Source organism: Stegostoma tigrinum, chromosome 8 (assembly GCF_030684315.1).
Source record: "Stegostoma tigrinum isolate sSteTig4 chromosome 8, sSteTig4.hap1, whole genome shotgun sequence".
Lineage (NCBI taxonomy): Eukaryota > Metazoa > Chordata > Chondrichthyes > Orectolobiformes > Stegostomatidae > Stegostoma > Stegostoma tigrinum.
Window position 1 is genome coordinate 17,199,696 of NC_081361.1, and position 117,641 is coordinate 17,317,336.

General features: G+C 41.0%; 1 protein-coding gene across 1 annotated transcript; it reads left to right on the forward strand.

Moving 5' to 3' along the window:
* Positions 1 to 3,707: 3,707 nt before the first annotated feature.
* On the forward strand, positions 3,708 to 80,082 carry lhx4 (LIM homeobox 4). Its single transcript, XM_048538831.2, has 6 exons — positions 3,708 to 3,983; positions 6,524 to 6,695; positions 56,917 to 57,119; positions 68,791 to 68,948; positions 71,442 to 71,613; positions 74,658 to 80,082. Exons 1-6 carry the CDS (start codon positions 3,908 to 3,910, stop codon positions 75,047 to 75,049), a joined length of 1,173 nt encoding a protein of 390 aa, XP_048394788.1. The 5' UTR covers positions 3,708 to 3,907; the 3' UTR covers positions 75,050 to 80,082.
* Positions 80,083 to 117,641: the final 37,559 nt, after the last annotated feature.

Sequence of the window (117,641 nt, forward strand, 5' to 3'; positions counted from 1 at the left end):
TATAATAAGCTTTGGTGGAAGACTCTGACACTGTTAAGTCTAACGACTGATCACAGAATACTGGCAACATGACTTTTTATTTCTTCATAAGCCGGAATGTTCAAAAAGAAGAAGTTGAAATCCCGACTTCTGTAGAAGTGGGGAAATGTTCAGGTGGGGATAAAGCGACGTTGGAATCAAATGCAAGATGACAATATTCGCCGGGAAGACAACCAAAGAGTTGGAAGGTGTCCAGGTACGCCCTGGTCATTTTCTGCAAACGGGAACAAAATTCTGGAAATCTGAAACAAGCACAGAGAATGCTGGAGAAACTCGCAGGCCTGTGGGCAGAAAGCAGAGTTAATGTTTCGGGTCCAGTCTGACTCTGTTGCAGAATGTTTCAAAGGAGAGCCATCCTAGACTTGAAACGCTAACTCTCTTCCTCTCTCCGCAGATGCTGTCAGACCTGTTAAGTTTCTCCAGTATTTCTCTCACTTATAAGCATTGTTTGAAATTGTCAACAATTGGAGAAGATCTGTTTAAATAAACGTCAAATGGGGCCTGAAGAGAGACAGTTTACAGGCAATTCAGTTAGAGATAAGTAGGAAAGAGTTGGCCTTATTTTTAAGTGGAACTCCGGTGCCCCTGTCATGTTCGCTCGGCGTAGATTGCGCACCGATGTTAAACCAGCTCTACCGACTGCTGCCTTCCCCCACTGCCAAAGAGACGGATGAGGGGTGTAGACTAGGATGAAGGTGGGTGTAGAATGAAAGGGAGTGTGCATCTGCTTGGCGGATTACTGAGCTGGGGTATTTTCTCAAATGTAAGATCAGGGCAACGATGAAGTCATTAACAGTCGCTCGAGCCTTTTGCCAGAGGGAGAAAACAATGAGAAGCATTCGTATTCCGCTAAAGCGCGCAGAATCGATAGCTCTCAGTTTGTTAAAATGACTGTTCTATCACCTGCGTTGCAGGACACATTTATAACACTGATCTCCCGCCTAAAGCCACCGCCCTCTCCCCCACCCCTCATTGATTTTACGCTCCATAACACACTCAGGCGAGCCACTTGCTGCCGAGCGGTCGTCGGCCACAAGTCTCGTACCTTTCTTCAGTTAATCTCGAACTCGCATTGTCCCTTGTCCCCGATTCAACCAAACATCGCCTTGAATAACACAATGAGATTCCCCGGCGCAGGCCAATTCCGATCACTTTTGAATGTCACACCCCATTTACCACGCGAAAACTTACACTCGGACCCCAGAGGTAAACTTCAACTCTCGTCCAACGTCCGACTCTCTGCTCTGGATGGGCCTCTCAAATTTCAAATCTGATGTTGATCTTGCTTTTTGCGCTCCCTCTTCGCAGCGGTAACTTTGTATTCCGCACTCTTTTCTATCAGCCAATGATCTTCATGACCTGCCTGTACTGCACAGCAAAACATAACTTTTCACTGTACTTGGGTACATGTGCCAATAATTAATCAAAACAAATCATTAGCATCCCCGCGAATTTCGCTCTAAAGAGGAGAGGCCGGTACTTTAAATTTCCAGCTGGCTTCTTGATCTAAACATTGGTCATTGTTACTATCCCGCATGTACACTGCCATGATGCTGTTCTGCCTTACTCGGGGCTCTTCATAAACCCGGATTGGTTGAATCCGGTGACACAACGTAAACACGGATGTTGGGGGCGGTGGGCGTTGGGGGGCACGTGCAGGGAGAGAGTGAGGCGGAAGTGTGGTTGGAATGAGAACTACAGATGGTGCATGTACCAGTGAGGTGGGGTGGGATGAAAATTGCGTGTCATTGGAGGGCGAGGATACCGACTGGAGAACTGCACAGATAACTGAAGACAGGAGTAGTGAGGAGGATAATCTGGAGTGTGGTGCTGTGCAGTGTTGCAATGTGAAAGCTGAAGAACCAGGTGATGGTGGTCCGAGATACCTTTGATTCGTCGGTTTGGAGACACAATGAGGAAGTCAAATAGACGGGTAAAAATTGAATGAGTTTTTGGCCAAAGTTCAAGAACTTTGCAGTTTGATTGATGTTGTCAGTATGATTTGGATTGGGCACGTGTTGAGGAGGTGGAGTAATTAAAGAGGTGACTGTTGGAAGGACAGGGGCTAAGAGGAAGGAGAAAGAGTCAAGGAGTCTAGCGCAGGAGGCTCAGTGGCTAGCACTGCTGCCTCACAGCGCCAGGGACCCGGGTTCAATTCCAGCCTCGGGTGACTGTCTGTGTGGAGTTTGCACATTCTCCCCGTGTCTGCGTAGGTTTCCTCCGGGTGCTCCGGTTTCCTCCCGCACACCAAAGATGTGCATGTTAGCATGGATTGGCCGCGCTAAATTGCCCCGTAGTGTTCAGGAAAGTGAAGATCAGGTGGGTTGTAGGGACATGGGTCTGGGTGGGATGCTCCAAGGGTCGGTGTGGACTTGTCGGGCCGATGTGCCTGTTTCCGCATTGTACCGATTCTAAGATTCCATGGAAAATCTCAGAAGCGTGTGGGCTGGTAATGAGAGATCCTGAGGGTTACTGCTGGGCTAAGTGCGCTGGGGCAGCATCTGAGGATGTGGAGGAAATGGCATTTCAAATCTGTGGCCTTTCATTAGCACAAAGCTGAAACTTTATTGCTCAGTGAGGGCAGGGTGAGTGCGGCTTACTGGAATCGAATACAGCCGTTGCAGATGGCTTGATACTCCAAATGTTAAGATAGAGGAAATTGTGTCTCATGTAAAATCGGATGGTCAGCCTCCAAACGGCTTATGAGAGACTCATAGAAGAGCGGAGAGACTGATGCTGTGGAGGTACGTGGGGAAGTTAACCCCATCTTCCCTTAGGAATATCGCCAAGGAGTAACAATAACAACTTCCATTTGTATATCCAGTTTAACTCGCAAAACGTCCTGAGGTGTTCTACGGAGGGTAACCAGTCCGAAATTGGCAGCGCGGCAATGAAGGAGACATAGCAACATGCGCTAAAGCGTGTGGGCAAAGAGACCAGTTTTAGCAGGTGACTTCAGGGCGGCAAGAGAAGGTGGGGGGGGTGGCGCATGCTGGGGGCAGGACCTTCCATCATCTCGGTGCTAGACAACTGAAGGTGCAGCCAGTCAGGATGGGGCAGCGAGGTTGTGCGGGATTGCACCAAGGCTACAATTGGGTCAAGAAGCGTGTGGGCTGGGAATGAGAGATCCTGAGGGTTACTGCTGGGCTAAGTGCGCTGGATCGAGGAGAAATGCTCTGGTAGGGAGATGGAAAGGTTGCAAAGCGCGTTCTCTTGAGTCAATGCGGTGACCGTCCCAGAACTGTCAGTGTCTGTGAGTATTGGAATGAATGCGTCACTGTGGAAGTATCCCAATGCAGCCAGGGCCCTCCTGATAGACAGTCATCCCGGACCAAGGATCCATCAGCAAAACAAAAAGCAACAGTGGGCACAGGGAGGGCGAGTGTATGCAAGTCTGCGCCCGTTGGGCTGATTTCTGCGAATTGACGAGAAGGCAAGATAAGGTGGTGCATTGATTCGAACCAAGGCCCAATTAATGAACATCCCGCCCACCCAGATGCAATGCTCTCCTCTTATGGCAAAGTCTCGCCCCCTGGGGGTGGGGAGTGGAGGAGGAAGGGGGATCCTCGCTGTCTGATTGGCAGGGGGGAGCCATGATGTCATGATGTGTTGGACTGACTGGATGTGAGAGCGAGAGAGATCTGGAGGGATCAGTGAGAAGGGGAATCCCGCATCAACACAGCCTCTGGGCCAGTGGATTTATTCATTGAGATCTGGACAGATACGTTTTTTTTTTGTTTTTTTTAGAATTAGATTGTACAACGATCTAGACAGACAGCCCTCTCGTTATTAGTGTTGGGGGTGTTAGAAGAAGGGGTGGGGGGAGGTATATTGGGGAAAGGACACTTCGTTTGGAAAAAAAAACAAAATGATGCAAAGTACAGCCATGACCACAGAGAGTCCCGGAAAAGGAGTTCGGGAGCTGCTAGGAGTCACGGTACAACGTAAGGAGCTTTCAATCCCAGGGACGTTTATACAGCCGCGGGGAAGCCTTGTTACTAACATTCCACATGCCAATGCGACGGGGAATCTGCATTTCATAGCAAAGGGGTGCGTGCTGAGGTTGTAGGGGCTCGGACAGAGAGTTGGGCGGGCGGGGGGGGGGAGTGGGGAGGTTGCTCTGGAGAAGGATGTATCAGAAGAGATATCAGATGGATGCATTGCTGCAGGAATTTAAATGAATTGCAGGCTGCATTGAGCATAAGGCCCTGATTTTCTCGCTGAAGGCCAACATGTTACTAACCATTGCGGTGTGTTTGGCTCGGAACCTGAGTGTTGCAACTTTTAATCAGGAGACGGGAGGAGAACGGGGATAAAGAAAACCCTGTGGGTTGCGTCAGTCACCTGTTTATGAAGCGCAGGCTGCCAGCAATGTCCTGCAGCATGCAAGATCTCCCAGGACATGAAGGGATACGCACGGACTGCACTGCTCCGCAGTTCTGGAGTTTCAAAAAAAATACCCGCAACAAGTTCAGGCCAGCCAACGCTGCGGGAGAAATCATCATTATTTTTAATGAAAAAAAAAGCCTGTCATCTCAGCTGACATGACTCGGCAAAGAAGACGCACAAGCCTTGGACAGACTCAAGAATCGGGACATCAGAGTTGACCGGAACGTTAACGTCTGGTCCCAATCTGGGTCTAGGTGGTGGCTGGAGAGGGGGTGGGTGTGAGGCGGGGTGTGGGGGGGAGGGGATGCGTTAAAGTGTGTGAAACCGTCAGAGACCATTCAGTCAAAAGCAGTAACAAGGCAGTGTAGGAACCTGCAATAGGGAGACGGGAAGCCCAGTTATAATGATCAGCCCGCTTGGTGCACACATTCAGGGAGCGCAGATTAATAGTCTTCTTCTGAGGCTGTCTTTCTGGTTTCTTTTTCTCGTGTCGACAAGGCACACTAACAGCCCGGGGCATGCTGCTAGCCTCTGTCCCTCTCTCTTTAGCTGAAAGGGGTATTATTGATTTCATATATATGTGTGTGTTTGTGTGTGTCAAATATTCAATAGGGTTCCAAAGCAGTCTCAGAGACAACTGGGTTAAAGTGTGGAGACCGAGTCACTCAGTAACCAGGAAGGAGATACTCATGTCTAGTCCGAGTGGATGTTGAGGATATATCTAACAAGAGAGAAGTGCGTTGAGGAAACGTGCCTTTCATTGCCAGTTGCATTCGCGGTGTGTTGGCAGGCTGTTTGTGTCCCCCGTGCAACGGGACAAACCGGTAGCTTTTGAGTTCATTTGCTTCAAGCGAGCTGTTGACCGGCAGCCGCAAGGAGCTGTCCCGGAGAATGAAACCTGAGTGAGATTTCAACCGACTGTTTAAGTGTAAGCCCTTCAGGACCTGATGCCGTGAATGAATCCAAATCTCTAGCTTTTTAAAATTATATTTTAAATTTGAATGCAAGTTAATTTTATTTCTATTTCTGTGCTTTAAAATGCCAATAACATGCAGGCCTTTTTTTGTAATGGAGTGAAAAGTCAGTATATTTCACACCGATCCTACATGGTACAATAACTCATCTTATCACTCACCTTCCTACAGATACTCTTATAAGCGACGGAACCTGTTGGCTTTGTTTAAATCGTTGCGTATTTTTTAAAAAAAAATTACATCTTTGAACACTTTCTCCCTGAACACGGGTATATCCCACGTCTGCGAAATTGTATTTGCCTCGATTTCTTATTTAGCCTCAATTTGTGGGGAGTCTGGTCACTTTCGGGCAACACTGGACAGCGTCTCATTCCATTTCTCTCTCATTCGAACTCTTTTTGCTGTAGCTGAAAAGGTGTTTATTTTATTTCCTATAGTTTGCCATTACATTTTAAACGTTGTTGTCCCGAAGTTGCGGTTTGAAGTATCGAAATCGGAAATCGTCAAAATAAAAATTAATCTGCCCCATATTGTCGGTTGAAATGACGATATTTTCTAGATGAAACGACCTCGAGGTTGCTCACGGCTTGTCCCTGTTTTTGTTCGGGATTATCGGAATGCATGTGTAGGACAGTCCACTTGTCACACACGCTGACGGTTTCCCAAAGCATTCCTCCACTTCCCTGTCAAGGATGAATAGAAGAATTCTCTCTCCTTTTACTCAGGGATATCCTAGCGGAAGACTTCGAATATTTTAAGTTCCTACTTCTGTAAGGCACCACTTTTCACATGAAGTATTATTGCCGAATAACAGTCGTGTTAAAGCAAATTAATAGTGGGTGTTTGATCTGGTTAAAAATTCCTCGACAACTTCACTTCCCAATCCGTGGTGCCCATATCCTGTAAAACTCTTTTGCCCACTTTATTTAAGATTTGTTACTTCCTTTCATGGCCAGATTTTGTGCTTGATTTCAGTTCTGCTCTGGTCCCCTAGCACGTGTGTAATTTCTTCCCTTGCTCCCTAGATATTGAGGTTAAAAGTATATTCCTGCAGGGTTTATTTTTGCTGTTGCGTGCATTGTATTTTGTTTTTTTTAAGACTGAGTCCTTTTTTTTAACAGAGATCCCACTCTGCGGGGGCTGTAACCAACACATCCTGGACAAGTTCATCCTGAAAGTGCTAGACCGCTCTTGGCACAGCAAATGCTTGAAGTGCGCTGACTGTCAGCTACAGCTCAACGACAAGTGCTTCTCCAGAGCCGGCAACGTTTACTGCAAGGAAGACTTTTTCAAGTGAGTCAGTTCGCGTTATGTGTGACCGCCCTCAAAGGGCAGCGTGCCCTACCAAACACCCACGCAGGCTGCCATTCTCACTCAAGGCGTACATTGTGTCCAGGTGCCTGTTGGGCACGTCTATAGCACCACGGGTTTGAGAAGGGTTCGCTCCTGGGAGTATTATGATTTAATCATATGCTGCATTACATACGGTTGCTATTTATTGCTTGTGTAGGGGCAGTTGGCGTGATATTTTAAGGTCTTTTAACTTGCCCACTATCACCCCTGACATTCTGCCGAAAAGTTTCTATCACTTCAATCGTCATTTGGCGTTGTCACGTGGAAACCTGGCCCTATATACTTATAAACCTAAACAGCAACCTCTCTTCAAACGACATATGCAACACACACACTCAATCTCCCTCACCCACTCTTTCACACACATGCACACTTTCTCTTTCATGCACATTCTCTCCTCAAACTCACGCTTTCTCTGACAATTCCTCTCACACACACACGCTTTCACTCTCTCATATACGCTTACCCTCTCAAACACTTCTATTTCACACATAACCTTTCCGCCTTGCAGCCATTCTCTCACACACACACTTTCGCTCAAACTGACACCTTCTCCCGCACGTTCATTTTGTCTCATACACTTGCTTTCAGAAGTGCCCATCTCTTTGACACACGCGCTGGCATCTTCTCTCACACTCACACATGAACACCTCATTTCTCTCAAATACACTTTCTCTCGTTCACGAACACACACACACAAAACGCATGTCATGTCTTAAGGTTTTCCTACTATTAGCACTGACTTGCAACACATTACGAAATCATATATTTGATACCAGTAACTACTGTTTTAGACGTGAGTTGCTGGGCGAATGCAGGTGTATTCTGACACTTGCGTCGGGTTTATGTTGACAGTGAGGGAACATGGTTGTAAATACAAGCTGAATCAATACTTTGCTATTTAGCGTAACTTATGCAAGAGCAGTCCGCATTCTGTTGAATGTCCCGCTGCTGTGCTACGCAGAAAACAATTTTCTCATTCTGTGCCATACGTGTTTGTTCCAGTTCGAAATCAAGGACCAAATGCACAGGTCAAATCAGAAAACTGTTTTAAAGAGAGGCGGGACTGTTTAAATAACAAGTCACAACAGAGAGGGGGCCGGACATTCCCTGTTCGAGAGAAGCGATAGACCTCCTAACGCTGGGTAACAGCGGATTATGTGATTAGGCTAGATTAAAATCAATTAGTTGGCCAGAAAGTTTCCGAAAGATACCAAGAGAGTCAGTCACATTGCCCCGGTGTGCAGAGGCGAGGGGTTGAAGAGTAGCACTTTCTATGGATTTAGGATGATTGTACCAATATAAAACAATTGTGAAACGGTTTTTATGAGTATTACAAACTATTATGAGATGATTATCTCAATATCACGGCTTATTGCGTGATATTTGTATCAATATTATGGAATATTGTGGGGTGATCGGTATCAACATATACAGGCCATTGTGGCCTAATGCATCATTTCAAAACCCGTTGTCTAAACGCTGGGTATTGTTAATAGTTTGCGGCTGGCGAAGTTTATACAGTTATTTCGATGAAATTTTGCCACGTTGAAAACCTGACCTGGTAGTGAATGAATTGCTGCCAGTGCCTGCGCTTTTCCTGACTTTTATTAACAGTGGGAGCGAAAGTAGATTCCGTGCTTTGTCTGTGCACTGCAGGCCTGTTGCCCTTATTTGAAACAAGTCCTGTCCAGCAGAAGAACACAGCACACCTTTGGGGGTCGGGGGAGCTGGGGTGAAAGTAAAGCGGTGTACTCTCGGAAGAATGATCTCCAGTCTGATGGTTTCGGTCTTGGTCAGCGTTACTTTGTACACTGTGAATATGTAATTAATGTGTCTACTAGTAATAAACCGAATTATGTACCGAAAGGTTGAGATAGATGGAGATATATAAAATAAGCACAGACATTCTGAGAGAAATATCGGGTAGATAGAGCCATAGATGAGTATCCTTAAGTAGTATGCGGAAAGATACGCACAGAATAATTTAATAATTGTTTTAAAATAATTCAATTGAATATACCTTTGCATCAAACGTCGCGTAATCACAACACTGCAGGCTAGTTACTAAAGGACGACAGAGAAGGTGGGGTGATTTGAGGACTTCTTAGATAACAACTTGTATACTGCGATTGGAAGAATGAGGGAGGAGTGGTTGGGGGTGTTCAATTTTGAAGAGCTTTTTTTTGAGGGTCTTAAACGTAGAGTAGGCACCAACGAAAAAGTCTGGTCCCGTTTCAAAACAAAAGGATTTTCGAACTGAAATCCGCTTCGTATCCTTTTCGCAGCGCAGATTGGCCCTTTACGTTTTGGTTAACATTCAGTCGGTGAAATCAAAGCTGCGGATCTGTAGCTACATTTTGTCTTTTAGAATCCCCCTCTCGATTTGGTCTTTTCTCCCCTCAGGTTTCATGTTATGGTCTCTCGATTTGCCCTGCTGTTCCATGGCTTCTTTCTTACTCTCTCTCTCCGATATGTTTTGTTGACCCAGATACTGAAGATTAACTTCAGCGGGTTTCCCACTGAATTATACTGAAAATCCGAACCTTTAATCACCTCACCAAACAACATCTGCCCACTCTCAACGCCGCGGCCCTCTTGTTTGACTGAGGATAATATTATACATTGAAATAAAAGTTGTTGCTTATTCATGTAATTTTTTTTAAAACGCAGAAATGTACAATTTCCCCTGTGAAAGCAAAATTGATTCTTCGCCGTTTAAAGTGAGACGGAACGACAGCAGGGATAATATGGAATCTGCGTTTTAAGGCGATTGTCTGTAACTTGCAAATTCTGTGCAGCCGGGTTTATTATTTAAACGGAAGGTGGGAGTGGCGGGGGGTGGTGTGGTTGGTTTCGGACCTTAGTTAAAATACCATCAACCGTGTCTTCAAAATAACACACTATCGCAATTCAACCGGCGAGATCTTACAAGGGCAGATATTTTAAGAGCTTTGTTTAATTTATACAGATATTTTTAACCTTTTTTAATGAATTCCTCAGCCGAAATTGGACCCATCGCTCGGCCGCATCGTGGTTCACCCTAGTTTACACGGGACTGATGTTAAAATCTGTGCCATCTTTCGGCTAAATCCGAGTGATCTTTAAAGACGACGAAAATCCTGTGAATTGGGTCTGTGCGGCGCAGTTTCTATTCGGAGATTTACAAGTGGAAAATTACAAATTTTTAACCAAAAATCCGGACATTCTTTTGGTCCGATATTTCTGTAAAACCCCCCTTTGCCGTTTCGTGAAATTAACTCTTTAATGACGCGGATAACTTTGACTTGACAAATGGGAAAAGATATTGACTGAGGACCCAGACTGTGATTCCCTGTCCTTGGATAGAGACTTCACGCCTCTCTGCAATATTCGCCTTTAAATAAATAAGCAGGATTTGATTTTTTAAAAAACGTACATGCTAAAAAAAAGTAAGATAGTGATTTGTAAATGCAGAAGAAGGTTCAACTTTCTATTACATAATTTGTACACCATTTGAGCGGTTCCAAGCTGGTAATAAGACTCACATTGAAATATAAAACCTGCGAGTTTAATTCTGATTCACCTTTTTTTAAGGTTGGAAGCCACTCGGTAATGTAATTTCAGCCGGTTATACTAGAATATCCCAAACGCAAAAATGCTTAGGTTCTGTTGTGTAAACGCGACGTACCTCACTACAGAAGTGGCAGCACGATGCACCCTAGCATTTAACAACTCAATCTGATTTACTAAAAAAACCATAACCGTCGCAATGAAAGGGACTTGAGGTCTTCCAGATTCATATCCATTTCTGATACAGGACAGTACAACGATAAGATAATCAGGAGTAAGTCGAAGGCTTCGGCAAAACAAGGGTTCTGTGAAATGTGAGGCGGATTAGTGTGACAGGGCATCAAGTGCGAAGTGCCTGATAAATGTGATCTAGTTTAGAGAGTGAAGCGTGAAATGAATCAGAGAATTGATGTAATCTGGATTATAGAATGGCGTGATATGGGTTACGAAGTGAATTGTGATCTGGATCAGAGAGAGAATTGCGATTTGGATTAGACAGTGATTTGTGGTCTGGTTCGGAGGGTGAACTGTGCTTTGAATTAGACAGTTAAGTGTGGTCTACATTTGGGACGCAGATCACCTGGATTTAGAAAGAAGTGAATAATGTGGATTAGAGGGCGAAGGTTCTTCCCCCCCCCCCCCCACCCCCCAGCACCCACGCCCATTTTTTCTTCGATATTCCACTTCAAAATCTTCTAATCGTCTGGATATCCCTCTCCCGACTCTCAGCCTTTCAGACTTCAGCAAGGAATTCCGATCAAATTGAGGGCTTCAGATGGGAACATTGGATTTTTCTGGAGGTTACTTGGCACGTTTCTGACGGTCTGCACAGAAAATGTGTCCCGTAAACATTGATGTCCCCAATATTTTCTCCCTTGCCCTTCCAGCAACGGATCCGGAGACACGGTTAGTACGGCAAATGGCCAGGGAAATGTTCTCGGTTTGTTTGCTTTTCTTTATCAGTCTAGATAGTGAAAACGTAGACATTGGCAACACAACCAACAATATGCATTCCAGTTTTCCAACAAAACGGAGTGATCCGAATCTCTGAACCTCATTGTAGGTTTCGGCTAACTTGATGTCCGTAAATAAGGCTGACTATTTTTAACAAAGGGATGGCAATTCACTGATCGGGCCCTGCTGCTACATCTCAGGCAGAATCCCGTTAAGTTTAAGAATCAGTGAAAATTCAGCGAGTTTACCTTTGATTTAATTGTATCGAAAACAGTTAATGACGCAGGATATCAAAGGATTTAGACAAACAGAAATCTGGAAATTGAGGGCAAGAAACACTCCATAAATTATTCAGTTCCCGGTGGAAATATCTTGGTGGAAATATTGTGCGTCTCCCCGACCTGTTGACCACTTAGAAGTAAGGATATCTCCCTACCCTTCTCATATTCAAAACACTCTTTTCCTGAAATTTCTTCTGCTGTGCAGCGCTTCCAGTGTAACTGCAGATCCCTGCAAAGTTTTCTTTTTGTAGTACTTCCTATATACCCACCAATTCCTGTGGCAAGATAGCAAGATGTGGAGCTGGATGAACACAGCAGGCCAACGCTTTCCTGCTCCTCTGATGCTGCTTGGCCTGCCGTGTTCATCTCGGATTCTCCAGCATCTGCAGTTCCTATAATCTCTGATACAATTCCTGTGGCAAACTGGATTAGATTGTTTGGAAGAATACACCACATTACTGAGATTAGTTCGTTAAATTAAACCAAGACAAAATCGCCAGAGGCTGTTGGGATTTATTCTAAACATCTGCAGTAGCTAAGGGAGTGAATTGTAAAAACCTTAGCAATTAGGTTTCTGGGTTTATACTGAGTGTGGATGTTGGCCAGAGACTAGATATCGGGCAAGTAGTCTCCAAATAAAATATTAATTACTAATTTCGGTGGAAATGACTTAATATCTAAACGAAGAGAAAACGCCGATGTCCAACGCAGTTCAGTTCAGGGACCACTTCAGTTCATTATGTGCTTCATCGAAACCATGCACTATGGAAACAGGCCATTCGGTCCAACAAGTCCACACCGACTCTCCGAAGAGCATCCCACCCAGACTCACCCTATCCCTGTAACCTTGCATTTCCCATGGCTAACCCACCTAACCTGCATACTTTTGGATTATGGGAGGAAACAGGAGCACTCAGAAGAAGCCCACGCAGACACGGGGAGAAAATGCAAACTCTACACAGACAGCCGCCTGAGGGTGGAATCGAACAGGGTCCTGGCGCTGTGAGGCAGCGGTGCTAACCCCTGAACCACTGTTCTTCAATTAAACCTTGAAAGAGTAGCACCCGAACATTTTTAATATACAAACGGTGAGAAGTCCTTTTTTGTAGAAATTCAAACAATACTGTTAAGGGAAAGAAGGGAAATAAGGTTTAACAATAGCAGACTACATTCCAGGACAGTAAAGATGAATTTTAGTTTTAAAGAAAGGCAGCAATGATGCTCTTCATGGATCTAGACTCTGTTGTGATTGGGAATAAGATAGTAGGGTTTCAGATAAATTGAAAGGCAGCATTTCAGCTGGATGAAACTCTGGGGTAAAAACTTTGAATTTCATTGAAATGCAGTACAAAAACTTCTAATTCGCCCCAACCAGCCCCTGTATTTCTGCTCCACTCCAGCACCTTTCAATTCTTATTCATCCATCTTTTCCAGCATAATCCTTTATTCATCCCTCCCCACAACTCCTCTTGTATCTTGCCTCCCATTCGTGTGCCAGTGCTGTAAAAGTATAATACTGCAGATGCTGGAGATGTGAGATTAACAAAATCTAGAAAGTACTGGAGAAACTCAGCAAATTTGACTGTATCAATGGAAGGACCTAACAAATCAAGTCCAAATGAGCCTTCCTCAGCTCAGATTCACCTGAATTCCTGATTTGAATGATTGATAATGACCTCATTGATGACTACCAGTCTTCCTCCTTTCTACAAGAGCAAATACATTATCTGTGTGTGTACTGTCTCAAGGTATTTCATAATTTTAAATTAGTTCACTCCTCCAGTATTAGGAGAAATAAATCCATACCTATTCACCCTTTCCTGACAAATATAACATTGCAATAGTAAAAAAGAAAAAATGGCAGATGCTGGAATTCTGAAACAGACAGAAACATGAAATGCTGGAAAAACTCAACAGGTCCAGCAGCATTTGTGGATAGAAAGCAATGTTCAAATCCAGAGAGCCTTCTTCAATCACTGAACACTGGTCACTGGCCTCAAATGTTAACTCTGCTTTCTCCCCATTGATGCTACCCAACCTGCTGAGTTTCTCCAGCAATTTCTGTTTTTGTGTGGTCTGGTATAATATCACATTCTGTTTTAATGCTTAAAAATCTTGTAGCCTTATCCATTTTAAAACATGATGAACAGAACTGCAAACAGTGCTCCAAATGCAATTGTAACCAACATATGATTTTTTGGGATAATGTCTCGACATTTCAATTCTAACTTTCTAAAAACAAAAGTTTGCTTTGCTTTTGTTATGAATTATAGAAATGTAGCATATTTTTGGTGATTTGTGTATTTGTACACTCAATGTTCTCTTTAAAATTTAATTGTTGCTCACAGTCCATGCCTCATTGCTGTAAACATTTTAACATGGCTGCATGCTTTCATTATTTGTTACAGAGTAAGGTCCCTGCAGTATATTTTGTGCATTGTCATGCACCCACTTCGTTTTTACCAGGAATCCAAATCCTTTTGTTCGTCCACACCACTTAGCTTCTTATTTTCCAAGTAAAATACAATGATCTTAGCTTTTTTTCTCTTCCCATACAGTAATGCCTCACATACACACTCATGCTGAAATGTTTTGCCAATTTTATGCCCAAGTATGCCAGCTTGTCAATATCTGATTGTAATTTGTTGCACTGTCCTGAAGTGTTGACTGTCTGTTTCAATTTAGTATTGCCACACATTTGAAAAAAAAATCAACTCCAAAGTTTAAATTATTGATGTGAATTGTGAACACAAATCACAATATAGATTCTTGTGGGACCACACTTTTCATCTTCCGGCACTCTGAACAATCACCCTTTACATTTACTCTCACTCTTTCAGCCACCCAGTTACCCACTCTGCTGTTTATCACTTGACTGCAGAAACTTACTTTACTCATGACTCTATAAATGACATCTAATCAAAAGAAATACAGTCGCATTACATCTATGGCATTACTTTTGTCTACGCTGTTACCTTGTCAAAGGACTTACCCGAATAAGGCTTTCCCTTTTGAAAGCATTGTTCAAGATTCATTATTATATTTTTGATTACTCACTTTTTTTTGTTTTCTTATTCGAAAGGACTATCATTATATTTCCTAATACTCATGTTAGACTGATGAGTCAGTTGACCCCTGGGCATGTTCTTTCTGCCATTTTCAACACTTAAAAGGCATCTAGCTGGGTATATGAATAGGTAGGGTTTAGAGGGTTATGGGCCAAATCCCGGCAAAAGAGACTAGATTTATTTAGGATATCTGGTCAGCATGGATAAGTTGGACCGAAGGGTCTGTTTCCATGCTGGATAGCACTATGACGCTATGACATTAACTGCTTGTTAATCCACTGCTATCTTCTCATGAAGGTTTATATATGAGTAATAGTGCCACTGCTATGTCTTTCCAAGATTCTTTTAAAATGTATGGAAGCAATCTATCCAGACAAGGTGCTTTATACTCTTTGAGTCAGGGCCTAATTTGTTGCCAGAGCATAGCACTCTCCTTTGGATCGAAATGCTCGGTAGAGAATGTTGGATTTTAATCCATGATGGAATATAAAGTCTGAGATTTGATGATGAGTTTACATGAAACCTACTGGAGATATCAGCCAGGGTAGTGTGTACTTTATTTGACTCCACAATGTCGGAAAACTACTTGAGGCTTTTGAAAGATTTCAAGGCAGATAACTTAGAATGCTGCCTAATTTTCTACAATTTTTTAAAAAGAAAGTCTCAAAAATTTCACTTATTTTTCACTATAACAATGCAGATTATGGGAAAGCATAATAGATGCTTTTCTTGAGTCATCTAAGAAAACCAAATAGATAGAAGCAGAGATTTTTATAGTTAATAGATACTTTTCTTGAGTCATCTAAGAAAACCAAATAGATAGAAGCAGAGCTTTTTTTATAGTTATGGGGTCAAGAAAGAGTACAGGTGTAAACAAGATCACATTTCAGTGATTTAGGGAATGCAACATTTTTTGCATAACATCATGAGTTTCCAATTTACTTCTGGGTTTCATGGTTGAGCCAGAAATTATGATAATATTCAAGATTACAAGAAGAGCTGAACCAAGGGCGGGAATTGAACCGATATGGTACTGTGCAAGAAAATGTGGTTCAAACAGTTTCTTTGTGTGGAAGGAAAATGCTAGCCTGGGCTGGTCCGTTTCTGTACCATGTGCTCTTTGTATTTCCTTGTGTTGGTTTATGCCCCAATGCCAGTCTTTTAAGATGCACCACAAACTCTGATCATTTGGTCAGGCAAGGCCACATTTATTGCCCATTGTCAATTGCCATGAACAGGTGATAGTGAACCTTCTGCAATCCTTGTGCTGGGTGCACATTGCTGATTGTTGTTGGATGGTGAGTTCTATCAGATATTAACGGAGCAATAATGAAAGATTGGCAATATATACTCAAGTGAGGGTGGTTTGTGCCTTCAGGGATATGTTGATAATTGTACAGCATATTGCGAATTAGTTGAAATGGGGTTTGCACTAAAATTTGAAGTGGGAAAGGATTTGAATTAAGTGACTGTGAGTTACACTAATGTAAAGGCAGCCTAGCTGTAATTCATATTTGTGCCCTTGTTCCATCAGGGTTCAATTTACAGTAATCATGCCCTGTGCCACCAGTTTGACAATGCACTTGCATGAATTACTCCAACACGGAGCATTTTTCTATAACACGATAAGCTACTGTGTCTTGACAGTACTATTTATATCATGCTTTTTCTCCTTTGTTAGTTGATGTTGGGAATTGGAATCAGTGTGTTTCTTGGGTTCCACATTAAGTAAGTGTCTGCCTGAAATTGATGGCCTTAACTCAATGACAGAATCTGCATTTCACGCATCTGCAAATTGATTCCCAAATTGCTTATCCACAAGTTTTCTTGCTCCACCACTGGCAACTATATCACTAGGCCCTAGGCACTGGAGCTCCATTCTTAAATCTTATTGCCTTCCTGTTTTCTTTAGAAATAGCCAATAAAGCATATGTCTTTGATGAAGGTTTTAGTTGCTGCCCTGATATCTGCTTATGTGGCCTGTGCCAAATTTTTTTTTTGCGATCTCCACTCCAGTGAAGTACTTTAGAACATTTTACAATGTTTAAGTGACATATAAATGTAAGTTGTTGTTGAATGTTGAACCATTTACATTAAGGATTGCAGGCAAACAGGGGAGAGCTGTGTGCTTTCTATTGCCAGCAATCAATGTGAATACCACAGCTCTATTTATGCATTATAATTTCATTGTTAACCTTTGGCATCAGCTGTATTTAATGCTATATGCAGCCTACTGTGAATCTGCCAATGGTTAAGAATCTGCAACAAAGTGGTATTGAATGAAATGCAGATGCTGCACTGCTGCAGAAGCAGAGTTATTGCTCTTTACAGAAATTGACAGGTCCACAATGCAGCAGTGCAGGCAGCAATGAGATCTGAGAATTATTCTCAGTATTGTTCAGTCAGCCTGAGAGTTGTATCAGGCATGATGTGAAGTACAACATGAGATTTACTACTGTTCTATTTTCATTAGTGACCATGAACAGAAGCAATGGATTATGAGATTGAAGCAGGGGAACACATTTGTTGGATTGTGATGAGGCTGGTTTTCAGAAAGGAAGAATCCAGCCAACTATCTATCAATACCAAGATAATAAAATATGAGGCTGGATGAACACAGCAGGCCAAGCAGCATCTCAGGAGCACAAAAGCTGACGTTTCGGGCCTAGAACCTTCATCAGAGAGGGGGATGGGGGGAGGGAACTGGAATAAATAGGGAGAGAGGGGGAGGCGGACCGAAGATGGAGAGTAAAGAAGATAGGTGGAGAGAGTGTAGGTGGGGAGGTAGGGAGGGGATAGGTCAGTCCAGGGAAGACGGACAGGTCAAGGAGGTGGGATGACGTTAGTAGGTAGCTGGGGGTGTGGCTTGGGGTGGGAGGAAGGGATGGGTGAGAGGAAGAACCGGTTAGGGAGGCAGAGACAGGTTGGACTGGTTTTGGGATGCAGTGGGTGGGGGGGAAGAGCTGGGCTGGTTGTGTGGTGCAGTGGGGGGAGGGGATGAACTGGGCTGGTTTAGGGATGCAGTAGGGGAAGGGGAGATTTTGAAACTGGTGAAGTCCACATTGATACCATATGGCTGCAGGGTTCCCAGGCGGAATATGAGTTGCTGTTCCTGCAACCTTCGGGTGGCATCATTGTGGCAGTGCAGGAGGCCCATGATGGACATGTCATCAAGAGAATGGGAGGGGGAGTGGAAATGGTTTGCGACTGGGAGGTGCAGTTGTTTGTTGCGAACTGAGCGGAGGTGTTCTGCAAAGCGGTCCCCAAGCCTCCTTGGGGACCGCTTTGCAGAACACCTCCGCTCAGTTCGCAACAAACAACTGCACCTCCCAGTCGCAAACCATTTCCACTCCCCCTCCCATTCTCTTGATGACATGTCCATCATGGGCCTCCTGCACTGCCACAATGATGCCACCCGAAGGTTGCAGGAACAGCAACTCATATTCCGCCTGGGAACCCTGCAGCCATGTGGTATCAATGTGGACTTCACCAGTTTCAAAATCTCCCCTTCCCCTACTGCATCCCTAAACCAGCCCAGTTCATCCCCTCCCCCCACTGCACCACACAACCAGCCTAGCTCTTCCCCCCCACCCACTGCATCCCAAAACCAGTCCAACCTGTCTCTGCCTCCCTAACCGGTTCTTCCTCTCACCCATCCCTTCCTCCCACCCCAAGCCGCACCCCCAGCTACCTACTAACGTCATCCCACCTCCTTGACCTGTCCGTCTTCCCTGGACTGACCTATCCCCTCCCTACCTCCCCACCTACACTCTCTCCACCTATCTTCTTTACTCTCCATCTTCGGTCCACCTCCCCCTCTCTCCCTATTTATTCCAGTTCCCTCCCCCCATCCCCCTCTCTGATGAAGGGTCTAGGCCCAAAACGTCAGCTTTTGTGCTCCTGAGATGCTGCTTGGCCTGCTGTGTTCATCCAGCCTCACATTTTATTATCTTGGAATCTCCAGCATCTGCAGTTCCCATTATCTCTATCTATCAATACCTCTGTCTGTTCCTCTATCTTAAGTGGCATGGAATTTTCTGCTCAGAATATCGCACCGTGTGTAATTCTTTTTTCTTGCTATCTTTAGATGATAGATTTTTTTTGCTGTGTAAGTTACTGGAGGTGCAATTTGTTAAAGGTTTTTGAGGGCAAAAAAAAAGTATAGGACTTCAGTGTATTCTCTTTCCCAATAAGATTTAAGGATTAAGAAATAAACTGTAGGAAGAATGGGAAAAAAGAGGATGAATGAGAGTTAAATCAAACACAAAAAGAACAATAAAAAGTAGGTAAGAAGACTGGATTGGGAGAGAGATAAGGCTAGACACAGGAAAAGTAAGAGAATACTTCAGTGTTATTTTTGCCTTTTTAAAAGCACTCAGCAAGAATTCACTACCGAAGATATGAGACTCCTCATTTTTAATTCCCCACATTCTGGTTCTGAGAGGTGAATCAAGAGTCATTGAAAATGATCTGGTTGTTAAGAGGGTATTTTATTACAATGCAGATTTTACTGCAAAAATAACACTCTCTGTACAGCATTGATATTAATATGCAAGCTTATAAACAACTTGCATTGCATGGAAGAATACCGATGAATTGTGTAATGTCGTATTGCTGCTTTGCCATTAGCTTCACAGGAAAAGCACACTGTTCTAAATGCTTTCCCCATCCCACCCCCACTTCTCATGAAGTATGAGACTGAATTAATTGTTCATTAAGTTCACCACCTTGTGTGAAGACCAGTAATAGAGACAGGGAAAAAGATTAAGAGAAGCGCAAGCATCGGGTATAATAGCAGAGTAAGGAAAAAAGTTACATTTAAAATTTGAGATTTTAACATCTCCTAAACAACTAACAAGCTGAAGAAGGACACAATTCTGTCATGTAGGTACCCGTTTAAGGACATATTAATTGCCAATCAATCTCTCTGATCTAGAAAGTAAATGATTCTAAATATATAGTTCTTTTCTTCAGCTTGGAGATTATTTTAGGAGATTTTAAAAGTATCAGGTTTCAAAATGAACATTTTTTTCTTACCTTCATGTTTTATCTGTTATTTGCTTTTCGCTTAATTTAGTCTTTTTTTCCCTTCCTCTGTTACCTTTCTTGGACCTGACTTTAAATTAAACCTTCTTCTCAGTTCTTCCTCTTTCTATTTCTCAATCCCTTAATTGATTGAGAACATGCTGGTTTTATTGCACTCTTCACTCAAGTTCCATAAATCTTATTACACTCAGCATTCTATTCTCAGCTCACACTAGAGGCTTTATTGTGCCTAGTCATGTATGAGGAAGATAAAGCACGAGCTTGTATTTATTTCCAGCACTGTTTTTTTTCTGAACAATTCACCGGAGTCCACAGTTTCATGAAGCATTGTTCCACATCAAGCATTGCTATGCAAGAGACTCAGCACACTCATAAGAAAATAAGAAATAGGTACAGAAGTAGAATCAAGAACAGGAGTGAAACTAAGATCATGATTGATGCTTGTCACAACTCCCATTTTCTACCCAATCATCTTCAATCCCTAAGTTCTAAAAATCTATTGATTCCTGGTGATAAATTCAGAGATTGAACCTCCACAGCCTTCTTAGGTAGAAAATTCTAAAAAAAGTTCATAATCACCCTCAAGACATTTAACAACTCTCAAGAAGCTCACCATTATCCAAAACAGTTTTATTGACTGGAACCTCATCCATTACCATTAACGTTCATTTTTTTCATAACTGATGCACAGTGATAGCAGTGTGTACAATCTGCAGTATTTCACCACGGCTCCTCTGACAGCAACTTCCGAACAGATGACCTCCACCAACTAAAAAGACAAGGACAGCAGACACACGTGAACAGCACACACTGCATGCTTTTTTTGAGAAAAACGCACCATCCTGACTCAGGACTATATCACTGTTCCTTCACTGCCCTGCATCAAAAGCATGAAGTCCCCTTCCTAACAGCATTCTTGGTGTACCTGCACCTGAAGGACTGCAAGGGCCCAGGAAGACTTCTCACCGCAATCCTCTACACGGTCATTAGGGGTGGGTGATAGGCTCATGTACGAATAAGAAAAAAAGATATTTCTCATCATCTTAGCCCAAAATAGTTTTCCTCAGATACAGAGACATTGAGACAATAGTTCTAGACTCTCCATCCAGGGAATCATCCTTTCAGAATCTCCCCTGTCAACAAATTTTATTTTTCAATGCAATCATCCTTCACTATTCTAAATTCATTTCCACTTCATCTCTCTTCATAAAATAATTTTCTCATCCCAGGAACGTTTTTGTTTACTCATTTCATGGTGCACGGGCATTGTTGGCTGGGCCAGCAATTATAGCCCATTCCTACCTGAGAAGGTGACAGTCAGCTGTGGTTTTGAACTGTTGCATTCCTTTATTGTGCAGGTAGGCCTTCAGTGTTGTTCGGGAGGAGTTTCCATTATTTTAATCCAGTGGTACTGAAGGAATGGCGATATATTTCTATGTCGAGATGTTGGGGGGGAACTTGCAAGTGATGGTGTTCCCATGTATCTGCTGTCCTTGTCCAACTGGATGGTAGTAGTCATAGTTTTGGGAGATATTGTCTTTGGAGCTTAGGTGAGCTGTTCTATTGTGGACCACTTTGTAGATGGTATGCACTGCTGCTATGGTGCATTGATGGTGAAGGAAGTGATTATTTGCAGATATGATACTAATCAATGGGGTGCTTTGTCCTGGGTGGTCTTAGGCTTCTTGCATGTTACTGGAGCTCACTCATGCAGGCAAGTGTAAAGTATTCCATCACTCTCCTGCTCTGTAGATAGTAGACAGGCTTTGAGGGGGGTAGGAGGTGAATTACTTACTGCAGAAGTGCTAATCTAAAGTGCTAATGCTTTCAGACACTGACTGCTTCAGAATCTGAGGAATCATGAATTGTGCTCAACCATCAGCAAACTTCCCTGCTTCTGACTTTATGATAGAAGGAAGACCTTGGATAAAGTAGCCAAAGAAGACGATTGGGCCTAAGAAACTATTTTGAGGAACTCCTGAAATGATATTGTGAAGCTGAGATGACTAGCACCCAACAACCACAACCATCTGAGAGAATAATGTGTAGAGCTGGATGAACACAGCAGGCCAAGCAGCATCAGAGGATTAGGAAGGCTGACGTTTCAGACTTGATCCTTCTGAAGAAGGGTCTAGGCGTGAAGTGTCAGCCTTCCTGCTCCTCTGATGCTGCTTGGCCTGCTGTGTTCATCCAGCTCTGCACCTTGTTATCTCAGATTCTCCAGCATCTGCAGTTCCTACTATCTCTCAACCACAACCAGCTTCCTTTTTGCTAGATTTGACTCCAAACAGCAGAGAGTAAATTAATGAATCTTTGCACTAACTGTGAGACAAGTATATCCTATCATTACTACAGAGATCATTACTGTACGCAAAATTGAAAAATTGTGAGTAGTTATCTTTACTCTTATCCTCCAAATCCTTGCAATAAAGGTCAACTTGCTAATATTCTGTGCTTTTTGTGCAAAGAGACCCTTTAATCACCAACATTTAATAGTTTCTTATCATTTATCAAATTTACCTCATATTTCCTCACATTACACACTAATTGCCATCTTCTTTCCCATTCATTTAATCTGTCTATATCTTTTTAAAGAGCCATTATGCACTTTGCATTCTGTTTCACCTCGAATTTTATAATCAGCATGTATTACATTCAATCCCTTCATTTAAACCTTCAGTACAGTTTGTAAATAGCTGAAGCCCCAAAAATGATCTTGCAGCATCCATTATTAGCAGCCTGCCTTTTCAGAATGAGCTATTTATTTCCAATTTCTATTTTCTGTTCTTTAACCAATTCCCTATCCTATCAAATATTTTACAGTTACCTGTAAGCCATCTCTTGGCAACAATATTTTATGTGGCATTGATTGAAAACCTTCTGAAAATCTAAGATTATTACATCTGTTGGTTTCCTTTTTGTTTTTGTTTTCAATTACGTATTCCTTTAATTTTCAGCCCTATTCCTTGATGGACTTATCGTAATATTGAACATTTTGGGCACATTAATCTGAATTGAGTTATTTATGTCATTATTACCTAGTTGTGGTAGTTGTGTCCTGTGATACATTTAGTACTCCGTGACTGTGTGCCAGACTAGTGTTAACCATATAGCATATTAATGCTACACAGCCTTCGTACCACAGAATGATAGCTAGGCCATATTATAACAAAATATTGCATGAAAGAATAAGGTCTAGCCTGAAGGTGCATTAGTATATATCCCATAGTTTGTTAGGTCACTTCAAAATCAAATTAGTACTTTTCTGATATAAATCTTAAAATATCTTAGCATACAACACAACCCACAGCTCAATGTTCTCTACAGTACATTAAAATACCGTGTCAAAAACGCTGATATTCTATTATTAACAAAACTTAACCCTTAATTATCCTGGAGTACATTGATGTTCCCTTGATAATAGGAATGTAAAAGATGATGTAATTGAGGTGTTTGAGATGGGTAAAACATTTGCTTGGATAGGTAAAGATAATTAGTCTCCTGTAGCAAGACAATCAAGAATAAAGAGTGCATAACTTTAAAAATGTTAGATCTAGGCAGTTCAGAGATAATGTCAGAGAGTGCAACTTTTCAAAGTTGGTGCAGGTAGTGGAAAGCAGGAACAGTCTATGGCCCCACCAGGCCACCTGCCAAAGAAATTGCTGAGAAAAATGAAAACTAATTGCGCCATGAAATGCTCAGAATCTCTAATTAACTGTCATGAAATGCTCGATATCCCTGTGTTTCATTAGTATACTGACCAATGGATCTCCTATTTCTATGTTCCTATGTGTGAAATGCTTAACTTCTTTCTTGAACATTATTAGACAGTGCCATAAGTATTAAATGTCTCTATAGAACAGTACTATCCTGGAGCACACAATGATCAACACCCTGGCTACATATGAATGCACTGTGCCTTTGATTGCTCAGTGTCCACAAAACCACAAAAATATACACTGTTGTATTGAACTGGATTGCCCCAGTGTCACTTTATTTTTCAGTCACAAAAGAATGTTAGTGAGTTATTTATGTGATGTTTTTGAGCAGATTAAAGAATTTGTTTGGCTCAGGTGGGTAGTCAAAAAAGGGGTCATCAGAATGAATTTAACCTGCTTGGGAATCAGGTCACTTGGCCTCACAAAACTGGAATTGAAGATCTAAATTTCAAACTATTTCCCTCCAAAACCTCTTGAGCCGAGGTCAGTTGAAAGTTTTCTAATTGACATTGAACTATTCTAGTTGGCATTGGTATTAAGTGTTGCAGAATCAAGGTGTGTAAATGGAGTTAAGGTGCGCATCTGAATTTAATGGCAGAACATACACAGGAGACTGAATGCCTCAAACATCTTCCTATGTGTTTCCGACATGCAGCATACTTGCTGAGCCTATAATTCATTAATATACTAGACTATTGATTGCTCGATGTCTGACACTACAATAGTGTACAATGTTATGAAACGCTCAATGTCCCTACAGATCATGAATACACGCATGCCGCCTTTGAGGTGTATGTTATATGAGTTAAGATGTATAGTCTAGGTATGTTTACATTGCTTTCCGTATAAAACAAATACACAAGACTGTTGTTATGGAGCTGTCTAAACTAATGAAAATAAAATTAGGATAGACAGAAATATTTCATCTGGTGACAGAATCAAGGGAAAGGGAGAATAATCTTAAATGTAGATCTCAACCCTAATTGAATAATCTCATAAAATATATCTTCACTCAGTTGGTGATTGATAAAAGATTGCTCTACTTCAAAAAACAAATCAAGGATATATCAATTGAAAACTTTGTAATGGAGAATGATGGATTTTTGATTGTCCATAATATTAAGAGAGAGTGAACACAGAAATCGAATTAAGGTAATCACACCTGATCTAAGCAGTAAAGACTTTGGGGAGCTGAATCGCAACTCCTATTCCTCTGTGCCTAAGTTGATCTTCATGTCTTATGATGCTTAATTCCTCACTATATCTCTCAGTATATCTGTTGTGGATCAGTCAATTGTTAATTAAAAATTTCTTGAATAAAGACTTTGTAAAGGAATATTTAATTGGTTCCGTTCAGCTGATTAAATGATTTGATAAAGGAAAGAGAGACAAATGTTTCAGAGTCCAGATAAGGCAACATAACCTTAATATGAGAGTATTTTTAGGTGCCATCAGAACACATTTTCTAAAAGAAATGGCAATGAAATTCTCTCCCTAAAAACATGTTGTGCCAAGTCATTCAAAAATTTCAAAACTATAATTGGTAATTTTTTGATTGGAAATTGTATTAAAGGACATGGATGCAGGGCAGATATGGAATACGATACAGATCAGATATGTTATCAGACACAGGTAACTGAGTGGGACTGCATGGCCTATCAGATTCCAATATTCTGATCCAAAAGCAAAACACCATGGATGCTCAAAATCTGAAATTAAATCAGAAAATGCTGGAAAATCTCAACAGGTCTGGCAGCCTCTATGAAGAGAGAAGCAGATTTAATGTTTCAAAATAAAAACTGAATGAAAGGTGGTACTGCTGTTGTCCAGCATTCTGATCTCTTACTCGCAAGGCCTGATCACCAATTCTCTTCCAACCTGTACTGAATCATGACCCGACCACTGAACATCAAACTATTCCTGATGAAAGGATCTGAAGAAATGCCTTCTCTCTCTCTCTCTCTCTCTCCGCCCCCCCCCCCTCTCTCTCTCCAGAGACACTGCCAGACCTGCTGAGTATTTCCAGTGCTTCTTGTTATTACGCATATACTGCAATGTTGTTAATGTTGTTTCAATCGCGTGGAATTCTCAGTGTCCCTGTTGGAGATCAGGAGACCGAGTCATGACTGCTCACTGTTTCTGTAGCACACTAATCCGCAGTGCTACAAAATTAATTGCTATCCTTCCTGTACATTAATATACCCTGTCACGGACTGCTCTATATTCCTATTGCACATTAATTGCATGTCATGGAGCACTTGATGTCTGTGCGGTCATTAATATACAATATTGGTGGTGTGATCAGTGCTCCTTATATATATTAGTATCTTGTGTCATGAAGCAGTTCCTATGGTGCAGTACTGTACAGTGATATGGATTTTCCTATGGTACATTCTTCTATTTTGTAAATGAGTGCTTGATGTCTCTGTGGTATGTTATAAGCAAGGTCATGGTGTACTCAGTTTTTCTATACTATTTAAATACACTGCCACAGGACATTCAGTGTCACTTTATTGCAGTTATATACTGTGCTATTGACCACTTGATGTCCAAAAATGCTTTCATATACCTTGTCAATGAATGTTTCATTAACTCTCTAGTTCATTAATGTGCTATGTTACAGAATCCTTCTTATCCCAAAAGCACCTTTTATACATATAACATACCTTATATGTATATACACATGCATACATATATGGGATGTGAAAGTTGCTGGCTAGACCAGCATTTATTGCCCATCCCAGAGGGCAGATAAGAGTCAATCGCATGTGGGTCTGGAGTCACACATGAAGGACAGATCAGATAAGGATGGCGGTTAATCTCCCTAAAGGACATAGATGAACCTGATGGGTTTTTCCTGACAAACAACAATGGATTCGTGGCCACAATTGGACTCCAGATTAACTCCAGATTTTTATTGAATTCAAATTCCACCATCTGCTGTGATGGGATTCGAAATTGGGTCCCCAGAATATTATCTGGGTCTCTGGATTAACAGTCCAGCAATAATACCACTAGGCCATCACCTCTCCTATAATGGGCATGGACAGGATGTCCATATATTCGATTTATATACAATGTTATGAAATGCTCAGTGTCCCTGTGATATATTAATGTGAAGTGTGTGGAGTAGTTACTGCTTCTGTGATGCGTTATCACATTCTAACACAGATTTTCCAATTTCTTCATGCGGCTTAGTATCTTGAGTCATGGAGTACCGATTGTCACTTTGGTATATTAATATAGCGTGGCCTGAAAATACATTAATATCCTATGTCATAGAACACTCTATATTCAAAACGTACATTAATGTAGCTGACCCTATTGTACTTATTGTACCATAATATTGTATACCACCGAAGTCTCAATTTCCCAAATTATATACTGCGTGATGAAGTGGTTATTGTCCCTGTAGTACATTAAATATATTATGTCTATCATAATCAGTGTCCATATAAAACCTTAGTGTGCTATATTAGTACAAAAGGTCCCAACAGTACATCGATATATTGCATCATTGAGTGATGATTGTAGTCTGGAAGATAGAGATAGATAGAAGCAATTCCATAGCAAATAGATCAAATCAACGCGCTGCAGTTCTCCCACAACTAGTATTGAATGGTGGTAAACAATTAAACAAACAACAGGAGGAGAAAGCTCCATTAATATCACCATTCTTAATGATGGTAGAACACAACACATTAATTCCAAAGAAAATGTGGCTGAAGTGCTTTGCAAACATCCACAATTAGAAGTGTCAAATGGATTGTCTATTGCAACCTTCTCCACGATCTAATCTCTATCATCAAATGGGACAGTGTTTAGCCAATTTAATTCATTCTATGTGTCACGACAAATTGGCTGAGTGGATGGAATACAGAACTCCCAGTTTGTGCTTCAGAATTAGACACAGCTTTATCCAATTTGGTACAGCACAGTGACAACATTGGCATCGCAACAAACAAAGTGGAAAATTGCCCTGATATATTACCTCTGCAAAATGCAGGACAAATTCAATCTGGCCAATTACCATCCCATCAATCTACTATTCATCATCAGTACTGTGACATCTAACTTATCAAAAGTTTCTCATTGATTCTGAGTTCAGGTTTCATTAGGACCATTTGGATCCATACCTCATTACAACCTTGCTCCAAACTTGGACAAAGGAACTCAATTGCAGAATAATAAAATGTGAGGCTGGATGAACACAGCAGGCCAAGCAGCATCTCAGGAGCACAAAAGCTGACGTTTCGGGCCTAGACCCTTCATCAGAGAGGGGGGGGGGGGCTGACTCTTGACATCAGGGCCACATTTGACCAAGTGTGGCATCAAGAAGACCAAACAGAACTGGGGTCAACTGTAATTAGGGAAAATTCTGCACTAATTGATGTCAAACCTAGCACAAGCAAGATAGCTGTGGTTGCTGGAAACTAATCATCTCAGCTCCGTGACATCACTGCAGGAGTTCCTCAAAGTACGGTAATAGACCCACCATCTTTACTTTATCAATGACCTTTCCTCCACCATGAAGCCAGATGTACAGTTGTTGGCTGATAATTGCACAATATTTAGTTCTGTTCATAACTCCTGGGATCATGAAAATTTCTGAGCCCACACTCAAGAACATAGCAACTTGAAGACTTAGTTTGGAAAGTGACAAGTAATACTTGGGCAGCCAAATGTCACCCAATGATCATTTACATCGAAAAAATGTCTAACAAGTCGCATTAACTGTGCAATCATCATTATTCACCACCAGCAACATTCTGGGGTCACCACTAACCAGATTCATACAATCTCTACAGTGTGGAAGCAGGCCATTTGGCCCATAAAGTCTACACTGACCCTCCAAGGAGAATCCCACCAGACCTATCCCCTACCCCATCCCTGTATTTCTCAGCCTAGACACTATGGGCATCTTAGCATAACCAATCCGTCTAATCTACACATCTTTGGACTGCAGGGGGGAACCTGAGCACCAGGAGGAAACCCACGCAGACATGGGGAAAAGGTGCAACTCTACACAGACAGTTGCCTGAAGCTGGAATGAAACCCGGGTCCCTGGCGCTGTGAGGCAGCAGTGCTAACCACTGAGCCACCGCGTCACCCCAGCCATATAAATATTGTGGTTATAAGAACAGATCAGAAGCTGGAAATTATACAGCAAGTAATTCATGTCTTTGCTCCCTGAAGCCTGTCCACAAACTACATGGCACATGTTTAAGAATGTGTTGGAAGGTTATCCATTTCCCACTATGAATGTTGTCCCATGAACACTCGCCAACCTACAATGCCCCAACACTAAGTAGCTCACTTTTGTCACTCTGTCTTCCATCTTAATCGTTTACTGCCTCCATCGCCAGCACACTGCGTGTACAAGATAAACTGCAGCAACTTGCTGAAGCTCCTTTGACAGCGCCTTCCAAGTCCACAAACTCTAATGCTGTGGAGTGCATGAACAACAGATGTTTGGGAACAACATCACCTTCCAAGGTATGCTTCACATCAATATCACCCTAAGTTTGAGACATAACACCAATCCCTCACAGTCTTGGGTCAAAATTCTGAACTCCTTCTGGAACAACACTCTGGGTGTGCCTACATCACACAGACTGCAGTGATTCAATAAGGCACTTATATCAAAAGCAATTAGGGATGGATGTAAAATGTTTGCTTGCCAGTGACACCCACATCCCATGATCAAACAAAAAGCATACAGTCTCGTGAAATGTTTCATATTCCTATTGATATATTTATTTGGAATGCTCAATATTTTACCAAGTATATTCCTGTGTTGTAGCATGGAGCATTAAATGTTCCTGTAGTGCATTAATATTCTGTAACATGGAGCAATAACTGTCTCTATATTACATCACTTTATATGCTACGGAATATTTGTTCTCTTTATGAATGCACTGTCTCACCTGAAAACTTCAAAATCTTCAGCTGATCAGAGACAGCAAACATGGATTCAGTAAAGATTTTAGAAGGATGGTAAGGAAAAACCAGGAAACTATAAACCGGTGTGCCTGACATCAGTGGTGGGTAAATTGTTGGAGGAAATCCTGAGGGACATAATTTATGTGTATTTGGAAAGGCAAGGAATGATTAGGGACAGTCAACATGGCTTTGTGAAGAAGTAAGAAGAGGACTGATGAGGGGAGAATGGTGGACGTCGTCTATTTGGACTTCAGTCAGGCGTTCAACAAGGTTCCTCATGGTAGACTAGTCAGTAAGGTTAGATCTCATGGAATACAAGGAGAACTAGCTATTTGGATAGAGAACTGGTTCAAAGGGAGAAGACAGAGGGTGGTGGTGGTGAGTTGCTTTTCAGACTGGAGGCTTGTGACCAGAGGTGTGCCACAAGGATCGGTGCTAAGTCCACTGCTTTTCATCACTTATACAAATAATTTGGACGTGAACATAGGAGCTATGGTTAGTAAGTTTGCGGATCACACCAAAACGGGAGGTGTAGTGGACAGTGAAGAAGGTTGACTCAGAATATGACGGGATCTTGAACAAGTGGGTCAATGGACCAAGGAGTGGCAGATGGAATTTACTTAAGATAAATGTGAGGTGCAACAGTTTGAAAAGACAAATCAGGGCAGGACTTATATAATTAATGGTAAGTTCCTGGGGAGCTTGCTGAACAAGGAGCTCTTAGAGTGCAGGTTCATAGCTCCTTGGAAGTGGAGCCATAGGTAGACAGGGCAGTGAAGAAGGCATTTGGTATGCTTGCTTTGATTGGTTAGTGCATTGAGGAAAGGAGTTGGGGAGTCATGTTGCAGTTGTACAGGACATTGGTTCGGCCACTTTTGGAATACTAGGTGCAATTCAAGTCTCGCTGCTATAGGAAGGATGTTGTGAAAGTTGAAAGGATTCAGAAAAGATTTGCAAGGAAGTTGGCAAGGTTGGAGAGTTTGAGCTCTGTGGAGAAGCTGACTAGGCTGGGGCTATTTTCTCTGGAGCATCGGAGGTTGAGAAGTGACACTTTAGAGGTTTATAAAGCCACGAGGGTCATGGATAGGGTAAATAGACAAGGTCTTTTCACCAGGATAGGGGAGCCCAAAACTAGAGGGCATAGGAAGGTGAGAGGGAAAAGGTTTAAAGGGACCTAAGGGACAACTTTTTCATGCAGAGGCTCATATGTGTATGGAATAAGCTGTCAGAGGAAGTGGTTGAGGCTGGTACAATTTACAACATTTAAAAGGCATCTGTATGGGTATATCAATAGGAAGGGTTTAGAGGGGTATCGGTCAAATACCGGCAAATGAGACTAGACTTATTTAGGATAGCTGGTCAGCATGGATAAATTGGACTGACGGAGCTGTTTCTTTGCTGTACACCTTTATCACTCTATGACTCTATAAAAGACATGTCTGATGAACCTGATAGAATATTTTGAAGAAGGCACTGAAGTAGTCCATGGGATAATGTCTATGAGTGTTAGTTATGTGGACTTCCAGAAGGCATTTGATATACAAGGCACTGTTAGCTAAAGTTGAAACCCATGGAGCTGAAGAGAAACTTGACCTGATCAGGAAATGAGTTAAGCAGGAGGAGATCAAAAAAGAACAAGGTAAGGACTAATGAGCAGATATCCTAATTGTTGGTTTGTTGGTGTTGCAACTGATCCTGTGATCAAATCTTTTTACTTATTACTGACTCAGATGTTGAACTAGAAAGGCAGAAGTGCAAATTTGCTACAAAGAAAGGCAGTGTGGGATAGAAGCATCACATTATCAGGAGATACTGGCCCAGTCAGTAAGCAGCTAAGATTGTGACAAAGGAGCCTTAGAACTTGTTATTTTGTTTCCAATCAAACTGATCAAACAAATCATGCCATATCTCCACGGACAAGTGGGATTTGAACCCAGGACCTTCTGGCCCAGAGATAGGGATACTACCAGTTGCATAACAAGAGCACTTTTAAATGAATTTTAATGTAAGTAAATATGAAACCGTCACTTTTAAAGTAAGATAGGACAGAACATGGTGAAAAGTTAGTAAGACAGTGATCCAAAGAGGTTTAGGGCTCAAGGCACATAAATCATTAGAACATCATGAACAGGTACAGTGAATAATTAAAAATGCTAATGGAATGCTGGTGTTTACATCCTTAAGAATTTAGAAGATCAAGAGATGATTTGATCAAAGTTTCAAAATGTTAAGGGGAGCCAATAAGACAATCATAAAGACATCATTTCTCTTGGTTGGGGAGCCTCGGACTAGGTAGCAAAGTCTGAAAAAATAGACCCAGACCTTTCATTTGTGAGATTAAATATCGCTTTTACACAGAAACAGTTGTGAGAGTTTGCAACTCTCAATTACAAACAGTTTTTGATGCTAAGACCAATTGTAAATTTGAAATCTGACATCAATATATTTTCCTTGTAATCCGAAAATACAGAGAAATATAGGCAGCTATAGGTTGTAAGGGAGTTGGACTGCAAATAAGCCATGGTCTTATTAAATGGCACAGAACCATGTGCTTTGTGGTTTTTTTGTATATTCATCCACAAAGCCCACAATAAGATGATACTGAAAGTATCAGACCTGACAGTAATCAGACATCCATCGAACAAGGCATACATCTGTCCACATGGCAGATTGAAAATGGGTTTGTATTAAATCAAATATTTGCAGACAAACGAACAATTTTCTATGTTCACTAAAATGACATTTCAGACATGCGTATAAAGTCTGCATTACATGGTCATTTTAATTCTTAGTCCATTACATACGTAGTTGCCTGACTGACCAGTAGGCTGATTACCAACTGAATATAACAGCAAGGCAAGTGAGGTAGAGACATTTTGTATTACAGCGTCACATGTTGTGATGTCACCTCGCTGTCTTAAGGGTATAGTAACTTCTAAGATCTGGGCAACAATATAAAGCCCTCCTTTTCCCCTTTGAAGACCAAGAACTTTTCTATTAAATATATGCAAGGATGCACTATAATACATATTCTTTAAGCATTAAGAAAGCATTTTAGTAGATGAATATGGCTCAGTTCAGTCCTCATACAATAGTCACGCTACATAGCTTTACTCTGCGGTTTTCAATCTGCCATGTGGATAGGTGTATGTCATGTGCAATGGATGTCTGGTTACTGTCAGGTCTGATACTTTCAGTAGCATCTTATTATATGATGAATAGCTTATCATGAATTTGTCAGGTGTGGCATCTGTTTCATTGTCAGGTTTGACCATTGTATGCAATGACATTGGATGATCTTGGCTGCACACAATTCTGCGATATCTTTCTGAAAACCGATATATTAATACCATGTAGCGCTGACGCATACTAATCTCAAGCTCTGATGCTTTGTGCTGAGCCTATTTGGTTGTTTGTTGGTTATGGTTTAGTACCATTTTCTCTTCTCTGTCCAACAATGTGTCATGTAAATGTGGCTGGGTGGTAGGTATGTTTGTGACGAATGAACTGTGTGGATCTGTTTTTGAAATATGACAGCCACTTGCTCTGTGAAACCATTGCATACAGGAGTGACTCAATGATTTGGCGTAGCTATCTGAAAAACTTGGCAATTCGCTTTGAAGTTAATGATCACGGACATCTTCATATGAATATTGCATTCTGTGAGAGTGTTATTTTGAGGATAGTGAGGACAGTAGGTAAAATGTCGAATACCTCACCTCCTGTGCCTCTTAAAAGGATGTAGTAGTGTATTGTGGACCATTGTCAGACAAGACGTGTTAAAGAGCACCAAACGTGCTGAACATGGTATAAATCTGTCAAGAACTGTTAAACTGATGGTATTTTTGATTTGTCTCACAAAAGAGAATTTTGTGAAATAGTCAGTGACCAGAATACAGTTGCATTCTCGGAAATGGAAAATATAAGTTTCAATTTTGCTGCACAGCTCAGTTTGTCATGTGGAATGAGAAGTTCTCTTTGATATTGAGATTGACGTGGTTTTGACAGTTTGATGAGTTGATCAATGTCCTTCTTGATTCTGTACTGATTGATAGAATTTTGTCATAGTCTCTTGAGTTTTATGCACCCATGTGATCTATGTGTAAGTGGCCAAACATGCTTCAATGTAGAGTTTGTTAAATAATCACTTGTTTGCCTTTGAATATTACATCCCTAGAATGCCCTAATCCATCGCTGAATGATCAGAAAGAATATATTTGCTCAGGGAGCTGTTTGATGTGTTCAGGCCACCTTCTGATGATGATCCTATTGTGCTGTTCAGCAAGATATCACCAGATGTACCTTACTAAATCTGCTGCGCTTGATCATACCAAAATGAATGAGATCAACATGGGGACTATCTTCAAATGTGGATTCATTAATTTCCAATTGTCAGTCCGGAAAATCATCTAAGAACATTAGGAATAGTTATTTATGAGCCTGGTTTGTATTGTACTTCAAAATCCTACACTTGGATCATCATGAGTAGACATTGTAGTTGTAGAAGACCATACTTTGCAAGGTTTTAGATAGGTCATTTCCAAAAGTTTATAATAATATTGGGGGGGGGGGGGTGCGGTGATCCACAGTACAGGTCAATCACATCGTCATTATTGCTGATTGGGCTTCCTATATTGTCCATCAAAAATAACTTTCTCATGCAGATATTTTAGTAGTGCTACAGTTAATAATGAAGAGTGATGCCTACAGAAATGTGAAACACAGCTTCCAAAAGGCTGTAAGAGAAACACAGGATGTCAGGTGGGATGCAAAACCTGATGAATTGTTTTTATAATGCCAAACTATGATTTGCATGTCACAATCTTTGCTCCTGTCCTATCAGTTTTGGGAAATGTACTTAACGAACAAGAAAGGTGAATAAACAGGAAAAGAGAATAGAGTTCCTACCATGTGTATTTGTCTCCTTTCTAATTCAGTAGGCAAGAAATCATGGAGCTTTCTTGGCATGGAGGTAGAAAGTCTGGGTTCAAGTCCCATCTGCCGCAGAGGTATGTCAACCAGGTCCAACAGGTTGATTCAAAAAGTATTTATAAGATGCCTGGGGGAGGATTCACTACCGGATTCGGTAAGCTAGACGATCCAGGGCATATAAGAGGAGTAAATATAGAGAATGGCGAGAAAACAAAGACAATAACATGATCCAATTAATTATAATCCTCTAGAGGGACATAACATGACAAAGACCAGTGTCATAACTTGAAGAAAATCTGATTTTGGAGAGGTGAAAGTGGAGATAGAAGAAACTAAAATAAGCAACAAAATTTGTAAATTGCCTCACCAATGCCCGTTGCCATCTATGTGTCATTGATATGTTAGCATAATACCCAGCTGCCCGGATGGGTGTGATTGCAACAACATTCAGGAGGCTCAAAACTATATAGGACAAAAAACTCATATTCACCATGGACGTCCAGTCCCTGTACACCTGCATTCCGCATGGAGATGGCCTCAAGGCCCTCCGCTTCTTCCTGTCCCGCAGGCCCGACCAGGCCCCCTCCACCGACACTCTCATCCGCCTAGCGGAACTCGTCCTCACACTCAACAACTTCTCTTTTGACTCCTCCCACTTCCTACAGACTAAGGGGGTGGCCATGGGCACCCGCATGGGCCCCAGCTATGCCTGCCTCTTTGTAGGTTACGTGGAACAGTCCATCTTCCGCACCTACACAGGCCCCAAACCCCACCTCTTCCTCCGGTACATTGATGACTGTATCGGCGCCGCCTCTTGCTCCCCAGAGGAGCTCGAACAGTTCATCCACTTCACCAACACCTTCCACCCCAACCTTCAGTTCACCTGGGCCATCTCCAGCACATCCCTCACCTTCCTGGACCTCTCAGTCTCCATCTCAGGCAACCAGCTTGTAACTGATGTCCATTTCAAGCCCACCGACTCCCACAGCTACCTAGAATACACCTCCTCCCACCCACCCTCCTGCAAAAACTCCATCCCCTATTCCCAATTCCTCCGCCTCCGCCGCATCTGCTCCCACGATAAGACATTCCACTCCCGCACATCCCAGATGTCCAAGTTCTTTAAGGACCGCAACTTCCCCCCCACGGTGATTGAGAACGCCCTTGACCGCGTCTCCCGCATTTCCCGCGACACATTCCTCACACCCCGCCCCCGCCACAACCGCCCCAAGAGGATCCCCCTCGTTCTCACACACCACCCTACCAACCTCCGGATACAACGCATTATCCTCCGACACTTCCGCCATTTACAATCCGACCCCACCACCCAAGACATTTTTCCATCCCCACCCCTGTCTGCTTTCCGGAGAGACCACTCTCTCCGTGACTCCCTTGTTCGCTCCACACTGCACTCCAACCCCACCACACCCGGCACCTTCCCCTGCAACCGCAGGAAATGCTACACTTGTCCCCACACCTCCTCCCTCACCCCCATCCCAGGCCCCAAGATGACATTCCACATTAAGCAGAGGTTCACCTGCACATCTGCCAATGTGGTATACTGCATCCACTGTACCCGGTGCGGCTTTCTCTACATTGGGGAAACCAAGCGGAGGCTTGGGGACCGCTTTGCAGAACACCTCCGCTCAGTTCGCAACACACAACTGCACCTCCCAGTCGCAAACCATTTCCACTCCCCCTCCCATTCTCTTGATGACATGTCCATCATGGGCCTCCTGCACTGCCACAATGATGCCACCCGAAGGTTGCAGGAACAGCAACTCATATTCCGCCTGGGAACCCTGCAGCCATATGGTATCAATGTGGACTTCACCAGTTTCAAAATCTCCCCTTCCCCCACTGCATCCCTAAACCAGCCCAGTTCATCCCCTCCCCCCACTGCACCACACAACCAGCCCAGCTCTTCCCCCCCACCCACTGCATCCCAAAACCAGTCCAACCTGTCTCTGCCTCCCTAACCGGTTCTTCCTCTCACCCATCCCTTCTTCCCACCCCCAGCCGCACCCCCAGCTACCTACTAACCTCATCCCACCTCCTTGACCTGTCCGTCTTCCCTGGACTGACCTATCCCCTCCCTACCTCCCCACCTACACCCTCTCCACCTATCTTCTTTGCTCTCCATCTTCGGTCCGCCTCCCCCTCTCTCCCTATTTATTCCAGTTCCCTCCCCCCATCCCCCTCTCTGATGAAGGGTCTAGGCCCGAAACGTCAGCTTTTGTGCTCCTGAGATGCTGCTTGGCCTGCTGTGTTCATCCAGCCTCACATTTTATTATCTTGGAATCTCCAGCATCTGCAGTTCCCATTATCTCTAGGACAAAAAATTGGTTTGATTGGCACGTCATCCATCACCTTCAGCATTCATTGTCTTCACAACTGACGCATAGTAGCAGCAGAGTGTGCCATCTACTAGATTCACTGCAAAACATTAAACAGATCTTACAAGCTTAGAGCCTCTACTGCCTGGAAGGACAAAGGCAGCAGATGCATGGGAATGCCAGCATTTACAGGTTTCTCTTCAAGCCACATACCACTTTGACCTGGAATTTTCACTGTCACCAAGTAAAAAGCTTGGGATTATCTTCCTAACAGATCTGCCAGCATGGGTATACCAGATGAATTGCAACCTTTCAAGAAGAGAGCTCACCTCTACTTTCTCCTGGGCAATTAGGATGGGCAATAGATGTTGTCCATCCCTTGAAAAAAGTTTTAAAAATTGATATGGAACGGCAACGGGGAACATTTTAAACAACAGAATCCAGGAAAATACATTTGTTTTAAAAACAAAGAGCAACTAAATTCTAATGAGAAATCACAGATGAATAAGGATATAAGAGGTACAATGATAAAAGAGGTATACACTAAGTGCTTGACAAGGGAGAGCATGAGAAGGGAGAATATGATTAGGAGAGAACTCAGAAACCGTTAGTAGGGCAAAGAGAAACAATTCAATTAGATTACTTAGCAATATAAAACTAAACAGTGAAATATCCTCCAGCCATATAAATAGAAAAGCAAAGTTGAGATAGGAATAGAGCTACTAAGAGATGGACAAGATAAAATCACAGGCATCAATGATGAAAAAGCAGAAGCAGAACATAATTACTTTGCTTCAGTATTTATTTGGGAAACAGAGCAGGTGTACATGACATTGGAAAATGAGATTAGAACTCTGTAACCAAATTTAACATAAATAGGGCAGAAATGCTAAGTAAAATAGTAACACTTAAAGAGTGAATCGTCTTGAGTGCAGAAGAATTGCACACCACCATTCTAAAATAATTTAGCAGAGAGGCACTATTCTACATATTTAATGATTTGTTAGATAACAGCATTGCATCAAAGAATTGACAAATGATTAAAATTATCCCTGTATTTAAGGATGCACGTAGAGAACTCTAGATTTATCAACTTTTCACGGTTGGTGGGAAAGCTACTAAAATCCCTAGAAAACAAGAAATTAGGAATGTTGTTGAAATCAAAAGTGTTATATTGAATAGCGGGTATGAGTTTCAATAGGAAATGTGTTGCTTGTCCAACATCATTCAATTCTTTGAATATTTGATAAAGAGGCTATATAAGAATAATTCAATAAATATCATATATCTAGATTTCCAAAAAGGTCTTGATAAAATACTATATTATAGACTAATAAAAAACATGAAAACATGTAGATTTGGAGAACATGTAGCAAAATTGATAGTGAGATTGCTGAAAGACAGAAAGCAGAGACGGGGAGAAAGACACCTATTCAGAATGGTCAACAATGGTACAAGGATCACAGCTAAGTCCACCATGGCTCAAGTTTATATTAATGATTTAGCCAATAAAATCAAAAAGGCAACTTCTAAATTTACAGATGACACCAAATTTGAGGGGTTATTCGCACAGTAAGAAACTACAGAAGGCTTTAATAAACTTGCAGAATAAGCATATGGTCGATAAACGTATTACAACATGGTGCAAAATGTGTGCAAAATACATTTGGCAATTACACTTCTTACATTTTGGCAAGAAAATAGAAATGTCATATATTACTTGGAAATTAATAATCTAACTTGTTTGGAATAGCAAGGGTATCTGGGGGCACAAATACACAATCATGAATAGTGTTGCAGATGAAGAAAGTTACATGCAAAAAAAAGAACTGGGAGTTGTTTTCCAGATGGAAAATTGAAAAGTAGACAAGTAATGCTAAGCTTGTTTTGAACCTCGGTAAGGCCATGCATGGAACACTGTATTTTTTTGGTTGTTTTATTATAAAAATAACACAGGAGTTTTGAGGGTATAACAAAGATTTAAAAGGATGAAACCAGAATTGTGAGATTAGGCACATCAGGAAAGGAGAAACAGGCGAGGGCTGTTTTCTCTTGAATAGGTAAGGCTGAGGGATGACTTAATGGACGTGTTTAAAGCTATGAAGGATTATGATGAAGTCGGTACTAAGAAACTGAACTGAAATGATTTGCGGAGGTGCTCAATTTCCCTTTAGTGCATTAATGCTATATTAAAGAGCATTTTACGTCCGAATAGTCAGTTAATGTACTTGTGTCATGGAGCGCTCATTGTGTCTATTGAAGGCACATGATATACATACATATATGATATCCCCAAAGTATATTAATATACCATGTAATGGAATGTTCAATGTCTGATGGTAACATAATATGCTGTGTCATGGTGTGCTTTACATCTCTGTCATATGTTAATGTACCACACGCCAGGATGATCAATGTGCTTAGATTGTGTTATGTAGATTGCTGTGGAATACTTAATGATTCAGTAGTGCATTTATAGACTATATTATGTCCCTATAGAACATACTACAGTCTGACATGCAGTGCAGGATTTCCCTAGTACATATCAATGTGCCGTGTTATGGTATACTCAGTTGCTTTTTGGTATCGTAATATATTCTGCTAGTGAATGCTTAATATTCTGAATTAATACACTTTACCACAGAAGGTTAAATATTCCTATGGTAAATTAATATTTTGCCACAGAAGACTAAAGCATGTTCATATACTAGAGTATGTTAATATTCTGTTAGTTCAGGTAATTAATATGGCCATAGGTATGTGCAATGGAGTCCTCAATTCCCCTTTCATTCTTTAATATATGGTGCCATGTAACACTCAATTTTCTGACGATGCATTGATATGCTATGTCCTTGAAACCTCAATTTTCATGAAGGTACTGTGACATTAAATTGTCATAATCCATATTTTAATATATTGTATCATAGAGTTCCTGATGTCTGTATTGTATGTTAATATACAGTATCATGGAATGCTTGATGACCCCGTTTACATTAATGTACTTAGGCATGGATGCTTGATATTCTTACAGTGCCGTAATGTACTATATCATGAAGTGCTCATTGGCCTTATGTTGCATTAATGTACTGAGTCCTTGAAAGCACAGTGACCTGGTACTACATTAATATATTCTGCACTGGAATGCTTGATGTTCCTATTTATATACTAATATACAGAGTCATGCAGTGCTTGATGACACTAATACATTGTAAAAAAGTGAAAGAGAGACAATATATTAGCCATGGGATGTCATCTGTAAGTAAGCACACAAAATGGATTAATAAACCTCACTAGTTTTTAGCTTCAGGTGTGTCCATTGGCCCCTGTGTCCTGAGCTTGCATCAGCTTTTTGTAATGACACTAATGTGCTGCGTCATGGAATACTGTCATCACATATATTATCATCCCATGTACTCAATTTGTCTTCATGAGTTGCGAGCATTACTAGCTGTGCCAGCCTTTGTTGTCCATCCTACTTGCCATTGAGAAGGCGATGATGGTGGAACCATCTTCTTGACCTGCTGCAGTCCATGTGGTGCCAGTTCACCCACGGTGTTGTTAGGGAGGGGTTCCAGGATTTTGATTCAGTGACAGTGAAGTCATCATGATATATTACCAAGTCAGATTGGTTTATGACTTGTGAGGACATGATTACAATGCACTAATTTACTGCATCAAGGGGCAATTTATAGGAAAAGGATTGGGTCTTGGCTGTGGTGGGAGAGTGAACCTGATTTCATACAGGAACTAGAAACTTTGAGATACTGAAAAGAGAGTGCAGGAGAATATGTTTGGTGATGGCTAAGGAATTGAAGGTGAAGACAAGGAGGGTCCTATTGTGATTCTTGGAAGGAGGGGAAGGAGTGAGACCAGAAATATAAGAAATGAGATGAATTTGGTCAAATGCTTTCACAAATCCTTATCTCAAATTGTTGTAGAAGTTAGCGTCAAGAGAACACCTGCAACAAAGACAGAGAAACTTAGAGATTGAAACAAAACCCTTTAAGAAACCTAGGTGGGAGGGATAATGTCAAGGTAGCCATGGAAGTCAGTTCGATGGAGCAATGTACCAGAGATAATGGGAACTGCAGATGCTGCAGAATCTGAGATAACAAAGTGAAGAGCTGGATGAACACAGCAGGCCAAGCAGCATCTTAGGAGCACAAAAGCTGACATTTCAGGCCTAGACCCTTCATCAGAAAATATACATATACAGTGTCACCATGTGCTTGATCTCCCTAATGTCTGATAATATATGGTCTCATGGAATGCTTGATGCTCCTTTGGAACAATAATGTACTCATTCATGCAGTGCTCAGTATCTTTATAGGATGTGCCATGATTGACTAGTTGTGTCTGTAACATATTAATAAACTGTGTCATGAAATGCCAAGATGAATTTCTGAAATACTACTACTTAATGCCACATTTGTAACACGACCTTGCCACATCCCCATCTCAGCTTATCTTCTGCTAAAATCCTCATCCAGGTCTTGTTGACCCTGTGACTTGACTATTCCAAAGGTTTCCTGCCGAGCCTTTCTGTATGCACCTAATGTAATCTTAACTCATCTCAAACACTGTGGGCCATTTTCTAACTTGTGTCAAATACTGTTCACGAATCAACACTGTCGTATAAAGCAATGGAAGAGTTAATTTTGAAACTGCACGAAGCTCCACCCAATTGAATGATGTCACACAGTGTCTGGGTGGAGAAGAAAAGTCTGGCATGAGGTCTTGATGGAGACAGACATATCATCGCTGGCTCCTGATAGATTATACCTAACAGTTCAATGTAACATGTACTTATTGCTGTTGTGCAATAAATTATATCTTGTACTGTCAGACAAGCACCCCTTCTCACTACGACTCAGCAGTGGTTTATCTTCTACCACTGCTAATTGGATGGATCTGCATAGTAAGAAGTGTAGGACTGTTTCCTTCTGTTTTTGTTACTTTGCTCCACTAGGAGCTGTCCAACATGATTAGGTTTTGTTTTCAATGCTTCAAAAGGAGGATTGTTGGCAGCTGTCTGCTGCAACCACAAGTAATGGGTGGTACTATAACATACAACGATCCCTGTGCTCACTGACCTGTATGAGCTCCCAGTTAATTAACAACTCAATTTTTAAATTCCCCTCCACATTTTCAAATACCTCCGCAGCCTCAGCCCTTCCTACATTTGTAACCTCCTTCAGCCTCACAGCTCTCTGAAATCTTTATTTGCTCCTCTAATTCCTGGGTCTCAGATACCTCTGTCATGGGCAACCAAGTCTTCAGTGGCCCAGACTCCAAATCTCCAACACCTTCCTTAAACCCCCAGCCATTCTAACTTCCTCTGCTATTCAGTACTTCTTAAAACTGAGTTCTCTGTTCAAGCTTTGGTTAGCTTTAATAATATCGCCTCCTCAAAAACAATTATTCATGTTGTGTGCGCGTTACTGATAAGGCAAGTATATGTATCTATCCCAAATCACCATTGAGCTGGTGGTGGTAAGCCAGTTTCTTTGAATGCTGCAGTCTGTGTGATCAAAGAATGCTGGCAATGCTGTTCAGTGAGAGCTGGATTATTCCAGGACGTTGACCCAACAACAGTCATAGAAAAATAATATGTTCTTCTGAGAGAACATTTCCACTGAGCATGCTGTCAACCTACGTTACAATATCATACAGTGCCTTAGAATACTGAGTTTCCCTATGTACATTGCATTAGGCACAACTGGACCCAATGATTGTACACTACATGAATACATTGTTGTGAATTGTTTAAAACCATCATTACATTGTAATATAATGCGTCCTAATTTTAGTATGCTAAATGCTGTTTCATAGAGTACTGAATTTTCCATTTAATGCATTACTATGTACATTACCAGCAAGCATTCGAAGTTTCTATAGTATGTTTGTGTTGAATAATTTCTGATTTTTGGTAAAGTGCATTAATTTAGGACAGTATTAAATTATTGTATCCCTATAATACATTAATATATTGTGCCATGGGGTGTAGTGTTAAGCAGAGCAGGTCCTGTCTCTAGCCTGGGGATATGCCGCATCCCTTGGATGGTCCACAATCTTTGGTCCTCTCTGCTTACACAACTCTCACCTATGGCTCCAAGTAGTGACTTGTGCATGGCGACAGTCACACCTCGGCAAACTACAACAGCTCTCAGACTAAACTTGGTGAGGGTAGCCCGTGGATTTCTATTCTGGGTGAGGGGGAGGTAACCCCATCTCCATGGTACATAAGGACAGCTGTAGCAAGCTCATTCAACTGGGAAGGTGCATTAACTTTTCCAAATTAGAAGTTGCAGTTGTAAGTCTTTGCGCACAGCTCAGATGGTAAGAATGGATATGTGTGGGTTACAGATAATGCCAGCCTTGCCACCTACTGCTGTCATAATTGGTTTTACTGTTCAGCAATTTAGAAGGGTGAGGTAAATAAATACAAATTTTCCTCATTTAAATCAATCTCTCATACATGCACCATTACAGAGCACAGAAATTGGCCTTTTAGCATGAGTGCTTATGATCTATATGACTCTTCTCCATCTTTACAGCATCTAACCCTAGTCAATATATCCTTTCCCTCAATTACTTATTTAGCATCCACTTAAATACATCTGTGTTATTCAACCTAACTATTCCAAACGAGAAGTGAAATCATCATTCTCATATCGCGCTGAGTAAAAAGATTTCTCCTAAAATCTGAAAAAGGGTCCCAACCCAAAATGTCAAGCTTTCCTGCTCCTCTGATGCTGCTTGGCCTGCTGTGTTCATCCAGCTTCACACCGTGTTATCTCAGATTCTCCAGCATCGGCAGTTCCTACTATCTCCGAAAATCCTGTTGGATTTATTAGTAATTAGTTCATATGTATGGTTTTGGACTCCAGTCTTCTGCTCGCTGATAGTTCAGGGCAGCGGGATTTATTTAGTGAATTAAACAGCATTGCAGACCAGCATCCACTAGGTAACAGATAAGTCATTTTTAGGGTAGCATTGATGAACTACAATGCGGCAACAATTGGCATTGGTATAATACCTTTTATCTTAGGAAAACATCCCCAAACTTCTCAGAAGACAAATAAAAGGGAAATAGAATTTGTAAATAATGGGGCAGGTAGCCAAATGAGTGGTCAAAGTGGCCAGGTTTATGAAGAAGAGCAAGAAAAGTGGATGGATTTAGGGAGGAAATTCCAGTGATTAGTTCTCGCTTAGTTTCAGGCTGTGGAAAGTTTCAGTGTCGGAAAGCAACAATTTCCAATGTGCTAGAAGTCAGGATTGGCAGAATGAGGAGATCTCTGAGCAAGGCATGTTGGTATGGAGAAGGTTATGGAAGTTTGAAGGGGAAAGGCCATACGGGAATTTGAAAAAGAGGATGAGATTTTCAAAATTGACAGTGTGTAGGAGCCAGGGTTGATCAGTGTTGTTGGTTGAAAGAGACCTGAAGTGAGTTAAGATACAGAGGAGTTCAAATTTTTCAAGCAATCAAGGTGGGAAGCTGGCCTGAAAAATCATTGGAATGGTTGGATTTTGAGTTAAATGGTGGGGTTAGTAGTAGCAGAGTTGAAGCAGGAGTTGACATAATGTGGGAGAAGGCAGTCTTGTTGATGGAGATGTAATGGGATTTCAAGCTCAATTTCAAGTCGAATAGGATGAGGTTGTGATTGACCTGGCTCAACCTCAGACAATGGTCTGAGAAGGGTAGCATTTGGTATAGAGATCTACCCGAACAGTTGCAATATATAACTGGAGGAAATCTCTGCTCTTCAATACTGGTAGCCAGACAAACAGGTGAGTAGTGCAGGGTGGTGAAGGGTTGAGAGAAGTACTTGTAAGGTCAAGTTGGCCACCATCGCTGTATTGATGGAACTGGATATTTTCTTTTCAATAGATGGTACCACAAGAAGCCTGACCCTAATCCTAACCTTAAACTGAACCCAATCACTAAGTCTGGCCCTAAGTCTAATCCTAACCATAACCCTACCCCAAATCAATGGAAAATAGGAGTGGACCTCGGATAGATCTTTTGGAAATTCCAGAGGTAACGGTATTGGAGCATGAAAAGAAGCCACCGCAACTAATTGTCTGGCTTTGACTGGATATGGGAATAGAATCAAACATGGCCAGTCCTCACCCCACTGGAAAATAACAAGGTATTATCAGAATAGAACTTTATGATTTACCATAGGAAGGACTGCAGGCAGGTTGAGAAGGACAAGGAGGAATTGTTTACCTTGATCACCATTGCATTGGATATGAGTCATGACTTTTATGACAGATGTTTCTGTGCTCTGACAGGAGTAGAACCTGATGAGAGAGGTTCATACAATGCGTCTCAGGAAAGACAGACATGGGCTTTGGAGGTCAACCAGGGGTGGTTGAAAATTGAGTCCTTTGCAAGGACATGGTGGGGGGTCAAAGCTGGGTTTTTCAAAGTCTGCAAAGGTGGGATGATGACAGCAAATTTGAATGAGGAAAGGGTTAGAAAAGATTTCCTGAAATTTGTTCAGTTATCTATTCCCTGGTCAAGAGGTCAAATAGGAATGCCAGCCAGCCTTGTTGCTGAAATGCCTGATCAAACCTGCCAGAGATACAGAATAGTCATTCCAGTGCCAAATGAAACTTGACTTGATAAAATTGGCCAGCATGAGGAAACAGTGCTGATTTCACCATCTTTTAAAATTGTTAATGCAAAGAGAAAAGTCACAAATTTTAGTTTTGCAGCTCAAGCCAGTATTGTAGATACATTTCGGAACTTTTCCAGAGGTTTTCAAGAATACTAGATGATAATGACACTGCCATTAGCTGAGAAAAGTCAGGCCAGTGTCATGAATGCCAACAGACTGACTATGACAAAATCCAGACGAAATAAAAATCTGAATGTACTATCTCTGCAGTATCTATGAACATCAGACTCACCATTTTGGACAGCTTTTATCCTGGAATTGTATCAAACTGTCTAAATTGGTGGTATACCATTGGCAAACATGCCATTGAAATTGACAAAAGCAAGTACATTGGAAATAGTCAGGTTATGACAAACACCACCTTCTGATGGCCAAATAAGAATACAGTATCCTTATTCCAAACACTACCTTTGTGTGCTCAGCATTTATGTCAGGACAAAGGATATTGACTATCTCAAGATCTACAAAGCAGTGAGAGGTGATGAAAGCAAGACTGACCATTGTTCCTTTCATAGAAGATATAAATGCTAATCATCTTCAAGAGACCTGGGGCAAAACAAACTCAAACAGTTCACTATGATCAAGACAAGGGACTGAATGCTTTCGTCACAATGGTGACGGCTGGGTGGTGGGAGAGCTTTAAAGAAAGTAGACAAACATGGACGGGAGCAACCCAGGATGATAGCATTGTTAAGAAGGTGTACGGTGTGTTAGGTTTTATTGGTAGTGGGATTGAGTTTCGGAGCTATGAGGTCATGTTGCAGCTGTACAAAACTCTGGTGCGGCCGCACTTGGAGTATTGTATACAGTTCAGGTCGCTGCATTATAGGAAGGATGTGGAAGCAATGGAAAGGGTGCAGAGAAGATTTACCAGGATGTTGCCTGGTATGGAGGGAAGGTCTTATGATGAAAGGCTGAGGAACTTGAGGCTGTTTCCGTTAGAGAGAAGAAGGTTATGAGGTGACTTAATAGAGACATACAAGATTATCAGAAGATTAGATAGGGTGGACAGTGAGAGCTTTTTTCCTCGGATGGTGATGGCTAGCATGAGGGGACATAGTTTTAAATTGAGGGGTGATAGATATAAGACAGATGTCAGAAGTAGGCCCTTTACTCAGAGAGTAGTAAAGTCATGGAATGCCCTGCCTGCAACAGTAGTAGACCCGCCAACTTTAAGGGCGTTTAAATGGCCATTGGATAAACATATGGATGATAATGGAATAGTGTAAGTTAGATGGGCTTCAGATTGGTTTCAGATTGGTCAGTGAAACATTGAGGGCTGAAGGGCATGTACTGCGCTGTAATGTTCTATGTTCTATGATGCCTTCTTTCTACCATGGCATTTTGCTGATGGTAGGAATCTCAACGGTGTGGCTGCCATCAGGTAACAATTGAATGACATAAGATCCAATGTCTTGCACCAGTTATTTTACCTAGACTGGGTGGGCCCATGTCCATGAGAAGACTGATAGGTAGCCCCTCAGCGGGTTCCCAGTCTGGAAGGACGGAGTATGGATGGTGCAGGAGGAGGGCCTCCTTGATAAATAATCCAGCACCAGTTTCACCAGTCTGTGAGATCGCCTTGGCATTGCAATGCAGTTTCAGCACTGGCCACCACATACACTTGGCGCTGCTGAGTTGCTGACTCTGATTTGACTGACATTTCTGAGGGACTGAGTAGGGCACTGCCTTCAGTTAGATAGCAGTTCAGTTGGAGGCCTGTTCATTGACTGCCTCGAGCAACAAAATATCTCTGGGACCTACTGCCAACCAACACAAGGTTGGCCTTGTGCTCTTGACCCTGGCAACAGTTTCAGCTTCCTCTGAAAAATCTATTTCTGCACGGCCAATCAAAACCATTGACATGGCTGTGCCCATCAAGAAAGGATGGAAAGGGTACATAACTTACTTTTTGAAATAAAAATGGTTGAAAAGTGAGCTAATTAAAATTATGAAGGATTTGTGCATAAAACAACAAAACAGAACAATCTGCTACCATAGAAAGCAGTTGAAGCAGATATTGTAAATGCTTTTAAAGGCAATGTAGACAAGCATATGAGGCACATGGGAACAGATGGTTATAATGGCAGATTGAGATGAAGAAAGATGGTGGGAGGCTTAAATGTAGCTTAATAATGAGCATTGACTAATCAGAATGAATGGGATGTTTCTGTGCAGTATTGTGTATCTTATGCAATGTAAATACTGAATCTCATACATCAAAATGAGAGATAAAGTTCATAATGCAGCTGATAAACTTGGACTAAACTGTTTGTAAAAGTCAGCAATAGTTTTTTTTGAAAATGATAATTACAAAGAAAGATGACTTACTGAAAAATACACCTGCCCTTATGATGCGTTTGGGCACAGGCTATCACGAAAGTAGCACACTCACGAGGACACAAGCGCAAACTGAAATGAAGGATTATGTGTGATGTACAGTGGAGCGAAACAAGAGATTAAAGGCACTCTCTTATGATTTACAGCATCTGCAGTTGTTTCAGTTTTTACTCTTATTACACTTTGTCGTGGAGTTTGCAAAATGCTTGTGGTATATTCTGCTGTGTCATGGACTGCTCAAAGTCCATATAGTACATTAATATGATGACAGAAAATGCTGGAAATAGAGATCTATAGAGAGAGAAATTGCCTTTACATTTCAAGTCAAAGACCTTTCATCAGACCTACTTATGCTTTTGTACAGTATTAATGCATTGCACCAAGAAGAGCATCCAGCAATATATACAGTTACATAGTATAGTATAGTGGTAGCTAGGCTTTTGGACAATAATAACACTGTGGCAATGAATATAGCCATGCCTGTCATATCTTAATGTCTGAGTCATAGACTTGATTGCCACATCTGGGACATTGCAGTGCTGCTGGTTAGGAGGTTGGATTTTAATTGGAATTATGTTTTTCAGCACAGTTTGAGTTGCAGTGCACAAGATTTTATTGTAATTTACACAACAAGGAACAGCACACCTGCATCATTATATAAATAAAATTCCTTCCATATTTCCTGCACCCTCCATGTAGAATGGCATGTATGTATGACAAAGTGATGTTATATCAGGCAGTCTGGAGAGAGCATAAACTTTGACAGCAAGATCAATGAAATTTATCAACTTCACTGAACATTGAGGTTTGTAAGTATCGGTAAATCTGCACTTCTGTGAGTGAGTCATTGAAAGGATTCAAGTGTCTCTCAAATTCGATGACAATCTAAGTGGAAATCAGAATTCCAAATTACATCACACCCTTCAAATAGTGCGTACTTTAGAACAAAAACGCAGGAGAGGAAAGAAGTATGGTGAGCATGCTGAAATTGATTCAGAGACAGTAAGAACTGCCAATGCTGGAGTCAGAGATAACATAGTGTGGAGCTGGAGGAACACAGCAGACCAGGCAGCATCAGAGGAGCAGGAAAGCTGACGTTTCGAGTCGGGACCCTTCTTCAGAAAAATAAAAAAATTTTCTGATGAAAGATAAGAATTTTCTTCTCACGCTGTGTTATTCTGAAATTGATATTCCTTTGAGAAACAATGTATATTCCTTGCACTAACTATCTCAATTCTTAATGCAACAATAAAGAAACATAAATCATGCATATTAAAAATGTTGCATCGCCCCTGACTTGCTGACTCGTCAACAGGTCTGCCTTTACATGTTTCACATGCTGCCCTCATCTCAGTTACATCCTTTTCTCCCGAAGACCAACAAGAACCAAAAGTCCTTGTCTCCGAGGAGAATTGTATCTTCAGCCCCTTTTCTTTTCATTCCCCACATTCACATTTCCAACACTGGATCCCTTAGATTGAGACCATCAGTATAGCTGCAGCTATTGCTGCCTTTGCCTTGTAGTCAACCATGTTTTAACCGGCCTTCGCCCAACTTGCAAAGCTTCCTTGTCACCTTATCGATTCACTTAGTTCTCCCTATCCTGGCTAAGCCCATCTCTTTCATCGTAATTTTCATATTCCCTGCTCCCATGAACTTCACCCTCTCACCCTGCTGCAAATCAATAATCCACCTCTCATCTTTCCTGTTCTCTGCATCACCTCTCTCTCATTTGGAAAATACCCAAGGTCAATTCCCACTTTGAAGTCTCCATCATCAACCTATCAAGCTTCTTGAAATGTTAACTGCAATGCTTGTGCCATCTCTAAATATCTTAAACCTAAATACCTGTCAGTGTCATGTTTGAAATGTGTCTTTGGCTCCTATCAGCTCCCAGCATTTGAGACCATCCATGCCGATTACTGAAGGTACATCCCCTCTGACTAACTGCGCTCTCCTAGCATTCCCTGTTCTCCTCAACATTCCGTGACATTCAATACAGCTTAAGAAAAGCATTTGTTTTCGTACAGCACCATTCATTGTCTCATCTAAAGTCCCACTACATTTACGTCCATTTAATTTTTTGAAGTGTTGTTGTTGTGATACAGGAAAACTTGTGATGTTGGAGGCAAGCTATATTCCTATTTGTTCACATTTAGTATTTACAACCATGAACTGTGAAGGCCCCAGCTTTGTGGGATTTCCCTTATATGAGACTACTCCTTCTTCTCTTGTTCCCACATCACTTCACACTACTCCACCACCACCGCATCTGTCCAATACTCCCAACCAACCTTTCCTCTGCAGTCAAAAGTCTTATCTGCATTTTGCCATCTTTTGACTAGATTCCTGCACTTCCATCCTTGACAGTCTCCTATTCTTCTCTATCTAAAACATCGCTTATTCAAATCTTGGCTGCCCATTTCCTATTCATTCTTCGTAACCTGTCTGTGCTAATCGAAAATGCTGTTACCGCCCCAAAATATTGAATTTAAAATGCTTGCTTTCAAAGCCCTCCAAGATTTTGGCAATGTACAACATAAAGTACAAAATGGTTGTGTATTGTCTCCTTCAACTATAAATTCATGCTCATATCCTTGTTCCATTTCACTCTTTATTCCTCACCCCTTCCTGCATCATTTAACGCAGACCTCTCAGGTGCCTCCACACACTCTCTGCGAATTCATCCCTACTTAACTCCACTTTTATTCTATACTTTCAAAAACTTTGTAGAGTCCACTGTTTGAAATGGAATTTGATTTTTCTTTCCCACCAAGGTGTTGAATAAAAAGTAATATAGCATGGGTGAGGATAATTTTATCCTATACCTGGAAAATCATGTTGCTGTAGTAAAATGTATATCTATTGGAAGGACTTGTGAGGAGGATGACAGTTTTATAGAATTCAAAGAGGCTGTCAGAACAAGATTGCATCCCTTTGAGCAATTATCATTATTACTGGAACACACTTTTGTCAATTTTCAAGTGAACATCTTTTTAGAATTGGTCACTTGCCCCTGTATCACTTTATGAGGATCAGTGTTAAATTTTGATTGATGACCACTCAAGATAACTTGGGTCATTTTAGTGTAGCACCACTAAGCCATTTTTGTGATGGTGCATTTAAGAAATAAATAAACCAAGGGGCATGCGTAATTTTGAGGTTAGGTATCTGGTATAGTATACTTGTTAATCTTACTGTTTCTTTAAACATAACTTCAGAACACCCATGTCCCACTGCCTTTAAGCTACAGTTTACCTTATACCAGTAAAACAAAACCCATAGCTTAATGTACTTGAATGCCAATTTGAGCAGAAAAGGTGTGCTGCTTGCTGTGGACTTCCATACTGTCTAAAGTGGATTCATAGGAGCACCTTGCAAAAATCCTGAGAATTTTTAGTAATGGATGAAAGCCAATAAGCCTGCTGTTTTGGGGTTCACTCCACCCATCACACCAAAATATCAACTTCTTCCTGAATCCCTTCTCTCCCCAAAAACACATTTCATTTCCACTGCAACCCAGTTTGTATAATCAGCTTCCATGATCTTCCCAATAGCAATTGAAATTCGAACCGCTTACATTTGGAAATAATCTGAAGGGGAGGCGATGGCCAGTGGCATTGTTGTTAGGTTAGTAATCCACAGACGAAGATAATGTTCTGCAGTCCTGATTTTGAATCCTTCTGAGATGGTGGAAATTGAATATGTATTTTTTTGGCAAATCTAGAATTAAAATTCTAATGATGTGCATGAAATTGGTGTTATGAAAAGGTACCTGGTTCATTAATGCCCTTTAGGGAAGGAATTCTGTTATCCATATTTAGTCTGGCCTACATGTGGCTGTAGACCCACAGAAATGTTTTATTACTGACCTCTGAACTGGTGCAACAAGATATTTGGTTGAAATCAGAGGCAACCAGCAATGGGCAAAAAATATTGGCCCAAGCAACAATGCCCACATCCCAAAAACTGAATTCAAAAAGAATTGGGTGCTGTGTGACAATGAAGCTTTGGGCCCAACATTTAGAGTTAGATACAAATGCAACTCTGTTAGAGGAAAGACTGCATAATCAGGGTTGCAGAATTACAGGGGGGATAGGTAGGGAGGTGGGATGGGTGGAATGCTCTTCACTGGGTCAGTGTGGGCTCAATGTGCTGAATGGCCTGCTTCCACACTCCAGGGATCACATGATTCCATGACATGAACAAACAGAGACACCCAGTTACTTTATGGAGGGCTTGGTTCTTTAAATTTCTTATCAACAGAACTACACATAAGTAACTTGACTCAGATGCAAGCTGCTGGAAGCACACTCACTTTATTACTGAGCTCCTAGCAGCAAGTCAGCAGAAACACAGTGGAAGCAAGTTGCAGTCAGCAAACCAGTGCTTATTTCCTTAAATAATAGCATTTTATGACTTGTTTCTTTGGCATTGAAGGGCACTGCTCAGCTCTGCTGATGTAAAAGTTCTGTGTTTTTTTTTCTGGATCCTCTTGGATGTGGCGATGATATAATTATTTGCTGGGTCAGCCATTTTTCAGTCTTGCAGATACTTTGGGAAGCCTACTATTTCTGTGCATGAGGTAGTGAACAAGAACAGGAAAAAATGTCTTCAATTTCACTCTATTCTGACAAACGGGAGCTTCACAGTTGCAAGCATCTGATGGAGACTTAAGCTCCTTTCACAGACATCGATCCAGCATTCCCAGTCCGGGAGAGTAAAACTCAGCCTGGAGTGGCCCAACATACATTCTTGGGTCAGATATAGGCCGAGGAGGTAATTATTCAAAGTGGGCTGCGGAATGAAAATCAGGTGCCATCTACAATGATGTAAATCTCTGACTGTCCTGCAGGCCCTCCCAGTCCACGAAGATTCGATTGACAGTCTGTGCTGAGGTTGTCCGACCTCAGGCAGGGTCACAACTGACCTACAAAAATTCATGCCACAGCCACGGTAGAAAAACAGCTGATGGTGGCACAGTAGGTTAGGGCTGTGACAAACCATAACAATAGCTATTAGGAAATGGCCAATGAAGACTGGCTTAATGGATAAACAGACCTGTTTTGAGAGTCAGGAGGAATTTCCCAAAATGTCCATGAAACTAGTTGCAGATTTGTTTTATTTTGAACTCCCCCCGGCTGTTGGCATTTGAGAAGGTGGGTTCAATAACTGTATCACTGAATGGATGAGGTGAGCATGAATGAAGCTAACGGTCTTTCCTTCTTCTTTTCTTCATGTACATCTGCATTTGTATTTGCGAGTCTGCAGTTATCCTGTTCTTCTCTTTGCTTTGCTGTCTGCAGAAACACAAAGGAAAATTACTTTAGACAATTTCCATCCTGTCCCTGGTGGAAATATGTTCAGAATAATTTTTTAAATAAGCAGTTCCAATCTGAAGAGATTGGTGCATATTTGTGGCCTCACTCTGAATAACTGTGATGATAAGCTAATACTTCAAAGAGAAATGTCATGTGATAACAATGCTGCTTAGGAATAGGACAACTGTTTGAGACAGAGCTAGGACTTCGCTCTGGATATGACCTGACATTTGAGTATTTGATCTGACACAGCTTGAGCAATGTTTAAATCTGTTGACAACTTCTAAACTGATATTGCAAACTGTAGTTACAAACAGTAGCAAGTATTTCATATTCCTGTATTGACATTTCACATCATGGTGAATGTAAATTTTCAACAAAGAACATCTTTTTCAATATAGAGAACGAAGAATTAGTATCCTTTGCATTCATGTGAGCTGATCAGGGAAGCAGATTCTTCTCAAATGAGCCTCACAAGAAGTGCAATGTTACTTTCACAAAACGTTAACTCTTTCCAGCTCCAATTCCTTGTCTTTCTTGGTGAACTGAGCCATAAAGACATGGTTCCTTGCTTCTCCCTTTGAAAGGTAACACCCAGTATTTCCAGCCTTTCACCACTGAATCAGTTGCAATTCACTCACAGGAGGAAGTATGCTAATGTACCAAAAGATCGACATAGACTTATTTGGGGGAGATTGGAGGTGGAGGTTAGGGGTGAACTGGAAAGCAAAATAATGGTCGAGCAACCAGTAAAAAGGTAAATCACGGCATTTACATTTTTATGCAGCCCCCTTTGCAAACATTTCTCCTATGAATGCTCCTGTGCTTTGCGAATTGGAGGACAACGTAGGGGCTAGAATTTGTAATCCCCTCTGCAAACAGCAATGGCCATTGGATGAGCCAATCAGTTGAGGTAACTGGGCACTCTAGCTGTATCTGTTCAGATATACAGATGCCCTATGGTCAACATGCAAAACTGGAACCTCCCTTAATATTCTTCCAAAGGTATTGGCAGTGATTCCTAATGTGTCCCCCCCTGGTACAATGGCTGGGATTGCACAGGTTTTTAAGGCTCCTGTATCCATTCTGTTGCTGAAGCATGTTGTATCACTGTACAGGTCAATGCAGCTACAGCATACATGTGAAAAGTGTACACTCCTGAAATATTCTTGTAAAAATTAGAGTCTGATTAATCTTTTCCATGAACATTTGCCTAAACTTTTGATTATTAATTTTTAATTATACCTGCTGGTTTTCCTGTTCAGATTTATAATCACAGATTGCTTGAAATAACAAGAAAAAAAATTGATTTATAGCAATGAATCAAATTTAATATACCCTCATGGGGAAATTGCTGTGTTTAAAGAGGACAACATTGCAACATTTGCCATTTCACTCTTTGAACAAAAATTCATTGTCCCATGTAATATGAACTGAATGAAATAACCTTTATTACTGCAGCAATTTTGTTTTCTAAGGTAAAGAAAGACAAAACATTAAACAATGCACAATTAGAAAAGCTTTATTGCCCTTCGCCATGACTGTCAGGATTTTTTTTTGTATAAGGAACCATTTTATTCCTGATATCTTGACCAATATTCTCATTCAATTGAGGGAACCAAGGAAATTCTCTTATTTTTAGAAACTCCATTGTGTTAAATCAGTACATGAGTGGTATTGCATTGCATCCGCACCTATGACTTTTTAATTTCAAATTTATACTCATTCATAAAAATATCTTTGTAGATATACCTGGTCACTAAAGCAGTTTTGTTCTATACAGTAACATACGGAGGAATAAACTAACATTGGAGCTTGGCTCTATCCAGCAAATAAGACTATATTTCCATACATTTGAGACACCAGGAGGGTCCAATAACTGAACAGACCTCCACTTAACTTCAGCAGAAAGACCTTAGATGCACCTCAGCACGTAGGCACTGCAGCACTTCATCTGTGCTGTGTTTGCATGATGATCTGGCTGAGGTGAGGTTGTCTTAGAGTGAAGCATGAATCACAGCCTTCTGTTACAGGTGAGAAAGCTGCCAACTGAGTCACCACCAAAATGCTGCGTACGTTTGCTTTTAAGGCCAGTCCAATTTTAAAAGCAAGCAGTCGAAATGTGGAAAAGCAGGCTTTGTGATTGATGATGGATTTGCTTGAATGTGGGCCTCTAAGCGACTTGGCCCCGGCGTGCTGAAATCTATAATGCTGCGCATTGTTTTTTTTCATTACTGGTAGCCGTCTTACGAGTCAACCTTCAGCCATTCACTCAGAAATATTATAATCATTTTTCAAAGTTAAACGATGATGTGATGAGTAAACACATTTGTGGGTGGCAGGCAGCCAAAGATATCCCGCACTAAGAGAGGGATCGGCCAGCATTCAGTGATCGCTTTTCTGGCACTGGTGAAGTTCATTGACCATCTACCCTCCTGACCCTGCTAAACACCTCATTTATGTCCACTTGAATTAGTTGAGGCTCAGTGGACCCTCTCATGCAGCTGGTCATGGCTTGGAATCCCACTCCAGGGATTTGGGCACATAATCTTGACTGACACATTTCAGAGCACTCCGGAGCTCATGCTACATTGCTGCAGGCAATGTTGACTCCAAGCTGCACCGCTGTGCGCATGCCTGAGGCTCACACAACCGGTAAGAAAATGAAAGAAAGCACTGGATTCGGTATAAGAGGTAATAGGACCTGAAGATGCTGGAAAATTCAAGATAACAAGGTGTAGAGCTGTATGAACACAGCAGGCCAAGCAGCATCTTAGGAGCAGGAAAGCTGACATTTCGGGCCCAGACCCTTCATCAGAAATAGGGGAGGGGTAGGGGGTTCTGAAATAAATAGGGAGAGGGGGGAGGCAGATCGAAGATGGATAGGGGAGAAGATAGGTGGAGAGGAGACAGGCAACTATGAGAGAGTTGCAGTGGGAGAGAGATCCCCTGAGGTTTGTCTGGAGGGAGGAGGGTAACTCCTTCAGGTTAGGCATCCTTAGAAGACGCTTCGCAGTGGGGTTAAAATTGTATCAGAGGTAATGGGAACTGCAGATGCTGGAGAATCCGAGATAACAAGATGGAGAGCTGGATGAACATAGCAGGCCAAGCAGCATCAAAGAAGCAGGAAAGTTGATGTTTCTGGCCTAGACCCTTCATCGGGTGCTGCTTTTCAGGTGCTCATCCCTCCATTCAAAAACAGTATGCCAGAAATATGAAATATCACAATAAAAGCGCTGGAAATAGTCAACAGGTCAGGCAGCATTCGAGAAAAACAAGAGTTTCAGGTTGAATGACGATGATAAATGATTTTATTGTCACATGAATGTTACAACAGGAATACAATAAAATACAATGAAAAGTTTTCATTTGTCATCACGATTTGATACCATTGATATCTTTTCACAATCGTTCAGACAAGAGTCTAAGAATATGGGGTAGGCCTTTTAGGGCCAAGAACAGGAGAAATTTCTTCAGCCAGACAGTGGTGACCTGTGGAATTCTCTGGCACGGAAAGGAGTTGAGGTGAATGTTTTCAAGAAGGAGTTAGATACAACTGTTATGACTAAAGGGAGCAAAGGGTATGGGGAGAAAACGAGAACAGGGTGTGAGTTGAATGATCAGCCATGGTCATATTGAATGATGGAGTAGGCTTGAAGGGCTGAGTGGCCTAATCCTGGTTTCTATATTCCTCTGTTTCTCACTGGCCTGAAAGTCCTTTTTTACTCCAAAGATTCCACCTTCTGTGTATTACTGCATTTCTATTTTACTTTCCATTTAGCTTCACATAAAAATCTTAAATGACAGTGCAATTTTGACTGTGAAGTGCTTTGGAAAGTCCTGAGGTTGGGAAAGGTAAATATATCGTCGCAAATCCATCATCTGCAAGATCAAAGATCGGTAAAACAAAACAACAGCATTCTTGTTGTACTAACCGGTAATACGAAATTACTTGTTTTTTTTTGTTTCTGGTTAATTGCAGACGTTTTGGGACAAAATGTGCAGCCTGCCAACAGGGTATCCCCCCAACCCAGGTGGTGAGGAAAGCTCAAGACTTTGTCTATCACCTTCAGTGCTTTTCCTGCATCATGTGTAACCGGCAATTGGCGACAGGTGATGAATTCTATCTGATGGAGGACAGCCGGTTAGTCTGTAAGGAGGACTATGAGACGGCCAAACAAAATGGTAGGCACTGTACTTGCAAGGATATGTCATGTAACACTGTGAAAATGATGATTGTATTGCATGTTCTTTATCCATCTGGGAATAATGCTAAAGACAGTCATTCATGTCAACAGTATCTTTTGAGCATTACATGGGAACATATTTTAAAACAGGTTTTGAAAAAGCATCAATTTCTGCAGCATCTTTTCACAGCAAAGTGTGCATGGTGTTTTTTTTGCAGTGTTATGAACTGTTGCACTGTCATAAATTCTAATGAAAGAGTACAATGCATGTTATTTGCTTCTGGAACACATACTATGTTTTCTTGTTGAATATGTTGTGATCACAAGGCTCTTTTTATTGTGCAGCTTCCTGACCAAGCAGTTAATGTACCCTTAAGACAGTTAGATGATATCATGATATGCAAAGGTTCAGTATAAAGGTCATCACCACACCTTCAGGGGCAGTTGCAGGAATTGTTGTAGCAAGTAAAACCAAAAGAGCTGTGGATGCTGTAAATCAGGAACAAAAACAAAGTTACCGGAAAAGCTCAGCAGGTCTGGCAGCATCTGTGGAGGAGAAAACAGAGTTAATGTTCGGGTCCAGTAACCCTTCCTCAGAACTGATGGTAGCTGGGAAAATGTCAGTTTATATGCAGAAAATAGGGAGGTCAGTGGGGTAGGGAGTAAAAGATAGGATAGAGCCCAAACAGAGAGAAAGACAGATATTAGGAACTGCAGATGCTGGTGAATCCGAGATAACAAGGTGTAGAGCTGGATGAGCACAGCAGGCCAAGCAGCATCATAGGAGCAGGAAAGCTGACGTTTCAGGCCCAGACCCTTCATCAGAAATTGGGGAGGGGAATGGAGTTCTGAAATAAATAGGGAGAGACTGGGAGGCGGATCGAAGATGGATAGAGGAGAAGATAGATGGAGAGGAGACAGACAAGTATGAGAGAGTTGCAGTGGAAGACAGATCCCCTGAGGTTTTTCGGGAGGGGAAAGGGTAACTTCTTCAGCATAGGCATCCTTAGAAGAGGCTTTGCAGTGGGGTTAAAATTCTAGCAGACATAAAAGGAGCTACAGATGCTGGAGAATCCGAGATAACAAGGTGTAGAGCTGGATGAACACAGCAGGCCAAGCAGCATCTTAGGAGCAGGAAAGCTGACGTTTCAGGCCTCAGCCCTTCATCAGAAATGGGTGAGGGGAAGGGGGTCCTGAAATAAATAGGGAGAGAGGGGGAGGCGGATCGAAGATGGATAGAGGAGAAGATAGGTGGAGAGAAGACAGGTCAAAGAGGCGGTTACGGAGCCAGTAAAGGTGAGTGTAGGTGGGGAGTTAGGGAGGGGGTAGGTCAGTCCAGGCAGGATGGACAGGTCAAGGGAGTGGGATGAGGCTAATATGTAGGAGATAGGGATGGGGCTTGAGGTGGGAGGAGAGGATAGGTGGGAGGAAGGACAGGTTAGGAAGGCGGGGACATGCTGGGCTGGTTTTGGGATGCGGTAGTGGGAGGGGAGATTTTGACACTTGTGAAGTCCACATTGATACCATTGGGCTGCAGGGTTCCCAAGTGGAATATGAGTTGCTGTTCCTGCAACCTTCAGGGGGCATCGTTGTAGCTGTGCAGGAGGCCCAGATGGACATGTCGTCTGAGGAATGGGAGGGCGAGTTGAAATGGTTCGCAACTGGGAGGTGCAGTTGTTTAGTGTGAACCAAGTGTTAGTGTTCCTCAAAGCCTCTGCTTGGTTACCCCGATGTAGCGGAGGCCACAATGGGAAGAGCAGATACAGGATACCACATTAGCAGATGTGCAGGTGAGCATCTGCTTGATGTAGAAAGTCTTCTTGGGGCCTGGAATGGGGGTTAGGGGCAAAACGTCAGCTTCCCTGCTCCTAAGATGCTGCTTGGCCTGCTGTGTTCATCCAGCTGTACACCTTGTTACATCAGATTGAAAGACAATTGGACAAACAAAGGAGTTGCTAACAATCAGGCTGGGAGGGTGAATAGTTGTTAATGCGGACTATTAGTGACTAACAACAGGGGGTGTATAATGGCAGGCTATGTAGTAACACGGCCTGGTGTGTGGGGTGGGGTGCTGGCACCCAGGAGAGTTTAGGCCTTTTTGTAGCAAGCACTGAATTCAGACTGTGTGTAAGTCTGAGATCATGTAACAGTGTAAGTAGTTAGTGTTTTTAATAAAATTCAAGACATCTGACTCAACAACAACCAAGTCTTCAAGATAAATGACAATCATACTGCTTTACCACATCAGAGAAGGCACAGCAGCAAATACAGATATTCTGTGCTGCAAATGCTAGAGACCAGTACAACAAAGCATAAAGGTTAGTGCTCAGCAGTTCACGGATGATGTTTTTTCACAAAGGAGCTCAAATTCTCTCCACCAAGAAACAGATTTGGCTGTGAATCAGTTGAAAACTTCAACACTGACATTGATAGAATATGGTGAGGCAGAGGTCATATGGTTTATGGGACCATAGTTAGCTGCAGAGATAGTGGAGGCATTGATAAAAATAGTCTAGAGCACACTAGATTCTGGAACAATTTTAGCGATCTGGAAAACTGCTGATGTGATGCCTCTGTTCAAGAAGAGAGGGAGTTAGACAGCAGGAAACTATAGACCAGTTAACCTAACATTTGTATTTCGGAAAATGCTAGAGTCCATTATTAATGAAGAAATAACAGGATATTTAGAAAAGCATTACACAATCAAACGGGGTGATCACAGTTTTGTGAAAGGGAGATCATGTTTGACAAATTTGCTCAAGTTCTTGGAGGTTATAACAAACAGAGTTGATAAAGGGGAGCAGGTAAATGTAGCATGTTTGGATTTTCTGAATGCACTTGGTAAGGTGGCATTTAAAACTTATTGCACGTATTGGAACGCACGCTACTGAGGTTAAGGTATTGATATGGATTGAGGATTGGTTATCACCTAGAAGACATGTATATGGATTAATGGATCAGTTTCAAGTTGGCAAAACGTAACTGATGGAGTGCCACAAGGATTCAGCTTAGCACTTCAGTTATTTACTATACGTATATGTGTGTGTATATAAATCCGAGAAGGGACCAGAGTGTAATGTATCCAAATTACAGATGATACAAAAATAGTGGAGGGCATGTTGCAGGGACATAAGGATTCTGCAATGGGATGTAGATATATTTTGTGAGTGTGAAAACATTTTGGCAGATGGAGATTAATGTGAGAAACTAGGAAATTAACTTTTTTTTTTAGAAAGAATCAAAGGTAGACTATTAGTAAAATAGAAAGAGATTCCAGAAAAGTGCAGCACCAAAGGACCTAGATATGTTTGTGCATGGAACACAAACCTTTGGCATGCAAATGTAGTTAGCAATAAAGGTGGTATGAAATATTGATCTTTACTGCTAGCTTTTGGAGCGAAGTTACATCTAGTGGTGGTGACGTCACATCTGCAGTACTGTGTACAGATTTGGTCTCCATATTTAAGAAGAGAAATGCTGATGTTGGAGCCAGTTCAAAAAGGGATACGTTAGGCTGATATAAAGTTAAAAAAAAACTGCAGACGCGGAAGATCTGAAGCAAAAAAAACAGAAACTGTTGGAGGAACACAGCGGCATCCGTGGAGAGAAAAGCAGAGTCAACATTTTGACTCCAGTGTGAGTCTTCTTCAGAAATGAACAACCATCGTCTGTTCTGATGAACGATCGCTGGACTCAAAATGTTGGCTTTGCGTTTCTCTCCACAGACTCTGCCAGATCTGCTGAGCATCTCCAGCACTCCCTGGGACGAAGGAGTTGACTTATCAAGAATGGCCAAACAGGTTCGGACTTTAGAGTTTGGAGGAGTGAGGGGGAATCCTATTGAAACATACATAAGGAGGGGTCTTGACAGAGTAGATGATGAGACGCTATTTCTATTCATTCCACAATTTCAAATTCTTGGACATCATTACTGAATAAGGGGACGGGATGCAAAGGAATTGCTTCTCCCAGATGGTCGAGAGTGTCTGGAATTGTCTATCTTAAAGGATTTGTGGACACTAAATCACTGACACTATTTAAAGAGGGAGTATACAGATTTTTCTTTGAAATAGAGGAGTTAAGGGTTATGTGCAGCCAGGATGAAAGAGTTAAGGCCTGGGACAGATCAGCCATGGGACGAACGGCCGACTCCTGCTTCTCATGTCCTGATGGTGGGGGGAGGGGAGGGGGGTAAATGGCTTTAAGTTACAGATCAGCCATGATCTAATTGGACCCGAGTGACCTGTTTCCATGCAGTTTCTGTAGTAACCTATTCCGGACAATGGAGACCACATAACACTTCTCTAACGCATCTGCTCTCGCCCTTTAAAAGTGTCGCGTTTACTCCACATCCTGCACAGTGATAATGATCAGCAGGGGAGGTTGCAGGATGTTCAATTCCTGACTTAAAAATGAAAAGTGCATTCACTTAGTTACCACGCGAAGAGGACAAGTCTCGTTTCCAAAATAAAATGAGGGACGAGGAACATAACAGAGATGCAGTGCAGGCCCGTTAATTGTTCCAGGCATGGAACCAAAAAAAGTGATTCTCTGACAGCTGCCCCGCTGCTGAAATTTTCGAATCTAATGTCTTTCTCTGACCTGCAAGTCCACCGATTGACTAATATTAATGAGATTAATGACAATTACTAATAACCTGTTGTACAGATAGTTATTAATAGGTCCCTGGAGCAAGTGGTGTGCTCTGAGTAATATCAGAACACAAAATACAAATGTGCATTACATCACCTGAACCAATCCATCAGTGCGGGCCAGGGCAGGGGAGGGGGTAAGGCACGATTTATAGTTGCTGAGCGATCCTGCCCGTCAGCCGCACAATGTTAACACCTTCATTCCTGTTGCAGAATGATAGCGAGAAGCTCATACATAACACAGTTCCAGATTTTGAGCGGACTGCCGTGCCACTTTAAAACCTGCCCGTCTATTCGGGGGTGGGGTGGTCGGGGAAATGTTTCGGAAATCTGGACAAGTGCAGTCCTCATTCATTGTCTGTGGCTGGAAAATTGGTGCTTCTCAATAGCCAGATGGGATAACTTATTCGCTCGCTGTGTCCTAATCTAAAATTTCCATTACTCGAGGAGACCGAGTGAAAGTGTTTTATGTAAACTGTGAGCAGGAAGAAATTTGTTTTGGGCCCGTGCGTGCATAAGAATAAAAAACAGCCACTTCATCTGAAAGTATCACACTGTCATATTGCATTAGGTTCCTATTCACTCCTGGCTCTGGCAACGTTTGATTGATTCACCAATAGTTCAATTCCAACTGATCGATTTATGGATACGTTATTGATCAGTGAATGGCTTAATTTCTATTCAGATGCGAATGGAGTCAGAGCTCTGAGCTTTTTGTATTGGTTAGCAGTTGAAAAGCATGCACAAGTTCTAAGAAGGAACTCATGCAAAGCTAGTTGTCAATTGCCTTGACTTATTGTCTCATGAATTCACAAATGTTCTAAGCCATTGAAACGTTAAACGCAGACGTAACAACAGCATTATAACAAACAACTGTGGGATGCTTGAAACAAAAATGAAATGTCCTAGAGAAACTCAGCAGGTCTGGCAGTAGCTGTCAAGAGACAAACAGAGTTAAAATTTTCCGTCCAGTAACTCAAAGCAGAAGAGGTTGTTGTTAAGAGATAGCAAGAACTGCAGATGCTGGAATCAGAGATAACAAGGTGTGGAGCTGGAGGAACACAGGAGGCCAGGCAACTTCAGAGGATCAGGAAAACTGATGTTTCAGTTTGGGACCCCTCTTCAGAAACAGACTTGCTATTAACTCTGTTTTTCTCTTCGCAGATGCTGCCAGACATGCTGAGTTCTGCTAGCACTTTCTGTTATTGTTGCATAATCTCAGTGTTTGCATTGGTGACTTTACCACTGGCTCCAGGAAAAAGGCTTGCAGGTCTTCTTTCCCCTGAAGGTAGACAAACTACTTGGACTTGGACCTTAAAAGACACAATGGAACCCATGGGAGTGGAAGGTGAAATAAAGCCCAAGATCCAATTAGTTGAACTCCTGCCAGCCTGACAGTTGCAAGATATAAAGATAATGGGCTAATTGCTGAATCTTAGCAATCAATCTTTACAATCAGCCTACAACAGGAATGAGGAAAACTTTGTGGACTATTGGGCCAGGATATTCAGCTTTTCTCGAGGATTCCACCCCCATGTCTCAAAACTAATTAACCTGAAATGTTAATTTCTGAATCTGCTTTTTCCACTTTAATCAATTCTGTCAGTTCTGTAACCAGAAGCGATTTTAAACTAGACTGTAATCTGATGACACTTCACTAGCTCTTCATTCAGCTGGCACAAGTGTATCTTAATGTTAAGCTTGCTGCTTGAACAGGACTTCATGACAGTAAGGTTGGTACAAGCCTCAAAGAGGGCTTATTGCTGTTCTGGTGTCAGAATACTCTCAAAAGTAACAAATATTAAATAGAATATCACCATTTTCTTCTGCTGATATCATTTTAAATTCTGTATTAAATTATTGCTTCAAAAACAATGGCTGGATTTTTTTCCTTGGATACCAGGTGCCTAACATTAGGACCATAAACCATGTCTTGTCTTCAGATTAGGCTAGCTTTAGCACTACCACTAAGCTAAATCGGACTGATGCGTTTGTAGACTTGCTCGCTGAGCCAGTCCGTTTGATTGCAGACATTTCGTCACCCTGCTAGGTAGCATTGTCAATGCGCCTCCAGTGAAACATTGGCATTCTGTCCCACTTGTTATTTATATGCCTCAGTTTGCTGGGGTGGTTGGCATTACTTCCGGTTCTGTTTTTCAGCGGTTGCATATCAGGTCCAGTTGAATGTGTTTGTTGATGGAATTCCAGTTGGAATGCCAGACCTCCAGGAATTCCCTGGCATGCCTCTGTTTGGCTCATGCTGTTACGGGTGTCTTGTCCCAGTAAAATTTGTGTCGTTCTTTGTCCGCGTGTATTGACACCAGTGAGAATTGGCCACGTCTCTTACTGCCTAGTCGGTGTTCATGTATTCTAATTGTCAGTTTTCTTCCAGTTTGGCCTATGTATGTTTCTTGCATGGTATTTTGTATATTACATTAGTTTTATTGGTTGTGGGTATTGATGTACCAACAAACGTAAAGGATCCCATCTCTACAACCAATAAAACAAATGTAATATACAAAAGCATAAAAGCTGTTTGTCCATATGAAGCAAGATCAGACCAACATTTACACTTGTACTGTTAAATGGCAAGTAACACTTGTGCGAAACAAGCACCAGGCAATGACCATCTCGAACTAGAAAGCATGTAACCATTGTCCCTTGACATCGAATGGCATTTCTCTAAGTCTCCAATTATCAAGATTCTCGGGGAACATCATTGCCTAAAAACTCCACTGGACTGGCTATACAAAAACTGTGGCTAAAGAACAGGTCAGAGGTTGGGAATTCCAGAGGATATAACTTGCTTTGTGATTCTGTCCAACATCCATAAGGCACAAATAAGGAGTGCAATGGAGCATGTTCAATTGATGCCCTATCCATTACCTTCAGCATTTACTCCCTGAACCACAGATGCACATTTGCCCAGAGCAAGAAAGCTGCACCAAAGCAAAGAATAAAGCCTCCTGTAACAGCAATTTCCAAACCTGTGGCGTCTACTGACTAGAAGGTCAAGGGCAGCGGTTATACAGGAACGTTGCCACTGGCAAGTTCCAAGTGCTACAACATCCTATTTTAGAACAATATAACCATTCCTTCAAATCCTGAAACTCCCTTCCTAACAGGTTTTACTTACACCCCTAGAACTACAATGGTTGAAGTCAACAGCTCACCAATGCCATCTCGAGGATAATCAGGGCTTAGCCAATGATGTCCACCTTCTATAAATGAATAAAATAACATTTCTTGAGCCTGTATTTGTCACTCAGATGCAGGTCTGTGCCTTGTTGGAGAAGGCGGGCTCTTAATTGTCTGTCTCCATGTGTGCCACGTCATAGAACATAGAACAATACAACGCAGAACAGGCCGTTCGGCCCTCAATGTTGTGCCGATCTGTGAACTAATCTAAGCCCCTCCCCCTACACTATCCCATCATTATCCATATGGAATTATGGAAAGTAAGTCATTTCTCAAAGTGGGACCTACAGAGCTGGAAGGCTTGAAACCCACCAAAAAGAGATGGTGTTGGTGTGGCAAAAAGACAAGAGTGAGGGTTCTTCAATGTGGAGGTACTTTCAGAAGCCTACCAGCACTTGAAAATTAAAGAAGGCACATCGTACTCAGGTGATTTCGGCAGAAGAAATATCACTCCACAGGAATGATTTTGTCCCTGTATCATCTTTCTGTGTTTGTTGCTCATTCATTGAGTTGTCGGGGGAAAAGGGGCTGTAAGCTGATGGATCTCTTCTCCACTGATGGTGAGACTGTCCAGCTGCATCATTGCTGCCCTTGCGGCACAGTTTGGAACTAAAACAGGTCAGGCAAATGCTATCAACCTAAGTGAAGTCTTTTCTGGACTCATTGCCAGCCCAACTCTGTAGAATGGGCTGCCAGTTCAATGGTAACCTAGCCTTGGGAAACCTACCCAAAGGCAGTACAAGATAAGGGAGATAATCTGTTGGTGTTTTGGTTTACATCCTGTCCCCTGTCTCTGAATTGACTTCAGCTTGGACTGGGGAAGATCAGCTAATATGTTCAAGCTACACAACATGATCAACCAGTTTTCTACCAGTCTGCAAAGATATGCAGCATACAACTGGTAGAACATACTATACTCGTGCATATCTTGCCTTGAATTGGAAGATAGTCTGATTAACATGATTTTAATTCATTTGAGGAAGTAACAAGGAGAATTGATGAAGGAAATGCAAGTGATGTGCCCAACAAGGATTTTTATCAAGGCTTTTGAGAAGCTTCCACATGGCTGGCCTGTTAAATGAAAAACCCATGGAATCTGGGGACATGTATCTAGGTTATGTTCTGCGTGTCATCTGTCCTGGATATTGCTCTTATTGGATCAACTGCAGTTCAGAGAAAATACAAGCTAACCATTGGAAACTTGATTTTTGTGGGAGTATTGATTAAGTAATATTGGGGAAGTAGCCAGAGATGTGGGACTTAATGCCATTGAAATTGAGTTAAACATATGCTCTGTCTCCCTGCGTGGGAGTATAGTGGGGATGTGTCAATGCTCTTGGAAAAGCTGCTCAGAGCATTTCAGAAGGGAGAACAGGAAACTCGGGAAGGAAAATGCATTGATATCCTTCATCCAGCATCAAGGATAAAAGTAGTCTGAACCAATAACTCGAAAAGGAGGCACAGTAAATGGGATAACACAGTGTCGAACTGGATGAACATGGCAGGCCAGGCAGCATCAGAGGAGCAGGAAAGCTGACGTTTCGGGTCTGGGCCCTTCTTCAGAAAGTGCCTTTTATACCACATTTGAAATTCTTTTGTATTGAAATCAAAGGCTGTTTTCAGTCCAAAATGTTTCTTATACAAGTGTTGTTATAGATCAGGCTTTACTCACACAATTAAGCTTTCTTTTTATTGCTGACAGCATTTTTTAAGAGCTAAACTGTTTCTTTAAATGCGACCATGACAGGTTCATACACTTGGATTTATTGACCTCTATTCACCTGCTGGTGAATTTAATAAACTTCTTTCATCATCTCAGAATGTAGAAAATGGCAGTTCAGCAGGCCAGTATGTCCCAGCTAAACAAGTTCTGTATACAGAATCAACACTATCCAATGGGTATCTGAAAAACAATGATCAACCTATACATTATATCTAAAATGGATATTTTACCTTTTGGCCTTGAAGCTACTGAGCTGACTTACCTGTTTGAAATAAAAATGGGTTCGGAAATCATTGTAGCTTTTTTTTCAGAAAAGTCTTGAAAATGCAGTGGAAGAAATTTGTTTGCATAGCACATCTTTCACAAACTATATTGATTCCCTGGGTACAGACAGTGCCAGCAGTTAATACTTGCCTCATTTGCCTTAGCTTTCTCAGCAATAGCATTGCCAAAAAGAAAATGTACAGCACAGTGATCTGGTGGCAGGCCTGTGCCCAGGGAATTTACAGAGTCGATGTGGCACTGCTAGAAGCGATGCTACTCAAACAAATTCTCCCCAGTGGACTTTTGCATTGGCTTTACATGAGAACCATTAATTTTAAAAGGTAGTTTGTGTTCCATAACCTTGTAAAAGGTGGACTACCAGCAAGTTTGTCAATTAGATCATGCCTGATCCATATCTTAACTCCTTCAACCATGTTGCTTTCGTTGTGTGCAATAAAAGTGTTGGCTCTTTGTCAGTGGCTCCTTTCAAGGTTCCAATTGAATAATCATATGCTACATCAAAGGAATCAGTCTCTACATCCACAATGGACTATATACAAGTGAGAAATGATACCAACCCTGTACATTGTCTATCATTTCCCAAGATGGAGGAGTCCATCATCAATTACATCAAAAGCTTTTTCTATGGCCCATCAACAAAGGAGATTTTAACACGATGGGATTCATCTTTGTGTCTCTACCATAACTTCAATGGAAAAGTATGGAAACTCTGGAAAAATGACACTAGTTTCCAGGTTTCTTTAGTGCATCTGGTGGAGTTACACACCAGGTGAGGGAAAGATCTCCCAGTGGAAATTCTCACCCAGGTCTCTGGTTGCTCATACTTTGACAGTAAAGGATTCAATAACATGCTCCGACTGTGAGACAGTATCTGTTCACACGCTCACAGTAGTGTATTTTCATAGAAGTAACTTCATCCTAAAATATTTTTACCATATGTTTATTGCCATATCAATTACAAATTTCTTCACTATTGTGAATCGTGTACTGTATACAATATTGCTTCTTTAATGATATAAAATTAGATGAATTCAAGATCTTAGCTTACCAGGAAATGTACTCTATCAATTGGCAGCCATTGTACTTTTTCACTCATGTGCTTGGAGACAATTATAAGCTGCACAGCTCTAACATTATATGTTGCATGTTTGACCTTTCCAATTTCGTCCTAGTCAAAATCTCTAGTTCTGCATTTCAGAAATTTAAGGCCATTCAAAACTTGCTGCCCGTGTCCCATCTCGTATAAGTGCTAGTCATCCATCTTCTCTGTGAGCTCGCTCACCTTACACGGGTACTGGTTAAGTAACACCAAGATTTTAAAATTTTTGCCCTTGTTTACAAATTTGTCCATGGCCTTAACCCTTCCCTATCTCTATAATCTCCACCAGTCCCACAGCCTTGAGAAATCTGCACTGAACCAGTGTGAACATGGCTGACTGTAAGTGCTCCCTTGATGGTGGCCAAGCCTTCATCAGCCAAAGCCCCTGCTAACCCTCTTTGCTTTGCAATTTGTACTTTCATCCTTTCCCAGTTTAAAACGTGCCTCTTTGACCAGGTATTAATATAATATCTCCTGTCATGGTTCAGTATTTTATATGAATACACTCCTGTATTGTGCTTTGCACCGTCTCACCACATCAAAGATGCTATACTGATGTATGTTGGCACTGTAACATAATTCAGAACCTTTAGATTTGCCACAGAAGCTCTTTTGTGTGTTTATGCCCCTAAATTAAGATCTGATAAGAACCAGAACCTCAACCTGAGCTACAAATCTTCTCAAAACTCGCTACCAATGCTATCAATTACAGATGCCGATGCAGAGACTGGAGCCAAGAGACCTCGTACGACCATTACAGCTAAGCAATTGGAAACACTAAAGAATGCATATAAAACGTCTCCAAAACCAGCTCGCCATGTGAGAGAACAGCTTTCCTCAGAGACAGGGCTTGATATGAGAGTTGTACAGGTAAGAAAGAAAAGAATACTTGCAGGAAGTAGCTTTTTTTTTAACTAAGACTTTCACTTTAGAAAGTACTACTTGTGTATATTTCCCAGTCCCTGGTTTTCAGTTGAAGTGGCTTAAACACAGTGCATTAAGTTCACAATGGTAGTGAGGAGTGACATCCTAATGACAAGCATCATTATTTAACAAATACCAGTGGTGATCAGTTTACTCATTCCAAACTGAGATAGATATGTCTTGTTTTCAAGTGGAATGGGATGAAGATGCAGATTGTAAACCAAGTTATTCACACGTACTTTAACTTTTTACGGCTAGTGTCAGAATGGTCCTTGTGTGAAATAAACAACATTCACCGAAAGCTGTATCAGAGATAATGGGAACTGCAGATGCTGGAGAATCCATGATAACGAAGTGTGAAGCTGGATGAACACAGCAGGCCAAGCAGCATCTCAGGAGCACAAAAGCTGACGTTTCGGGCTCTGATGAAGGGTCTAGGCCCAAAACGTCAGCTTTTGTGCTCCTGAGATGCTGCTTGGCCTGCTGTGTTCATCCAACTTCACACTTTGTTATCTTGGATTCACCAAAAGCTATTCACTAAAATGCTGCATTACATCTTACAAAAGGTGAGCAATGCAATCCAAATCAATTCCAGAACAAGGCCATTGAATGAAACAGTTCAAATGGCTTCATAGAAGAGCAAAATACAGCAGATGCTAGAAATCTGAAACAAATTTCTGGAGAAGCTCAGCAGGTTTGGAAGCATCCTTTCCTTTGCCACTGTTCCACACAAGCTCTGATCTTCAGCACTACATGGCAGTGGCAATGAAAGGGATTCCAGGGGATGTTTAATTGATTGAGATGCCTTTCCTCGGTCATTGTCAATAGGCTTCATTTAGCTGCAGCATAACTTCTGTAAAAGGCCATGATGTCCTCTGTCTAATTGAGACAACCAAGTAAGTAATCTTGCATTGACTCCTGGTGAAAGAGATTCCTCAGGTACTTAGATAACTTGTGCGTCCTCATCTTTAGAAGGCTTGAGCATTCAACAAGATGGAATCTATGGGGCTGCACAGTACATAGAACATAGAGAACATAGTACAGTACAGCACAGAACAGGCCCTTCAGCCCACAATATTGTGCCGACCATTGATCCTCATGTATGCACCCTCAAATTTCTGTGACCATATACATGTCCAGCAGTCTCTTAAATGACCCCAATGACCTTGCTTCCACAACTGCTGCTGGCAACGCATTCCATGCTCTCACAACTCTCTGCGTAAAGAACCTGCCTCTGACATCCCCTCTATACTTTCCACCAACCAGCTTAAAACTATGACCCCTCGTGCTAGCCATTTCTGCCCTGGGAAATAGTCTCTGGCTATCAACTCTATCTATGCCTCTCATTATCTTGTATACCTCAATTAGGTCCCCTCTCCTCCTCCTTTTCTCCAATGAAAAGAGACCGAGCTCAGTCAACCTCTCTTCATAAGATAAGCCCTCCAGTCCAGGCAGCATCCTGGTAAATCTCCTCTGAACCCTCTCCAAAGCATCCATAACTTTCCTATAATAGGGCGCCCAGAACTGGACGCAGTATTCCAAGTGCGGTCTAACCAAAGTTTTATAGAGCTGCAACAAGATCTCACGACTCTTAAACTCAATCCCCCTGTTAATGAAAGCCAAAACACCATATGCTTTCTTAACAACCCTGTCCACTTGGGTGGCCATTTTAAGGGATCTATGTATCTGCACACCAAGATCCCTCTGTTCCTCCACGCTGCCAAGAATCCTATCCTTAATCCTGTACTCAGCTTTCAAATTCAACATTAAGAACTATTTCAGAGATAGTAGGAACTGCAGATGCTGGAGAATCTGAGATAACAAGGTCTAGAGCTGGATGAACACAGCAGGCCAAGCAGCATCAGAGGAGCAGGAAGGCTGAAGGGTCTAGGCCCAAAACATCAGCCTTCCAGCTCCTCTGATGCTGGTTGGCCTGCTAAATTCATCCAGCTCTACACCTTGTTATCTCTACATTAAGAACTGTGCCTTGACTTGAGCCCTTGAAAGGGAGACTCTGCCTGGGTTTCTAGTTAATTTTAATCAACATTGATATATATCTCAGACTGGAGGCATATCTAGGCCCTGCCCCAAGCTCAATCTACAAACATTGAATATTTATCAATGACACAGAAGAACTGTTGATTAAGGATGCTTCTTTGAATTTCTTCATACAGTTCTGAAATGTTGTATTCAGCTCCCAAGCCTCTCCCCATCCACCAGATATCAGGATGTAGAATATTGTTAGTGTACATCCTATACTCAACCAACCATATGCCTAAGCATGTAGATATGTTCTTTCATAAGGCTGTATGACAAATTATTTTAAATAACAAACATAAACTGTTGCATTTTGCCCAACATAATGTTGAAATACTCCAGCTAGCTTGTAGAGGTATTATAGTGAACAGGTACAAATCAAAATGCTTGAACCTCTTTCAGGTCTGGTTCCAGAACAGAAGAGCTAAGGAGAAACGCTTAAAGAAGGATGCAGGCAGACACAGATGGGGGCAGTATTATAAGAATGTGAAGAGAAGCCGTGGAGGGGCAAAGAATGGGAAAGAGAGCTCAGTGGAGGATGGGGGCCTCAGCGACAGTGAATTGAGTTTCAGAGGTGAGTGAACCCAAATGAGATTAATGTGCCTGAATGGGTTTTGGGATTCAACCATACCAGCCTTAGTGGTTGCAAATCAAGAGCAATACCTCAGAATCATTGCTTATGACTTCAGAAAGAGCTGTGTGGACTCTGAGAAAGCAACAGATCCTGTGTGGTCTGCAGCAAGGTAGGAATTGTCATTGAGAAAACTATATATGAATTCTCAAGTCCTGTTTTAAGCTCCTGGAGAAACACTTGGAGCCTAATAATGCCAGGTAGAGTCTGAAAAATGCTTGGCTCACTTTCAAATACGTGAAAGCTTCTCTACCATTGACAAAAGGCAGGAATTTGATGGAATACTCTCACAAGTAAGCTGAAACAACTTGATAAGCTCAACATGATCCTGGAAAAAAAAGTTTTTTTGACCAATACCCCTTCCAAAGCAGGAACATTCGTTCCCACCGACAACTAATGTACAGTGATTCCACTATCTACTTTGCAAAGGCTACTTCTGCCACATCCCCCAAATGCCCCCATCATGCCCCTATGCCCCTTTCTATAGGCAAACACACACCAGCACTGATAGCACCATACATGTTAGACAGAGATGCAGTTCATCTGTTTGTACTATTTGAAATCTTTTATGTATGCTGTTTATACTCATGAAAAAGTTAAATTTCTAACATTGAACTTTTGGTTAAAAACTGGAGGTTTGACTTTTATGGGAGTAATATTTTGAAAGGATTGAGTGACACCCTATTCCACTGTCTTGCTAAGGCATCACTATTGTCATGTTTCAGACTGATTTCATAGAATCCCTCCAGTTTGGAAACAGGCCATTCAGCCCAATGAATGAGTCCACACCCGCCCTCTGAAGATCATCCCACCCAGACCCATTCCCTTCCCCTATTTTCTATGTCTAACCCACCTAATCCACCAAAACAGGCACCAAAAATAGCACAAAGGTAATTACAATTTATTCTCATGATTGAAAGCATTTATAAATCAGTAATAATCTCTGTGGAGACAGACATAAATTTCTGTACGCCTGTTTCCATAGCTGGTTTTGGAATAGCCTCGCACCAAAAGCTATCGATTGAGGGGTGGTACTTGACTCCTCGTTATGTGTAGCTGACCAGGAGACACTCCCACTCTTCCTGCCTGCTTTGGGTATACTGGAAAGGTTTACAGAATTATAACCAACTGTTTGGTTATGTTAAGAACACATTTTCTGTGCAACCTCCCCACAAAACCACCCCTCCCTCACCCCTCCGTCAGCCAAAACACACCCCAGCCCTGGAGTAGGACTTCGACACAGAGACTCCAACTCAGAGTAGGGACTGTGCATCGTACTATAAGGCTTCTTTCTTTTTAACTGAAATCGTCAAAGCATTTCCCGAATAACTAATGCTCAAGCGATAGCAGACTCTTGACAGAGTGTCTCACTGTGTGTTGGAAATCCCCTTCTCAGTTCCAGCTGTAATGATTCCATGTTTTCTCCCAAACAACTGATGAGCAGAGTGTGTTCAAAGAAACACTGGCTACCAAAATGTTGTGTGGTCGCTTCAGCGAACGCCAGCAAACATTTCAAGTGACAATCAGCTGTTTACGGAACCCTTAGACTGTTTGTACTCCTGTTTCACCTCTCTTACCATGATGGTGTCTTGCAGTTAAAATATTGAATATAGAAGAGTACAGCACAGTACAGGCCCTTCGTCCTACGATATTGTTCCGAGCTTTTACCCTAAACCTAAGGTCTATCTCACCTCCACCCCTATCTTATACTATTTTCCATGTGCCTGTCTAATAGTTGCTTAAATGCTCCTAATGAGGCCGACTTCACTACCCTCTCTGGCAATGCATTGCACGCCCCTACCACTCTGACTAAAGAACCTACCTCTGACGTCTCCCCTGTATCTACCTCCACTCACTTTAAAACTGTGCCACTTCGCAATAGCTACCTCCACCCTAGAAAAAAGTCTCTGGCTGTCCACTCTATCTATACCTCTGGTCATTTTGTACACCTCTATCAAGTCACCTCTCACCTTTCATCATTCTAAAGAGAAAAGCCCTAGCTCTCTCAACCTTTTGTCATAAGACCTTCCCTCCATTCCAGGCAATATCCTGGTAAATCTCTGCACCTTTTCAAACCATCCTGCAACGAGGCGACCAGAACTGGACACAATACTCCAGATGTGGCCGAACCAGGCTTTTGTATAACTGGAGTGTAACTTCATGGCTCTCAAACTCAATCTCTCTATTAATGAAAGCTAATACAGCATACGCCTTCTTAGCAACTCTATCCACCTGGGTGGCAGCTTTCAGGGAACTGTGGACATGAACCCCAAGATCCCTCTGCTCCTCCACACTGCCAAGAGTCTTTTTATAAACCCGGTATTCTGCTTTCAAGTTTTTCCTTCCAAAATGAAATACCTCACACTTTTCAGGGGTAAACTCCATCTGCCACTTCTCAGCCCAGCTCTGCATTCTATCAATATCCCTTTGTAACCTGGAACTGCCCTCTGCACTATCCACAAATCAACCCACCTTTGTATCGTCAGCAAACTTACTAATCCACCCTTCCACTCCTACATCCAAATATTTACAAAAATCACAAATAGAAGAGGACTCAGAACAGACCCTTGTGGTACACCACTCGTAACTGAGCACCATGTTGAATATTTTCTGTCTACTACCACCCTTTGTCTTCAAAGGTCCAGCCAATTTTGGTTCACACAGGCTAAGCGAGCATTGCAGCGTAAATCCCATCTTTGTCACTTTGAGGGAGTTTTGTGCCTTATGTAGTGAGTAAAATTGCCCCAGTTATTTGGTTCTAGAGTTTAACCCTTCAACTGGAATGAGCTTTAACCTCCCATATGTGTAAACGAGCTAATCTACTATGTAAGCTTCTGATTGTTTATGTAATGTATGTTAAACGGCCATCATCAAACATTTTGAATAGACAATAATTAAAAAGAGATGCAATTACAATGATAGTCTGCAAGAATTATTTGCCTTCGGCCAAAGCCACTAATTATTTTGCTTGTCCTTTACTATTCCAGATGATCAAATCCTCTCTGAACTTGGCCACGCCAATGGAATTTACAGTGGTGTGAGTGATATGACTGGCAGACAGTTGCTGAATGGAGGCTTCACTGTTGATGCCATAGGGCAGCAATACCATGACCTGAGAGCCAGCAGCCCCTATGGAATCCCTCAGTCCCCATCGTCTATAGCCTCAGCCCCTGCACACACACCCTTAATGAACAGCCTTGGCTATGTTGACAGTAATTTGGGGATTATAGCACAAGGTGGACAGGGAATGAGCCAGGCCCTGAGAATGATGACAGGTGGCCCTACTTCTGATATCTCCACAGGTAGCAGTGCCGGTTACCCAGACTTTCCAACAAGCCCTGCCTCATGGCTAGATGACATGGACCATCCTCAATTTTAATGTAACACGCCATTAGTCTGAAGTCCAATGGAGACATCTAGAAGAGGACTAGTAGCCACAGTAGCTGCAGGACATTTGAAGGCAAGCAATGAATGTGTTTACAGCTTTGGCTTCCTCACTCTGTGGAAATAAATCCAATTCAAATACAGCACAGAGATCTATGGACCAAACCACTGGTTTGGGACAAGCATCTACCAAATGGACCCACCTGGTGAACTAGTGCTTGCAAGGGAAGAAAAACGCATGTGAGTTTGGAAGCATTTTGTTGACTGGAATGTCAAAGATGTAGGAAACACATTGATGGTTCAAGGAGAAGACAACTGCGTTCTTACCTTAATCAATAAAGAGGAAACAGACCTTGAGATGGCCTTACTGTAGGCTACAATTCACTGGAATCCAAATCTACAAGCAAAGTGACAAGCATAGAGTTGGTTGAGACAGTCACTGTAAAATAAGTTGTAGATACAAATATTCTGTTGCACAACTCAGTTTTCCTTCAAAAAGATATTTATTTTACCGAGAATGTTGGATGCAACCCCAGGTGCAGGGTTCCCACTTAACATGATATTTAAATTTAGATGGAATGTCCAGTATCCGGTGTCAATAGTTACATATACATGTATGGTGTATGAGGAGGGAGGCTACGTTGACAATGAGACAAACATTCTAACTTTGCCACTCTGTGCGCGCTGTTGTGTCCACTTCTACTTACTATGTCTTTGCCTGGTCATAGGAGCAGGATTAGGCCATTCACCATCTCAAGCCATCTACCCCTCTCAGTCCATAATCCTTAATAACCTTGCTGCACAAGGATATTAAGGGAATTGGATTTTCTGCCAGCATTAGGTTACGAAAGAAGTGTGTGAAGCACACTGTGTGTAAATCAGAGGTGAAACACACACAGGGGAGGTGGTTAACAAACCGCTGTTGTAGACTGGTGGAAAATCTGAAGACCTTAGCTGTTCAAATCTTTCCTCTTGCATCTAATTTCCAAACAGTTAATATTGCACAGCTAAACAACACAACGCTGGTCTTTTATCAGTGCCCTTCAACTCTGGTAAGCTGGGGTTGAATCTAGCTAAAAAGACAGTCTCTCTAACCTTCTCACATAGATTTGCTCTCCAGTATGAATCAGTTTACTTTCATCTCTGGTATAAAGAAAGCTTCGTAAAATACTGAACTTTTTTCTTGATTTACATCCTGTTGGAAATGATTGCCCCTCATCTGTGCAATTATAGGCCAATGAAATGGGCAGTGCAGCTGAATGGAATCTAAGACTCCACACATAACTTGTTGCACCAGTCATTTCAGAGATGGCACAGTCTTCCCTTCTTCCTGGGACAAGTTCATGAAAACATTTTCAATGATAGAAGAAAATGTCATGACGTGAAGACAATAGGACATCTTCTCTGGTTCTAATGCAACTCATCATAAATACCGTGCCACAATAGGTGACATAAATTTCAGTTGCTCATGCATAATGTTTAATTCCAGATTCACATAAACCAGTTTGCTATGAATTGTATGCTTAAGATCAGAAATCTTATTTGTTCCTGTCTTAGTTTTTTTTTCAGAAATAAGCCAACTTGCAAATCTTAAACCTATGTGCCATTGAATCATTAACCACTTGAAGCAAAAAAACAAAGCAGTTTAATTAAAATATTTTACAATGCGACTGCTAATCTGTGCCGTAGGAGAACCAAGTACTAAGTTTAGCATAAAAGGTGAATAATTGAACGTTTAATGAATTTGCATTTAATTGTGTTGTACTAAGGAAATCTTTGCAGAAGGAGCAAATGAGAAGCAGCTTTAATGCATGGGAAGACACTCTATAGTTTGACTCTTTGAAATTCTACATGGTGAAAGTCAATGTGAAGTTCTTTGGCCTCTTGAAATTTTACATAGTGGAAATGTATGGGAAGTGGTGCAGTTACTTGAAAGTCTATGTTTACAGAGAACAGTTTTTGAGTGGCTGAATGTTGTGCTACCTCTGAAACAAGAGCAGCCTTGTCATCCAAGCCACCTCACAAATTTAACTCCAGGATTACAATGGAAAAGTTTCTTGATTGATTGCAATTGTATTCAATGAGAGTGAATGAGGAGTCTATTGGAATCCTATGCTTGGCAATGAATGGGACATTTCTGGGCCATTGCATTTCTACATGAAACCAGTGGTGAGAGAACCCTTTGGAATTCAATATATGGCTCACAGTTAGGGCGTAGTCTGTGCAGAGCTCACTGCAGGAAAGATTCACTCTTCTAAGACCATTCAACATTAAGAATGGTCCTTTACAGTTCTGTGGTAGCAATGAGCAAAAGGTGAGTGAAATGGGGAACAAATCTGTGAACAAAATTAATATTGCATTGGGTATAAAGTGACTGGTGGAACTTTGGCCTGTAAGCAGCTATCTTCTTATTTATTGTCAACTACATTTAATTGCCTAAATTTCAGGAAATGAAGGAAAATACATCAATCCTAGCATTATCTACAGCCAATGTAATGAGCCATAATATGATCAGGACTAAGATTAAACGAGGACAACTTCTGAAACAAAGTTGCCAGTTTTAGATGAACAGACAATTTGCAATTTTCACCCTGATATGGTTCATTCCCACTCATTCTTCCCTTACCTGGACCTTTCTGTTCCATTCAGACCATGAACTTCTGCTTCCAATTATTACATAGTTATTAACAACTGGTTGCTGTAAAGTTCATACCAATTAGCTTTATGAGCATGTTCAAGCTCAGACCAAAACACTGCAAATTTTGTAACTGATTTCTAGAAGTGGTTATGCACAGTCAATGTAAAAAATAATGAACTTGACATGCCTCTATTGATTTAAGCCTTGATCAGCAACTGCAGAAAGATTAGGATAAAAGAAAAAGACCATCTCACTGTTAACAAAATTTACAGGTTAAATCACACAAACTTGGACTTGTTTTATATATTCAGCTATACTGGCATGCAGATAAGCGGGTTTCAAGCCTGTTTTGCGACAATACAGAGAGGTTGTGGATACAATCCATTTAGCATTCATAAAGAAACAGGAATGATTGAAAAATGTAGTTTCTAACAAACAGGTACACAACCCAAAATACCAAACTTTGTATAAGTAAGTATTGTATCCTAATGTGTGTTTTATTCAGAATAAATGAACAAACAACTGAATTATTGTGCTAGTTTAAAGTTTTATTGATATTTTTGGTTGTTTGGCCATCAAGTTGTTTGAGGCTCCATCCCACTTTATTCTAACTAGCCTAAAAACTTGTACAAGGGATGAGAAATGGCCCAAAACAGACCAACAGCAATCAAGGAGCCTTTTATCTGATTTTGGTAGGTTACCCACACAGTTGTAAGAGTATTTTTTTGGAGTGGGGGTACAGTTCAGGTTGAGAGCTCTCTCTCCAAAATTGATCGCCTATACTCTGATGTTATTCAATGGAGTCAGCAGAGGAAGTCATGGTGGAAGAGCAGATAGGGTAGGAAAAGGCCCTCACCAGTCCCAGGAGAGTACAGAGATTCACAGAGATAGACTTTAAGGCCACTCTTGAATAACTGACTGGTCATCTTCAGAGTTGCACACATACAAGTCTAGGTTATTTCTTAGTTGAACCAGATTTATATCATAGACTGATCAGCAAAAGGGCAGATTAGAAAATATATTTGATGAAAGAATCTCACCTTCAAGTCAAAATAGAAAACAATAATCTGAATTTAAGTTGTAAAGTTTTAGCACAAAGTCTTATTGCTTTATGATTGTTGGAAGTCATGGGAAACAAATTGTTTTTGCTTGATTCAAATTTGGAAGCATTTCTCAATATATTTAATTCATCCATAAGCCTAGTTTAAATCTTAAGTTCTTACTTTTGTGCCATTTAAGTATTTACACTTAAGTAGAATATCCTGAAACTGGAACAAGTGTAGAAATTGCTGGAAAAACTCAGCAAATTTCTGTTTTCGTTTCTGTATTCCAGCATATGCAATTATTTTGCTTTTATATATATATATTATGAAGCTGGTGTCACTGGAGGGTTTAGACATTTTGGAGGGTTAGGCTTGAAGAGGTACCAATATCAGGCTCAATAATTTTTCACAGGAAGAGAGAAGAATGGATAGCAAGAGGATCCTCTGAGTTATAATTGGCTTTATTGATGCTGTGATAGAGGTTTGGAAACAGGCTTCTCACTGGGAAGCCAGAAGCGGGTGGAAATCATGGGGAAGCAATTAAAAATTCATCTTGAGTTCATCATAAAGAAAATACGAGGTTTCCAGAAGAGTTACATTTCAAATAACCAAATTTGAAACTAATGCAGACAACCAGTTAGAAAGCAAATTGCAGCAAATTGCACAAATGCCTCTAAAAATTAGTTTTATGTGGATTTGATTGAAGCAAAAGTGTAATCGAATTATTTTAGGGGTTTTGGCAGCAAATTAGGATTCAGCATATGACTGCCTATGTAACAATCGTTGCACTTTACAGTACGCGAAGTTTTTAAATGTTTCAGAGAAATGTGTCAGTGTGATATCAAAGCAAGTCATATTGTCATTCTCATCACTGCTGGGATGTGACGAAAGTTGTGCCCAAGAATCTATGTTCACTATAATAATGTGGCTTCAACTGGAGCGAAATTGGCCATTGGCAGTTCTGAACCTCCTCATGCACTTTTGAAAGTTGGAAGCTGCACCAATGTTGATTATTGTCAGTGAAACAACTTACACATTTTCAGAACTGGGTTTTTGAGAATGTGGACACAGGGTGTGCACGTGTTTGTCCACATGTGTGTAGCTGTGTTAGAAGATATGCTCAGCTGCACCTCTGAATGGTTCCTAAAATACATATCATTTGTCCTGTAGTCATTGTTTCAAATTAATAACATTTGTAAATTTTGTACAGCTTAACCGTGCAGTAAAGTTTGCAAATTTTGTTTCATTGTAACTATTTATTGCCATGTGTCTTTGCAAAGAAAGTGGTGTTTTAATTTCTATATGCCTCCTATGAATTTGGCATGGAATCTGTACGAAGAAATCTACATTAAATAAACTTCAAAAAGGGTTTATGACTTGGCATGGAATTCTTCATTTATAATGACTAAGTTCTGTTCAATACAACTTACCGTTTGGTGAGCAGTTACAGACAGTAAGTAAATAACTAGAGACACTATTATAACTCAGTTATCCAGTACAGTATGTCTTCCTTTAAAAGTTGTGATTGCTATCTTGAAAATCACACATGAAACAAATTTAAGTGAAACATTAAAATTTTAGTTAGGTTCTGTAGGACCTTCTGAAAAGTAAAAAAAATTAAAATATTACAACCTCTGTACTGAAACATGTTACATTACTACATTCCTGCATTGGTAAATGAAATAACTTTAAATGAAATAAGTTTTAAAATGTAACTTGTGAATTATAATACCCCATCTTACCGGTGATCCTACTTCCCAAAATTCCCAGAACCTCAATTAATCTTGGTTGCCACAGACTGTCGCCACTCCTCGACCCTCCAAATTTTGGCCTTATTTTATACCCTCGCCTTTTGAGATTATGGCCTCCGTCCATCTTCCCCTCACCGTTTCCCCCCCCCCCCCCAACCCCCCCCCCCCCCCCCACCAACCCCCTCCCAACCCACAACTCATCCTCTCATTGCTTCTTTTTTCTGGGCTAGCTCAGAACGCTGGCTCTACATATAATCCATTCTTTTTAATGGTGCCACCTCAAAGCATTGTTCTGTTGAACCCTCACTGTGTTTCAGACACCTAGGTCAGCAAAATCATAAAGGAGTGGAGACAGCCACTGACTTAAATGATCTGCAAAATTCAAACCATCTCCACGAAAATAGTAGCTACCATTTTTGGGCAAGTCTTATGATTTTTGCACCCACCCACCATTTCTCCCATGATGGGGAAAATCTGTATCAAAGTGAAAATCCAGGGATTCGTCAGAGATTCTGAAAATGGTTTTAAAGAACTGTAGATCTGAAACAGAAACTGCTGGAAAAGCTCAGCAAGTCTGGCACAACCATGGAAAGAAATCAGAGTCAGGTGGCCCTTTATCAGAACTGTTTGCAGCAATGAAAATGTGATATTTATGCTGAAGCCAGAGTGGGGGGACTGGATGGCATGGGGATAGTGTTGAACAGATAAGGAAAAGGGAGAGAGAGACATGAAAGGGGTAGTTTATAGATAACAGGCCAGGACAGGAGAAAGGCAGAATAAGACATAATAAGAACTAAGTGAGAAAATGGGTTAGCTGTGCCCCATTTATACGTTCAGTGAAGCAGCAATTCACCTGTACTTCATTCAATCAAGTCTGCTCTATTTGCTGCTCGCAATGTGGTCTCCCCATCACTGGGGAGATGAAATATAGGCTGGGTGACCACTCTGCAGAGCACTTATGGTCTCTCTGTTAAAATGACCCTGAGCATCCAGATGCCTGCCACTTCAGCACACCACCATGTTCCCACACCAACAATTCTGTCACAGCCGACTTTCAGTGAGCCTCAACATAAGCCTAAGGACAACATCTCATTTCCTGCTTGGGCACCCTGCTGCCTCTAGAGCTCAACATTGGGTACAATAAGTTTAGAACCTGATTCCACTCTTCTTTTTTTGCCCATCCCATGCCCGGTCCATTTATGACATGGTAGGAGCAAATTACTGCAGATGCTGGAATCTGTATTGAAAACAACAAATGTTGGAAATAACAGCAGGCCAGACAGCATCCATGGAGAGAGATCAAGCTTAACGTTTTGAGTCTAAATGACTTTTCATCAGAGCCCTGATGAAGCCCAGATCTGATGAAGTCATCTAGACTCAAAACGTTAACCTTGCTCTTTCTCCACGGATGCTGCCTGACCCGTTGTAATCTCCAGCATTTGTTGTTTTCACCTTTTATTACATCGGTTTTTTTTAGCACAGTCAACCATGTTCACCTATTCCTGGGTCTATTATCACATCAAATATGTTACATTCACCCCAGCTAACCCAGTTTCATGACTTAGAAACAGTAACAACTGCAGATGCTGGAAGCCAGATGTCCTGACTTGGGTTTTGGCCCAAAACATTGGCTTTCCAGCTGCTCGAATGCAGTCCGACCTGCTGTGCTTTGCCAATTCATATCTATTGACTCTGAACCCAGTTTTGTACTCATAGTTCTTTATTGAGTTTTCTTCTGTCCTGGCTTGCTATCCATAACCTCCTTGTTTACATATCCCTTTCACATCCCCTTCACTCCCTGGAGACTGTCTCCACCTATCCACTCAGCTCTTCCCTTCACCTACGTCCTCCTCTGCTTCTGCTGAAGCATAAAAATCATTGTTTTCCCAGCTACTGACAGATCTGATGGAGAGTCACTGGACTACACTTTCTTCCCACAGACGCTGACAGAACTGCTGAGTTTCTCTGGCAATTTCTGTTTTTATTGAAATCGTTTTTGTTGTATTTAACGATATCTTTGCATAATTACTTCATACAACAAAATCATTTATTTTAATATCAATTACCAGATGATATTTCCATTTCCCCTTTCCAAATTGTGACCACCCGCACCCACACTGGCAGTTTACATTATACAAGTCCAGTCCCGTTTTGGTACGATCCTCTGAAGCTTCAAAGGTCAATTTGTATGCTGAAAATTATGAAATTTTCTGAGTCTTTGATTTCTAATTATTTTCAGTTTTCTTTTAAAATCGTCTTTAATGAGATTTACTTTGTATTTTCTATTGTATTTTACCTTAAATATGTCACATTAACAATTGGAAACTTCTTCAGTGTCAGGTTTCATAAACATGTAGCGCCCAATGTACACAAAAGCTTACTAAATGAGTGAAACTGTCACTTAGAGACTCAAAAAATTGAATTGATGTTTCCTTGGGCCCTGGTTACTTGCACTAATCTGTAAACATTTAAGCCCACTTGAAGTTCGGCTACATTCTGAAGAATGTGACTGGATAGCACACTGAAACTTGACGACAGTGAGATGAGTTTGGCATTGGGCACATTGTCAGATCTATTTTTCTGGAATGAGGCGTCTCAGGTTTGATAGTTTTTCGCCTTTGCTAATTTCTTTGATGTCGAAACTGGGTAAAATAAGAATCAATGACATGAAGCGTCGGTACTTTTCATTTCTGGAATGTTCCAATACACATCTTTTGTCCTCATGCTTCCTGCATTAATGCAATTTGCTGAGTCCCAGGTAACTCATTGTTTTCTTTTTGATTTCATCCAGACAACATTCAGCATCATAAAAAGTTGCTTTCTAATATTATGCATGATTCTGAAAACTGCAGTGCCATGAATCTTAATAACTCCCTGTGGTTATGTGAATCATTCTTGATTAATTGTTAGTTGAGGTAATATAGCAGCTTTGCAGCAAGATTGAAGACTCCAGGAAAGTTTATCACAAATTTATTTTTACCTTTGCTCAAGTAATATGGGTGGCTCTGGCAAAGTTCACACCCAGATCCACCTTTCAAGACTATCCTTGTAACCATACATTTCCCATGGCTAACCCACCTAGCCTGCATATCCCTGGACACTATGGGCAATTTAGCATGGTCAATCCAGCTAATCTGCACATCTTTGGACCGTGGGAGGAAACCAGAGCACCCAGAGGAAACCCATGCATGTACGGGGAGAACATGCAAACTCTACACAGTCACCCAAGGGTGGGATCAAACCTGGGTCCCAGGCACTGTGAGGCAGCAGTACTAACCACTGAGACACTGTGCTGCCTTTAATTGCTTTAATTGCTAAGTGATTTTGCTTTTTTTCAAGTAGGGAATTCCAAGATTTAATTCAACTATAATAAAAGAATTGTTTTTTTAAGTCCGGCTGGCATTTAACTGTGTTGGCAATTTGGAGGTCATTGAGTCATAGAGTCATACAGCATGGAAACATACCCTTCAGTCTAACTAATCCACATCAACAAGTTTCCAATCTAAACTGGTCCCATCTGCCTGCGTTTAGCCCATAACATTGGAAAACTTTTTTATTCATGCATTTAAGTCGTCATTGGATAAGCATATGGACATACATGGAATAGTGTAGGTTAGATGGGCTTGAGATCGGTATGACAGGTCGGCACAACATCGAGGGCCGATGGGCCTGTACTGTGCTGTAATGTTCTATGTTCTATGTTCTATTTATCCAAATGTGGTTTAAACATTGTTATTGTATCCATCACTTCCTATGGCAGTTCATTCCACACACTGCCACTCTCTGTGTAAAATTGTTGCCTCTCAGGTCTTTTCTAAATCTTTTTACTCTCACCTTACAAATATGCCCCCTAGTTTTGAACTCCCCCATCTTAGGGGAAAGATCTTTACTATTCACCTCACATATATTGCTCAGGATTTTATAAACTCTGTAAGTTCACCATTCAAGCTCCAATGCACCAGTGAAAAACGTCCTAGACTATCCAGCCTATTTTTCCAGCAACATTCTGGCAAATCTCTTCTGCACCATCTCCAGTTTAATAGTAACCTTCCTATAACAGCTCGACCAGAACTGCACACAGTACTCCAGAAGAGGCCCCACCAATGTCCTGTACAACCTCACCACGACTACCCAATTCCAATACTCCAAAGGTCTGAAGAATGAAGGTAAGTGTGCTGTTCATCTTCTTAACATTCATGTTCACCCACGACTTTAATGAATGAAAGCCTGAAGCCTTGGGTCTCTCTGTTCTACAATGCTGCCCACAGCCCTACCCTTAATTGTATAAGTCCTGTCCTTGTTTGTTTTACCAAATTGCAATGCCTTGCATTTATCCAAATTAAACTCCGTCTGTCACTCCTCAGCCCATTGACCCAATTGGTCAAGACCTCTTTTTGTAATCTTAAATAACCTTCGTCACTGTCCATCATGCCAACAATTTTGGTGTCATCCATAAACTGACTAACCCTGCCTCTATATTCTCAACCAAATCATTTATATGAATGACAAACAAAGAGTAGATCTGGTACTGTTCCCTGTGGAACACTGGTTGTCACAGGCCTCCAGTGTGAAAAACAACCTTCCACTACCACCCTGTGTTTCCCACCTCAAAATCGATTTTGTATCAATTTGGCAAGCGCTCCCTGAATCCCACGTGATCTAACTTTACTAATTATTCTACCATGCAAAACCTTATGACAGCTTTACTAAAGTCCAAATAAACAATGTCTACCAATCTGCCCTCATAAATCCTTTTGGTAACTTCCTCAAAAAACTCAATCAAGTTGACATTATTCCTACAACAATGCTGTACTTGCAATAGGTTTAAAGCGATACTTGGTGAAAGCATTTTTTCTAGAGATTGAAAGCGTTTTGGGTTCATGTCTCACCATCTAATGCAGCACTGCATTACATTATTAACCAAAAGATTGAGGGATTTCTCTCTGGGGATCTGGTCATGGTTTATTCCTCAACCAACATCATTATCCATCCATTTTCTCATTGCTGTTTGTGGGGGAGCTGCAGCATATAAATTGGCTGATATGTTTCCTATATTTCAATGGTGACTTGATTTCAAAAAATAATGGCATTGACATGTAGGATGGTCATGAAATGAGCTGTATAAATGGAAAACTTTCCTATAAAAAGTTGTTGAGCTGTAAGTTTGTGCCAAAATAAATAGTGATTTGCTGCAGTGCACCACATGATAAGCTTATTTCTTAACCACAGAGCACTAGTGGTGAACAAATATACAATGCGATTCCTAGCAACAGTTCATATTAAGCAGAGATAATGGGAACTGAAAATGCTGGAGAATCCAAGATAACAAAGTGTGACGCTGGATGAACACAGCAGGCCAAGCAGCATCTCAGGAGCAGAAAAGCTGACGTTTCGGACCTCAACCCTTCATCAGAGGGCCTAGGCCCGAATCGTCAGCCTTTGTGCTCCTGAGATGCTGCTTGGCCTGCGATGTTCATCCAGCTTCACACTTTGTTATCTTAGTTCAGATTAAGAAGATTGTTTTGTCCAGGTGGTGCCTAACTTTGTATTTTATGACTGAAACTATCCTGGTGGGTGATGAATATTGTATCAAATTCTTGATGTGAGAGTTACAGAGGTGCCTAGTCATTTGAATGAGAAATAATAGGAACTGCAGATGCTGGAGAATCCGAGATAACAAAGTGTAGAGCTGGATGAACACAGCAGGCCAAGCAGCATCTTAGCAACACAGAAATATGATGAAGGGTCTAGGCCCGAAACATCAGCTTTTGTGCTCCTAAGATGTTGCTTGACCTGCTGTGTTCATCCAGCTCCACACTTTATTATTTCATAGTCATTTGAATGTTCAGGATTTGAGCCCCTTAGCACAGAATAATAAGGATTTTATTATCACATGTTGGTCGCACTAGACCAGTCCATTGGGATCATTGATGACTCCAAGCACTTTGGAGAAAACATAGAACATTACAGCACAGTACAGGCCCTTCGTCCCTCGATGTGGTGCCGACCTGTCATACCGATCTGAAGCCCATCTAACCTACACTATTCCATGTATGTCCCATATGCTTGTCCAATGACGACTTAAATGTACCTAAAGTTGGCGAATCTACTACCGTTGCAGGCAAAGCGTTCCATTCCCTTACTACTCTCTGAGTAAAGAAACTACCTCTGACATCTGTCCTATATCTTTCACCCCTCAATTTAAAGCTATGCCCCCTCGTGCTCGCCATCACCATCCTAGGAAAAATGCTCTCCCTATCCACTCTATCTAACCTGCTGATTATTTTATGTTTCAATTAAGTCACCTCTCAACCTTCTTCTCTCTAATGAAAACAGCCTCAAGTCCCTCAGCCTTTCCTCGTAAGACCTTCCCTCCATACCAGGCAACATCCTAGTAAATCTCCTCTGCACCCTTTCCAAAGCTTCCACATCATTCTTATAATGCGGTGAACAGAACTGTATGCAATATCCAAGTGCGGCCACACCAGAGTTTTGTACAGCTGCAGCATAACCTCATGGTTCCGGAACTCAATACCTCTATTAATATAAGCTAAAACACTGTATGCCTTCTTAACAGCCCTGTCAACCTGGGTGGCAACTTTCAAGGATCTGTGTACATGGACACCGAGATCTCTCTGCTGATCTACATTGCTAAGAATCTTACCATTAGCCCTGTACTTTGCCTTCCGGTTACTCCTACCAAAGTGCATCACCTCACACTTGTCTGTATTAAACTCCATTTGGCACCTCTCAGGCCAGCTCTGCAGCTTATCTATGTCTCTCTGCAACCTACAGCATCCTTCGTCACTATCCACAACTCCACCGACCTTAGTGTCGTCTGCAAATTTACTAACCCATCCTTCTACGCCCTCATCCAGGTCATTTATAAAAATGACAAACAGCAGTGGACCCATCACCGACCCTTGCGGTACACCACTAGTAACTGGTCTCCAGGATGAACATTTCCCATCAACAACCACCCTCTGTCTTCTTTCAGCAAGCCAATTTCCAATCCAAACTGCTATATCTCCCACAATTCCATTCCTCCGCATTTTGTACAATAGCCTACTGTGGGGAACCTTATCGAACGCCTTGCTGAAATCCATATACACCACGTCAACCGGTTTACTCTCATCTACCTGTTTGGTCACCTTCTCAAAAAACTCAATAAGGTTTGTGAGGCACAACCTTCCCTTCACAAAACCTTGCTGACTATCCCTAATCAATTTATTCTTTTCTAGATGATTATAAATCCTATCCCTTATAACCTTTTCCAACACTTTACCAGCAACAATAACAACAGTACACAACATGGTGGGTGGTGATACCAATGAAGATTACAAGGAAATGATTGGACTTTTTCTATGTGGAGATATTTATTTGCAGTCAGGTAGCATGAAATATTACCAGCCACAGGGCTGTAAGCCCCACTCTTGTTATATCCTAACAAGTGCAAAGTGTGACACATTTGTGGAAATGATAATATAGAAAAAGACAGTGCAGCCTTTTAACCTGGATGGGGGTTGAAACATTGGCTCTTTGTTGTAACTGAGACAGAAAAAGAGAGGGAAGCAAAGAGAACATGAAAAAGAGGAAAGAGAGAGAACAAAAATGATAAAAGAAGAAGAGAAAAGGAGACAAATAAAGAGACAGAGGAGGGAAGTGTAAGAAAGACAGAAAAATGCATGCTGTGTGTGTTAGTGTGTGTGTGTGTGTGTGTGTGTTTATTTATATGTAGAGAGAAAGCACCTTTCATGACCACCAGCTGTCTCAAAGTGCTTTACAGCCAATGAATTATTTTTAAAGTGCATTTACTATTCTATTGAGTGGTGACGCTTGAGACGAGAATCTAAAGTGAAAAATGCAGCCGTGTGGTAATTATGCTAAAGGCACTGCTAATGGAACCTTATTACTGGTGCCAAGTGCTGCATCAGAGGAACATTTGCCAGGAATACCAATCCTTTGTCTTGTTTGTGCCATGCACCAAATTCCTGGAGCATAAAGATGTGAACGTCAGGGTGAAAGTAGAGTTGAAATGATGGAGACACATTTCGTTTCCTAAAATAAGATCTTGAATAAAAGATAGCAATTAACAGGTCAAAGACCAGAATTCATCGGCATATGGATATATAGAAATCAGAGCTGGCACTGTCCATATTATTCCATTTTCAAGGTTTTTGCAGTATTTAATATGCTAGCATTAAGAGATTTCAGTGAGTGGATTGTGGCAGCTTTTGTTTTGCTTTATTTAACAAATATGCATCACCCATCTAGAGTTAAGGATCAAAGTAATGTTTAAACATTATTTAGTGGGTTGTTTAGACAGGTTTTTGGAAAATAAAGCAGATTAAAAGATTTACAAGTGTTTTTGGCTGCGAGCCATCTCTTCCAAATGGCCAAAAAGGCTGTAACACATCCTAGAGTGCTCTTAGACACTGGCAAACCAGTTAATCAGAAATGGCTTGGGGGCAGTTTAATTTGACATTTTCTTTCAACTATAATTCAAATGAATGTAAAGAATGACCCCCTCCCACCCCACTCCAAAATCCATTGCAGTGGTATTCAGTTCCTCACTTTATATACCTTGGTTTTGTCACTTCCCCAATTTAGACAACTGAAAAACCAGTTCATAGAATTGCTACAGAGTGGAAACAGGCCCTTCGGCCCAACAAGTCCACAGCGACCCTCAGAGCATCCCACCCAGACCTGTCTCCCTATAACCCACCCAATCTACACATCCCTGAACACTAAGGCAATTTAGCATGGCCAATCCACTTAGCCTGCACATCATTGGACTGTGGGAGGAAACTGGAGCACCAAGAGGAAACCCACACAGACACAGGGAGAATGTGCAAACTCCACTCAGACAGTTTTCTGATGGTGGAATAGAACCCGTGTCCCTGGTGCTGTGAGGCAGCAGTGCTAAGAACTGAACCACTGTGCCACCTTTCTCATAACTTATATTGGGTGCAAAATATGTACTAATTTGTCAACATAAGACTTTTGCCTTTTTTGTGCTTGAATGCAATTTAAGAAAGGTTATCTAACCATTGTTAAATGTGGAGATATTCTTCCTCTGTCATAGATAATATTCTCTCTCTGTCATGGATAACAGAAGGAGAGTTACAAGAGGAATGTGCAACAGAGATGACTGTTTCTTTAAGTATGGAACCATATGTACTGTTTCTGTCTTGGAGGGCTGTGATTGAAATTTTGTCTGCTGTGTAGCAACTCTAGCAAAGCACTTCACATTGTTCACTCAAGCCCTTTAGGGAAGGAAATCTGTCATCCTTACCCAGTCTGTCCTATATGTAACTCCAGGCTCACAATGTGGTTGACTGTTAACTGCCCTCAGGGCAATAAAGGATCTACAAGAAATGCTGGCCTCGCCAGAGATGCATCGTGATGAATTTTTTAAAAATTGTTTGCTGGTTAAGTGTTTCATTAGTTGTTTGAAATGTATTGCAAGTTCTTTTGCAGTGATACTGGTACTATTTAATTAAGGCCCTAGGATTTGGCCCCCTAGCTGCAAGCATGTACTCAAGGGTCAAGATCTACTGTATGTCAGTTTTCTCCTGGACAAACAACATGCAGCCACAGTGATGACATACATGAAGAATTCACATGGGCTTTAACTCCCAACATATCGTGAAGTTGAATTACAATTTCCGCTCTTCTTTATGAGAGCATGTTCAGTTTTTGTGAACAGAAAGCCATTTATTTATTTGAAGCTGGCAAAACTTTAAAGACTCCTGTATTCCCTGGAAATGGGTGTGCTAAATTTCTCCTGAGTTTTAATGCTATGGAAAGGCTCACGACCAGCATGTTAAACGTTTCAAAAAGTGCAATGTACACTTCAATAGTTAGTTATTGCTAGCAAGTTGTAGCAATGTGCCTCCAGGAGTCATTATCCCAGTTTTCACAGAATGATTGGTTAGAACAGAGAACTTGATTTCTCTTGGAGTCAGAGATTACACTGTGTGGAGCTGGAGGAACACAGCAGGCCAGGCAGCATCAGAGGAGCAGGAAAGTTAACATTTGGGTCGGGACCCTTCTTCAGAAATGGGGATGGGAGCTCAGAAATATCTATAGAGAGAAGAGGTGGGGCTGGGGAAGGTAGGTGGGATGGTGATAGGTGAGTATAGGTAGGGAGTGGTGAGGACTGGTCAGTGAGGTGGGAGGAGCGGACAGGTGGAAGAGATGATGGGCAGGTTGTGTCAGATCAAGGAGGTGGGGATGAGATGGAGGGTTGGACATGGAATGAGGCCGGGGGTTGGGGAGATTTTAAAACTGGTGAATTCCATGTTTAGGCCATCGGGCTGCAGGAATAAGATTTGGCCACTCAGCCCCCTAGAGCCTGTTCCACCATTCAGTAAGATCATGACTGTGGCCTAACTCCATGAACCTACCTTCGTATACCTTTAATACCTTTGCTTGACAAAAAAAATCTCTGATTTAAAACAACGGATCTAGCCTCAACTGGGGAGACAATGACCTGTGGTATTATCACTGGACTATAAATCCAGAGACTCGGGAACTGGGTTCAAATCCTGCCATGACAGATGGTAGAATTTGAATTCAGTAAAAATCTGGAATTATGTGCCTAATGATGTCATCTTTACCTGGTCTTACCTACATATGACTCCAGACTCACTACCCACTGCAATGGGCAATTAGGGATGGGCAATAAATGCTGGCTCAGTCAGTGATGCCCTCATTCCATGAATGAATAAAAAATACCTCAGTTTGTGGAAGAGACTTCCAAACCTCAACCACCTTTTGTGCTCAGAAGTGCTTCCTAACATTGCTCCTGAATGGCCTAGCCTTAATTCCCAGATTATGCACCCTCCTCCCCCATGTTCTAGAATCGTCAATGAGTGGAAATAGTTTATCTTTCTCTACTGTGCCTTTTACTGTTAATAGAATGTAGAAAATAGAACAGTACAGCGAAGGGACAGGCCTTTCAGCCCATGATGTTACGCTGGACCTGATGCCAAATTAAATTAATTCCTTCTACTATGGCCCATATCCCTCAATTTTTGCTTATTCATGTGCTTATCTAAAAGCCACTTAAATCCCCTTAAATATCGTACCAGCCTCTATCACTACCCCCACCAGAGCATTCCAGGCACCTAACACCCTCCGTGTAAAAAAAAAACTTGCCTCACACATCTCCTTTGAACTTTCCCCCTTTCTCTGTAAATGTATGCTCTCTAGTATTAGACATTTCAACGCTTGGAAAACTATTCTGACTGTTCACCCTATCTGTGTCTCACATAATTTTATGAACTTCTTTCAGCTCTCCCTTGAGCCTCTGCACTCCAGAGAAAACAGCCCTAGTTTGTCTAACTCTTCCTTCTAATTCTGGAGAACTTCTTTGGCACCCCTCCAAAGCCTCCACACCCTTCCTGTAATGTGGTAACTAGCATTGAATGCTGTACTTTAAGAGTGGCCGAATCAAAGTCTTATAAAGCTGCAACATGACTTTCTGACTCTCGTACTCAACACACCTTGAGGATAAATCTTCGCGACTTTGATCAGACCACCCATCAACCTTCTAAATTCTTTAGAAAAGAAGTCAATTTGTATAATCTCTTCTCAAACTTAAACCTGAAGACCAAGTATCACTCTTGGAAACCTACATTGTGCTCTCTCCAAGGCTAATAGATCCTTCCTAAGGTGTGTTGCACAGGCCTGCTTACAGTACTCCAAGTGGGCCTAACCTAGGATTTGCATAACTGCAGCATAACTTCTGCATCCTTGCATTTCAGTCCTCTAGATATTAAGGCCAGTAGCTTTCTTAATAAACATCTGCACCTGACCATGGCATTTTAAAAATCTATTCACCAAACCTCTGAGCCTCTTTGGACATCTACTGTATTTAAATTCATACAATTTAGAAAGTGGATTGTTCTTTCTCTTTTGCGTGCCAAAATTGATAACCTCACATTTGTGTGCATTGAATTTCATCTGACACACTTGTTCATTCACCTAGTCAATCATATCACCTCATAATTTTGTGCTGTCATCTACACTGTCTACAATGCCGCCTAACTCTGAGTCATCAGCAAACTTGGATATGTAACTCTCTTTCCATTAATAAATAACAGGTATAATTGAATAAGGTGTCTGTTCAGGGAGCAGCAAGTGGGCAAGGCATGATAACATAGACAGCAAAGATAATTTGTGCCTTTTGTACATAGGAACAACAGCAAGAAGGATTAGGAGTACGTCTGATTTCAGTTGTGGATCTGCCGTGTACCCAGGTTATGTGACGGAGTCATCAATGTGGATTGGTATTGCAAGTTTCAGAAGGTCAGTGTGCCTCATAAAGAGTTGGGGGATGGGTTTGGCAGAATATCAGATGGTCTCTCCACCAGGACCTGGCTGCAATGCCAAATGAGGTTCCATGACCCCACCAGGCACAGAAAGATTTCACTCACCTCTCTCTCATTGTTTCAACTTTCCAATGCATGATTCTAATCCTTGCTTTCCTTGGCTTTGGAAAATGTTCTCCTTTTTCTTGTGATTGCTGGATATCACATGAATGACTTTCCTGCACATGCTTTCTGCTGTTCCTCATGCTCTGAAAAACTACCACCTCACACTACAGCTTCCGCCTAATCTAAGACTTCCTCCTTTCATCATGATCATTGTCATCAGTGGGTCTGATACATGTCAATAGTTAAAAAAGGCCTTTTGGTTTTTGTTTGCATGGTGAAACTAACTAGTCTCTGGGGGTATGGAAGAAAAACTTGTCGGCTAGCATACCTCCAGTCAAAAAGGCAACGGGGTTAATGGCTGTCTGATGAAAAATCTTTGGAATTGCAACATAAGTGTCAGAGATATAGCTTGGATGAACAAATGCTGAGTAAGCAATGTGCAGGACTTTTAAGGCAAAAGACATAATTAAGAATAAAGCAATTCAAAGAGTTGGTGCAAAATTCTGTACCATCAGATTGGGAAATACATTATTGTCACATTCTTAGCCAAAGATTTGGAATGGGAATCTCTATTACAAATGAGGAGTAAGTAGACTGACCATGTTTGATAAAATATGGTCTTCGGGACTGGCACTGAAACAACATTTGATTTGGAATGACTGTTACAATACTGGTAATCAAGACCCACCATGACATAAGACACATCAAACATGTAAATATTTTATTTAATCACCAAAATAGTTAACTTGTTTCCCTTTCTTACAATTATCAAGAACAAAAGTGACTTTCACCCCTTCAATATCCTTGAAAATAATACATTTATTAAAAGCAAACTTATCGTTAAAATAAACGGTAAGCAAAAAGGGTGCTCTTTGGAATTAAGCTAATATCCCCTTAATACTAACACACAAACTCACTCATTCAACAGATGGGACAAGATGTCTCTGCAGACATAATATGAGTTTCATGAAAAAAAGTCCAATAGGAAAAACAAAACAAGGTCCAAGAGTCTGAGCTCAAAGAATGAAAAACAGGAAGACTTCAGCCTAGATAATTTCCTGTTATCAAGATCAAGAAACTGAAGCTGTAGAATCAATGACATCTTAAAGTTATACTTCAGTTTTGGGGAGGGTTAGACTTATGTCTTTGAATGGAAGTAACAGTTCAACTTTTTAATGATTAAGGCAAAGATAAAGATGTCGATGTCTAGTATTTCTCAGAAGATTCTTTGGTGAGAGAGATCTGTGCAGCTTGTCCTGCAGTAATGTTTCTCCTTTTTAAGGAGAGAGAGAGACTTTTCTTTCAGCTTCAGAAATTGAACGACACCGGATTATAGTCCAAGACGTTTATTTGAAATAACAGGCTTTTGGAGCGTTACCCCTTCATCGCCTCATGAAGAGGCAATGCTCAAAAAGCTATTGATTACAAATAATCCTGTTGGACTATAACCTGGTGTCGTGTGACTTCTGACCTTATCCACCCCAATCCAACACCAGGACCTCCATGTCATTTCTTTCTGCTGTCAACTTCTTGGAGGTTTGTGTTTTCAACTGACACCTCTTGGTATTGTCCTGAAACAGCAAGCTTCAGTATCTCCTCCAAACCGAGTCAGTCAAGCACTGAGAGTCATGCAAACCATCTTTTAGCCATCTTAAATTCTCTGGCTCACAGTCTTCCCACAAATTCAATTGTCTTTTTGTAAACAGTTAGATGAACAACAACACACTTCCACTTCTGGCCCTTCAGTTCCAACAAGTTCCATGGTAAATGCTTTGCCACCAAGAAAATGTCCAAATATTTATCTCTTTCCAGCTTCCTTCATACTGTAATGTTTATGGACTGTATGTTCCTACTAGCAGCACTGTCAGGACTGATAAGTGAGAGCTTATTTATTTTCTAATTAACTCTAGTGTAAAAATGCACAGCAAAATTTAATTTTCCGAGAGCTTAATGATGGCAAGTGTTCAGTCTAATATATTCTGTATTTTTAAGTTAGTCAGAGGGGCAAAGGGATGGTATTTCTTTTCGGTCATTCAAGGATGTCGGCATCATTGTCTAGATATTATTTATTGTCCATCCCTAAATGCCTTGCAGAAGGTGATGTGGAACTGCCTTCTTGAACCATTGCATTCTTTGGGCTGTGGAGGTGTCCAAATTGTTGATGGGAATGGAATGCATTGAAGGTCAATGCAGAGAACATTGTGACGTTTGTGAAGTTCATAGGAAATTTACATTCAGCATTTAACATTGGAAATTGCATCTGGAGCAGAGATTCACTGAGTTCAGGAAGCAAGGCTTGACTTGAGGAACTTCTAACTTAGCTTCTTCATATGAAGATCACCTTGTTTGATATTTCAGAACACAATGGTATTAAGGGCCAGACTAAACCGTCTAAAAATATTTTAAGAGATTAGCCTGGAACCTAACTTTTCTTAATTTTAAAGATGTGTCAGGTGTTGCATTCTGGATGGAATTTGCTTGGTCAAACTAGTTGACATTAAGTAAAACACATTTATTCACATACTTTAGTTAAAATACAACAAAAGAGAAGAAATTGGAATAACTTAACTCTATTGGAAAATTTAACATGATCAGCTTAGGAGTTCTGTCTCTGATCTATACTATAAGCCAGTTTAAGGCTGATGTCCTGTAAACTGATGAAACCAAGTTCAGAAAATTCAACAGGTGTTATCAGATTTTAAAGACTAACTCTATGAAAATTGCTGAAACAACATTAACCTTGAAGCTGATGACAACTACAAATAATCTTGAAAATTTAACTGTTCTCACCAGCCACGTTTCTCTCGATTTGAATAATTTAACTTCTACTACAGATAGTGTTCAAACATAAGACCATTTACATAGGAGTGGAAGTAAGGCCATTCGGCCCATCGAGTCCACTCCGCCATTTAATCATGGCTGTTGGGCACTTCAACTCCACTTACCCGCACTCTCCCCGAGCTTTTCAGCTAGCTGAAAAGCATTACTGTAAACAAGTGGGAATTCACGGGCCACCTTCAGACACACGCTTTGTACTGGTGAGACTTGAATTTGGAGTACTGTGTTCAGTTCTACTCACCATACTTATAGAGAGTTGTTAATACATTGGAGACATTTCAAAGAAGATTTAATGGACTAATACCTAGAATGAGTTGAGTGTAGTGATTTATTTTTGCAAAATAGAACTGCCATCATTTTGTTCATGAGTTTTGGCCAAATGTTAAGATTTTTGACCAGCACTTATTGGATGATTGTGGATGACCACTTTGCAGAATATCTCCACTCTGCACCAAGAAATGATCCTAACCTTCCAATTGTTTGCCATTTCAATAAACTACCTTGCTCCCTTGCTCACACTTCCAGTCTTGGCCTGTTACAATGTTCCAATGAAGCTCAATGAATCTGGAGGAATAACGACTCATTTTCCACTTCAGCTGTTTTTAGCATCTAATATTGAGTTCAACAACGTCAGAGTATGATCTCGATCCTCCCTTTTCTCCTATATACACTCCCCCACCCCGCCTTCTGGCACAGTGAACGCATTTTCTCCTCTTTTGCAGCTAACATTACATCTATTTTGCATCTTTATCTCTCCTCCATCAAGATTCTGCATTGTGAACTGATTAGTAAAGTTAGGTCACAGGGGATTCAGGGTGAGCCTGCCAATTTGATATAAAATTGGCTTTATTGCAGGAGACTGAGGGCAGTGGTGGAGGGTATTTTTGGACCAGACGCCTGTGACCAGCAGTGTTTCACAAGTGTTTATATTTTTGTTTGTCACTTATATAAATTGGATGAAAATATAGGAGGCATGTTTAGTATGTTAGCAGATGACACCAAAGTTGGTGGTAAAGTGTGCAGTGAAGAAGGTTATCTAAGATTACAAAGAGATCTCGATCAATTGGGTCAATGGGCTGAGGAGTTGCAGTTGGAGTTTAATTTGGATAAATGTGAGGTATTGCATTTTGGTAATGCAAACAAGGGCAGGACTTATACAAATAATGGGTGGGCACTGGGTAGTATTGTAAAACATAGGGACCCAGGGGTTCAGGCACATATGTTTTCAAAATTTGTGTCACAGGTAGACAGGGTGGCTAAGAAGGCATTTAGCATGCTTGCCTTCATTGCTCAGACCTGTGTGTATAGGAGTTGGGAAGTTGTGTTGAGGTTGTACAGGATATTGGTGAGGCCTCTTCTGGAGTGCTGTGTGCAATTCTGGTTGGCCTCTTATAAGAAGGATATTATTAAACTGGAGACGGCTCAGAAAAGATTTACCTGGATGTTGCTGGGTACAGAAGGTTGGAGATATAAAAATAGGCTGTAACTTTTTTCACTGGAATGTAAGAGTTTGAGGGGTGGCATTATAAAAGTTTAGAAAATCATGAGGTGAATGCTAAGGTTTTTTCTTGAAGGTGGGGGGAGTTCAAAACTAGGGGACATATTTAGAAGGTGAGAGGAACAAGATTTTAAAATGACATTAAGGGCAACATTTTTCCACAGAGTGATTTGTGCGTGGAATGAACTTCCAGAGAAAGTGGTGTATGTGGGTACAGTTACAACATTAAAAAAAACATTTGGATTAGTACGTGAGTAGGAATGGTTTGGAGGTATGTGGGTCAAGAGCAGGCAGGAGGGACTAGTTTAGTTTGGGAACATGGTCAGCATGGACTTGATGGACTGAAGGGTCTGTTTCCATGCTGAACGACTCTAAGTAATTTTAATGTCTGTATGTACGTAAAGGTGAAGTTTATAAGAATATTACAGTTCTAATTTGTAGTGGCATATGCCGATGTTATCTTGTCGATAGAGTCTAATTCTTTGTGATAAACAGTATTTTTTAAAAATACAAAACCTAATTTGTGTTTCCTGTCAACCTGTGTCTACAAGACAGGCAATTTGGGGAATGCTGGTGCATTTCTTAAAATCTTTACTTTTTGTGACAACTCAGGGCTTGAGTACGAGTGCACTATGCCAGTGAGTCATGACATCATCCTTGCTACCAATAAGACCGAGGTAACAACTTAATTCCCTAGAAAATTCACATCGATCATCCTGTACATTGGTTTGTAGTCAGCCATTAAAGTGATTTCACAAAGACCTTATCATTTGCACAGTAAAAGACTCATTTCACTGTATTAGAGTTAGTTCTTGTATTCTCTGCAGAAGGTTGAGGTCAAAGAATGCGTTTTCACTCAATCTAGCTAGTTGTTAATGATGGATGTTTACTCCATATATGTATGGTCTTTGAATGTCAGTACAACGTGCAACATCCCTCTAAGTGTAGGCATGTTATCTCCATCTTTAAATCAGGTAGTGACACATTCATCTTGGCTAACCATAGGGTATCATCTGCGATAAACACAATACCAGCACCAACATCTAGTTTAAATTTGATTGATTAACCAAATAGATGCCCTGTCAAATCTACATTAAGTATCTGTTTGATTTCTCTCATAGGTTTGATTGTTCCTCATGTAAAAAACTTTTTCCCAATGTTAACCTATTCCTCAAGGTTCTGTCCCAGGGAATGAATGGACATGTTGAGTTTGGAATGATTTAATGTGTGGTTTGATACGTGTTGCCCAAAAGGGAGTGTGAGAAACCTTCGAAAGGGAGATGGCACCAACTGAAATGTCCCCTTCCAGGAGGAGTTGGCAGTGGTGGGGGTAATTCCTTCCCGGGGAGTCAGCAGCGGTGGGTTCCTTTGCTGAAATGGCATTCTGAGGAGGTGGCAGTGCAAACCAGGATGAGGCATCGGCTGCTTCAGCGTGGTGAGCCCAGCATCAGGTTTGAGCCCGATTCAGGACCTGGCAGCTTCAGCGGCATCTGCATTGCCTCAGATCAGCCCAACACGAATACATGGTGGTGTCAATGTCGGTGGAGGCAAGATAGCACCGAAGAATGGTGCCATGGTTCCAATCTTGGTTCCAGTGGCAGTGGCATGGTGCCAGGCCATGGTTGGGTCTGGGTACCTGACAGCAAAGGCAGTGGCATTCCAGCTGCGGTGGCATGCAGGGACTTGGAGCGTCTGAGTGTTCACAGACTGAGGGATGGACTTTGTGGCTTTTTTTTTGGCAGCGAGGACTCATGGCAGGGAGTTGGGAGAGTTATCTGAACATTTCCTTTTCTTGTGGCTGTTTCTTTTATTCATGCCCCTATTTCCAATCCTGTGTTTTGAATTGCAAGATTGCACTGACTGGAGAATGTACACTTTTCTCACTGTACTCCTTTATTCTTGTACTTGAGTGCATATGACAGTAAAATCTAAATCTAATATCTGATAATACATTGCTCAGAATGTAATAAATCTTCAAGCAGGGACCTCTTCTGCTTCAATAAGTAGATTGCTGGTAAAGTTATTGTTGAACCTTTGTTGTGGTAAATATTGTTGTAAAAATTGAAATATTTCAAGTTTCTGGCTATCTAGATTCTGTTTTCCAATGTAAAGTGTGGTCGATAGGGTTTCCTCTTTCAAAATAGCTTCTTCACAGAGACAAATGGAGATACTCCTTTTACAGGGCAGCTGAAGGATTTGCCATAGATTTGTGAGTAGAAGCTTCTCAAAGTATTTAACAAGATTCAGTGATTCCTGTGGCTTCAAAGATAGCTGCCATTCAATAGTTTTTGTCACATTTTAATGAATTAGATTAGTAAACCTTAAGTAAAACTTTCAGCAGAAAGGAAACTTGTCATTTTTAACTTTTTGTAAAGAACTGAGTTTGTCTTGGGCATTCAGAAATCAAGTTTTTTTTTAAGTGCTGTATTCTGATACATTCACTTTTTTTGATAGTGTGTGTTCAGTGCTCTCTTGGCTTTTCTGAAGGTTTTTTCCCCACCTACTGGTAATGAAGACCTTTATCTAAACTTACAACAGACAGACCTTTCAGATTATGCCAATGAACTCAGGGCATGGATGGATACATGGGAATGGAATGTTATATCTATTATAGAAACATGGCTGAGGGAGGGACAGGACTAGCAGCTTAATGTACTGGGGTACAGATGTTATAAGAAGGATAGAGGGGAAGCAAGAGAAGAGGGGGAGCTGCGTTTATGATTAGGGAGAATATCACAGGAATACTGAGGGAAGACATTCTTGAGGGTTTGTTCACTGAGTCTACATGGGTAGAACTGAGAAATAAAGAAAGGGGAGATTACTTTGACCGCATTGCATTAGAGGCTCCCCAGTAATCAACGTGAGATTGAGGACCAAATATATAAGGAGATCATAGCTGCAAGAATAATAATGTTCCAATAGTTGAAGATTTTAACTTTCCTGACATCAACCGGGGCTGCCATGGTATTAAGGACTTGGATGGGGAGAAATTTAAGTGTGTTCATGAAGAAATTCTCTTACAGTATATAATTGGCCTTACTAGAGAAGGGGCAAGATTTGACTTCCTCTTGGGAAATAAGGCTGGGCAAGTGACAGAAGTGGCAGTGTGGAAGCGCTTGGGGGCCAGTGACTAGAATTCTATTAGTTTTAAAATAACTGTGGAAAAGGATTTGTCAGGTCCACAGTTAAAGTTCTAAACTGGGACAAGGCTAAGATCATAGGTAGGAACTTTGAAAAGTTGACGGGGGGAGGCCGTTTGCAGGCAAAAGAATGTCTAGTAAGTGGGAGGCTTTCATGAATGACTTAATGAGGGTTCAGGGCCAGCTCATTCCTGCTAGAGTGAAGGATAAAACTAGCAAAAGCAGAGGACCCTGGATGACAGGAGTTATTAAGGCCCTGGTCAAGAAAACTAAGGAGGTATTTGACAAGTATAGGCAGCTGGGAACAAGTGAATTCCTTGAGGAGTTTAGAAGGTGTTAGAGTACACCTAGGAGAGAAATCAGAGGGCTAAAAGGGGATTGGAAATGGTTTTGGCAGGTAAAATGAAGGAGAATTCAAAAACATTCTATAAGTTCATGAGGGCAAAAGAGGAATTAGGGACAGAATAGAGGCTCTTAAAGGTCAACAAGGTTGACTGTGCAGAACTACAAGAGATGGGTGAGATCCAAAATGAATATTTCATGTCAGTATTTACCATCAAGAAAGGCATCGATGCTAGTCACCTTGGGAAATAAACAGTGATGTGTTGAGGACAGTCCACATTATAGAAGAGGAGATGCTGCAAGTCTTAAAATGCATTAAAATAGATAAATCCCCAGGACTTGCTGAAGTGTATCCCAGGACTTTGTGGCAAACTAGGGAAGAGAATATTGGATTCCTTGCTGAGATATTTGTATTGTCGGCAGCCACTAGTGACGTGACCGAAGGTTGGAGGGTGGCTAATGCTGTGCCATCATTTAAAAAAGACTGCAGGGAAATACCTGGGAACAACGGACTGGTGAGCCTATTGTCTGTGGTGGGTAGGTTGTTAGAGGGCATTCTGAGAGATAGGATCTACAGGCATTCGGAGAGGGAAGAACTCATTTGGGATAATCAGCATAGCTTTGTGCATGGATATCATGTCTCATGAATTTTATTGAGGTTTTTGCTTGAACGGGTGAGCAAGAAAGTAGATAAGGGCATGTAGATTCTACCTGGACTGGAAGGTGTGAGTTATAAGGCAAAGCTGGATAGGTTGGACATTGAAGACTGAGGGTTAGCCTTATAGAGGGCTATAAAAACATGAGAGACATAGAAAAAGTAGATAACCAACAGCTTTTCCCAATGGTAGTAGAGTCTAAAACGGGAAGGCACAGGTTTAAGGTGAGAGGAGATAGATAAGAGGTTTGAAGGGCCAATTTTTTTTCACAGAGGGTGGTGAGTGTCTGGAAAGGGCTGCTAAAGGTAATGGTGGAAGCGAGTACAATTTTGTCATTTTAAGAAACATTTAGACAGGTACATGGATGAGATAAGTATTGAGGGATATGGACCAAATGCAGGCAAAAAGGGGCTAGTTTAATTGTGAAAACTGGGTGGTGTGTACAAGTTGGGCCGAAAGGCCTGTTCAATCTGTAAATCTGTGGTTCTGTTGCTGTTCTGGTGGTTTCTCTACTGAAAAGCTGTGTTCAAAGATTTTTCCTTCAAAGCAGCTGTTCAGCTCTATGGTTTTCCTGGCTGCTAGCTGGTCTTAAAACTGTTAAACCAGTTCGATTTGGTTTGATTTATTATTGTCACATGTACTGAGATACAGTGAAAAGTGTTGTATTGCATGCTAACAAATCACACCTTTATGTAAGCACATCAGCGTAATAGGAAAGAATACAGAATATGCTGTTACAGCTTTAGAAATGACGCAGAGAAAGATCATCATTAATATGAGAGGTCTGTTCGTAAGTCTGATAACAGCGGGGAAGAAACTGTTCTTAAATCTGTTGGTATGTGTTTTCAAACTGCTTTATCTTTCTGCCCTCTTTTGAAGGTAATCTCAGGTCTTGAATGTCATGAGTGCACTCCTAGGCAGTGAATACTGTAGTTGCCATCACCTTCTCATGTGGTTTCATGCCACATTCTAACACTGTGTTAAAAACAGGCTAGTTGAGGAGACAAGTCAAGGATAGTGTTCAAGTTATCACTATATAATGCTTACAAATGAAATGCTGTTATACATGTTAATCATTGATATAACATGCTTTGGCTTTTAGTTACATTTGGTAAGGATTATGTTATGTATTTCACTTGTTCATGTCCATGTGTTCTCTATTTTTCTTCTTGAGAGTGTGTCTGTTTCACATGTCCATCGAAGTGCTCCTTCTAGATTGTTTTAATTCCCACAACACTTTGTTTCAGGGTGTATAAGCTCTTACACAACAATTCTTACCTTCAGCTGCATTGAATTTCCAATTTTATAGTACGCGTATTGGCTTTGGTTGTATAAGACAGGGGGTAGTTGTGGAGGTGATAATGGGAACTGCTGATGCTGGAGCATCCAAGATAATAAAATGTGAGGCTGGATGAACACAGGCCCAGCAGCATCTCAGGAGCACAAAAGCTGACATTTCAGGCCTTGACACCTACGTGAACAGCTCCGATAAAGGGTCTAGGCCTGAAACGTCAGCTTTTGTGCTCCTGAGATGCTGCTGGGCCTGCTGTGTTCATCCAGCCTCACATTTTATTATCTTGGGTAGTTGTGGAGGAGTGGTTTTCCGGCTGGAGATCTGTGACCAGTGGTGCTCCGCAAGGATCAGTGTTGGGACCTCGTTTGTTTGTAATATTTATATATAAATGATTTGAATGAAAATGTAGGTGGCCACTCACCATCCTCTGTGTGAAAAAAAATTGGCCCTTCAAACCTCTTATCTATCCCCTCTCACCTTAAACCTGTGCCTTCCCGTTTTAGACTCTACTACCATTGGGAAAAGCTGTTGGTTATCTACTTTTTCTATGTCTCTCATGTTTTTATAGCCCTCTATAAGGCTAACCCTCAGTCTTCAATGTCCAAGTTAGCAAATGACAGGAAAATTGGAGGAGTTACGGATAGCAGGGGGGTGGGGTGGGGGTGGGGGGGGCAGGTTATCAAACAATATAGAGGGATATAGACCAGTTGGACAGTTGGCTAGAGAAATGGCAGATGCATTCAATCCAGACAAGTGTGAGGTGATGCATTTTGGGAACTCAAATGCAACAGGAAAGTCTACATAAGTGGCAGAACCCTTAGATGTGTTGATATACAGGGGATCTTGGGGTACAAATTCATAGCACCCTGAAAGTGGCAACACAAGTGAATAAAGTGGTAAAGAAGGTTTATGGCATGCTAGAGTTCATTGGTTGGGGCATTGAGTATAAGAGTTGTCAAATCATATTGCAGCTGTATAAAACTTCAGTTAGGTCTAAATTGGAATATTGTGCACAGTTCTGGTCCCCACACTCGAGGAAAGATGGCTTTGGAAAGCATCCGAGGCTGCAGGGCGACCTGATAGAAGTATATAAAATTATGAGAGACATGGATAGATTTGATAGTCAGGGTCTTTTTTCTCAGGGTGAAAATGTCAAATTCAAGGGGTCATCGGTTTCAGGTGAGAGGGTAAAAGTTTAAAGGAGATGTGCCAGACAAGTTTTTTACGCAGTTGGTGGTAGGTCTCTGGATCACACTTTGCCAGGAGAGGTGATAGAAACAGATGTGATAGCAACTTTTAAGAGTTATTCAGACAGCCACATGAACAGGTAGGGAATCGAGGGATATGAACCAAGGACAGGCAGATGCGATTAGTGTAGAAGGGCATCGTAGTCAGTACAGACGTAGTGGACCGAAGACCAACTTGTGTCTGTGCTGTACTGATTTAACTTCTGAGTACTATTATAGCACAGTCTCTGCTACATATTCAAGTACCTGCTTCACCATTAGGATCTCTTCAAAGATTACATAAGACACAGTCTGCCTTTCTAAGATGAATTTTCTGGAGCATCGTCTGCATGCTGTCAAAACTAATGCAATGGAAGACTATTATCTGTGATTTTATCCTGTAATGGAATTCTCACGATGAACCTGAGATGTCTTTGTTGGAAGCATTTCACAGTTTTAACATACTTTCTAAGCAAATCTCTGAGAAGTGGTGCCTTTCATTGACCTGTTGATGCTGTGTTCCTCTGTTTCCCATGATTGAAGGCCACCCAACCCGATTTAGTGAGCTGAGGAAAGAAAAATCCCTGTGGAAGTGTCGCCACTTGACTGTGTGAGCACATGAGCCACAGCTGACCCCAACATCCAGGAGCTCTACTTATGTGACAAAATCCAGGCTTTAAAAATACCCAGAAACATAGAAAATAGAAACAGGAAGAGGCTATTCAGCCCATCAAGTCTGCTCTACTATTCAACACAATTATGCCTGATCCTTCATCTCAAAGCTGTACTCCCATTTTCTCCCCATACGCATGATACCTTAGCCTCTAGAAAACTATTTATTCCTTATATAACTTAGCCTTCTGTGGTGGTGAATTTCACAAGTTCACCACCCTGAGTGAAGAGATTTTTCCTCATCTCATCCGAAAAGTCTCAGTGCACATCCTGAGACACAGACCCCCTGTTCTGGGCTACATGGGTGGGGGAACAACTAGTCTGGTCAACTCTCTTTAAAATTTGATATGCTTCAATGAAATCTCTCCCATCTTCTGCACTTCAGTGAATATATGCCCAGTTAACCTAATCTGCTCTTCATTGCAACAAATTTGCTATCCCAAGAATCAGTCAGGAGAGCATCTACTGCATTCCCTCTGTGGCAAGTGTATTCTTCCTCAGGTAAGGAGACCAAAACTGCACAGCATACTCTAACTGTGGTCTCACCAAAGCCCTGTAGAATTACAAAAAAATTTATTTTATACACAAAGCCCTCTGCAATGTAGGTGAACAAACAAGTTCCCTTCCCAACTGCTTGCTCCAACTGCAAGTTTGCTTTCAATGACTTATGTACAATGACACTCAGACCTTTCCCAATCTATCATTTAAATAATGCCATTCTGTTTTCCCTCGTGAAGTGGACAACTTCCTACAAAATAATTTTACACTTCATCTGTCATGCGTTTGCCCACTCACTCAATTATCTAAATTGCCTGGAAGCCTTTTTACACCCTCCTCATAAGTCACAATCTTTATCAGTGAACTTGGAAATATCATATTTGATATTCTCACTCACATTTTTGAAATACATTGTGAATGGCTGGGGCCCAAGCACTGATCTCTGTAATGCGACACTTCTTGTTAGTTTGTTTGATTTTATTATCTCGTGTACTGAAGTACAGTGAAAAGCTTTGTTTACGAGTGGTAAAGGCATAACATAGCAAACAAAGGATGTACAGATCAAAAAGATTTAGAGGCATACAGGTTACATTGCAGCTTATATTATTTGAGGCTAGAGTCCATTCAACAGTCTGACAACAGCCAGAAAGAAACTTTTTACCAACTTGGAATATAAAAATGATCCATTAATTCCTACTGTTTTGTGGGATTTTATCAAAAGCTTTCTGAAAATCCAGATACATCGTATACACTGGCTCTCCTTCATGCATTCCACTGGTTTCATCCTCAAAAACTCTATATATTTATCAAACACAATTTCCCTTTCATAAATCTGAAATCTTTCATACCAAAGCCAGGAATATTTACTAACCTTTTATACGACACCGTAATGTCCAGCCTGAATAGTTGGGCCAACTCTAGACTACAGAATTTAAGAAGGATCTCAAGATCTTGGAAATGGCTCAGAGGAGACTTGCTAGAATAGTAACAGAGGTGAGGGACTTTAGTAATGGGGACAATCTGCAGGAGCTGGCTTTCTTTTCTACTTGGAGGAGAGAATATTTAAGAAAAATTTGAGACAGGTATTCCAAATCAAGAGGATTTATCGACAGAGTAAATACAGGCAAATTTGGATTAGCCCTTAAAAAATAAACACTTGCCCACAGGGTTATGAAGAGCGAGGGAATGTGACCAGTTTGACAAAACTTTCAAAGAATGAACAACAGTCACCTTCTATACCATGTGATTATGTTTATCCCTGAGCCGATGAAATTGTCTCATTATGCGGCTAAAATACATGAGGTGGGCAACGACTGAGAAGCCATGTGTCCAGAGACACATTGCAGCACGAGAGACCACTATAGAAGCGAGGGACACATGTGGATCACAAATGGAGTGCTATAGTGTGAAATTTTCCAGCTAAGAAAGGCAGCCTTTCCTGTAGTTTGAATTGAAACTACTGACGGGTGTGACCCTAGCCTGATATCAGGATGAAGGACATTATGGCATAGCTAGAAAAGAATGGAAAACCAGCTATTAGTCACCATTGCTGTTATAACCAATGTTGTTCATAAAGTACACTTAAGAGTTTATAGAGGAAGTTGAGGAGCTGTACTCTTTGGGAAATGCAATTGTTTCCTAGTTCAACTTATTCCAAATGCAGAAGGAGGAATTGCTCAGTTTAGTTCTGGGAATTGTTAGTTGAAAAATCATGACACAAATGAGATTACAGTGTGGGTTAATGGGACAATTTATTTTCCACTCCCAATGACTAAGGGCATTGGATTATGTTGGTATTACCACACAAAAATAAACCCTTTATGGTCAGTTGGTCTGAGTCAGCAATTTTTAAATCTGGTGAATTGTTTATTAGACAAATTTCGGAACAAGAATAAGCCATTCAGCCTGTGCTACCATTCAGTTAGATCATGATGGATCTGTATGTACCTGTCTTGGCTTTATATGCTTCATGTCTAAGAGAAAATCTAACAATCTCAGCTTTGACATTTTCACTGGCCTATGTTAAACAGCATTTGGGAGGGAAGTCTTCCAGATTTCCACTACCTTCTGTGCAAAGAAACACCCCCTGTTATCACCCTTGAATGACCTAGATTAGTCTTTGGAGCACTCCATAAACGCAAACCTATCACAAATACAGAGGATCGCTTACCCATAATATGAATCTGGCCATTCAATATCCGATAACATAAATCCTCATGGCATTTCGGAACAAAATTGCCCAAGTAATGATAATTAGTGATGAATTATAATCAGTTGAGTGCTTGTAGCCTCAAAGGCCAGAGATCATCGAAAGGTCTTGTTGTGGCAGGGTTGAGTAAGTTCTACCCTGCATTTAACCTGTGCTGTACTTGGCCTCAGAGGGCTTCTGCTGATGCTGGAACTAAGAGTAGTTAGGGGAAGGGTAGAGGGGGGAGAAGTGGTGCAAATCGATTCAGGAGAATTATTAGCCTTCATCTTGATTAATATAAAATAAAAGTGAAAATGTATTACGTTTTGTGATCAAATTAAAGAGAATCATTTTGTGGGAAATGAATTGCATATTTGCCCTATGTCACAATGTGATATCGGATTCATTTAAGAATTGCTGAGGCACTTAACTATCGAGTGATCTTCATTAAGTGACAAAAAATGATGAAGAAAACAGTACAGGCAATAATGAATGTTTGAAAAGTTACCATTTTAAATTATGTCACAATGCAGTGTGACAATAAGTAGGTCCCACCATATTGATGACTAACACCATAAATCTAATGACTGTGCAATCAAAAGACTAGCTTTAGCATTTTTTTTATTTGGCCAATTATTTATTACACAGTTAATACATTGCCCTGGTAGAATTGATTGGCAAGATAGCAGGTGTAAAGTACTTTATGGCACCATTAGCAGACAGGAAATAGATTTTAAAAATGAAAAATTCCCTCATCAATTTGAAGTAAACGTGCATCTTGACTCTAATTTAAAATTTGGAAACAATGTGTTTACTGCACTTTGTAACAAACAATGCTATTTTTGATCCAAAAAGTATACACATCTTGAGTCACTGGGTTCAAGCAAGGTGATTTCAATCTTGGCCAAACGCACATTTTGGGAAATATAATTTGCTGACAAGTCAACAGTGCAGGATTGTTTAAATGGAGTAGATGGAGACAGTACATTTTCACTTGTGCGGACGAGCATAACTAGGGTCCCTCAATATAAAATAGTTACCAACAAATCAAATCTCTACCGCAGAAGGAAACTGAGGTGGATAACATTGTTGCATTTAAGGAGAAGCTAGATAAACACATGAGGGAGAAGGGGATAGAAGTTGCGCTCAAATACGAAAGGATGGGAAGAGTATCAAGTGTGTCAGTTGAGCTGTTAATGATGGTGCGGACTCAATGATTCTATGTAATAAATTCTGCCTTAAACCATCTGCTGTTGAAACCTTTATCCACACTTCCGCTCCCTCCAATTTTAGCTTCTCCAATCTCCTGGGCAGTAGCCCATTTTTCACTCTTAGAAACTTGAACTTATCCAGAATTCTTCTATCTGTATAAAACCACCACTAAATCCTGTTCATTCTTAATAAAAATCAAAAGAACTGTGGATGCTGTAAATAAGGTGCAAAAACAAAGTTGCTGGAAAAGCTCAGCAGGCCTGGCAGCATCTGTGAAGGCGAAAACAAGAGTTAAAGTTTCAGGTCCAGTGACCCTTCCTCAGAACCTCACCGGTCCTGAAATGTTAAACTCTGTTTTCTCCTTCACAGATGCTGCCAGACCCGCTGATCTTTTCCACCATCTTTGTTTTTGTTCCTGTTCGTGCTTGTCTTGTTGACCTATGTTGGCTTTTCACCACCACTTCGAGTTTAAATTTCACCTCTTTCCCCTCCATTGCCCCTACCCTATTTTTATGTCTCCTACAGTCTTCCAGAAGCTCGCCACGTATGCAAGGATTCAGTGGTAAGATTCTATGCACTTAGTTGGTAAAGCATTTATGTAAAATCAGTAAATGCCCTGTTATTGCTTTAACTATTATTCTATCATCTGTATCTGTTTTTAATGGTCCTACCTTAGCCATTTGCTAACTAATTGGGCAATTGTTTTCCTATTAGACTTAAAATTACTTTCCAGTCATAGTACTTCTCTCCAGATTCCCTTTTGCAGCTCTTGCTGTATTTTGATCTCTATTCTCTAAAGCACATGAATCTTTCTTAAGGACAACAAAAACTTAACACTGTACTCTAGTTGTCCTGAATCCTCATGTGTGTAGTAAATCTTAATTGTTTTTGAATGTACAGAATAAATGTGAGGTGTTGCTTTTTATTAAGGCAACAGGGCAAGGTTTATACACTTAATGGTAGTGTTCTGGGGAACATTGTTGAAGAAAGAGATCTTGGGGTGCAGGATCATAGTTCCTTGAAAGTCGAGTTGCAGGTAGGCAGGGTGGTGAAGAAGGTGCTTGGTACGCTTGACCTTTTTAGTTAGTGCATTGAGGGAAGGAATTGAGAAGTCATGTTGCAGCTTTGCAAGACATTGGTGAGGCCACTTTTAGAATATTGTGTTCAATTCTGGCCTCATCGCCAAAAGAAGGACGTTGTTAAACTTTAAACGGTCCAGAAAGAGTTGATAAGGATGTTGCCAGGGTTGGAGAGTCTGAGCAATAGGGAGAGGCTGAATAGGCTGGGGCTGTTTTCTTTGGACTATCGAGGCTGAGGGGTAACCTACAGTGGTTTACGCAATCATGAGGGGTGTAGTTAGGATGAATAGCCAAAGTAGGGGATTCCAAAACTAGAGGGCATAGGTTTAAGGTGATAGGGGAAATATTTAAAAGGGACTTAAGGGGCAACTTTTTCATTCGGAGGGTGGCGCATGTATAGAATTAGCAGCCAGAGGAAGTAGCAGAGACTGGCACAATTGGTACACTTAAAAGGCATCTGGATGGGTATATGAACAGGAAGGGTTTTGAGGGATATGGGCCAAATGCTGACAATTGAGACTAAATTGACTTCTTAGGATATCTGGTCAGCATGGACGAGTTGTACCGGTGTCTCTTTCTATGCTGTATTTCTCTATGATTCTACTGAAACAAAGACACATTTGGTTAAGTTTTTGACCTGCACTCATCAGGGCAATTGACAAGAATAGAAATCCAAGGGGAAAATCATGGCTGTTCCTGTGCTGCATTGTATGATAAATCAATATTTATGACACATGAGAGGAGAATACTCATTGGAAGACTGATTAGTCAAAAATATGCCATGAAGAATGCACTCATTAGTGATGATTGACAGTTAACAGCCAAGTTTTGTTTGATTTTTAAATGAGGCATGTTGGCACTGATTGATCAGGTGAATTGCCTTGAAAAATAAACCAAAGAATAGTTGAAATCTATTTTGTTGAATTGAAACTGGTGCAGTGTATGCATATGTTCTCTCAATCTTCCAAAAACAAGGTTCTGCGTATTAATATGTAGTTTCCAGAGTACATGCTTGGTTTTCAGTGTATTCCTTGCACATTCAAGATGATCTCATAAACGATATCCAACTGCAGAATCATATATAATGTTGGGCATTATGTTGCGAGTTTTGCAAGCATGGGCTGGTTGGGAACAGTCACTTATGTTCCTAGTTGTGAACCACCAAAGGGACATAAAAATAAAGTTGTGGAAAAGCTCAGCTGGTCTGGCAGCATCTGTGAAGGAAAAAAACAGAGTTAACGTTTTGGGCCCAGTGACCCTTCCTCAGAACCCAAATGGACATGCTGTTTGAAGCAATCTGTTATTGAGATATATGATCTATATGCCTGGCATCATGCCAGCACTGAGATTCATATTACATATAGTGCTTATTGCTGTGATAGACAGAGATTCTTATTGACTTGATGGCAGTATCCTGTCAGTGACAAACACTACTTGTGTTGCTACTCTCTAGTTGTGTGGAACCGTTAGCTTCATCTGTTACTCATACTTGTGAGATACTTTACACTTCTAGGGTAACCTAAGATGATGGCCAGATACTTCTCATCGGTTTGCATAAATTACAGTGAGAAATTATCTGATCACAGTAGACATTATCCTGAAGGATGGTTTTAGCATGACCTATTTCAGAATTAATTTTGGATGGTGAACAAATGACTCAGGCCCTATCTATAAGGTTGCATGTAAGACAAATGTTGTAGTACAAGAAACTGTAGGATGTGAATGCAATTTTGTGGTAGACTCCTTGGCCAACTTCTAACCGGGTTATTCCAGGAACAGGGAATCATTTGATTTCCATTTCAAACAAGAATTTGAGTGCAAGATGGAGCCTATTAAGGCTATATTCCCTGCAATAAAGGTTAATACATGATTTGTTTCTTAAATTTCTTCCTGCAGCTGCACCACTTTCTGTGATTGATTTATACATGCATCCTAGTTCCTCTAAATAGCAGCATTTTCCAGCTTCACATCAGTTAGAAAATATTGTTTTCCATTATTTTCTATCAAAGTGAAGATGCCACACATCTGCCACGTTCTTACCTTTCACTTATCCTATCAAAATTCTATTCTAATCTTTGTGCTTGCCTCAGATTATTTTCCCATGTACCTTCACATTGTTGGCTTAGATGAAGTGCATTTGATGTCTGGATCTAAATGTTGTATGCAAATCTGAAACAGAAAATGATTTCTCTCTTTTCACTCCTGCCATTGGTCATTGTTAAGTTTGAATTTTTAAAAGGATGTGATTTCTTAGTGCACTATGTACCTGACCGTGTGTAAAGCTTCATTCAGAAATAAGCTGACAGATCTCTTGAGTTAACTAACATAATGAGTCAGTTTTATTTAAACTTACTCAAGAAAATAAAAAAAATCAAAAAGGTAAAACCGGTCCCAAATCCCTTCATATACACTAGCATGCAAACCAGAAAAAGTTTTAGGGTGTGGAAGATGGAATTAGAAAAATGGTGAGTCCGTAAGCAAAAGAATGATATATTCCAAGGTCCTTTGGTGACCTTGAATTTCTGATGATGCTGCAGCCATCATTTATTCTTTTTGAGAGTCTCTTTTTCAATGCAATTTGTCATTTCCAAGCTATGGCACCTGAAGCTCCTTGCATGTTTAAGTTATCTATTTGATGTATTCCAACTTATAACGGAGATAAGACTAGAGCTTAAAAACAAGTTGAGAAAGAATTGTTGTTACTTTTCCATTCTGCAGGCTTTTGTGATGTTATTCCCTTTGTAACAAACAGACAAGCTTAAAATCATAGCTTTCCATAGAGGCCATTTTTTGCTGGTTGGCAACAGACACACAATGGGGACAAACCATATTGATGACTGAGTTTGATCTCCTCTTGTCGGTGGTGCTATTGAATCAAATAGGGGAGTCTTCAGCATCCTTTTGCCTAATCAGGATTAGTGGATTTCCTGAGTCTCTGACTGTTTCTGCAAGATATTTGCTGCTTCCTTTGCTTGACATTTTTTTTAGATGATTCCAGCATCGCCTGTTTCATTACATATGTTTGATAATTTCACACGTTTGGAGATGAAAGACTCATCTGTCAGTTAACCTGCTTGAAAAAATAACTAAGCTAGACACTGGAATACACACTGTGCTATATTTTAATGACTGTTTTTGAGCATTAGAACAGAGAGAAGGAAAAATTGATATCTAATCAAAAACTGAAAGCTTCACTCAATGCCTGTCCATCTTTCATTATCTCGACAACTGTGCCCAATGAAAAAGCAACTTGAGAAGATATTTATTCCACGACACGATGACATAGATAGATTGTGCTACAGCTAAATATGTGACTCAATAAGCAATCAACTGTTCCTACACATTTAAAATCTAAGACCTTAAAACTCGAAAGATGTTTAAACTGTGTCAACTTGTTTCTCCTGTCTATACCCCTTAATTTAAAAAAAACCTCATTACTTGCATGTATGTTTGATGTTATGTTTTTAATATGTTTTCATAAAATTAGTCGATAATGAAACTCATCTATTTTTTGCTCGATAAATATTTGGCAGTTAGCTCCCTCATTTTCTGGTCAACTGTGTTTCATCTAAAGTGCAAATTTGTGCAAAGGAAATAAAAAAATATTTGTTGCAATCAACTAAGAAGTATTGAGAACCTGTCTTTCCTCACTTGGTTGAAACAAATTTGGGGGTTTGTCCATGACAAGGCCATGGGTAAATGACACAATAAGAGTGGGCAAAATAAGTTGTTTCTCCAGAAGGTAGACAAACAGGAAGTTGGAAGAACACAACAGGCCAGGCAGCATCTGGAGCAAAGGAGAAGTCAACTTTTCAGGGCTGCACAATTTCTTCAAAAACTGTTTTCAGAAAAGGTACTGAAAAATAATGTTGAGTCCCAAATAGAAAAAGTGATAAGATATTTCACATTAATGCTTTCACAGGTTAGGACAAAATTACTTTTGAAAAGCTAAAGCTTTGGCCTTGGAAGAATTGAAAAGTAAAGCTAGGCATTTAAATGTTGAGTTCCACCCAACAGCCAGAAAAACAAAGATTGAAATATGGATGGTGAAATGCCTAGAAGCAGAAACTTTTCATGGTGAAGCAGAAAAATTAAATTGGAGCAGTGGAGACAAGAACTAATTCCAACAGAGAAGACAAATTCTAGGCATAAGAAGAAGGGAAAATAGATAGGAATGGGAATGAAGATGAAAGAAAATTCCAAGAAAGGGAAGAAAACTATATTGCCAGAAAAAGGAAAACAAAGTAAGAGTGAGTTTTACTCAAACCAGCTGTGGAGGAGGAATGGCACCTAACTTACACTAAAGGGCTGAAGTATTCAAACTTACTTATGTAATATCTATATTAATGAAGAAATGCAAGTTTTTTTTTAGAAAGTTAGCATACCAAGTGAAGTGGGCAATATCTGGCAAGGGATACAGCTGGTGCAGTATGGCCTGAAATGGGAAGCTGATAAAATCTACTCTTTCTAACTTGAGAAAGATGCCAGTGACTATGAGGTAAGGAATTTATTTTAGATTCAAAAAAAATAGACATTGGCAAAAAAGATTCTGTATCCTCAAGAAATGGCCTGAGCAGACATTGCTAGAATGTAAAAACCAAAAGAACTGCGGACGCTGTAAATCAGGAACAAAGACAAAGTTGCTGGAAAAGCTCAGCAGATCTGGCAGGTTCTGAGGATGGGTGATGCAGCCCGAAACATTAACTCATTTTCTCCTCCACAGATGCTGCCAGACCTGATGAGCTTTTCCAGCAACTTTGTTTTTGCTGTTAGAATGTAAATGACTGAAGCAGCTTGGTTTTAACTGTGGTATGGGCAGTTAAAATTGTGGCTTTCTATGAAAATCATAATGGAGCAATTCTCCTGGAGGAGTTCAGAAACTCAACAGTCTTCCCAATTCAGACACACAAAGAAGAATATAAAGTTGCGGTACCAGATAGGCAGCAACCTGGCTAATCACTAGGAGCTAACTCATAGACTGAAACTCAGACACCCTGAGGTTTCGGAACTATCACAGGCCAAAGCATGATAATGGTGGGGTAGATACCTCAGAGACAAACGAGAGTGAAAAGGAAATCCAAGCAGAGAAAATAGAACTGTCTCCAATTATAAACAGGAGAGATCCAAACTTTGGAGGATTTCCTTAACCTCAAGTGGACAATTCAGGAATATGTCTGTTAGGATTTTCCCTGTGACTGTCAAGTTGGAGATACCTTGACAGTATTCACAGCATGGTTTGTCTCCCTTCTTGAAGAAAGTTATGATCATGTAGTCCTGAAGTTGAGATTGGGATGTCATGGGGGAATTCTTTCTCCATCCAAATCCATTGGACTACTGCATACAATTTTGATGAGGCTTTGAAGATCTCAACACTTCATGTTGCCTCCTTCGACAATTCAGCCAAGTTGACAGACAGAACCAGGATTTGCCAAGGAAAGATTGACTGTTCTTGATTAATTATCATTTACAAAGTTGTTGGTTAATGTCCTGTTAAATTCTTTCCAATAATTTGCCAACTATCATGGTTTGGCTGGCTGGCCGGCCACTGATTACTCAGTCTTTCCCTTTCTTCCTTTTTAAATAGTAGTAGAACATTAACATTCCAGCAGTGTGTCATATAGCTGTAGTTAGAGAGGACTGGTAAATGATATCGACATTCCCTCCCTTACCTTCATCAATAGCCTCAGGTACATTTCATCCAGGCTTGCTGATTTATCTACATTCAATGTTGCCTCTATTTATTCCATCCAATATTACATACTCCTCCTCTTTAACTACAATGTCTGTATTGTCCCACTCCTTTATAAAACTAGATGCAAAGTATTCATTAACAGTCATGCCATGTTTTCTGTTTCACACACAGTTATCTTTCTAATCTCCATTAGACCCTACACTTTATTTGTTTTCTTCTTGCTTTTTTCTGTATTTATAAAATCTTGATATTGTAAATATTTTCCATTTTATCTGTTCAGTTTTTTAATCTATATTTTAAATTTCACCCGAATACTTTCTATACTTCGCTAGGATGTCTAGCATGTAGATTCCATTTCTGTCTCATCCTATTCTACAATGTTCCTTAGCATCGGGTCGGGGGGGGGGGTCTTTATATTTAGTAATCACATACGTTACTACAACAAGGGTGGCTTAGTGGTTAGCACCGCTCCCTCACAGCACTGGGGACCCAGGTTCAATTCCAACCTTAGGCAACTTTCTTTGTGGAGTTTGTAATTTCTCCCCATGTCTATATTGGTTTTCTCTAGTCGCTCTGCTTTCCTCCCACTATCCAAAGAGGAAATTATGTGGGCTGGCCATGATAAATTGCCCTGCAGTGTGCAGGTTAAGTGGGTTAGCCATGGGCTAGTGTAGGGGGTAGGTCTGGATGGAATCTTCTTTGGAAAGTCACTGCGGGCTTGATAGGTCAAATGGCCTGCTACCACAGAGTAGGGATTCTATGATTAAAAACTATACGTTTTGTAGTCTATCTTCTCCCTTATCTATTTAATACCACCTATCTTCAAGTAGCTGGTTCCATTTCAATTTCGATAATTCAAAAGATTGAACTATCCTTAATTGAGAACATTTGCTCCCAATCCTCCTTTGAAATTTTCCATAGCTACACTACATCCAAGCAAATTATGCTTGCAAACAACAAAACATTCTCTTGTAGATAACTTTCCATATCCCCATCTTTATTCTCTAAAACTAAGTTCAGAAATACACCAGAGATAATGGGAACTGCAGATGGTGGAGAATCCAATACAACAAAGTGTGGAGCTGTATGAACACATCAAGCCAAGCAGCATCTTAGGAGCACAAAATCTACTGATGTTTGGCCTGCTGTGTTCATCCAGCTCCACACTTTGTTATTTCAGAAATACCCCAACTTTTGTTGTGCTTATTAGGTATAGTTTGGCCAACAGGTCCTGGGGATTTGCGTGTTTTCAGTTCATTCAATTTGTTCAATACCATTGCCTGAACAATACTAATTCAGGTAAGTTTTTATCTCTATTGATTCTTAGTTACCCACTATTCCACAAATGATTTTTCCCTCTGCCACCATGACATGTATACAAAGTATTAACATCTCTGACTTTACCAAATCACCTACTCTAACTTGCCTTGGTGCAACGAGATGAACATATACATTTGCTAATCTCTTGTCTTTTGCATACATACATAGGTTTTGACAATATTTTTACTGGCTTTTGTTCATTTAGTCTCATTTTCTATTCTTTTGATCAAGTTCTTGATGCTCCTTTGTTGAATACTAAGAAAGTCTCAGCCATCATGCCTGCTGCTCTTTTTGACATTAAAAGCCTCTTCTTTCGTGTTTGGACCACTACTTTTCTCCCTGCTCCTTAAGATAATATATATTTGTTGTGTATTAGGTAAAAATTGAAACTCTACTTTTGGCATTAACTAAATGGCTCTCAAAATCAACAAAGGTCTATTAGATTGTGGCTATTTTCCCCCAGAACTTCCTTTTATTTCATTATTATTAACTGACCCTTTTCATTGTACAATGCCAAATATAAAGTAGCCCACTGACATACAAATGAGCTTGAATCCATTCAACTCATCCTCCATTTAATTACTGGAACTTCTACCAATCTAGAAGAAAACTGTAGCTTCCAGTTAATATATTACCATTACATAAATCTCTAATTTTCAAATGTCTCAGTTTAACACTTCCACTACTGTTTGGGGGCTACCTTTAATAGTGTTTCCTGCTTTTGTTTGTTTTTAAGATTGGAAACTGAAGATAATTAATCAGTTTGGCTGGGGCTAAGATGCTTTCTCTTTCGTCTCCTTATCCCATCCTTTTATCTGGGATATATCTCCATTTCCGTTTGCCTAAAGAAAAGCCGAATATTTGGAATACATAGTCATGGCCTTTGGTCACTTTAAACACATACCTCTGCAATAATTATTAGATCAAATCCATTTATTTCTAACTATATATTCATCCCTATTGTAGCAAATGCTTCACCATTCAGATACAAGCATTTCAGTTTTAAGTTTTGATAGTTTTCTCCAATGTTACCTTCATCACTGATGTCCTGTCATAT

What these genes read in the sequence shown, in the direction of transcription:
- lhx4 (XM_048538831.2), top strand. Translation starts at nt 3,908, where the DNA reads ATGATGCAAAGTACAGCCATGACCACAGAGAGTCCCGGAAAAGGAGTT. An exon ending in TGAGACGGCCAAACAAAATG is followed by an intron (nt 57,120 to 68,790) that starts GTAGGCACTGTA and finishes TATCAATTACAG; the next exon opens with ATGCCGATGCAGAGACTGGA. An exon ending in TTGATATGAGAGTTGTACAG is followed by an intron (nt 68,949 to 71,441) that starts GTAAGAAAGAAA and finishes AACCTCTTTCAG; the next exon opens with GTCTGGTTCCAGAACAGAAG.